Source organism: Protomyctophum parallelum, assembly GCF_964188405.1.
Source record: "Protomyctophum parallelum genome assembly, chromosome: 15".
NCBI classification, from domain to species: Eukaryota; Metazoa; Chordata; class Actinopteri; order Myctophiformes; family Myctophidae; genus Protomyctophum; species Protomyctophum parallelum.
Genome location: NC_139710.1, coordinates 34079371 through 34223549, shown reverse-complemented (window position 1 = coordinate 34223549; position 144179 = coordinate 34079371). Strand labels below are relative to the sequence as shown.

At 43.2% G+C, this 144179-nt stretch overlaps 5 protein-coding genes across 7 annotated transcripts in view; 1 reads left to right on the top strand and 4 right to left on the bottom strand.

The window, feature by feature from the left end:
• Positions 1 to 21035, bottom strand: part of fbxw8 (F-box and WD repeat domain containing 8) — a 44896-nt gene extending 23861 nt beyond the window's left edge. The window contains exons 1-8 of one of the 2 annotated variants that reach the window (XM_083784423.1): positions 20660 to 21035; positions 19833 to 20128; positions 17652 to 17756; positions 16292 to 16456; positions 14470 to 14558; positions 10770 to 10927; positions 10213 to 10409; positions 7588 to 7830 (exon numbers count right to left, since the gene is read on the bottom strand). In XM_083784423.1, coding sequence (XP_083640549.1) covers positions 7588 to 7830; positions 10213 to 10409; positions 10770 to 10927; positions 14470 to 14558; positions 16292 to 16456; positions 17652 to 17756; positions 19833 to 20128; positions 20660 to 20927 — 1521 coding nt within the window. In that variant the 5' untranslated portion in view covers positions 20928 to 21035. Of the gene's footprint in view, positions 1 to 7587; positions 7831 to 10212; positions 10410 to 10769; positions 10928 to 14469; positions 14559 to 16291; positions 16457 to 17651; positions 17757 to 19832; positions 20129 to 20656 lie in introns of both variants that reach the window. The other variant, XM_083784422.1, reaches the window with a different exon arrangement.
• A 5804-nt stretch (positions 21036 to 26839) lies between these two features.
• Positions 26840 to 49773, bottom strand: rnft2 (ring finger protein, transmembrane 2; the record flags this gene model as incomplete). The annotated part of the gene is made up of 9 exons (XM_083784425.1): positions 49694 to 49773; positions 47807 to 48396; positions 44996 to 45072; positions 43343 to 43443; positions 41132 to 41285; positions 33609 to 33758; positions 32331 to 32396; positions 30220 to 30321; positions 26840 to 26974 (listed from the first exon to the last, which is right to left on the bottom strand). The coding sequence occupies exons 1-9, from the start codon at positions 49738 to 49740 to the stop codon at positions 26840 to 26842; spliced, it is 1422 nt and encodes a 473-aa protein (XP_083640551.1). The 5' UTR covers positions 49741 to 49773.
• A 3397-nt stretch (positions 49774 to 53170) lies between these two features.
• On the top strand, positions 53171 to 57345 carry spring1 (SREBF pathway regulator in golgi 1). 2 transcript variants are annotated; one of them, XM_083784081.1, is made up of 7 exons: positions 53171 to 53393; positions 53742 to 53943; positions 54614 to 54770; positions 55560 to 55711; positions 56364 to 56477; positions 56694 to 56823; positions 56903 to 57345. In XM_083784081.1, exons 2-6 carry the CDS (start codon positions 53848 to 53850, stop codon positions 56775 to 56777), a joined length of 603 nt encoding a protein of 200 aa, XP_083640207.1. In that variant the 5' UTR covers positions 53171 to 53393; positions 53742 to 53847; the 3' UTR covers positions 56778 to 56823; positions 56903 to 57345. The 2 variants fall into 2 exon arrangements, with proteins under 2 accessions (XP_083640207.1, XP_083640206.1); XM_083784080.1 differs by having other exon boundaries at positions 53171 to 53943.
• Positions 57346 to 64236: 6891 nt separating this feature from the next.
• castor1 (cytosolic arginine sensor for mTORC1 subunit 1) lies at positions 64237 to 103370 on the bottom strand. Its single transcript, XM_083784428.1, has 9 exons — positions 102993 to 103370; positions 92563 to 92633; positions 89419 to 89612; positions 87280 to 87415; positions 84971 to 85094; positions 84240 to 84356; positions 83449 to 83531; positions 82300 to 82394; positions 64237 to 64449 (listed from the first exon to the last, which is right to left on the bottom strand). The coding sequence occupies exons 1-9, from the start codon at positions 103103 to 103105 to the stop codon at positions 64378 to 64380; spliced, it is 1005 nt and encodes a 334-aa protein (XP_083640554.1). The 5' UTR covers positions 103106 to 103370; the 3' UTR covers positions 64237 to 64377.
• A 19608-nt stretch (positions 103371 to 122978) lies between these two features.
• nipsnap1 (nipsnap homolog 1 (C. elegans)) lies at positions 122979 to 137311 on the bottom strand (the record flags this gene model as incomplete). The annotated part of the gene is made up of 10 exons (XM_083783446.1): positions 122979 to 123043; positions 123610 to 123693; positions 125630 to 125724; positions 127154 to 127185; positions 129579 to 129719; positions 129888 to 129958; positions 130809 to 130903; positions 131502 to 131547; positions 134185 to 134312; positions 137292 to 137311. 10 exons carry the CDS (start codon positions 137309 to 137311, stop codon positions 122979 to 122981), a joined length of 777 nt encoding a protein of 258 aa, XP_083639572.1.
• Positions 137312 to 144179: the final 6868 nt, after the last annotated feature.

The following is a 144179-nucleotide window of genomic DNA, read 5'->3' as shown; positions in this document are numbered from 1 at the left end:
GTTGCATGCTGAAAATAGCCGATCTACAAGCTCGTAGATCTGCTATTTTGTAAAATCTGTCATTACGACGGCATCAAGGCCCGCCAGATCACATTTTAGTAGACAAAATGTAGATTTAGTCGACTAAGATCTTATGATATTTAGTCGACTAAAACCAGACTCTAACACATTCCGGTTTGACTAAAACTAAATGAAAAACTATTCAAGAGACCATGACTAAAACTAAAAAAGAAAGGTGCTGCCAAAACAACAGAGCTCCACATATCAGTGACATACTGACTACATTCATCTTCCTAAGTGCTACGCTCCCCTCCGGCCACTATGTGGCGCTTTAGTGCTGCTGCTATGGCAGTCCACTGCAGGTTAATGCTGTGTGTGTGTGTGAGAGAGAGAGAGAGCCATGCTACGCTAACAAGGGATGATGTCATGTAAGGAGCGCTGCCAAAGACCTGTCCCTCACAGGAGGAACACAGAGAGACCCACAGGGTTCATTTGACTCACAAAAAAACAGGAGCCCAACCCGTTATTTTTTTTAGTTTTAACTCTCCTAACGAGATTTTGCGGTGCAGCAGGGCAGGTCCCGCTTCACGGCCCCCCACTCCTAAACCACATTGGCAATAACTGAGGGAGCCCCCACCCCACCCCCAAAACAAAACAACGAAAAACAAAACAATCTTTTTTGGACGCAAATGAAGGTTCAAGTAGCCATTCGTGACATCGCCTTTCATCACAAAAAGCGCCTCTCTTCGATAAAAGCGTGCGACCTTGATCGGAGGAGCAATCATGACGACGGCATTGAAAATAATGGAATATAGAAGCTCGCCCCCCCCCCCCACCCCACCCGATTCCTGACTGATTGCTTTGTCTTCTGGTATTTGTACTTTCCAGATAAAAGGCACGAGTCCCAGTTTAAGACACACGTGGTCCTTATAGAAACATCGCAACAACAATTATTAGAAGCAAGCAGAAGCCGCTCTGGGAATTCAGATGAAAAGAACACTAAGTGCTGTAGTAAATAGGAGACAGGGCCCAGGAGGACTAGTACTATTTAAGCTACTTCAGCTCCAGACCTGCCGTATCCCCTACAGGTGTCCTATATTTAAGTTCTAGGAGGCTTAAGACAAGAGGAGAGTTACTCCACTGAGAGTTTATACAGTGAAGATAAAACCACATCAACCAGAGTGTGCCGATTCTGGCGAAATAGCCGATCTACAAGTTAAGAGACTTGGTGAAGAGGGGGACAAAAATAGAAGGTATACTATAGAGTATAGACCCTTGGATGAATAAATCTAAACTTGTGATTTTACCGTGTATAAGCATGTCTGATATTAGGGCTGCAACGATCGATTGTTTTTTTTAGCGATTACTCATTACTCAATTACTTGATAGAATAATCGTGGTTAATAAATAGTGGGAGTTTTTTATATACGATGATCTTATTTTTAAGAAATTCTAATTATTCTTCTTTATAATGAATTAAATTGATTAAGCTCCATTTTATATTTTGTACAACAGTGTTAAATAAATAGCAATCTACAAGGGGCACCCGTTTGAAAGACATTAGATATTGCAGCACTATTGTACTTCACAGACTTCTATATTTCTATGTTGTATAATCGATTAACTGTTGCACTGATATTAGTTGATATTATTGCCCCTTTGCCAGCGTTCAATGCTGACTGGCCTATAATAAACTCTACCTTCCAAAATGGTGATATTTGGCTTCCCCGCCATGTCAAGTCCCTGGCAAACCCAAGAGGCCTTGATACGGTTCCATCAATTCCATTAGCACAGATATACAACAACAACAACAACAACGTAGGCTAAATTGTAGTACAACAATTTGGCAAGATAATGCCGGACCCAAATATCTGAATGTTGAGTGCCATAATATTCAAATAATGTTTTCCTATGCAACAAAACCTTTCCATCTGTCCTTTAAGTGTGAAAACCTCTTGGATTGGACCGACATGACGACAAGTATACCCCGAGACAATAATACAGCACCAGTGTTGTTTTCGTCGACTAAAACTAAGACGAAAAATGTTCGTTGACTACCTTTTTTCTCTGACAAAAACGAAATGGAAACTACATGAGAACTAAGCTATGATGACTAATACTAAGACTAAATACACTGACAATTTCATCAACAAATAAAAACTAGACTAAAATGTTAGGAAGGGACTAGTGGACAAGTACAGAGATCCAGTATAAGTCATTTTACACTTGGTTGCATGCTGAAAATAGAAATTTAGGCCCGCCAAAATAAATTTTGTTCGACTAAATCAACTGTAGATTTAGTCGAATAAAGTCTTATGATATTTAGTCCACTAAAAACTAGACTCACACTAACTAAATGAAAACTATTCTATGACTAAAACTGCCAAAAACAACACTGTACTGCACCTCAATTCCATTATGAGACAGGAGAACCGGGGTGCCAGATTTTGCGAGGGAAATAAGCAACCTACAGTATAAGCTATATGAAAACAAGCCCAATGGAAGCAACTATGGGCCAAATGAACACTTTAAACCTAGATGATTTGAAAATAGCCGATCTGGTCCTTTGTGACAGAGACGTGTTTCAGCTCGGTTCGAGGACATTGTGTCCTTCGAGCGGCCGATACTGTTGTACTGTACACCTGAGATATAGTGTAGTGTGTCCCCCGAACCCACTAGTCGACTAGTTGAATAGTCGACTAGTTAAAGGTTTTATGACATTCATTTTCATTTATTTTTCTTTTTCTTTTTTCTTTTAGGTTTTATGACCTCAATTACACCCAAAAAACCTGAACTTTGAACATTCAGTGGATTTTCTGTTTTCTTTGGGGTTTTTTGGGCCTTTTGAGCTACAATGAAAACAGGCAACACAGTGAAACAGTGACATCTGCTGGCAAATCCCATTGACATATATGGGATTTGCAGTAAGTGATGTCACTTACTGCCAGAAAAGCCCAGATCACAGAAAATCTACTGAATGTTAAAAGTTCATGTTTTTTGGGTGCAATTGAGATTAGAAAACCTAAAAAAAACAAGAACAATTCCAAAACCTTTTTTTTATGTCACAATCCCTTTAAGCCCTACCTCCTCCCCGCAAGTTTGTGAAGAAAATCCACCCGGGTGGGCTTTTAAATCTCGGGGTCACTTTTTACACTGGAGTCATAACAACACGTACCTTGCAGTGTTGTTTTCGTCAGGACTGACGATAACGTAAATGACGACGTCAGCGCCCCTTTTTCCAGGACTAAGACGGATATAATTCAACTAAACTGCGGGGAAAACACAGATGTACAAGCCCAAAGCGCTGTGCATTGCGACGGGTAGATAACTTGTAGATCTGCTACTTCCAGCGCAGGAAGGGCGCATGCTTATGACGCACTTTAACAATGCATCATCGACGCTGTGACAGTCACAACGCACGAGCAGACGGAATGCACAGACAGACACATCCGACACAACTTTATTGCACACATCTGTGCTTTCATCCACGCTTCCATAGCCTTTTAAATCTTATTTCCCAGCCACGGGCACAAGCAGTGATATCAGCAGCTTGCCTTCCACCCGATCTGGATGGTGGTGGTGTTGTCTGACGAGGGTAGCTACTAGCTAGCATGGGAGCTAACATTAGTTTAGCTCTGGTCCATATCGTTAGAAGGAGTCCTCCTTAATAACACTATTGTAGCCTACTTTCCATCCGTTCCCCAACTAAACCCCTCGATGCTGCGTTTACACGGGCAGACACAAAGACGAATGGGAATATCATTTGGAGCAGTTACACGTCTTTGCATCAACATGTTGCTGGTTTCCATTATAAATGAATATCATTTGGAGCAGCTACACGTCTTTGCATCAACATGTTGCTGGTTTCCATTATAAATGAATGATAGACTATCCTTGCGTCTGCCCGTGTTTAGTTTAACTGTCCAGTGTCCACAGCAGGCAGACCTGTCTAAACTATGCACTTCTCAGAGACATGCTGAGTTCAAACCCACCTCTAGAATATTACTTTCCCCAGCTATCTTGTCGTATATGGACTCAATAATTTGTATACTATAATCATTCTATAACCAAATGGCACACTGTGCTAAAGTCAATGTGGGAATCTGTAAGTCTAGCTGAGCCATCGTGCATATGAAGTAGCCTGGCTCGGCTAGGTGTGATAGGAATTAGCATTCTATTGTTTCAACCAAGAGGCCAGTTGATTAAGTCTCAGACGTCACTCTTTATGCATTCCCCAACTGTTGGTATGTAAAAGGTTTAAACCCCTCCCTGAAACACCTCTGTTTGATGTAGACTGCATATAATGTCTGTTTTTGCAATGTTAGGGAGGCTTGTGTGGCAGGCTGACCATCGAGGTGGTCAGTAGGCCCTGTGCTCCGCGGCTCAACTCAAGTGCCGCGGGAAGCTCTCTGTCTCGGTTGCTGCAATAAATACAAACTCTACACTTCAGCTCATCTCTCTGCCTGCGTGTTTCTTCATCCGATCGTCTGAGGCTTTGATGCCGACTCTTCGTCCTTATTTGTCTATTGTTGTCTAAGTTGTAGTTAGTGTACTTGAAGAAAGTATACTTCACTTGGAGCCTGAACAAACAGTTATGGGATGGTCATTCCATTCCAGGCAAAACGAACAATGGACCAGTGGACAATTTTGACAAATTGGCGTTGAGTTGTTTTTTTTTCGGCGAACGGCGGAACAAAGGGATTCGGCGACCGGAGGTGGACGGACGGCACGTGGATCGGCGTGGATCGGCGACGAAGCGGAGGGAGCGGCCCTCCAGACACGCCATGCAGCAGCGGGAGGAAGCGACCCTCTACAGCGCATCGGATGGCGACCTGCGGATCTTCACATCTCGGCGGGAAGCGGCGGTGGTCCCATGCGGGGAAAGAGGCTCTACAAGCGGCGATCGGATGCATCTCTTCACGGCAAGCAGCGGCCAGAGGGAGGCGTTCTACAAGGCCTTCACCGAGTGAGTCTTCACCGAGGGGGGTCTCCGACGATGCGGCGACCGAGAGCTTTCATCACGGCGTGCGGCGAGAGGACGGCACGGCGCGATTCATATCATCAGCGGTCGCGGGCAGTGACCACGTTTTTTTTTTTTCTTCATTCTTCAAATAGAGCAGATCTGCAAGCTCACGGTGTTGCGTTTCGATCGGCCTGTAGCTACACAGAGTTCATATTTTTCTTTCCAGTCATTATGTGATATTTCATATTCATAATGTCTGGAAGGGGGGAGTGTGAATATGTGTGTTGGATGGGAAACGGAAGGACAATGGACACACGTGAGTGGCGGTGCGGGGAAAAAAAAAACATTGCAAGTTTTCTTCATGATGCAGTTCTCAGTTTGACCACGAATGCCTTCAGGTACGTCACAAGTTTAGAAGGGAGAATTATTATTTGAGAAAGATTTAAAATACAGTATGGACAGTTCTGTGTCGAATTTGTGGGCTAAAGTAATCGGAGCGAAAATGGTAGTCAGAATAGTTAAGTCTATTAACCTTACTCGGTCATTCTGTAGTATGGGGCTAAAAGTAACTTTGATAAAATAGTAGCATTGATATTAGGTATCACTTCATCTTGGAGCAGCGACTGTTTTTAAGGTAGATTGATTTTTTCTCAAATGAATAATAGATATTAAACGTTGAGAGACAATGGAAGAGGACATTAAAATAGTTCATTTATAACAGATGGGAGAGATTCAACAATCTATCTGTATTCAAAAAACGTTTGTGTAATGTAAATTTATTCAACATATAATATAGGCATGTGTTGATGTATGTTTTGTCGAAGTTTAAATTAGTGAAAAAGTTGATTAAAGAGCCTATAGGGTCTTGGAAATGGTTAAATAATGGTAAAGCTTTACTAAAACAATGTATGTGGCTGTGTCAGGCGAACGAGATCCCGGTGCCCCTCTCATACGCGTCAGTGGTAATTCGTCTTGGTAATTAATAGAGCTAATTATTGTTTTCTCGTATGAAATTTAGTTTGCAAATAATAGTCAACTAAAAAGGCAGTTAGGTGCCGCGACGATGCGAGGTTTTGCTGTTAATATCGAGATAACTTGGACCTTTGGAAGTGAGTGAGTAAACAGTAGTAGCGTAGATGAGTGCATTTATTCCGGCTGCCTAAAACAGTCCGGAATAATGAGATCGCAGCGTGCTGTTATGAATCAAACCTTTGAAGGGAAATAGTTTCAAAATATAAATGGATTATTAAGCGTGTCTGCAAAAACTTGTGTGTTTCAAACTGGAAACACAGGGGAAGACAAAGGTGTGTTGTGTTTAAATGTCAGTTAATTGTGCTAATCATGTTCCATTTTTGCATTGTTTGAAGATTACCTAGTTGTCAGAAAAGTGGTTTAAATTGGAGTAAATAATTAAATAAATTGAGTCATAAGAATAGCGTATTATGAATCAAAGAGGTTTTTCTCAAGACGTGAAGAGAGTATTCGTTATTATGGCTTAGACTCTGGCCTGTTAAGGTAACCAAACTCATGCCTTAGTGGAGCAGAATCTGGATTTAAAGCAATATAAACGTATATGTTATGACGTCCTAAATATCAAGAAAGCGGCAATGTTCAACTATCAGGGCTAAATGAGGCTAAAGAGGAATCATTCATGACAAGCTGTATATCCTAAAATGTAAAGTGCAAATGTCAATTATCGTATATGCATGAATGTGCAGGGAATTATTTTTGGGGACTTTTAAAGTGTCACTTTCTGTTGTTCTTTTCTTATGTTTAGTATGTCATGTGATTGGGTCAAGGGGGGTGTAATAGAATTATTGTTCCATATTTTTATGTGACCATCTGGTGATGGTCAAGGGGGGAATGTCGTATATGGACTCAATAATTTGTATACTATAATCATTCTATAACCAAATGGCACACTGTGCTAAAGTCAATGTGGGAATCTGTAAGTCTAGCTGAGCCATCGTGCATATGAAGTAGCCTGGCTCGGCTAGGTGTGATAGGAATTAGCATTCTATTGTTTCAACCAAGAGGCCAGTTGATTAAGTCTCAGACGTCACTCTTTATGCATTCCCCCACTGTTGGTATGTAAAAGGTTTAAACCCCTCCCTGAAACACCTCTGTTTGATGTAGACTGCATATAATGTCTGTTTTTGCAATGTTAGGGAGGCTTGTGTGGCAGGCTGACCATCGAGGTGGTCAGTAGGCCCTGTGCTCCGCGGCTCAACTCAAGTGCCGTGGGAAGCTCTCTGTCTCGGTCTCGGTTGCTGCAATAAATACAAACTCTACACTTCAGCTCATCTCTCTGCCTGCGTGTTTCTTCATCCGATCGTCTGAGGCTTTGATGCCGACTCTTCGTCCTTATTTGTCTATTGTTGTCTAAGTTGTAGTTAGTGTACTTGAAGAAAGTATACTTCAATCTCATTCCACTTTCATTTATTTTATTCCATAGTTTTTCCCTAATAAAGTTGTTTTTATTTGTTTTCTCATAGAAATGACTAAGACTGACTAATTAAGCATTTTTCCAAATGACTAAGACTGACTAAGACTAATTAAGCATTTTTCCAAAAGACTAAGACTGACTAAATCTAAAAAATGTCTGCCAAAAACAACACTGGTACCTTGTTTCCTCCGTCGTGCATAGCCCAGCCGCCGCTCCTCAAGCCCAGCGCGGCGTGGGAGCCGGACGCGTCCAGACATGTGACCGGGTGGCCGTACACCGAGTGCAGCGTCCGCGGCGGCTCCTCACCGTCGGCATCGTCCCCCGCGGCCGCCGGACGCAGCAGGTAGACGCTGTCCCCGGCGGCCACGACCGCCAGCGGGCTCTGCTGTGGCCTGCCCGGCACCAGGACGCTGCTCTCCACCTGCCACAACGGGGTGCACACACACACATTTCGATTTCTTTATTTGAGTCCACATTTATAAAATACATTATCAAGGGCACAAATATTTTCAGTTGCTTCCGATATACTACGCACTCGAAACATCACGTGTCTCAGTGCTTGAGTCCAAACAAGCCCTAAATGTACAGAATATAGGCAACACATGAACTTATTCACAGCCAACATTGGTCACTTCAGTCTGTCATATTACCAACACCGAAAGTAAATCATGGGTACAAAAAGCACCTTCTCCTCCAAATAGACCGACTGCCTATAATGGAGGAGATTGAACAGTATGTTGCAAGCTGCTTTGCCTTACACTTGGACACACACACACAGTGTTGTTTTCGTGAACTAAAAACTAAGACGAAAAATGTTCGTCGACTACCTTTTTTCACTGACGAAAACTACATAAAAACTAAATAAATATATTGACAATTTTGTCAACAAATAAAAACTAGACTACATTTTAGGAAGGGACTATAGTGGACAGGAGATCCAGTATAAGTCAGTTTACACTTGGTTGCATGCTGGAAATAGCAGATCTACAAGCTCGGCTATTTTCAGCAAGTGTAAAATCAGCCATTACGAGGACTAAAGCAACTGTAGATTTAGTCGCCTAAAATCTTATGATATTTAGTCTACTAAAACTAGACTAACACTAAAACTGTTGGGAAACGGGGACATGGGGAGTAACAAAACAAAACAGACATAAACAAAATACCAGTTGTATTTTGCCCTGACCCTGTTCCTTTTGGGGAAGGGGGGGAAGGAGACAAAGACATAACAAGAAACAAAAACACAGAAAAAGTACAAAAAACCGAACCAATAAAAATTAGAGTTAGTTTGTCTTATTTTTTAACCTATTCTAATCTAAAAGGTCAGTATGGATATAAAAATGTAGGTCATGTTATCAGACAACCATCTTTTTAATGTGCATTTAAAGTTTTCAAAGGAACTGATCAGCTCAAGGCTGGAAGGAAAGTCATTCCACTGAACTGCTGCAGAATAATAGGAAAGATGATTTTCCCATATTGCTGTAAAAATGGCAGGGTTTAAAATCAGTAGGGCTACCTCTGGTGTAGTGCCTGTGGGTATCACTAACCTTTGAAAAGTAGTCACTGAAATACTTTGGTGCAACATTATTCCTAATCCTGTGAACAAGGCACATTTTAGTTATAGGATGCAACTTAAGGAGTCTTGTGTGGTCATGTCCACTTGTGTCTGTTGTTTTTTTTCTGTTTGTCCAGTAGTTTTAGCTTTATTTATGTGCCACATTATGCTGTAGTAACGCTTCAATTACCCCTCGGGGAAGTAGATCTCATCTCATCATACATTTTCTCCCTGCACGGCACAATTAAACACCATCATTAAGCATTAAGAGCAGGGAGATAGATATACAACAAGTAAGACGCGCAAACGTGTGAAGCGAACGCAGCTTGTGTGTGTGTGGGTGTGTGTGCGCGTGTGCGTGTGCGTGTGTGTGTGTGTGTGCTACAGCTGCGCCCTGTGTGTGTGTGTGTGTGCTACAGCTGCGCCCTCTGGTGGCGGGCGGGTGGTGTAACAGTGGGACAGACACACACACAGACACACACACAGACACACACACACACAGACATTCAGCCCTTGCTGTCATAGTAAGTGGCTCACTGCGTTCGCAATAACAACCCCCCATGGGGAACATAAATAACAGAGCCCATCGGTGGGAGCAAACAGTGCACAACACCAGGAACCATAATGCAGAAGGAAGGCAGTAAGAATGCATGCAGTCTAGAGTCAAATTCCAATACCCCCAAATCTGGCCGAATCGTGGCCGAAATGTATAATAGGGCTGAAGTGGTTAATGTATGTTCTGTAATAATAATCAAAGTAACAAGTACCGGTAACTAAAGTTTTCAAATAAATGTAGTGGAGTAAAAGTAGAATATTTGGATCTGAGGTGTAGTGGAAGAGCAGACTGGTGCCGTGCATGGTTTCCTCTGCTGTCTGTGTATGAACGTAATATTCATATTCATATTCATATTCTCCAGTCTGTGTATGCACGTAAATGTGCCCAACGTGTGTCCTTGGGCAAAGACACTGAACCCCAAACTGCTCCCGATGTGCTGGTTGGTGCCTTGCATGGTTTCCGCCGCAATCGGTGTATGAATGTGTGTGTGAATGTAATGCACAATCTATGTAAAGTGCCTTGGATAAAGGTGCTATTATATAAATGCACCATTTACCATAAACGCACATTTAAACGCACCGAATGGCAAATGAACCATGATTTCCACAAGTCTCTTTGAACCTGGCATCAGAGACATACAATGCATATTAGCGACTAGACTGAGTACTGACACTGGAACTACAGGCTCCACTCACAGCCTTGGGTAAACGGGCCTGGCAGAGGGTCCTCCAGTACCCACGGTCGTCAGGGCAGTCCAAGCGAACATCTGGCCCGTGGGCAGAGAGCAGAGAGGGAGCGTCTGGGCTGAGGGCCAGAGCCTGGATCCTTCCCGGGCTCTGGAAGTGGTGGATGGGCTGCCCACCGGTCTCCACGCTCCACAGGTCCACGCAGCCTGCATACAATACAATACAATACACCCACACAGCAACAAGAAATCAGACACGTCTGGTCTGATCTGAGCAGTGCAGAGAGTGAGAATGTGGGGGGTTGTTGTCACTTCACTATGGAGTGGACAGCGGAGATTATTAACACACATTTTAGTAGACTAAATCACCTGTAGATTTAGTCGACTAAAATCTTATGATATTTAGTCAACTAAAACTAGACTAACAACTAAAACGTTCCATCCAGGTGACTAAAATGTGACTTAAAAACTAATTGAAGTTTCATTCCAAAAGACTATGACTAAAACTAAAATAGAAAAGTGCTGCTAAACTAAAACCAACACTGCACCACTCACTCACTGACTCACCGTCTTCATACGCGGCCGCCGCCACGGAGCCGTTGACCTGGACGTGGCTGACGTGAGGCCGCGGCTCGCTGCTCCCAGACAGGCTGTTGGTCTTCAGGTAGGACGCTCCCGAGTCCCAGTGGAGGGTGTCCCACAGCCGCACATCGCCCGAGGTGTATCTGAAACACGTGTAGCGCATTTATTTTATTTCATACAATAATACACTTACACACGCTTCAATGTAGCCGTTATAAGAACCTTAACCCATTCTGACCTGAGATCAGATTCATACGAGGTTTCCACTGGACACACACTGGTCTGATTAACCCATTCTGACCTGAGATCAGATTATAAAAATGTCAGTCGTTCTTCGATTTTTCAAAAATAGCAGACCTACAAGCTCGTTAGATCTGCTATTTTTCAATAGCTAAAGCGTAACATGATGCTAACACCAAAATGGGTTCCCGTTCAGAATGGGCTAATCTGTGAATATACCCCCTGTCGGCAGGCCAGGGAGCACCAAGAGGCAGCGGTGGCCCAACGGTTTGCGGAGCGGTCTTCATATCGGAAAGGTCGCTATGGTTCGTGTCCCCGGAACGGCACGTTAAAATTACCACCGCTGAAGTGCCCTTGGACAAGGCATTGAACCCCTAACATGAAATGTTCTATGAGCAGGGCCTGGCTGTAAACAAGTTCTTGAGCTTAGTCCATTTACCCTGGGTAAACATAGTACCTTTCCTTTCCTCTCTGCCTGTTCTCCCAGACCAGATTCGCCTATAGAAATGGCAAGAAAGTACCAAAATATCATTTGACTATTGTTGCTTCTACAGTAGTTCATTTTCCTATATATTCAGCTATTAGTGTAGATTTTCGTCTTAGACAAACATTAAATTCCCAGTGACAATGAATGGAGAATTTGTCATGTGTCTGAGCAAATCAACATGTTACGTCATGATGACGTACGATGATAAGAGCGCCCCTCACTTCACACGGGTGTGATTTTTCTTTTTATCCAGCTTTTCGTTTAACATTAACCCATTCAGGCCTGACGTCGAAAAAAAAAAAAAAAAAGTTTTCTAAATCATGACAATTTTCTGAAAGATTTGAGGCACATTTTAACGATTTTTCGAAAATAGCAGACCTACAAGTTCATAGCGCGCTCGGTGGCGCGCTATGAGCTTGTAGATCTGCAATTTTTCAATAGCTAAATTATAACATAATGTATGTAACCACCAAAAGGGGTTCCGGCTCAAAATGGGTTTTAAAATAAGCTTGGATGTCGACTCGTACGTGACGAGTCGATGAACACTGTCCTCGACTCTTTCCTCTTGAGAGCTACGCACTCCCCCACTTTCACCAATGCCCTAACGAGGCCCTCACAATGTCAAAAGTGAGTCTGCGCCTTTCCGCGTCCCCCCTTCTCCTTCACCCCCAGCCAAAGTGCTCCCAGTGGGGGACACGAGAGAGACTGTCGCTGCCAGCGTTGACACTTCCACGCATCCGTCTCACAGCATGAGCGTGTGTGTGTGTGTGTGTGTGTGTGTGTGTGTGTGTGTGTCATGTCAAGACGTTAACAATAGGAACAGACATTGTTAATTGGTGTATCGTTGAAAAGGATGCCGACACTGAAGCCAAGACGTCTGCTGTGTGCGACAGATCTCTGATCAGATCAATGAAGTGGAATGCAAGGCGCTGGGGTGGTGCGGTGGTAACAGTGACAGATCTCTGATCAGATCTATGAAGTGGAATGCAAGGCGCTCGTGTGGCGCGGTGGTAACAGTGTCAGCCCACCACCGTTGGAACACTTGGCCCGTGGTCGCGGGCGGGAGGGAAGCCGGGTGGGGATAGCCTGGTTATTAAACCAGACCGAATCAGCCGTTGGCAAAAATAAATTGCCTGCCGGCGGATTACGGTCTGGAGAGGCTCAATTGTACGCCCATTTCCTACACCAGAGAAATGGGGCGGCCAATCGGGACACGGTATGCAATATGGGCGGGCTTTGGTACAGTGACTTTCAATGCTTGAGACCTTTGACTGACAGTAGCTCTGACCAATTGCGTGAAAGTGAAAATGTTTCAACCCGCCCCCCTGAAAATGAAATCCAAGCTGAGCCTCCCCAGACTAATATCCCGCGGTCCGTGCGATATTAGTCTGGTTTATTAACCAGGCTAGGGTGGGGAGGGGTGATACGAGTAAGACGCGCGAACGCGGGAAGCGAACTCAGATTGCAACAACAATTAGAATAATTACGTACTTATTTTATTTTTATTAATTAAAAAAAAAAGAAATTCTTCCTTTTTTTGTCCCTGGAACAACATATTTTCAGATGGGGGTCCGCAGCCAAATACAGATAATTCCGGGGGTCCTTGACATGGAAACCATACTGTCACCTTGGGGACAGTATGGATTTAAGGCTCTGATTCTGTTTCTGTTTGGTTCTGCTTAAAGAATAACGGTGTTCTCTCTCTCTCTCTCTCTCCCCCCCCTCCCCCCCCTCTCTCTCTCTCTCTCTCTCTCCCCCCCCCCCCCCCTCTCTCTCTCCCTCCCATGCAGATCACGTTCTGAGGAGTCTATTGGCTCCCTGCGGGTCTTCACTATCCATCATTGTCTCGTCCTGTTTGCCGCGAGCTTAATTTGTTTTCCGTCCTTCCTCCCGAAACAGCTGTCAATGAGCAGTGCACTAGACGCTAACTGTGTTGTTTACTTATAGACCAATGCCAAGTGTGTTATGTGTGTATAGAATAGAATAGATCGATGCCAGGTTTGATGTTTACTTGTTATCCTAATTATGTTTTCTTAGCACTTGACCGATTAAGCCCTCTATGTACTTCGCCGTAGGCCAAGCAGCTCAGATAGCCGATCTGCTATAACCCACAAGACATCGCTAAGCAACGTGTCGTGAGCTTGGAGATCGACTAAAGAAACACTGGAATGTTGAGCGGATGAGCAAGCTTACTGTATATGTACATGTTTGTACTGTCTATTTGTGTAACTGCACTGTACTTTATGTAATGTTTTCCCTGTGTATGAGACAGGGCTGGACTGGGACAAAACTTCGGCCCGGTCATTTGCGTGTGAATTTGGTCCAGACCGGCCCACCACAACCAGCGCGCAGATAGCAGAAACTCATACCGCCCGCTCCGTCTAGGCAAACGCAAACAAACAAGCCCTAATACCACCACTTTTACAGAACAACATAAATGATTTCCAGGCGAAGGAGCAGCGGTTCTACTCCGAGTCTCTCTCGTGTGACTGAACTTCTCACCCTATCTCTTGTGACTGAACTTCTCAACCTCTCTCTAAGGGAGATGCCAGCCACCCGTCGAAGAAAACTCATTTAGGCTGCTTGTATTCGCGACCTTATTCTTTCGGTCATTACCCACACTTCATTACCATAGGTGAGAGTAGGAACGAAGATTGCTCGGTAGACGGAGAGCTTTGCCTTCTGACTCAACTCTCTTTTCGTCACAACAGTGCGGTACAGTATTCTTTTGGTATTTGTATGGACTACATATCTTGAACAAACTCCCAGAAAACTCTTATTTCTTTTAAAACGCAACTAAAAACCTTTGTTTTAAAACACAACTAAAAACCTTTCTGTTTTAAGCTGCCTAAATGCTTTAAATGTACCGTAATTGTACTTTCCTAATATAATACATCATACTGTATGTCAGTGTACTGTAAATGTCATGCAGCAGGTGTTCGTCCATAAAACACTTACCCGGCCAAGACAAAGTTGCCACGGGAGCTAACATCGCATAGCACCTTTCCCAGCTCAAACTGAAGCTGGCTGATGGCTCCCACGCGATTCTGTGGAGAAAATGATTTAGCCATTATTATTATATTTGATGAATTGAAAACAATGTTTCATTATCAGTAGATTTGCTATACTGAATAAATAATTCACCCTGCAGAAAATGACTTATCTTCCATTAACCCATTTTGGGCGGGAACCCATTTTGGTGTTAGCATCATGTCGTGCTTTAGCTATTGAAAAATAGCAGATCTACAAGCTCATACATTTTTAGAATTTGATCTCAGGTCAGAATGAAAACTGTCAGGATGTAGAAGACATTTTTAGAATCTGATCTCAATTCAGAATGGGTTAATGACACACCCAATGAAGCTGTTATTGTCACATTATCGTTCCTGGGCTCATGGGTCAACTCAACCGAGCAAGACCTGAAAGTGAGGAAGGCACTTGCTTGGAGGGGCCCTGAGTGGCATGACCAGTGTATGGAACTCCAATCTCCTCCCCCGACAAATCAAACTCAGCTTCTTCTACGCAGCGGTGGAGTCTGTTCTCCTATAACGGCAGTGAATGCTGGACCCTGAAGACAACCCTGCAGCAAGTCTATTGACGGGTGCTACACCAGAATGCTGCGTGCAGTACTTAACATCAGCAAGAGTGTACATGTTACTAACAAGACTCTGTATGAGGGATTACCAAGGGGTGAGCCAGAAAATAGCAGCCAGGAGAATTATGAGACTAGCAGAGACACTGCCAAAGACATCAAGAACTGGTAGCCAGCAAACTGGTGCTCTGGGAACCAACACACGGGCATCGATCACGAGGACGCCCCACACTAACATACGTGGATGTAGTCGAGAACGATGCAGGAGAGCAAAGCACCAACAAACTGATGTATGGAGAACCGGCATGACTGGAAGAGACGATGGAGGACTCTGTCTGAGAACGACCTAGAGAGGCAATAATTTGATGACCGGCTGAGTAAAGACTCGACTGAGTGTCATATTGAGTAGGAGACTCAATTGAGTCCACTGACCGATTTATTGGCTCAGGAATGCGATAAAAACATCTCCGTGAATTCAAGGTGTGTAACTAAATATGCCCATTTTTGTTGGGTGAACTTTAACCCATTCAGGACAGGAACCCCTTTTGGTGTTTTAAGCATTATGATAGCTATTGAAAAACAGCAGATCTAGCAGCTTGTAGATCTGCTATTTTTTAATTCTTTGAATATATATTCTTTCAGTGAGAACATTTTTAACTTGAGCCAGTCTTGATTTCGTCGACTAAAACGAAGACGAAATGTTTGTCGACTACCTTTTTCCACTGACGAAAACTAAATGGAAACTAAATGAAAACAACAGCTATGATGACTAAAACTAAGACTAATATACTGACAATTTCGTCAACAAAGAAAAACCAGACTAAAATGTTAGGAAGGGACTAGTGGACAAGAGATCCCAGTATAAGTCATTTTAAAATTAGTTGCATGCTGAAAATAGACGATCTACAAGCTTGTGGGCTTGTAGATCCGCTATTTTCAGCAAGTGAAAAAAAACAGCCATTATGACGGCATCAAGGCCCGCCAAAACATATTTTGTTCACCTAAATCAACTGTACAGTAGATTTAGTCGACTAAAATCTTATGATATTTAGTCGACTAAAACTAGACTAAGACATTCCAGGTGACTAAAATGTGACTGAAACTAAATGAAAACTATTCAAGAGACAATGACTAAAACTAAAATCTGCTGCCAAGTGCCAAAAACAACCCTGGTTTGAGGCAGCTCACCTTCCAGTTATAGCGCACGGTGCTATCGGAGATCCTGCGGTCTCGCAGAGCACTCTTCCAGCAGAGGAAGTCGGACACGCTGGCCTCCCGATGGTAACCTTCCCTCTGGCAAATACGGAACCACAGGACGCCGTCCTCTGCAAGGACTTTCCATGCCTTGCTCACCTGGGACAAAGGATTGGATGTGGATCATGAGGTTACAGTACGTACGTGGAATGTGAGGCGCGAAGCCACCAAGTACATTCACTCATGTACTACTGTACGAAAACGAGACTGCTCGCCCCTTTACCAACTCGCCCCCGCAATTTTTTTAATGTAGTCAACAGTTAATTTTGTATTTCACTCCCTCTCTGAAATCTGAAATTATCTTGTATACAGATTTATTTGATTGCATAGTAGTCGATCTCTATACTCTAGAAAGAACAGGTGACTGCTTAATTAAGTTAATTTAGGACCTTCTAGCAGTTAATTTCGTTTTATTAAATCACATTTCTTCCATGTAGCCCATGTTTTGTAATGGCATCATCATGCTATTATGCCTGTGGATATACAGAGTGAACTTAACAATGATAAATTAATATGATAATACCTTTTAACCCATTCTGAAAGGGAACCCATTTTGGTGTTAGCATCATGTTATGCTTTAGCTATTGAAAAATAGCAGATCTACAAGCTCATAGCGCGCCACCGAGTGGCGCGCTACGAGCTTGTAGGTCAGCTATTTTTGAAAAAAGAACGACTGACATTTTTAGAATCTGATCTCAGGTCAGAATGGGTTAATCAGACCAGTGTGTGTCCAGTGGAAACCTCGTATGAATCTGATCTCAGGTCAGAATGGGTTAAATAATCACAAACATGAATTATGTTTGTTATTTACAGCTAGGTAGAGTAGTGGGGCGAGATGGAAAAGGGGCGAGTGTACCGGTTACCCAACAGTACTTGCGTATAAGTTTGAGGAATTTCTTCTGACTTGGAGTATTTCCAATTCACGGCTGTTTTTTTCTTCTACTCCACTACATCGCAAGAGGCAAAATATTGTACTTTTAACTCCACTGCAAATTATTTGAAAACTTTAGCTAGTTTGTATATTTTGAGTTATTATTACAATACATACACTTCAGCCCTGTATACATTCTTTCTAAATTTATGCATTCTGCATATTGAGTACTTTTTTATTCTGGTACATTTTGATAGCAATACTTTCATACTTTTACTTCAAGTACAGTTTTGAATTCCGGACATTTACTTGTAACCGAGTATTTCTACATTGCAGTATTGATATAAATAATAAAGTTTGAGTACTTCTACCACCACTGAATGTGTCAAAATAGGAGAGGGGGGAAAAAATTGTACAGATTACCTGGGCGCATCGCCCCAATTCAGCACCGCTGAGATGCTGGAATATCTTTGCGGCCAACTCATATGGTAGCTCGATATCAAAGAAGGGAATGTCATTGACCTCATTCTGAAACATTAAGGACATTGAAATGTAATGGGTTAATTAATTAAACTCTGAGGTAATCTTTCAAAGTATGTAAGTCATGTACAAAAACAAATGGAACCATTCAAGGGTCATCAATGTGCACACGGACAAAATGTGTCTGATCCTTGGAAGAAGAAGAAAAAAGTATATTATTTGTTTAGCCACAGACAAGGCCAAGTCTAGCACTTGTTACAACTTACATAGCATTTATTATGTTCTTATTTCAATTAATGAATGACATTCTCCAGGTTTTCCTCATAATATGTATGGCACTGAATGATTTACTATGACAATATGTATGGCACATTAGGAGTCCACAAGGACACTGGGGGCTGTATTTTGCGTGTCTTAAGTACCAGGTCTTATTCCCTAACTTGAGTAAACTAAAGACCTGGAGGCGTGATCAATGCTCTTTGGCCACTCAGAATAGCCAAATGGCATTGATCACACCTCCAGGTCTTTAGTTTACTCAAGTTAGGGAATAAGACCTGGTACTTAAAGGACAACTTTAGTTTTTTTCAACCAAGGTTCATGTTTTAGGATGTTATTAGAGAAACTAAAAGGTGAGTGTTAATTTTCTTTCATTTGCTGCTTTCTTTCGTTTTAGGGATTTTAGCTCTTTTTGACAGGGGGGCGGGGGCATTCGAGCATGGGGCTAAATATGTATTTTTTTACCACATTTTATGGTGATTTATTTTTGTATTATTTACTAGTCCTAATAAACCCCAGGAAATTACATCTGGCCACAGCAGATCACAGGATCTACTGAATGTGAAGGTAGCCTACTGGGGGAAGGCTTATACTGTGTGTATAGGCTCAATATGTCAGTTTGTCACATTCAGTAGATCCTGTGGTATTTTGTGGCCAGATGTAATTTCTTTGGGTTTATTAGGACTATAGTAAATAATAAAATAATAAATCGCCATAATATTTTGTAAAAAAATACATATTTAGCCCCATGCTCGAATGCCCCCGCCCCCCTGTCAGAAACTGCTAAAATCCCTAAAACGAAAGAAAACAGCAAATGAAGGAAAATGAACACTCATCTTTTAGTTTCTCTAATAACAACGTAAAACATGAACCTTGGTTGAAAAAAACTAAAGTTGTCCTTTAAGACACGCAAAATACAGCCCTGGTTCTCTAAGCAAAATACAGCCCTGGTTCTCTAAGCATGTATTGTATGTTCAAGAATCCCCCCCCTAAATCAGAGTTACAGTCAGACCTAGGCCTAGCTCTGATCCATAGCTCTAATGCCAACGGCAGCACAGGGCATTAGCCTATAGGGCTATGGACCAGAGCTAACCTATAGGCCATAGATAGCTCTTTGTGTTTCTACCTGGTAATAATTGTCCAGTCCACGCAAAAATTATATGTCTACCGTACGGCAAAACCATTTTGTATACTGGTATGTCAGAGTTTGATTGATTGATTGAAGTATGTAACAGTATTCAGAAATTATACATTTCACATGAAAGCACAACTCGATACGAAAGGACTGTTACTGTGGACGACAAACTGATAATAAAGCATTACACTTGTTTACAAACAGGGTCCACACCCACAACACCAGAGTGAGTGCAACAAACCATGTACAACCCAGATTCGGCACAAACAAGGGACTAAATTATTTTCGCTCCTATGCCACCAAAATGTGGAACGCCCTACCAACAGTCATTAAGACATGTGAATCCGTTGACTCCTTCAAAACCACTCTCAAAGGGCGCCTACGGACGGCTGTAATTCGAAACTGGCCCCCGCAAAATCTGAATCCCCCCCCCCTTTTCCCCCTCACTGTATATGTTTCTTTTCCCTTTTTGCTTCCTTTATGATGAATTCCTGTTCTGTTCTTTAACTATATAGAAGTGTCTATTTGTACGTCTCCTTAAATGTTTTGATGAATTGAACATTGTGGTCCCTGTTGTAAATAAGTGTAATGCTTAATTGGGTCGTCGTCCATTCACAGTTAACAGTCTTTGTATTGAGTATGTGCTTGAAATGTACTATATTTCAATCAATCAATCAATCCACCTTTTTTTTTCAATTCATCAGAATCATTACCAGGTCCTCAATGAGTTGATCCACCAGCTTCTCGGCTTTAATAACCTTCTTGTTGTGTGGCTGTCTCTGCAGAGACACGACGCTGCTGCAGACATCCGTCTCCTTCTGATACTGCCTCTTCCTCCTGGTCCTCTCCTGCTGGATTCTGTCCAGCAGGGGACTGGTCCTGCCGTCCAGCAGGCTGCTGGCGATGGACACATACAGGGGCTGGTCCTTGGTGTATTCTCCTCCTGCTGTGGCCTGGAGGACTCGATCTCTACCACCACCACCACCACCATCACCACATTCAGAAGGACCTGTGTTGTTTTTGGCAGCAAATTTCTATTTTAGTTTTAGTCATAGTCTCTTGAATAGTTTTCACTTAGTTTTAGTCACATTTTAGTCACCTGGAATGTTCTAGTGTTTAGTCTAGTTTTAGTCGACTAAATGTCATACGATTTTAGTCAACTAAATCTACAGTTGATTTAGTCGACTAAAATGTGTTTTGACAGGCCTTGATGTCGTTGTAATGACATATTTTACACTTTGGTTGCATGCTGAAAATAGCAGATATACAATCTCACAACGCGTCGCAGCACGACGCGTTGTGAGATTGTATATCTGCTATTTTCAGCATGCAACCCAGCATAAAACTGGATCTCTTGTCCACTAGTCCCTTCCTAACATTTTAGTCTAGTTTTTATTTGTTGACGAAATTGTCAGTATATTTAGTCTTAGTCATCATAGATTCGTTTTTATTTAGTTTTAGTCAGTGAAAAAAGGTAGTCGACGAAAAATTTGAGTCTTAGTTTTAGTCAACGAAAACAACACTGAGAAGGAAGGACCACCGTGGGCAGAAGAAGCTTTGCTCTCTGGTTCTGGTTTCGCTGGTTCCGTGCTGCTGGTGGAACAGTAGTCGTGGGAGACGGAGTCTTGAAAATACCGATTCTTCGGGTCTCCTCCTCCTCCCTGTCGGTCCGAACTGTCTCCCACCACCAGCCCTACCACCAGAGAGCCCGGAGGAGAAGGGACAGGCTCGGGTTCACACCACCGTGTCTTATGGCTGGATAACTCCTGCTTCCAATCCTCCCTGAACGTCGCAAGTTCGTCTGCCATCTTCGTCGAGCATATACCTTTCAAATCAAACTAATTACTGCTGCAACTCCATGGTTACTGTAAGAAAATAGTAAAACCATGACGGATAAAATAAGCTAAATCTAGTAGTATGAGTGAGCGGTTGTTTGACATAACGTTAGCCCTCTGGACGTAAACATTCCTTCTCTATAAACAGTCCGAGAAGGAACACATCACCCGTACATAAGTTCCGCACATTTTAATTCCGCAGCGTTCATTATAGGCGCGTTTTTACGCACAGGTTGATTTCTGTCCATACATAGGCCGCTATATATTAATAAATAATGGAGTTATTCAACATTACAAACATAATGCATTCTATGTAGTTTAGATAGCAAATAGTTAAAACTAACCTAAAACATGTTAATTACCGTCTATAAAAAAAGATTTCCCATTTCACCGTACTCTGAACAAAAGGCTGAACAGACAGACGATGTTTCAAGAGTTAACGATTACCTCTCTCTCTCTCTTTTGGGAGCAGATGATGTAATGTAACCCCCCCCCCCCCCCCCCCCCCCCCCCCCCTTCACACACACACACACACACACACACACCCCATGTGACACTTTTCTGAATAATACAGTGGAGAGAGGGAACAGGGAATGAGAGAGACAGTGAGTGTGTGTGTAGTGTGAGTGAGAGAGTGAGCGAAACGCAAACACAGTTAAGATTTGATCAGGAAGGAAGGACAGCAAATTAAGGAACGATCGACATCATTTCAGGAGAACTAAAAAGGGGAGAGAGACGACACAACACAACTGTTGCTTTGTTTGTTTGTTTGTGACCGGACTGAGGGAGCATACAGTACTATAGACAGTAACCATGTGCTGGCTCCCCAACGCGCAGCCTCTGCTCCTTACAGGCGACACGATGTGCGCGCCGCCGCAGCAGCTGGGCCAGCCTGGTGGTGGTGGTGGTGGAGGCGGCGGACCTTCGCCGACCTGCTCAGCCGTCCTGCAGGCTCTCGCCTCCCGTCTGAGGAGGATCGGGGACGAGTTGGACAAGAGCTGGAGTACGCCTCATCATCATCATCATCGTGGTGGTGACAGTGACAGTAGTAGTAGTAGTAGTGACCGCGACAATAATAATAATAATAAGAAGAAGGGCCACTTCAGGAGCCTCCTATGCGCGGCGATACACATCACCAGTACCGTCCTCATACTGCTGGTCAGACGGCGACACCTGTAGGCCGGGCGCCACGACAAAACACCAACCGACCAAGACCAGCAGCAACAGGTGCATTGATTTCACAGGTGTGTCATTGTGTCACTGTGTGTCACTGTGTGTGTGTGTGTGTGTGTGTGTGTGTGTGTGTGTGTGTGTGTGTGTGTGTGTGTGCGTGCGTGCGCGCCATATTCTTTTTTCCTTTTCCCCCCCAAAAATGATGTAAGCCACTTGTAAGACAGTCTTATTATTATCCGTGGACAATTCGTATACATATTCAGTGGCGATTTTACAAAAATGTAGACAATGACAATGTCTTTACTTTCTTTAAATTCACCTTTCGTCAATACACGCGCTGTTATAGCCTTATAAACTAAGCCTATAATACACATTATTGATGATGGTGGTGATAATTCCAGGATAATGGTGCGATAATGATGGGGATAAATATTTCTGATCGTTTATATATGCTATATGTTAATGTAGATGGTGTGCCTTGAAGACATGAGGACAGAAGTTACATGCACTGATGATGGCGTGATGCGAGCGGTCCCCATATGGTCCGAATCGACGCGCTGCATGCGAGGAGCCAAGAACTACATGGCGTGCAATCATGGTTGCATGGTCACTTTTCTTTTGTGGAGAATTTGGGACAAAAATGTGTTTTTCATATAAAATGGAACTTTTGTGCACGACCATTGTTGTGTCACTCATCATGACGACGTCTGTCTGTGTGTGTGTGTGGGGGGGGGGGGGGCTGGGGTACTGGGGGTGCACGTTTTTCATCATAACGCCTTATAATCTGTCTCCTTAAACAATCATTCATGCAGACTCCGGCTGATAAAGCTTTTTTTTTTTACTGTATCGTAAATTTAAAGCTATGACAAAGAAAGGTCTACAAGCTACAGTATAAAACAGTAGATCTGTCCTTTTTGTCAAGCGAAAGCTGCCTGGCTGCGACACCGGTGTACTACGGAGTAATAATGCTGCGGTGAGGTCATCGTCCCAGGAGATTTATGCAAGGAAAACTTTAGCCCATCACCATGCCAGCCAGACACACTAAAATAAAATAAAATAAACTTACATTTCCTAAAATATGCGGACAGTCATAATCGCAAATACAACATTTTGACGTCGAAAACTGTTGGATAAGATAAACAGTTTTTCTTCCTTTGTATACTTGCATTAATGGCAAATACGTTGCACTACTTTTTACACAAGCTTTACTATTAGCAAATCTAGAGCCTGTGAAATCTGTAAATATTCGACCATGTTTTTCTATAATATTTAGATAGTATGAAATGCATCAGTTTGTCCTATATTATTTGGATAATTATTTAATTGGTATTTATTTTGGGGTATCAGTAAAATAATATGCTGTTGTGCTATCCATAAATTCTGAAAATAAGCTGTTTTTTATAAAATTGCGAAATTGTTGTGAGTGCACATGTATACAGTTATTAAAACTGTCTTTTATAATAATGTGCCATTTATAATGCTTAGATATTTCATATATGCATTTTGAGTAAAAGTTATTAAAAAAAACGCTTTTGAAATATGTGTTTGTGCTTGCCATTGCTATTTGATATAAAGACTAAAAATAATAAGCTCCTTGACTTATATATAGGCTGCACTGCAATGGAGGGGAAAAAATACATGGCTGTCACGAAATGAGAAAGTGGAGTGCATGCACTATAAGACTAAACCTATTATTGTAGCCTATATACTCATGTGTTTTCCCAGAATAGATCCAGACTTTTTCCAGACTTTGTTTTCCTTTAAAACAAATACCTTTTGTAATGTTTCAAGTATATTTTATTTTGAGCTCTTGACTTGTGACCTCAGCACTGGCATCAGTTGCTTGCATGTTCTTTTTTGCCCTGCAGGTGGCTGCCTCTCCCATGCGATGTCAGTGTCTTTTGGTGCATATTTTTGAGTGGTGCAACCACTCCCTTACGGAGCTGTGTGTGTGGGTGGGTGGCTGGGTAGCTGGCTGGGTGGGTGGGTATGAGCACGAAAACAGCATGGCTGTTTTTCTCCACCTGTGCGCAACACTAACACACACAAACACACACGCACATATTAACTGTATATATATATATGATGATTTTGGGTGTGCTAGTACAGTACAGTACAGTAGAGGGTACAGTAGAGGGACCCCCACACGGTAACTCTGTCATTTCTCAACCTTTTCATGAAATCAAAGTTTGGAACCAAAGGCCGGTATACGTCTCCTTTCACCTGTACGTATATTTTTGTTTGTGCTTTCCTGCGTGCTTTCCTGCTGGATCCTACTTTTTCATGTTAAACCTGAATTATTTAAGTTAAAGACATCTAAACAATTAGAGAATGTAGTAGAAGAATCCAATGACAACAAAATAAATATTCTTTCGTTTTGGGTCTGAGATCTCGAGGCAAAATGTCATCAAATGGTGGTCCGTCCGTCCCATGCCTCAAATGGTCCGTCCCATGCCTCAAAAGCAGAATAAAGAACCCATTTAGGCCTGACCTCAAAATGTAAAAAAAATAATCTTCTAAATCCTCCAGTTTTCTGTAATAAATGTTTTCACGATTTTTCAAAAATAGCAGACCTACAAGCTCGTAGCTTGTAGATCTGCTATTTTTCAATAGCTAAATGTGTTTAAAACACCAAAAGAGGTTCCCGCCCAGAATGGGTGGGCCTTGATATACTGTTTGAAAAAAGGTTGAAAACCTCTAGTGCCAGAAAACAAACCCGTGTTATTTCTCCGCTCGCTGACTCGACTCAGAGCAATTTAACAGTTGCATAACTTCACTAAAGGCAATAATTATACCATGCAGCAGCCCTTTCCTTGAATTAGAAGTGGGGTTTTTTTGTTTTAGATTGAAAGCTGAGATCCAGGCAGTTGTCACAACAAACACTAGTGTTTTTGTTGCACATCTGTTGATGAACAAGGCACAAGTTTCATTTTTCTTCTCTTTTCAATAACCATTTTGTTTTAATAGAACATTGTCAGGTTTTTTTATGTATGCATAATTACTATAGGCAAAACTTCCAGGCTTTCTCAAGACCTTCACCTAAAATGTCATACAGTACTTTTACAGATCTAGAGAACGGTAATATATAATTCCATACTTTTCCAGATCTGTGCATGCACTGCATCTGAAATGACTAACTAGCATCATCATGATCCATACAAAGTCATTCTATAGAATCAAAAAGCACTGCTTCAGATTTTCAATAACAGAGTTAAACCAAGAAGATCCATTATAATTTCGAGGAAAAAAACCCAAAGTATTTCACTAAATGTCATCATCCAATGTCTGTAAAAGTATTATTTTGTCAGGAAAGGACTTAAGTTACTTTCTTTTAAATGACCATTAATAGTTTAATGGAATAAAATAAAATAAAATAAAATAAATTGTCGAAATGTGAGCACAATATCACCAACAATATGACCAAACTTGCACATTGAGGATGTGCATAGAAAGTTAGGTAATGTCCCTCATGTAATGCTTAAATCCATAACATTTTCTATAGTTATTTTGACCAAACTGTATGATAGAAAATAAGCCATTATATTTTTTTTTGGGGGGGGGGTGAACTACTCCTATGACAAACTATCAAATACACACGCCATGAACTTGGAAACTGTGAGATTTTGTCGCATTCCTAAGCCAATCATTTGATGACGGGACAGAGACTGAGTCTCCGCAGGTCATTAAATTATTGGCTCCATGAGGTGTTTAATTGATAGAAAAGAAGGAATTCTTTGGGTGAACCATAAACAACAGTTTGTAGGTGGTCTCCCTGCTATTCTATTGAGAAACCTAGATCATGTGGTCAGGCCGGAACGCTACAGGTTGACAAGGGGGTACTGCTCGAAGCTCAAAGCATATAATATCTCCTTCTTTGCCCAAACAAGGCTTTTCGTGTCAGCTCAGCAGAAGGAACTTTGGGGCTTGCACGGGAGACCCAGGTTCGAATCCCGAGTAGGATCTTAAATCTTACGGATTGCAGGTTTAATTTATACTCTTGTCACAGGACAGTGTCGTGTCACGTGCCCGAAACAAAGTAGCCAATCTACAAGCTCACGTGTCGCAGCTTGTAGATTTATTTATATTTTTTATCCCACGATTTTGTAACCCATTCTTCACCCCTGTGTCAATTATCTAATGTGATCCTGGGCTCTACACACCCTCCACCAACCTAGTCCCCATATATGGGGGACATGGGGAGAGCAACGGACTTGATATCATGCTTCCTTCATGGCTGAGTGTCCAAGTTGCTCCTTTACACCTGACAGGGGGGAGTTGCCCCGGCTGGCCAGGGGGAGGCAGTTTAGTGACCAGGATTGATCTGCTATTTTTCAATAGCTAAAGCATAACATAATGCTAACACCCCCCCAAAATGGGTTAATTAGAGATGGTGACACGTGTACCAAGGCCTTATAAGGACGGAGGGAGCAGTGAAGCGTGTATCAGGGCCTTATAAGGACGGAGGGAGCAGCAGTATGAAGGTGACGCGTGTACCAGGGCCTTATAAGGACGGAGGGAGCAGTGACACGTGTACCAGGGCCTTATAAGGACGGAGGGAGCAGCAGTATGAAGGTGACACGTGTACTGAAGGTGACACAGGGAGCAGCAGTATGAAGGTGACACGTGTACTGAAGGTGACACAGGGAGCAGCAGTATGAAGGTGACACGTGTACTGAAGGTGACACAGGGAGCAGCAGTATTAGTATAGATCATTAGTAGATCTGGAAGTGTGCAGAGGTGGTTCCGTCCTTCCAGCAACGCAGGGTCTCCACGACCGCCGAGCGGCACAGAGGACAGGTCCTCTCCCGGTCGAACCACAGACACAGACAGTCCTCACAGAATACGTGCTGGGTGGAGGAGGGACAAAGAAACAGCACGCGTGCACACGCACACGCACACGCACACACACACACACACACACACACACACACACAGAGTATAAACGGACTCAAATGCACCCTTACAGGTCAAAACGTTCGCTCTGAAAGAATATATATTCAAAATGTTGTGCCGCATTTTTACAATAAAAAAAATAGCAGACCTACAAGCTGGTGGCGCGCTATGAGCTTGTAGATCTGCTATGCTTGTAGATCTGCTAGAAAATGAGCTTGTAGATCTGCTATTTTTCAATAGCTAAAGTATAATATAATGCTTAGTTAAAACACCAAAAGGGGTTCCCGCCCAGAATGGGTTAACTCAGAAAGTTAAAATTACGTATACCCCAGCTAATTTATTGATGGTTTAGAAAAGAAATAGACCCAAATGGACCAGTAAGGCTTGAAGAGTCCAAATAACACTGATGATTTTACAGTGTAGAATAGATAGGGGACCAACAGACAAAAATGGTGTCTTTGAATTTGAAAGCCGACAGGTCGGGTTGACCAATCAGGGAAGCTGGTCCGTTCCCCGTCCCACACACACACACACACAAACACACAGCGATTTGGTGCGTCTACAGGCCCGCGGACAGACCAAGACATACAGACACTTGTGGCTTTTTGATTGGTTTCGCCAAACTGCAACTCAGAACTTCACACAGATTTTGTGAAGTCATTCGTTTCTCTCTGTTGTTGTAACCAACTGCCACAACCCATTTTGACCTGAGACATGATTCAACAAAAGTCTTCTAAATCCTGACAGTTTTCTTGAAAAACCCTATGTTTCTATGTCAGTCGTTCTCAAACATTTTCATGTCAAGGACCCCCAAAAATATATGAAATTTGGCCGCCGACCCTCATCTGAAAATATGTTGTTCCAGGGACCACCCCAGAAGCAAAGATTTTAGTTGAAAACGTTCGCTCTGAAAGAATATATATTCAAAGATTTGAGCCACATTTTCATGATTTAAAAATATAACATAATGTATAACATGCAATGTATAACTATTAACAATGCTTTAAAACACCAAAAGGGGTTCCCGCCCCAAAATGGGTTAAAATCACTAGCTGTCCAGAGAGCAAAAATGCATTATAAACATTGTATCCTTCTTAGGGCTGAAATTGGTATATTATCTGGGATGGTGAGACAGTCAGATAATATGCTAAGCATAATGCATATACTTTCTAACACGGGGATGAATAAATTAATAATCTATCTATACTGTAACTTGACAATTCATCACATTTTGTCTTCTATTTTTTTGGGGTGAATTCACAGGGGGAATTCAGTTTCACATTTCTCCTGAAATGGGCAGGTACAAAAACAAACCTCTACGCAGATGAACCACATGAATCTTTATGTCAATGTCAATTTGGAGTTTATTACAAACAATGTGTGGTCTCAAGTCTGTCATCATCAGTCATCGAGAGCCTTTCTTACCGGGGTCATCCCCATGTTCCCCAGGTTCTATGTTCCTCAGGTTCTATGTTCCCCAGGTTCTATGTTCCTCAGGTTCTATGTTCCCCACGTTCTATGTTCCCCAGGTTCTATGTTCCCCAGGTTCTATGTTCCCCAGGTTCTATGTTCCCCAGGTTCTGTTCCTCAGGTTCTATGTTCCCCAGGTTCTATGTTCCCCGGGTTCTATGTTCCCCAGGTTCTGTTCCTCAGGTTCTATGTTCCCCAGGTTCTATGTTCCCCAGGTTCTATGTTCCCCAGGTTCTATGTTCCCCAGGTTCTGTTCCTCAGGTTCTATGTTCCCCAGGTTCTATGTTCCCCACGTTCTATGTTCCCCAGGTTCTATGTTCCCCAGGTTCTATGTTCCCCAGGTTCTGTTCCTCAGGTTCTATGTTCCCCACGTTCTATGTTCCTCAGGTTCTATGTTCCCCAGGTTCTATGTTCCCCAGGTTCTATGTTCCCCAGGTTCTATGTTCCCCAGGTTCTGTTCCTCAGGTTCTATGTTCCCCAGGTTCTATGTTCCCCAGGTTCTATGTTCCCCAGGTTCTGTTCCTCAGGTTCTATGTTCCCCAGGTTCTATGTTCCCCAGGTTCTATGTTCCCCAGGTTCTATGTTCCCCAGGTTCTATGTTCCCCAGGTTCTGTTCCTCAGGTTCTATGTTCCCCAGGTTCTATGTTCCCCAGGTTCTATGTTCCCCAGGTTCTGTTCCTCAGGTTCTATGTTCCTCAGGTTCTATGTTCCCCAGGTTCTATGTTCCCCAGGTTCTATGTTCCCCAGGTTCTATGTTCCCCAGGTTCTGTTCCTCAGGTTCTATGTTCCCCAGGTTCTATGTTCCCCAGGTTCTATGTTCCCCAGGTTCTATGTTCCCCAGGTTCTGTTCCTCAGGTTCTATGTTCCCCACGTTCTATGTTCCCCAGGTTCTATGTTCCCCAGGTTCTATGTTCCCCAGGTTCTATGTTCCCCAGGTTCTGTTCCTCAGGTTCTATGTTCCCCAGGTTCTATGTTCCCCAGGTTCTATGTTCCCCAGGTTCTGTTCCTCAGGTTCTATGTTCCCCAGGTTCTATGTTCCCCAGGTTCTATGTTCCCCAGGTTCTATGTTCCCCAGGTTCTGTTCCTCAGGTTCTATGTTCCCCACGTTCTATGTTCCCCAGGTTCTATGTTCCCCAGGTTCTATGTTCCCCAGGTTCTATGTTCCCCAGGTTCTGTTCCTCAGGTTCTATGTTCCCCACGTTCTATGTTCCTCAGGTTCTATGTTCCCCACGTTCTATGTTCCCCAGGTTCTATGTTCCCCAGGTTCTATGTTCCCCAGGTTCTGTTCCTCAGGTTCTATGTTCCCCACGTTCTATGTTCCCCAGGTTCTATGTTCCCCAGGTTCTATGTTCCCCAGGTTCTATGTTCCCCAGGTTCTATGTTCCCCACTCACCCGGCCCCCCAAAAAAGGTTATATGTTCCCCACTCAACCAAAAAGAGGTTCTATGTTCCCCACTCAACCAAAAAGAGGTTCTATGTTCCCCACTCAAAAAAGGTTCTATGTTCCCCACATAACTAAGAAAGGGTTCTATAACAGGTTCTATGTTCCCCACTCAACCGGGCTGTGGACAGTTCAGAAGTTAACATGTTATTATGACAATGATGTATGTCACTGGTAGGCAGGAGCGTTCCCTTAATGATTAGGTAAGCAGAAACGTTGTTTTCCCCCCTGTAAAAGTCTCCTTTTATTGATTTAAGCTGTTACAATTCCAAACATGCAAATTCTTACCTGACAGATGAGGGCTACTGGCTCTCTGAAATCAGACACACAAATAGCACACACGTCTCCCGCCTCGCTGCACTGCTGGCTGCTGGCTCGCACGCCATAACTCTGGAGCAGACAAAGGAGCAGGTTGGTTGGTTTCAACTCACTTCTGCATCGAGCGGGTTGTATGTAATTACAGCTTAATTTTATGTCATTTATTTATAAGAGACCATGTACAGTACACTGACTACAGTGTTAAAAATATATGTACTGTACAAGAGTTTGTTTATACTAAATTATATTCTGCAGTCCCTTTTTGGCTGTTCACAATTTAAACAATACAGCGAGTCGACAATCGACAAGATGCATAATACAAAGTTACACATCACACCCACAATGTCACGTAAAAAGGCCTTGTCAAATTAACCCATTCTGAACGGGAACCCATTTTGGTGTTAGCATTATGTTATGCTTTAGCTATTAAAAAATAGCAGATCTACAAGCTCATAGCGCGCCACCGAGTGGCGCGCTATGAGCTTGTAGGTCTGCTATTCTTGAAAAATCGAAGAACGACTGTGACATTTTTAGAATCTGATCTCAGGTCGGAATGGGTTAATCAGACCAGTGTGTGTCCAGTGGAAACCTCGTATGAATCTGATCTCAGGTCAGAATGGGTTCAAAGTAAAATGATTTGCATACATGAGAGGCCCATAAGATGGCTACAGAGCTGAGTGGCTTTTTGGGGACTATAAATGTGGTTTTAATTAAAAGTACAAATGGAACTACAGCTCTTTAATATAGGCCAGAGTTATGTGGCTTTCAGAGAGAAAGCTGACTGCAGAGTGCCGAATGCAGTGTGGCCAAAGTGGTACAGTAATATTGTAGAATTCACTGAACGAGAATTACACTAAAGTCACATAATGGAGTAGGGGCCAGAGTAACCGTTAAACAGTTTATAAATTAAGAACAATTTTGAAAATAATCTTATTAAGCTTATAAGCTTATTAGCCAAATAGCTCAAAAACATTGGAGATGGCATGCAGCGGCTTGTTACAACTGCTTGAGCCATGTTGTTCCAAAAATATCGTTTTGCAAACTATATTCGATCCGTCTTGATCACAGATATTGTGTACCGATTTGCATGGATAAAATCTGTAGGAGTGATATCATTATCAAAAACTGTATTTTGCAAAGACCAGCCTCCTGGTGGCGCTATAACAGGCCGATCTGAAAACGTTGGGGCAGAGGCTCTGTTCTGGCACCCAGGGGGAGAGAGAGAGTGTGTGTGCGTGCGTGCGTGCGTGCGTGCGTGCGTGCGTGCGTGCGTGCGTGCGTGCGTGCGTGCGTGCGTGCGTGCGTGCATGCGTGCGTGCGTGCACACACAGTTTCGCCTCGGGCCAACAGTGCTGGAGAACAGACAGACAGACAGACACACAGACAGATGGACAGGCACACGGATGGAAAGTACAATATCTGGATCCGACATGTAGTGGAGTAGAAGTAAAAGTTTTGGAGATACAAAAGTAAAGTAGTACTTAAAGGACCTATAACATAAAATTCTACTTTTTCAATTTCTTTTGTGTTTTTGGAGCTCCCATGTGTGTTTTCTATCCCCACAAATAACCAATTTTGAACAATCAGGCCTTCATGTCATATGGGTGTTTTAATGGAAATTGCTCTCAGAAAGACCTCGACTGATTTTGGCCTCATCGTGATGTCATCAATGTCACCCTACTTTGTATAATTCCTCCATTTCTTCAGTCTTCAGTTGCAAATTTGCATTTCCACTTTGTTTACAATGTCCACCATTGTTGATTTTCCAAGCTGGCATGGAATGGAAACAAGCCTGGTTTTATCTAGCATGAGTATTATAATGACTCAAATATTAAATAATCTGCATATCAGCACCCTCTCCACCTCAGGACAGTGTGGTACTGCAGCTAAAACTGCTTTCAAAGTCCAGAAAGAATTGACAAGGCCTGGTTATATCAGAGTGGTGATTGAGGCTCAAACCATTAGAAATAACTTTGAGGGACATAGACAATATGATTATTAAATATTAAAAGCAGTTTTAAAATGCATGTTATTTGCGCTTTAAGTAATTGTACATGTTTACTTTACACCAGTGATTTTACCTGAGAGCTGCAAAGGATGGTGAGGGCTTTCCGTATAGCAGACACACGACCACAGATGTCAAAGGACTGCCAGAAACAAAGAAAAAAGCTTATTAAGAGAAACAAAACTCTCATACCACAAATAATATCTCTTGTTTTTATTTTTTTCAAATTAGCTTTCAACCCAGTATTCTCAGTATCACATAACTTATCACATAATAAGTATCACATAATAGTATCACTAGACTTCCACTAGTCAAGTGAAGAATTACTAAAGGGCAGAAGAAGGGGAGATATTCAGATATTATACAACAGTGATCCCCGAGATGTTTGTGCTTGAAGTGAGAGCGTCATCACAGCACCACCGTTGACGCATTATGAAACACCTTATCAAGCCCACAAACTCACTGACTCCTCAAAGCTCTCTCTTTTATTATCGTTAGCAGTTAAAGTCTTTGCGGATCATGTCCCAGCAACAGTTTGCTGCTTGTACCTGTATGAATGAGTGATACAAATAAAGTATTACATTTGCATTAGTCACACGAATATGCCAATCCCACCCTGATTAACCAAATAACCATGGTGCCCTATATTTTGGGCATGTTTGTCATTATATGTAAAACATGTTAAAACAAATGTCAAAACATTTCACTATTTGCAAAACAATGTAAGCACATTGTCCGATAAGAATGAGGGACTGCCATTGGATTTGTTTTTCATTTTCGTTTCAGGGAATCATAGCTTCAAATTGACAATACTGTATTGGTTGTTCAGTTTGACCCACCAGTTTTGGAGATACTGTATGGCTTATAGAGTAATGTCTTGCAGAGAAACAGCGAGTTGAGAAAACAGGCTTGAAATGTTCACTTCTGTGGTCTCTAACATTACACCTAGCTACATGTTTAAGCATTTATTTCATATTTACATGTCGATTTCAGCTCTGACACTTATTTCAGACATTCTCTAGTATGTGAAGAGTGTGCCTGTGCATCAACTCATTTGTATCCCATTTTGGGACGGGAACACTTTTGGTGTTTTAAATTTTTTTTATAATTTAACTATTGAAAAATAGCAGATCTACAAACTCAAGCTACGAGCTTGTAGGTCTGCTATTTTTTTTAAATCGCGAAAATATTTATTTCAGAAACCTGGAGGATTTAGAAGAAGTTATTAAATGTTGAGGTCAGGGCTAAATGGGTTACGGTAAATAAGTTGAAATGAGTTGAATTTGCGCGATGGCAGCCTCTCAGTCAAATCTGGTCACATAATGATCATGTTATAGCATAAGGTGACTGTTACCTTGCAGAGGCTGTAGATGATGATGAGCAAGGCTCCCAGGAAGTAGCTGGAGGACGGGTCATCTCCCATGATGTACTTGTACCACAGCTGGATGGGAACCAGGGCCCGGAACAGCTGGCTCATTTCTTCAATCAATAGGTAGAATTTACCCTGGGAATTCATTCAATGCACACACCCGCGCACACAGTATGCACGCACGCACACACACACAGTACGCAGGCACGCACGCACGCACGCACAGAGTGTACAGTAAGTTCAGAGTACAGGCACGCACAGGCACGCACGCACGCACAGAGTGTACAGTAAGTTCAGAGTACAGGCACGCACAGGCACGCACGCACGCACAGAGTGTACAGTAAGTTCAGAGTACAGGCACGCACAGGCACGCACGCACGCACAGAGTGTACAGTAAGTTCAGAGTACAGGCAGCCAAGTTCATAGTGCTATGAACTTGTAGGTCTGCTATTTTTGAAAAATCGTGAAAATGTGGCGCAAATTTGGAATATACTGTATATTCTTTCAGAGCGAAGTTTTTAACTCAAATCTTTGCTTCTGGGGAGGTCCCTGGAACAACATATTTTCAGATGGGGGGGGGGGGGGGGGGCGGAGGCATATTACATATAATCTTTGGGGTCCTTGACATGACATATTGAGCACCATTGATTGAGAAACATTTAAAAAAGATTTATTTATTTATTTCGACGTCAGGCCTAAATGGGGTTTAAGCAAGTATCTACGCCGGTTTGCTTTCATACCTTACATACCTTATTGAAATTTACTGCCAAGTATTTCATGAGTGGTGGGCTAAGCATTCCGCACCATCAGTACGGTCCTTAAAAGTTACTAACTGTATCTTCTGTACTGGCAGGGCTTTGGTAAACAACAACAACAAAAGTTGGAGAAATCTCAGCAACTCTCTCAAAGTTCTAAACAACGGAAAACAGCAGCTCTTTTAATACTTAATTAGACCAATATGTATTCAGTCTTTCACCTGACTGACTACCCACAAAGCAGAGAGACCAAAGCAGCCTCCAGCTACTCTTCTATCTAGTCAAGAGTCATGCAGGGGGAAGAGCTTAAAACAGCATGCCTCGAGCCCAAACATGGCCACTGTCCAAGGCTCTGCAGCTTCACAGCAGTCCAGGCAATCTCCCCACACAGTGCAAGGGGAACTGGCAGTGGCTGGTTCCACCTGCTACCCAGTACCCACATCTAGTCTAGCCTACTGGGGGCTGCCTTTTAACCCATTTTGACCCATATTATTATTATTTTTTTTTTAATAATATTTGTTTTATTTGGAAAGAGCAATACATTACAGATAGCATTTTCACATATGACACACGAGCAATTTCCACCCCTCTTCCCTCCCTCATCCCCCCTCCATGTGGCTCCATCTACAATGTCTCTGTATAGTCCTTTTTCTTTTAGAAGAGCTACATATGACAAGTCAAGTCCACACTTAAACAGGGACAAACAGGGCAATATCACTTTGGATTGTACATTTCAGGAGGACAAAAAGAAAAGAGTGGGCAGAAAAGATCGGGATCGGATCGGATTCTACAAATGTCTTCTACATCCTGACAGTTTTCTGAAAAAGCTATGTTTCTATGTCAGTCGTTCTTCGATTTTTCAAAAACAGCAGACCTACAAGTTCATAGCTTGTAGATCTGCTATTTTTCAATAGCTTAAAGCATAGCATAATGCTAACACCAAAAGGGGTTCCCGCCCAAAATGGGTTAAAAAAGGCCGGGCCACCCGTCAACGCAACGAGTCAGAAAACGAACTTCCGAATAAGTCCCTTCCGCCACAAAAAAGTACGTTAAGTGGAACTGGTGGAACGGTTAAAAAAGCAAAGGAGGAGATGTCCAAACCGAAGGCAAAACCCTCCTCATTCCCCGATGGCGCAGCCATGGCACGCCCAGCTTGCATAATGACTTTGTGGATGCCGGCTGACAAGGATTGATGACTTCTGTGTGGGGGTAAACAGCCTGAAGCAGCCAGGTTGGTAGAGCCGAGGCAGACCCTCTGCTAGTGGGCAATTCATCTTCCTTATTGTCCCTCACAAAACCCTGCGTCCCCACTGTGCCTATCACGCCCACGCAAAGGAAAACTGTCAAATCTAAAAGCTTGGACCCGTGCCAGGGAGTTTGTTTGAGTTCACTCAACAGCAGTTTCCACTGCTTTGTGTTCTGTTTCAGCACCGTGTGTCTGATGTCTTGCTCCTCCTGTGAGAACACACAGAAAACACATGTGTGCACACATGTACAGTACAAACGCATGTATATACACATGTACAAACGCATGTACAGTAGGCCTATACAGTCGTGTGCTCCTGTTGAGCTGTACAGTAGCTCGCTCGACTTCAGACACCTGATTAAATCTTAATAAAAAAGGTACATACTAGGCATGTAACGATTCACTCAACTAACGATACGATTCGTATCACGATATGACGTTCACGATACGATTTAAAAATAATTACCGTTTTTTAAATTTTATATAATTTATCTTCCCCACCGAGATTTTTTATTTAACCACATTGCAAAAGAAGTAGCATTACTTTTGACAGTGCAGAAACATAATTGCCTTCCTTGATGAGCATCAACGACCATCATCACCTGAGCACAGTCACAGACACACACAGCTCCCCTCTACAGTCACAGACACACACAGCTCCCCTCTACAGTCACAGACACACACACAGCTCCCCTCTACAGTCACAGACACACACACAGCTCCACTCTACAGTCACAGACACACACAGCTCCCCTCTACAGTCACAGACACACACACAGCTCCCCTCTACAGTCACAGACACACACACACACAGCTCCCCTCTACAGTCACAGACACACACAGCTCCCCTCTACAGTCACAGACACACACAGCTCCCCTCTACAGTCACAGACACACACAGCTCCCCTCTACAGTCACAGACACACACACACAGCTCCCCTCTACAGCCACAGACACACACAGATCCCCTCTACAGTCACAGACACACACAGCTCCCCTCTACAGTCACAGACACACACACAGCTCCCCTCTACAGTCACAGACACACATAGCTCCCCTCTACAGTCAGACACACACAGCTCCCCTCTACAGTCACAGACACACACAGCTCCCCTCTACAGTCACAGACACACACAGCTCCCCTCTACAGTCACAGACACACACAGCTCCCCTCTACAGTCACAGACACACATAGCTCCCCTCTACAGTCACAGACACACACAGCTCCCCTCTACAGTCAGACACACACAGCTCCCCTCTACAGTCACAGACACACACAGCTCCCCTCTACAGTCACAGACACACACAGCTCCCCTCTACAGTCACAGACACACACAGCTCCCCTCTACAGTCACAGACACACACAGCTCCCCTCTACAGTCACAGACACACACAGCTCCCCTCTACAGTCACAGACACACACAGCTCCCCTCTACAGTCACAGACACACACAGCTCCCCTCTACAGTCACAGACACACACACAGCTCCCCTCTACAGTCACAGACACACACAGCTCCCCTCTACAGTCACAGACACACACTAGCCCCCCTAAAAAATATATATATTTCAATGAATCGTCTGGATTAATATTGATATATATCGCTATACGATATATCGTTACATGCCTAGTACATACACAACAAAATGTGAGTGTAAATGTAACTCAAGAGTGTCAAATTTTACACTTCCAGGTAAAAGGTAGGCTATAGGTTAAGATGAACTGTTCATGACACCAACCATACATTTATGTCAGGAGCCCCATCATAGCATTAGTGTGATTAAATAAGACACCACAATGAAAGGATGACGATGATGAGAGAGAGAGATCCAAGCAAGCTCACGCATCTCATCTCTCTCACGCTCTGGTCATGATGTGAGGGGCCTGACGTTGACGTTAGCGTGCTATGATCACTCACGAGACCTTCGCGCTGACGCCAGTGTTTACGCGTGGGAATCATTAGCATGTCCTCGAATGGCTGCGGTAATGAGGCTGTTGGCACGACTTTGTATACTGTAGGTCCTGGCTTAAAGCGAGACGGCGCACACGTTGTCTGGGAAGAGCCAAAGCTGAGCCTGTGCACGTCCAACACTGTGTGAGTGTGTGTGTGTGTGTGTGTGTGTGTGTGTGTGTGTGTGTGTCTCAGAGTGGAGGGTACAGGTAATAGTCCGGCTCAAGGGAGAGGAGGCATGACCTCACCCATGCTAACGCCCCCTGGGGGAAATGAGCTCAGTTGCAGCAGACAGCCGTGGTTCAGATTGGTCTGTTGCTGTTTGTTTATCAGTGGAAAGTTTCAGCTGAATAGTCTGTAGTGCAACCCGTGTCTAATAACACACACACACACACACACACACACACACACACACACACACACACACACACACACACACACACACACACACACACCAGACATTGTTCTAGTGCCATGCGCAGGTGTAACGACAACTTGCACTGTGTGTGTGTGTGTGTGTGTGTGTGTGTGTGTGTGTGTGTGTGTGTGTGTGTGTGTAGTCGTGTACGTACTTGTATTGCTATACTTGTGAGGGCCAAACAACTAAATTGTTTTATGGTTAAAAAAAAAAAAAAAAAAGGGTTAGGCTTAAAGGACAACTTTAGTTTTTTTCAACCAAGGTTCATGTTTTAGGTTGTTATTAGATAAACTAAAAGATGAGTCTTAGTTTTATTTAATTTGCTGCTTTCTTTAGTTTTTGCGATTTTAGCAGTTTTTGACAGGGGGGCGGGGGCATTCGAGCATGGGGCTAAATATGTATTTTTCAACACAATTTTATGGTGATTTATTTTTTTATTGTTTACTATAGTCCTAATAAATGCCAGGAAATTACATCTGGCCACAAAATATCACAGGATCTACTGAATGTGACAAACTGACATATTGAGCCTATACACACAGTATAATCCTTCCCCCAGTAGGCTACCTTCACATTCAGTAGATCCTGTGATCTTCTGTGGCCAGATGTAATTTCCTGACGTTTATTAGGACTATAGTAAACCATAAAAAAAGAAATCACCATAAAATTGTGTTAAAAAATACATATTTAGACCCATGCTCGAATGCCCCCGCCCCCCAGTCAAAAACAGCTAAATTCCCTAAAACGAAAGAAAGCAGCAAATGAAAAAAGATTAACACTCATCTTTTACTTTCTCTAATAACAACCTACAACATGAACCTTGGTTGAAAAAAACTAAAGTTGTCCTTTAAGTTGCAACAGTTAGGAAAAGATTCAGGTTTACGCATTTAGAGGTTATAGGTTTAGCTTTTGGGGATGATGTTAAGTTATGCAGATTCATACTTCGTTGGGTGCGACAAATTGCCCTTTTTGGGGAAAATGTCCTCAAAAGAATAGGAATTAAAACAGCACCAGTGTGTGTGTGTGCGTGCGTGCGTTCGTGTGTGTGCAGGTGTGTGTGTGTGTGTGTGTGTGCGTGCGTGTGCGGGTGTGTGTCCGGCACCCTGCCACATAAACATTCCATTGCCTCGGGTCATGGCGATCACAGCACTGATATCCCATTCTGACCTGAGATCAGATTCATACGAGGTTTCCACTGGACACACACTGGTCTGATTAACCCATTCTGACCTGAGATCAGATTCTAAAAATGTCAGTCGTTCTTCGATTTAAAAAAAAATAGCAGACCTACAAGCTTGTAGCGCGCCACCTTGTAGATCTGCTATTTTTCAATAGCTAAAGCATAACATGATGCTAACACCAAAATGGGTCAGAATGGGATATACACAGTTACACCGTCGCGCGTACACAACATGGTCGGACTCCAAAAAGCCCACCTTGGGCGTACAGTATACACTTCAAACCCTATGAATACAGAACAGGATCACACTGGGACCCTGTGGCAGTTCCATCACCGCGTTCCCAAACTCATACAGAACAGGATCACACTGGGACCCTGTGGCAGTTCCATCACCGCGTTCCCAAACTCATACAGAACAGGATCACACTGGGACCCTGTGGCAGTTCCATCACCGCGTTCCCAAACTCATACAGAACAGGATCACACTGGGACCCTGTGGCAGTTCCATCACCACGTTCCCAAACTCATACAGAACAGGATCACACTGGGACCCTGTGGCAGTTCCATCACCGCGTTCCCAAACTCATACAGAACAGGATCACACTGGGACCCTGTGGCAGTTCCATCACCGCGTTCCCAAACTCATACAGAACAGGATCACACTGGGACCCTGTGGCAGTTCCATCACCACGTTCCCAAACTCATACAGAACAGGGTCACACTGGGACCCTGTGGCAGTTCCATCACCACGTTCCCAAACTCATACAGAACAGGGTCACACTGGGACCCTGTGGCAGTTCCATCACCACGTTCCCAAACTCATACAGAACAGGATCACACTGGGACCCTGTGGCAGTTCCATCACCGCGTTCCCAAACTCATACAGAACAGGGTCACACTGGGACCCTGTGGCAGTTCCATCACCGCGTTCCCAAACTCATACAGAACAGGGTCACACTGGGACCCTGTGGCAGTTCCATCACCGCGTTCCCAAACTCATTTCACCGTTAGATGATTCCTTTCCTCCGGTGTTGTTTTCGCCGACTAATACTATGACGAGAAATGTTCGTCGACTACCTTTTTTCACTGACAAAAACTACATAAACATACATAACTACAAGCTTGTAGATCTGCTATTTTCAGCATGCAACTAATTGTGAAATTACTTATACTGGATCTCTTGTCCACTAACATTCCTAACATTTTACTCTAATTTTTAAGTCATCATGACTTAGTTTTCATTTCGTTTTTATGTAGTTTTTGTCAGTGAAAAAAGGTAGTCGACGAACATTTTTCGTCTTAGTTTTAGTCGACAAAAACAACACTGCATAAGACCCACTTATTGAATGTCAGTCTCCAGCTTTTCTTCAGAATAGGTATGGCAATGATTTAGTATGACACTATGTATGTGGCACATTAGGAGTCCACTAGTACAAGTTCTTCTAAAAAGATTTTTTTGCAAGGGCCCCTTAACTCTGAGAGTGTTCAAATGAACACTCTCAGAGTTACAAGAGCTGTTATTCAGGACTACTATCTACTGTATCTATTTATTTATGTTTCTGGTAATATTATTGTCCGCTCATTTTGGATGTCTTGTACAACAATTTAATAATATTTATGTTGACAAAAACGTCCGTGATGACCCCTGCTCAAGGGCCCCGGCCCACAGGTTGGGAACCGCTGGTCTAGTGAAAGCTGAAAAAAATCACACCCTTGTGAACTGAGTGGTGCAACTCCCCCCCCCCCCCTACCTCTCTCTCTCTCTCATTAGCAGGCAACATTGCAGCACTATCCCTCTCTCCGTTTCTGGCGCCCCCTACTGGTACCCTATAGTCATATACTGGTGCTCATGACCACATGGGTACATAGGTGTACACGGACATTGCTACTCCTTGTAGGAGTGGTTGCACCACTCAAAAACAAAAGACAAAAAAGAGCATGAATGCTGGAATGTCCTACCCTGGATTTGAAGGCCAGCAGCATCTTGGGCACGAAGAGGACGAAGCATTTCAGGCTGATGGTGAAGTACTTGAGGACAAAGTCAGTGATGCCGACCGCCCAGATCAGGTGGAAGAAGTCAAAGCTGTTGATGTTGGGCTTTGCAAATATGAGACTGGAAGAGGGACACAAAATATCAACTTGACTCATTATTGCAACAGCACTGTCGGGTTGGAAGTTGGAACATACATGTCGAATGTCCAAAAAACGTTATAGCCTACTTTTCAGCAAATGTAAAAAGTATTCTCACAAAAAAAAAAAGCAGTAATCCTGGTCTCTAAACTGCCTCCCCCTGGCCAGCCGGGGCGCCTGATGGAGGGGAAAGGAACTGGTTGGAATAACGTGTTCCTTCCACGCACTATGTCCAACCAGGGAAACTCCCCCCTGTCAGGTGTAAAAGGAGCAACTTGTGTCCGTTGCTCTCCCCAGGTTGGCGGAGGGTGTGTAGAGCCCAGGATCACATTAGATAATTGACACAGGGGTGAAAAATGGGTTACAAAATTGTGTGATAAAAAATATATTATAAAAAAAATGTATTGTCACCAGCTCTTCACTTTCACGTTGAATATTTATAACCCACAGACAGACTGAAGGTCAAGCATTATGTTATACTTTATATATACTTATAAATACTTTGAAATAGCCCATTGACAAGCTTAACCGCATTGTAAGCTTGTAGATCGGGAAGTTTTGCTACTTTTATATGTCATATGGCAGTAGGACAATGATTTACAACAAAATAACTAAAAAACGTTGAATCATGAAGATACGAGGACGACAAGCAACACTGGACTCTTCATGGAAGATGGACGAGATGGAAAGTAACAGAAAAGAATGAAACAGAAAACATGGAGCTGTTAATAAAAACTAGTGGATTTAATTTTAATAAAGATAATCGGTTTTGGGGGAATTAGAGGCAATGCGAGCGTGTAGATGTTTCAGTATTTATAATAAAGAATAGTATTTAAAATAAAGATTAAACAAATAAAGAATTATTCCAGGTCGATTCATTGATATATAAAACAAATATAATAACTTATTAAATCCGGGAAAGCATCTATCACTTTAGATTTTAGCTATATAGCAAAATAGTTTATTTCAGAAAACAGTTAGGATTTATGAGGCATTTTTGAGTGGTGCAACCACTCCTATAGACAGCTGTGTGTGTGGCTGGGTCCCTGGGTCTGTCTGTCCCTGTGTCCGAGCACGAAAATAGCATTATAGCGTTTGTTCACCGCCAAGTGTCACTGTTGCACAGCCTAACACACAGACACAGACACACACAGGCCAGGGAGGAGGGCCAGTACAGTACAGTACAGTACATTACAGTACAGTACAGTACAGTACAGTACAGTACAGTACAGTACAGTACAGTACAGTACAGTACAGTACAGTACAGTACAGTACAGTACAGTACAGTACAGTACCACTCACTTCCGACGGGTCTGATTTTTTAAATCAGGCTCAGGTCTAAATGGCATCATCGATTATTCAATTAACCAAAAATTGAATCGTTATAATAATCACTACGGAAATAATCAACAGTTGCAGCCCTAACAGAAAATATGACACAAAAAAATAAAAAATGACCAAATCAATAAAAAAATTACACAAAATACTCACAGGACAAGAATAGACATGAACGGGAACACTTCCTAAAAGAAATGGACATGAAAATCAAAAAGAATGGCAAGAAATTAAGGAGAATATATAGGGGCAGCCAAAAAACTAAAACCAGGAACAAAAACAAATGTAACATTCTGCTTCCATAACAAGTACAGTTACCCAGTGGCGTGCACAGACAGTTAGAGGGGCAGGTGCTCAAGTGAAAAAAGGGCACCTTGTGCAGCACATTTTGGGGCGGGAACCCATTTTGGTGCTTTAGCTATTGAAAAATAGCAGATCGAGTGGCGCGCTATGAGCTTGTAGGTCTGCTATTTTTTTTTTTATCGAAGAACCACTGACATAGAAACATAGCTTTAGATTGTGGGGGCCTAAATAATATAGTAGAAGCGTTTTTTTATCAAGATTTGATCAATGTCACCATGGTCCACACACTACAAATTTAGAAAGAAAATAATATATATATATATATATTTTTTTTTAAGAGCAAAATTGCCAAAAGTGCTCTAGCACCCCCTAGTGTCTATCTGTGCACGCCACTGCTGTTACCTGTTGTAAAGCTCCTCTTGGCTGAAGGCGTAGTAGAGATAAACTATGTTCCCTGCGAGGAAAACCATGATCCACAGGGCAGCGAACACAGAGCGAGCCTCCTGGACAAGGAAGGGGGACAGGGCACAGGTATTACAGGGCTTAACCCATTCTGACCTGAGATCAGATTCTAAAAATGTCTTCTACATCCTGACAGTTTTCCATTCTGACCCGAGATAAGATTAAAAAAATGTCTTCTATGTCAGTCGCTCTTCGATTCTTTTCAAAAATAGCAGACCTACAAGGTCGTAGCGCGCCACTCGGTGGTGCGCTACGAGCTTGTAGATCTGCTATTTTTAAATAGCTAAAGCATAACGTAATGCTAACACCAAAATGGGTTCCCGCCCAGATTGGGTAAAAGCCAAAAAATACTGAAAATTATTTTTTTCGCAAAACCCCACTGATCTCATTAAATGACCCCTATGAAATCCTCAGGACTGAAATCCGTCCCCAGGACTGAGAACTTGTCTTTAAACCCTGGGTACTATAATTTTTTAGGATGACTTGGTGTTCAGTAGGCTTACATTCAGTTAACTTTCTTTGTCCATGTGTCCACCAGCTAATGGATTGCAATATTCACCTGCCACTTACAGGAGTAGTTTACAGGCCAAATTGGAAATTAAAAATGGACCAGTCGATTTTTAATGACGTCTGGTCACCCGCCAAAGTGCCTGGCAGACAGCTGAAGACAAACATAACAGCCCAGTCAAAATCTAGCCGCATCTAGCCGTTGGAAAAGTATTAACGTCCCACAATGTTTCTATTAAATTAATGTACCATACTATTGTCACGCACTGTTGAATGTTATCAGAGGTAGGGCATTAAGCAACTAGTCTACTAGTAAATCCAGTGTGGGGCTCATTCTGTTGTTTAACAACGGTCTGGGGCTCATTCTGTTGTTTATCAACGGTCTGGGGCTCATTCTGTTGTTTATCAACGGTCTGGGGCTCATTCTGTTGTTTATCAACGGTCTGGGGCTCATTCTGTTGTTTATCAGCGGTCTGGGGCTCATTCTGTTGTTTATCAACGGTCTGGGGCTCATTCTGTTGTTTATCAACGGTCTGGGGCTCATTCTGTTGTTTATCAACGGTCTGGGGCTCATTCTGTTGTTTATCAATGGTCTGGGGCTCAATCTGTTGTTTATCAACGGTCGGGGGCTCATTCTGTTGTTTATCAACAACCGTAGATACATATTCTGTGACTGTGACTACATAAAGTAGGCATGTAACGATTCACTCAACTCACGATACGATTCGTATCACGATATGAGGTTCACGATACGATTTGTCACGCACTGTTGAATGTTATCAGAGGTAGGGCATTAAGCAACTAGTCTACTAGTAAATCCACTAGTCGACCTTGTTGGTACTAGTTGACTAGTTGATAAGATTTTGTAGGCCTCAAGATCAGGTAGATTATAGCTATAGTCACCAATGTACACACAGTTTTTAAATGTACAAATATTTATTTCCAAAACATAATAGGTAGCCAGTAGGTTAGTAGGTAGTTGACTAGTCAACTAGTAAACTAGGCAACTAGTCGACTAGTAAAAATGACTAGAAGTGAATGCCCTAATCAGAGGTGCAGAGTAAAGTGCATGTTACTCATCATTACCCGCAAAGAAACCTGGTGCTTAAATGTTGAATTGGCAAAGGCAAACGTGCTGGCCATCCCCACACATACAGCAATACCTGCCAGAGACGGAGAGAAGAAGAGAAATTTATGAAAATCTGGGAACTAAATCGTTACCAAGAAATTTCTTCACCAATGTGTTTCTAAAGGTAGTAAATGTAGTAAAAATTGTGGATATGGCCTAATTTAGCCCAAGGAGTGTTTTTTGTGCAAAACGAATGCTTGGAATGGATTCAGAATCATGAAAACCCCCTAGTTTCATATGTCACCTGCTACTTAAAGAATGAGGACTTTTTTGCCTTATAGGATGTTAATGGTATGGTCACATATTATGCTAATAACTCAGATTTCCCACGTGAGTTGAATTTCAATCTTTTAGTACATGTTATTAGACACGCTGTCACTAACCACACACCCAACACTACCATCTGCACTTGGAAAAACTCAACTCAAAACAGGTTTCAGTCTCGATTGTGGAGAAGGAGAAACTCAGCAATAGAAGAAAAGAGAAACCTCACAAAAGAGGGGGACCCCCATCCAGGTCAGATAGGCATGCAATGAATAATGGTAATATCCAAACAAAAGGTCAAACTGTTAAACATCCGTTATGATATCCGCTGCCATTTCATGGCCTTTTCTTTAAGCCACGTACCATACATTATGACCAGCTGCCATTTTAACATGCACCCCTATATTTGACACTGTTACACTGCTCAATATACTTGACCCGTTTATTATTAAAAATAAAAGAAAAAAATCCTATTTCTCTAATCCTTTCCCTCTTTCTTGAAAATGCAAATGACGGTTATTGAACGACAAATAGTTTCAACCACTCCGTTATGCCTGCGAACCTACTACTGCTACTACTCCTGTAGAGTTGAGTTGAATGCAGTCTGTCTGTACTACTAGTACAAATAAGTACACATATTGGTTTACCTAGCTGAATACACAGTACACATATTGGTTTACCTAGCTTAATACACAGTACACATATTGGTTTAGCTAGCTTAATACACAGTACACATATTGGTTTACCTATAGCTTAATACACAGTACACATATTGGTTTACCTAGCTTAATACACAGTACACATATTGGTTTACCTAGCTTAATACACAGTACACATATTGGTTTAGCTAGCTTAATACACAGTACACATATTGGTTTACCTAGCTTAATACACAGTACACATATTGGTTTACCTATAGCTTAATACACAGTACACATATTGGTTTACCTAGCTTAATACACAGTACACATATTGGTTTACCTAGCTTAATACACAGTACACATATTGGTTTACCTAGCTTAATACACAGTACACATATTGGTTTACCTAGCTGAATACACAGTACACATATTGGTTTACCTAGCTTAATACACAGTACACATATTGGTTTACCTAGCTTAATACACAGTACACATATTGGTTTAGCTAGCTTAATACACAGTACACATATTGGTTTACCTAGCTTAATACACAGTACACATATTGGTTTACCTATAGCTTAATACACAGTACACATATTGGTTTAGCTAGCTTAATACACAGTACACATATTGGTTTACCTAGCTTAATACACAGTACACATATTGGTTTACCTAGCTTAATACACAGTACACATATTGGTTTACCTATAGCTTAATACATAGTACACATATTGGTTTAGCTAGCTTAATACACAGTACACATATTTGTTTACCTATAGCTTAATACATAGTACACATATTGGTTTACCTAGCTTAATACACAGTACACATATTGGTTTACCTAGCTTAATACACAGTACACATATTGGTTTACCTATAGCTTAATACACAGTACACATATTGGTTTACCTATAGCTTAATACACAGTACACATATTGGTTTAGCTAGCTTAATACACAGTACACATATTGGTTTACCTAGCTTAATACACAGTACACATATTGGTTTACCTAGCTGAATACACAGTACACATATTGGTTTACCTAGCTTAATACACAGTACACATATTGGTTTACCTATAGATTAATACACAGTACACATATTGGTTTAGCTAGCTTAATACACAGTACACATATTGGTTTACCTAGCTTAATACACAGTACACATATTGGTTTACCTAGCTTAATACACAGTACACATATTGGTTTACCTATAGCTTAATACACAGTACACATATTGGTTTACCTATAGCTTAATACACAGTACACATATTGGTTTACCTATAGCTTAATACACAGTACACATATTGGTTTACCTAGCTGAATACACAGTACACATATTGGTTTACCTAGCTTAATACACAGTACACATATTGGTTTAGCTAGCTTAATACACAGTACACATATTGGTTTACCTAGCTTAATACACAGTACACATATTGGTTTAGCTAGCTTAATACACAGTACACATATTGGTTTACCTAGCTTAATACACAGTACACATATTGGTTTAGCTAGCTTAATACACAGTACACATATTGGTTTACCTAGCTTAATACACAGTACACATATTGGTTTACCTATAGATTAATACACAGTACACATATTGGTTTACCTATAGCTTAATACACAGTACACATATTGGTTTACCTATAGCTTAATACACAGTACACATATTGGTTTACCTATAGATTAATACACAGTACACATATTGGTTTACCTATAGCTTAATACACAGTACACATATTGGTTTACCTATAGCTTAATACACAGTACACATATTGGTTTACCTATAGCTTAATACACAGTACACATATTGGTTTACCTATAGCTTAATACACAGTACACATATTGGTTTACTTACCTAGCTTATGCTGAAAGCAGACTTTGGCCACGAGGATGAGGATGAACGGGAAGCCCCGCTGAAGCCACGTGACCACCGCCTTCAGCTCGGACAGGGCCGGGGCAGGGGTCGTGGAGGAGGACGGGTCCTCCTGGGCCTCGTCCCCGGGCCCCCGGGGGCCGCCGTGCCTCTCGGCGGCGGTGCCGGCCGACGCCGCGGCGGCCTGCTGCAGCAGGGAGGAGGTCCGGTGCTGGAGGGGCTGCTGGTGGTGGAAGTGGTGGTGGTGGTGGTGGTGGTGCGGCCCCTGTGGGGGCCGCGGGACGAGGAAGGACCCGCCGCCCGCGGTGAGGTGGGAGCCCCCCCCGCCCCCGCCCTCTTCCCCCCTGCAGGTCAAGGCGGTCATCTGGATGAAGACGTCCGGGGGCGAGCCCAGGACCAGGCCCGAGGCCGCCTGGAGGTTTGCAGAGGAGACGGAGCCGGAGGGGACACACACCAGGCCGGAGAAGAGCTGCTGCTGGGGGGAGGTGGACGAGGAGTCGGGCTTCAGGCACAGGTCGAACACGCCTCCCTCATCCAGGCTGCTCTCTGACCCTAGGGTTTGGCTACGACTCCTGCATTGGGGGGGGGGCATTTATACCACCATTAGACAGATTTAGACTAGTCATTGGTTAGACATAAGGGTTGGGAGAGGGTTACGGTTAGGTTTAGGTGTGCTGCCCCATGGGAGGTTAGGGTTAGGGTGAGGGTTTGAGATAGGTTGTAGTTGTGTAACAGTCAGATATCTCTATCACTGCTACTAATTATTTAAATCACGGGTTGTGAATGATCTCCTATAGGATACAACTGATAAAGTGGAATGCAAAGAAAATAGCCTAAATAAGCAAGTAGAACACACAGTCAGAAGCAAAACTCACGTTAACCTTTTATCTAGTAATCATGGAATCAACAGTATTACAGACAGAGTAGAATGAATGAAATGAATGAGTGATCCGAAACGAGTGTGCGTGTCTCACTCACGCACGCCCGTGCTTTATTGTTTTAGTATAGTTCCGTGGTTCCAACCAAAGTCTGTTGCCCCCAGAGTTCCTTCCCGAACGTTAAACTCCCTCCAAAGTAAAGTAATGGTGAAAAAAGAAACTTAATCCGTCCCAGCAGCGAACGTAATCCAATGTATAGGATACTCCAAACGAAGAGGAAGTACGAAACCTCGGATCCTCGCAGGACGTTGAAGTAAATAAATAAAAGACGAACGATCTCACCGGTTGCAGATGTCTCGAGCCTCTTCCAACTGTGAGCGTTATCGTTCGGGTAGCTATAGCTTCCAGTAACGAGGCATTAAAGAACAAACGTATCTACAGGTCCCTCGTAGACTCCCTGTTGTTTGTTTGTCTCTCCCCGTCAGGTCTACCTCAGGCCGGTAACCTCCGCCTACTTTATGGGCGTAAGTCCAACTCAGACCCATGTCACTCAAAATATATCAAATCATAAACACTGTTTAAAACCCCCCAAATAATAACAAAATCACACAATAGACAGCACAGAATTTATAGGACCTTACCCTTGACAGATGGCGTTAATTAGAAATATTAAATAATAGAACATGTACTTTTAAATGTTGATATAAAAATAAATCATCTTTAACTTGTGTGGCAGTTGCTACAGTTGTAGGACTAATGACTGGTCTAACTCTAATCAATGACTAGTCTAAACTAAGTACTGTCTAAACTCTAAACTAAGTACTGCACCCCATTCGGGGGGCATTTATACCACCACCATTAGACAGATTTAGACTAGTCATTGGTTAGACCAGTCAGTCATTAGTCCTACAACCTATCTTAAACCCTCAGGTTTCCCAGGTCAAAATGGATTCATGTTCACTGCCTATTTGTGTGATTTTCCCTTGCCCACCTTTCCGAGGGCATGCCATCCGTGTTGCTGCTGTGTCTCCTCTGCATGGCACACTGCTCATCACCACATGGTCCAGTTCCTGCTCTGTTTGCACGCACACACGCACACGCACACGCACACGCACACGCACACGCACACGCACACGCACACACACACACACACACACACACACACACACACACACACACGATGATCTCAGTGGTTCCCAAAGTGGGCTGCAGGTCTCATTGAGGGAGTTCCAGGGGGTCCCAAGCTAAATGATAGTTTGGAACCAAATGGACCTATGGCTCTATAACGGGTCAATAACGGGTCCATTTGGTTCCATTTGTACACTCTCAGAGTTAATTTGATTTTAGAGACTGAATGAAGGACTTAGTTGCACTGGAAAGTGTATTTGGATGGCTGGTGCAAGGAGAAGTCACCACGCTAAATATCATAACTGAAGTTGTGGACATTGATTGAAGTGACGCACATCAGCATCGGAGAGGAACAGCACTGTCAGATCAGTTACGCAACTTTTGGGAAATCGAATCCCTTGGAATCCACATGAAAGAAATGCATTCTGAGATAACCTCGCATCACCAGGCTTTCCACCGCCTCGGAGGAAAGCCTGGTCTGTTTCAAAAGTCTGTATGATCCGGGCTGGGGCCGGATGATGTGGTTACGTCATGTTGTAGTATTGTTTTGTAGTCGCCAGACAGGATGAACAGGCGGCGGCAACTTCCTTTTCCCTCTCAATAAAAGCTCTCGTAAGCGAGAGCTTTTATTGAGAGGGAAAAGGAAGTTGTCGCGGCCGGGTCTTCCTGTTTGTTGTAGGCAAACCATTGCCTACAACATGACGTAAGCATATCATCCGGCTCCAGCCCGGATCATATACCGAAATGAAATGGTGCCCAGGCTAATTCTGAGAAGGAAGACATGGCAGTGTATTCCAAGCCGTGCATATCCACGGCTTCCCAAGCCGTGCATATCCACAGCTTCCCAAGCCGTGCATATCCATGGATATCCCAAGCCGTGCATATCCACGGCTTCCCAAGCCGTGCATATCCATGGATATCCCAAGCCGTGCATATCCACGCCTTTGAAGTGCCACTTGACAGTTTTCAAATCAGCCTCATGGTGGCGCTACAACAGGCCAAGGTGCGTCTCTCACACACACACACACACACACACACACACACACACCTGGCATATCACTTCAAATGGGGGTCCGCGGGCTAATTAGTGTCAATTTGGGGAATTGGGGGTCCTTGCCATGAAAATGTTTGGAAACACTGATCTTCTAGACTACAGGATGCACAATAGACAAAACATCGACATTGTTGGGAATCAATTCGATGCACACAAAGTCACAAACACAACAACATTACAATGGGGATGTACAATCACAAAAGCTAAATTAGCATCAACGTGACACTATGGATTGGCCGCATAGATGATCTGCTAATACTGGTTCGGTTGCCCCTGTTTTTAATGCATTATTAATACAGCTTGTAACCTATACATATAACAGAAATGTTACCTCAATCAATCACTATAGCCTCCTGCATATGTCATTATATGGTTAGATAGGCGGGTTAGTTGTTCCAGAGAGATTCTGCGGATGGATGGATGCTGGGAAGTGGGAACTGGGGAAAATGATGGGCGAGTCGAGTAGAGATCCCATAGCCCAGGGGGACTGGGCGTTATTGATTGGCTTGTTGGTTGTCAGGGAAACCAATGTTAAATTACAAAATAAAAATAATAAAAAGCCAGGTATACAAGCTCTGTATGGGCTGTAGCTTGTAGAATAGATCATCTATAGCTCTAATGTCATTTAATAGAGCTATGGACCAGAGCTATAGACCTATAGATTTTCTATATTTTGAATTTGATTGATTGATTGAAGTATTTAACATATTGGAGAATTACAGTACATTTAATTATTTCAAGCGCAATTCAATACACTGTTAACTGTGGAGACACCATAAAGCATATATACTCTAAGGGTCCACTATGTTCAATTCATCATAACATACAAATAATTTATACACTTCTAAAAACTAATTATAAAACATTTGTTTTAAAATAGGATTTAAACATGTTACTTTAGAGTTGCTGTACGTGCAATTACATTGAACATTGAATTACGAATGAATATATATATATTTTGTACGGCAAAAACAATATAAATTGAGGTCACATATAGAACCGACTTTTTTTTAGTTACTTGCGACATATGGCGTGTAACATGGACGTTTTTGGCAAGCGTCACTAGAGCGCTTAAATGGCCATCCTCCAAGGTTTGCAAGAACAAGGTTCACAGGACAGTGATTCCGTCAGTGGACAATCATCCAGGACAAAGAGGTACGTCTCATAGTGGTGGACAGTAACTATCCTTTTTTTTAGTACTATTTTGGACATGTTATTTATGACAGGGCTTGTCATCAAGGCTTGTCCATAATGGCAGGGTGGAAACTAGCCACAATTTGCCATTTACGCAATTCATTCTGTACATTGAGAATGTTATTGAATGGATTTTGACTGTCTTTGTTTCTTTGCGCAGTTTGTTTTGATCATAGGCGATTCACACCTGATCAGAGCTTTAGTTGATGGGTTCGTGGACATGCCAGCCGGCCGGCTGGCATGTCCACGAACCCATCAACTAACCCATTCATGACATGTCAACGCCAGGTGGAGACGCGGACCATAATTATAAGAGAAGAGATTTGCGCTTCAGCCCTTCCCTATACTCACCCGATTTAGTCGGTCTTCTTGCACCCAGTAACAATTTAACATCCAGCAGAACGATTGAAGAGGCCGCCAGAGCGTTTCGAAGACTGCTTCGCACAGCTGTCGACAAATGGCCAAAGGTATACAACCAGTGAAATCATGTCACCAAATACATGTATTACTACATAGTACATACTACATGTCTCTTTCCATGCAGACTGTTATATTTCTTTCCTCTTTGTTCTGGATTTTCCCATCCGTCGGGACCGGGTTGATTTCGAGAAGGACATCAGTTTGGACTACCAGCAGCATCTGAAGAATGCGTAGGCCTAGGCTACCACCGAATCTCTGCTCAAATGGGCATTAGATACATGTCTTCAGAAAGGAACTTCCCTCACTCAAAGAGGTACTATATTTTTTCTTTATGAATGTTATCCCACGCATTTGGTAACCCATTGTTTTCACCCAGTGTCAATGATCACTCCCTCAGCCGGCTAATTGATCTTTTATTTTTAATTTTTTGTTATTCATGTCCTCACTGTATTGCATTACTGCTTGTTTTTTAATGTCGTTGCCTTGCTTTTCTTTTATTCTCCATTGTTCTGTAAAGCACTTTGAGCTGCATTTCATGTCATGAAAGGTGCTATACAAATAAAGTTGTATTATTATTATTATTATTAGAGCTCCTTCCTGCTTGACGTCACCATACCAGACCAATCAGCGAGCCTCCTTCCATCACAACACATCCGTGTTTGCAGTCTGTTTTGATGGTGGATGTCAGTCACAACAGCTCCAGCAGCCAGGACTAAATATACGACTATATAAGACTATTATATACGTTATTATTGCACTTAGAGTAGAGTAGAGTCAGAAGAGAGCGTTTGATTAAAAAAAAACAAGTTTCCAATGGACGTCTACCTACCTACATGAGACGACCATCGGTGACAGGCCAGCTAGCTATAGTGGGCTAACAAAGCAGCCTTTTTAGGTTGATAACACCGCATTTAGCTTTGCTTGTATATCAACCCCAGGCCATCATCATCATCCGTGCTGTGTCTGTCTGTCTGTCTGTGCATGTCCATGAAGAGTCATATTGTGATTTCATGTCTGATAGCCACACATCACTGCGTCTCACAGTGACAGGCATGATCTGCTTTAGCCGTAGCTGTTAGTATAAGCGTGCCAAAATGGGTTAGCTGAAGTATAGTTGGACAGAAATGCATTTGCCAGTTGCAGCCACTGCGTCTCAGAGTTTTAATAAAGACAGCTACTATACATACGCCTCTGCTTGCTAGGGCTCGTCCGAGGGGTTGAGACTTAGTTTTTTTTTAATAAGGTGTTGTCAGACTGTATTCCACCACTGCATCCCAGAGCTCAGACCTACAGAGAGGGTTATAGAACTGGGAGCTCACATATCGGCATCTCCCCAAGAAAACCATGCCATGATGGTTCTACGCCGATTGCTGAGAAAGCGCTGGGTCCTAGGTGTAGTCTTTGGACTCTCCCTCATCTACTTCCTCACCAGCACGCTCAAACAGGTATTGAAACTAATAATAATAATGTCGCCCCCGGCTGCTGGGTTGGGATCTGGACTGGAACCGGATCGGAATCGGTTCCGTCTCATTTGGGACTGTTTCCGGATGCTGTCAGAGCTGGTACTGTATGTGGACTTCACGTCTGCTGTACAGTTACAATACCGGTGGTTCTCATTCAAACGCTTTAATTTCAAGGCCCACCGTGACTCTGAGAGTGTAATGCTGGAACCAAATGGACCCGTAAAATATAGGTCCGTTTTGGTTCCGTTGTTACACTCGTAGTTAGAGGTAAGGGTCCATTTGGAACCCCCTATAGGAATCGTTAAAGGGAACCATTCATGAATCGGACTATTATTCAGAGTGAATCGTTAACCCATTTTGGTGGCGGGAACCCCTTTTGGTGTTAGCATTGTGTTATGCTTTAGCTATTGAAAAATAGCAGATCTACAAGCTCAACGACTGACATAGAAACATAGCTTTTCCAGAAAACTGTCAGGATGTAGAAGACATTTTTTTAATCTGATCTCGGGTCAAAATGGGAACCGGAATCGTTTTAAAGTACTAAAGAATCCCAACCCTATAGCCGCGCTGGGGTAAACCTCCCGCCGAGCTGTAAACCAGAGCGATGGCGGATCAAATAACTGGCTGCTGTCGTTGTTACGTGTGGTTGCAGGAGGAGCGAACCATACGGGACCGGAACCTCCTGGAGGTGAGGGATCCGGACCATCGCATCCCGTGGAAGGTGCGCTTCAACCTGGGCAACAGCAGCCGGCAGATCACTCAGTGCAGGAACTCCATCCAGGGCAAGACGCTGCTCACAGATGAACTCGGTGAGCACTGAGAGAGAGGGATGAAGTCCACCTACTACCACCTTGTTTACCTTTTCTCCCTGAATACAAAAAACGTAAGGTAAACAAGGGCCCCGAAAAGGGTTAGGGCTCTACCGGCCCTAACCCTAACCCCGGTCCTACCATACACAGTGGGCTGTATTTTGCGTGTCTTAAGTACCAGGTCTTATTACCTAACTTGAGTAAACTAAATACCTGGAGGCGTGATCAATGCCATTTGGCTATTCTGAGTGGCCAAAGAGCATTGATCACGCCTCCAGGTCTTTAGTTTACTCAAGTTAGGTAATAAGACCTAGTACTTAAGACACGCAAAATACAGCCCATTGTGTCAGTGCTCTACCGGCCCTAGTACCACACAGATATGCGTTAGCCTGGCCATGGCCATCACTGCGTAGATATGACTGCCAAACGAGTCGCCCATTTACCAACTCGCCCCCCCAGGCGTACAACCGGCAGAACCGCTCAGTCTGGTATTCCTTAAAGTAACCTAAGTAAATTATGATTAAACGGTTTAACGTAACCTTATTCCTAACCTCAGTAAAACTATGCCTAACCCTATTCCTAAACTTAACCCCAATAAAACTATGCCTAACCCTAAACTTATTTCTAACCTCAGTAAAACAAAATAAAGAATACAAGAACGGTCGGCGTGAGGTTGGTGGGGAAAAAAAGAGGGCGAGATGGATTATGGGCGACGGTACCTGATAGCGTAGATACCTGTATAAGTCTAAAGGCACTTCTGTAATCTGGGTCATTGTCAACGATTCACAGGTTATGTCTGCGAGAGGAAGGACTTGCTGGTGAACGGCTGCTGTAACGTGAACGCTCCCAGCTCCAGGCAGTACATCTGTAAAAGCTGTCTGGCCAATGGCTGCTGCAACATCTACGAGTACTGTGTGTCTTGCTGCCTCCAACCTGACAAGGTATATGTAGTCTACAAATGCAGCTCCCGTCAACTGCATCTATAAAGTCCTGAGTGTTTGTTTAACTCAAAGAGTGTACAAATGGAACAAAAGTTAACCCTGGGGTCAGTTTGGTTCCATGTGTACACTCTTGGAGTGAAATCAACACTCAAGATTTTAACTGTGGCTCAAGAGGTAGAGCAGGTCGTCCAATGATCCATGGGTCGGCGGTTCGAATCCCGGCTCCTCCTGTCTACATGTCGAAGTGTCCTTGGGCAAGACACTGAACCCCCAATTGCTCCCGATGTGCTGGTTGGTACCTTGCATGGCTTCCGCCGCAATCGGTGTATGAATGGGTGAATGTAATGCACAATCTATGTAAAGCGCCTTGGATAAAGGCGCTATATAAATGCAACATTTACCATTTATTTAACGTGTGCCCAGATGCATATTTGCACAGTTTCTTGAGACATTGCAACTGTGTGTGCTCAAGTTATCTTTTACCATGGAAGATGAGATTTGACTAAAATTCTAATCTTGATGGACAACAACACTTTCACCTAAAAGCATCACACTAGTGGACCTTTTAGCATGTAAGCAGAAACAGTCGAGGTTCTGTGCCTTAGTTTCACTCTTAGAAGCCTCGTTCTTATCGCTGTTCCTCTTCCTGCAGCAACCTCTGCTGGAGCGTTTCCTGAACCGTGCTGCCGAGGGCTTCCAGAACCTCTTCACCGCCGTGGAGGACCACTTTGAACTGTGCCTGGCCAAGTGCAGGACCTCCTCACAGGTAGGTGTTGCTCCAGGTGTCCTCTCTGTGGAGGACCACTTTGAACTGTGCCTGGCCAAGTGCAGGACCTCCTCACAGGTAGGTGTTGCTCCAGGTGTCTGGCAAAATAACTAGAGGGTCAATAGTCAGTTTAATCTAAAATTGTCCGATACCGATGTGTTTGCCGATTTAATCTCCCATCACTAACGTATTCCCGTCCTTTATTTCTCCTCCCAGAGTGTGCAACATGAAAACACCTATCGAAACCCTCAGGCCAAGTACTGCTATGGAGAAAGCCCTCCAGAACTCCTCCCTGTATGAATGTCTGCCATCCTGTCATACTAAGGAATTACAAGAACAACAGTTGGTCCTACAGAGGGACCATGTGGGGACCACTAATGGTCCTACAGAGAGCCCATGTGGGGACCACTAATGGTCCTACAGAGGGACCATGTGGGGACCACTAACGGTGCCTGCGGGGTAAAAAAAAAGCCCTCTCCATCTCTGCCTGAATTGCTATTTTGGACAATCTTGAATTGCAGTGACATCATTTAAGGCTGGATATTAACCATGCCACCAATAATAGCAACCTCAGAATGGACACCACATGCTGTATGTTACTTTGTTATATTACACTTCATAAGTGCATAGAAAGGCTTCATAACTTCATCCGTGATGATCATCAGGTCTACTGTACATTAGCAGGCAGCTCATCCAATGGAATCATCTTCATACCATACTATCATGTATTAAGGCTTCGTTTTAATAACCCCTGACATGAGGCAATAATGTTTTATGTATCATTGGGTAATTTTTAAACTGCAAAAGAATGTATAATAATGTTATGTGTGTAGCGCATGCATATGGAATAGCTATTTAATAAAAAATAACTGTGAAATGAATTGGCTCGTATTTTTATGCTTTTGAAATTGTTTTCAAGACAGTATTGTATCTAATAGAAATGTAAAATAAATCTACAATTTGCTTTAATTAAACTAAATTCCAACAAGATGCAAAGGCCTTTGTTTTGCAAAACTGATTACATTTATTTATGTTATGTACTGCATTACAGTATTACCTAACAATTCGGACAATGTTGAGGAGCAACACAACTTCCCAGTAAATTTAACAGATGTGTTTTTGTTTCATTTGGCCAGTGACCCCGATAAGTGAGGATTTTTACGGCTCCAGCAGTGATTCCGAAACACATTAATTTCAAGGACCCCCAGTTTCACAAGCATTATGCTACGGACCCCCAATTTAATGGCATTTATATCTCTGGTACCCCCAATTTATATCGTAAAACCACTGTTAATTTAACTCAGAGAGTGTACAAATGGAACCAAATGGACCCGTTACTCGATTTATGCATGCGCATATACCCTCTATACCAGGCAGCAGCAGCATCCATGCACTCACCTTCTTAACCAGAGAACGGAGAAAAATCAGATGATGAAATCAGTGGCAGTAGGCCTAATGCTAAAATGAGTCAAAAGACAACATTGCAAATCAAGTCAATGATGTACAAAGCTATTAAACAATAGGGTCACGTTATAGGTTGCGAGTCTGGATTTTTTGTGATTTCTTTATTATCTTCTTAAAGGACCACTTTTCAACCTATCATATAATTTGTCCTCACTAATAATCATGATAAAATAGCAAAAAGAAAAGTTCTACTCAGTCTGTGTCAGCTCTCATCGGAGGGATGTTGGCAGTTCCGAAACCCGTCCACCAGTGACATCATCAATGGGGAATCTAAGCTAAAATAGAAACTGCAGGTTTTCTATTCCTGAAAAGTTGCAATGCAAAAATGGAGAGCCATCATTCTCACGATAATACAAATCTAAATATATTATTAAATCTTCTTTAAAAAAAAGAAATGGTGTTACTCAAACTGCCGACAGCCCTCATATGAGACACAGACGGAGTAGATTCTTTATTTTATCATGAACATTAGTGAGGAGGACCAATTATAATGAAGATAAGTTGGAAGTTAAGTGTTTTTCTATTTTGAGCTGAACATGTTTGGGAACTCCTGATAGGATCATGAAACCTTTTTATCACTGAATATGAAATGAAAACTTAATTTAATGAAGACGGCCCACACACACACACACACACACACACACACACACACACACACACACACACACACACACACACACACACACACACACATCCGTCTTGGTTGCAGGGCAGTTGTTTCCCTTTGCATTGACGTGACAGAGATCGACAGCCTTATCTCGCTTGCGGTGCACCGTCCATCTGTCCGCAAATTGCAATATGGACTATGGTGATTGGAGTCCGAACCGGTTGGCTCCCCGAAGATGATTCTTATCAGCGTTTCACACCTCGGGCAAAGTAATCCAATCACAGGGGAGAGATGGGCCAGAGCAGAACAATTAATCATTCTGAAGGCACAGAAAACAAAACTGTGCGTTTGTAATTAGGAAGTATATTAGAACTCCTCATTTGTTTTTGCCTCTTTGGCAAGTTGATTAATTACGGTCACTGGAGATCGATAGAGCAGCTTGTCACTAAATAAACTATTAAATCAGCAAAGCCATGGTTCATGTCAGTAGGCTACAGCGGTTAACATGGCGAGCAAGAATAAAGCACTGTGTTTAAAGCGCAAACCACATGCATTTTAAAACTGCTTTTAATATTTAATATCATATAGGCTATTGTCTATGTCCCTCAAAGTTATTTCTAATGGTTTGAGCCACTCACCACTCTGATATAACCAGTCCTTGTCATTTCTTTCTGGACTTTGAAAACAAAGTGGAAATGCAAATTTGGAACTGCAGACTGAAGAAGAGGAGGAATTATACAAAGTAGGGTGACATTGATGACATCACGATGAGGACAAAATCAGTTGAGCTGTTCCTGAGAGAAATTTCCATTGATATGATATAGCCTGATTGTTCAAAATTGGTTATTTGTGGGGAGAGAAAACACATAATTATGGGAGCCCCAAAAACACAAAATAAATTGAAAAAGTTGAATTTTACGTTATAGGTCCTTTAAAGCTATATGGATGCATTCCACATTAGGCCAAAACAAAAGTAAAGGCTAGAACATGTTGAATCTCTATTGCATGAAGAATAAGACAAAGAGTATATACAAATACATATCATTTATTTAGAAAATGTATAATGCTTAAAAAAACATTTAAATCCAAAGCAATATCATGATTGATTACAGTGGGAGTTTGTTCCCAGGCAATCACTGACTGGTATACTTACATACTGTACGCTTCTAATGCCTACTTTGGTTCTTCTCTCACTAGCTTGGAAAGCTCCTTAGCTCGGTCCAGACTCCAGAGTACCTTTACAGTCAGGCTGTTTGTTCAGCAGAGACAGGAACACTGGCCTCTAGTGGTCTGACCTCGATGAGCAGGAGAATCAACAGTGGAACGAACAACTGGAGGGAAAAGAGATACAGTAATGTTGGTCACTTTGTTGAAGTGAGATGAATTCAGTGTTGTTTTCGTAGACTAAAACTATGCCATTTTTTTTGTCGACTACCATTTTTCACTGACGAAAACTACATGTAAATTAAATGAAAACTAAGCTACCATGACTAAAATATTATAGTGACATTTTCGTCAACAAATAAAAACTAGATAAAAATGTCAAGAAGGCACTAGTGGACGAGAGATACAGTATAAGTAATTTTACACTTTGTTGCATGCTGAAAATAGCTGATCTACAAGCTTGTGAGCTTGTAGATCGTCTATTTTCAGCAAGTGTAAAATCAGTCATTACGACGGCATCAAGGCCCGCCAAAATACATGTTAGTCGACTAAATGAACTGTAGATTTAGTCGACTAAAACCTTAGGATATTTAGTCGACTAAAACTAGACTAAACACTAAAACATTCCAGGTGACTAAAATGTGACTAAAACTAAATTAAAGCTATTCAAGAGACTATGACTAAAAATCTAAACGTGCCGCCAAAAACACTGAGTGAGATGTGGTTGAGTATCAAAGTCTGTTATGGAAGGCGACTCTTATCACATTACTAGTCTGTACATGAAATATTGCATACTGTAATCAATTCAAACTGCAGTCAGTTTGAATAATCTTATTCGTATATTTAATCTGGTCATATATTAAAAAAAAAAATACATTTACCATTCTGCTTTAGAAATCCTTTGGGTTGACAACTCATGGTGACAATAGAATGTTGCTGTCAAAAGATTGCAAATGATAAATGCAAGGGGAACCAAAATGTAATAATGCACAACGGTCTATATATTTGGAGTGTCCTCCTCACACACACACACACACACACACACACTTTCCTAAAATAAATCCTTGTGACATCATTCTTATTTTATTTATGTGTCAACTTTTGAGTTCAGGCGTGGTTTTGTCATATCAGTGTTTCCTGCACGTTTATTCAACATCAAACCTGACCAGCAGCGTGTATGTATCAGCTGAAGGAAAGACGCTTCGAGATGACCATTCAACATGGATTATGCAACATATACTGTACCGCTATTTTATGATAGCAAGGGTGACCAGATCCATTTGAGGGATAGAAGTCCCTTGCTTGTGTGGGACAAGTGGGATGGGGGGACCCCGTCCCCCCCAATCCCACTTGTCCCACACAAGCAATACTGGAGTACCGGGTAAGCAACTTACTACTTGAGTTGCTATTAAATGCCTTGATGTCATATTCAACCATAAGCCTATTGGCTATCATTTATAAACTCCTCTGGTGTCCCACATTTTAACAGGCTTAAAAACACATCTTGCGGGAAGAGACAATGAGAGAGACAGAAGGCCAACTATTAGGGCATTTGGACTGTCAACAGTCACAATGTGGGACAGGGTCTCAATTTGTGGGACGCCTGAAAAGTCTTGGAAATGAGGGACTGGCCCAGGCAAAGAGGGACATCAGTGATCTCTGTACCTAACCCTAACACACGTTCCAATGTTTTACTACGGGGGTGATGTTTTCAATGAAGCGAAATAATGATGTCAATTCAATACTCTTTATTGAATGAAGGGCACACAATTACAAAGTGTGAGAACAGAACAGAATACTTGTTTTACTTCAAAAATGTACAAAATGTAAGTGTACCTATAAGAAAACACATCTAAATGTTAAACAGCTAAAGTCTTGAGTTTGTTGTGCAAATAACAAATTATAAGACATGAGTGTTCTTGACCTTGGGGAACATTTTTAAAATAAGAAATGTTGACCTTTAGAAATAAGACTAGGCAAGTTCAGCCTGAACCCTGGACCCTTTCCGGCGATGTCCCCTTATTAATGCCATCTAATTTCTGTTCTGGTGGCAGGCCTGGGAAACTGGAAGTCGAGTCATTCTTTTGAAATAAAATATTACTTTTTTTTAAGCGAATGCATTTATCCGGCCAATGCCAACTATGAACTAATGAAGTTATTTCCCGCTTCGAAAACGCAGAGCATGTGTTGAAGATCTAATGTTCGTTAAATCAAAGCAAAATGAGCGCATTCCAAAATCTTGTGTCAGTTTTGTCCATTACAAAAAGCTTTATGTCCAGTGACTTGATGGGCAGTTTGGATTTAAATTAACCCCTTTTGGCATTTACAGCATTATGTTATACTTTAGCTATTGAAAAATAGCAGATCTACAAGCTCATGTGAACTTGTAGGTCTGCTATTTTTTTTTTATTGTGACGTTTCAGTCTTTAACTCAAATCTTTGCTTCTCGTGGGGGGTCCCTGGAACAACATATTTTCAGATGGGGGTCGACGGCCAATTAAATATATTTTTTGGGGTCATTGACACGAAATATTGAGAACCACCACAAAAAGACATGTTTTAAATTTCGACGTCAGGCCTAAATGGGTTAACATCAGATTGCATCGGTCTTGCGTTTCTTTGAATTTGTCGGCAAAACGACGACAGCAGACGAGGGAATAATATGCTTTATACTCTATCGATCGATGGCGTCACATGCTGAGAATAAGCTTTTAGTTTGTATATTGGCTATGTTCGGCATCCATCTATAATATGTATAGTATAACCCATTCTATACGGGAACCTATTTTGGTGTTAGCATCATGATATGCTTTAGCTATTGAAAAATAGCAGATCTACAAGCTCATAGCGCGCCACCGAGTGGTGCGCTACGAGCTTGTAGGTCTGCTATTTTTGAAAAATCAAAGAACGACTGACATTTTTAGAATCTGATCTCAGGTCAGAATGAGTTAATCAGACCCAGTGTGTGTCCAGTGGAAACCTCGTATGAATCTGATTTCAGGTCAGAATGGGATATAGTCACGGCTATTAGTCACACACACGTGTGTTCCAACAATGCGGAGTCAGTCAGTCACCAACACTGACTCGTATAGGCACTCCCCTATAGGGTCTGGCAAAAACTAAAAAATATATATAAACAAGCATCCTTCCACTGTTGAACTGCACCACTGATAACCGCGGAGCTGTTGTGCTTTAATAGTAGTCGGATATGTTTGGGAGGGGTGTCCATGTTGCCCCTCCTCAACGCTATAACGGCCACTCCAGCCCTAATAAATCCCAACCCAAACCTGAGGGTTCTAGTTAGTAGTCTCTTTTCATAACATTACCTGCACATTCAATTCAAATTAAAAAAACTAGGGAGCCTCGTCTTGAAAAAAATAATAATGAAAATCTTCTACTTCTACATGTCTTTGCAATATAAATGAACATGGTACTGCATTAGGTCTATTCGACCTTTGACCTTTGTGCTTCTCACTACTAAACCAAAAACACCTGATGGTCCCAAGTAAGAAATCAACCAATGACGCCATCGTCTCCTTCAGCTGTACGTGGCGACAGAAACGGCGCTGGAAGACTCGACAGAACATTTACAAGTACAACAGAACCTCAGAACCCATCGCTACTCGGGTCTGTGGGTTCTCATGGGAGCGAGTGAATGAGCCCTAATGAAATACTGTATATATATGCAGATTCTGAACATACACATTTTACGCACATATATTTGTAAATATATCTGTGCACTTAATTTAGATCCAATTGTGCGTTCATGTGTGTCTTGTGTTGTGTTTATAAATGAAGGCGAGCCCCAATGTGTCAGTTCCCCCGAATATGGAAAGGCTCATTTAATTAGTCGTGCGGCTGTGTGTCGACCGCAGGAAATGGCCGATCTACAAGCTCACAGCACGTTGGCGACACGTTGTGAGCTGGTATATATATCGGCTATTTCCAGTTGCGCGACACCACCGCGCAAACCAAGTACCTTAACCCATTTTGGGGCGGGAACCCCTTTTGGTGTTAGCATCATGTCATGTTTAGCTATTGAAAAATAGCAGATCTACAAGCTCATAGCGCGCCACCGAGTGGCGCGCTACGAGCTTGTAGGTCTGCTATTTTTGAAAAATCAAAGAACCACTGACATAGAAAACTGTCAGGATGTAGAAGACATTTTTTAGAATCTGATCTCAGGTCAAAATGGGTTTTTTAAGACAAAGAGGTCTTTCTCGGGCACAACGTGCTCTCGCTCGTCGCACAACATTTAGAGAAGTGTGCTCCCGGCAGTCGTCATGGCAACGGGTTCATAGTAGGGTTAATAGCGGCTGGCATCGCAGTGCCAGTCTATAGGCACACAGAGAGGTAAGGCAAATTTATACATCCTCCAAGAACCCTTTCAGCGCGTCGCTCGACGAGCACCAACGTATTTTCAACTTTTTGAACTCTCAGTTGAGAATGCGTCATTTTATGTCGAGCGACACCCGTGTTGAAAAAAGGGTCATTCGACCTAAGAGTGAGAGTAAATTAGCCTCCTCCGCCTCCTCCTCCGGCGTAGCCCTGCCACCCCAAAAAAAAAGCTCCTAGAAAGCGTTGGTCTGTCGGCGGGTGGGTGGGTGGGCGGGGTCGACTCGAACGGAGCGGGAGGCTCTGACATCTGTTGAGTTTCGGGCGAAATCAACTGGCGGCGGGTTCCTTCCTCTGCTTCTGGAGGACGGCCGTCACGCTGACAATGTCCTCCTCTGGGACCTGGAGAGGAGCAGAGAGAGGGGGACAGGATGAGACAATGTCCTCCTCTGGGACCTGGAGAGGAGCAGAGAGAGGGGGACAGGATGAGACAATGTCCTCCTCTGGGACCTGGAGAGGAGCAGAGAGAGGGGACAGGATGAGACAATGTCCTCCTCTGGGACCTGGAGAGGAGCAGAGAGGGGGACAGGATGAGACAATGTCCTCCTCTGGGACCTGGAGAGGAGCAGAGCAGAGGGGACAGGATGAGACAATGTCCTCCTCTGGGACCTGGAGAGGAGCAGAGAGAGGGGACAGGATGAGACAATGTCCTCCTCTGGGACCTGGAGAGGAGCAGAGCAGAGGGGACAGGATGAGACAATGTCCTCCTCTGGGACCTGGAGAGGAGCAGAGGGGACAGGATGAGACAATGTCCTCCTCTGGGACCTGGAGAGGAGCAGAGGGGACAGGATGAGAAGAACAATGACCAGGGGAAAGACACTACTAGTCCCACAGCATAGTGGACACTCAACACAGGCTGCTGCCATCTTAACTACCACTTTCAACCTGGTGAAAGATTTACAATAATTTTCCACAATCTATGAGCACGCACGCACACACACACGCTTACGTGTCGCCACTCGCCATGCAAGACATATGCCCGAGTTATGTGCAGTTTGGGAAATAAATGATTAATTCACAAATACAGTATATTGACACCTTTAGGGGGAGCTTACACCTACCTAATTTAAAGTGTCATACAATGGTGACCACCAGCGCCCATAATAGCAAAGTATGACACAATTTAGCTTTAACTAAACAACTAATTCCATGTGATTACATGATTGCATGTGCATTGTGCAATCACTATTGCCATTTTAAGAACTGATGACAAAACCACAGCAGCTCCCAGGAAACATCTTCTGAAATGGAAATCTCTGTAGACGACAACACAGATCTGAGATCAGTTACTAGAAATGCAGGCCTGTCGGTAGCTTCCTTCCCTATTCACATATTAGTCCTTCTCTTCTCTGGTATCATTTCATGACGGATATTGACCCATTTTGACCTGAGATCAGATTCTAAAAAAATGTCTTCTACATCCTGACAGTTTTCTGAAAAAGCTATGTGGTTCTTCGATTAAAAAAAAATGGCAGACCTACAAGCTCATAGCGCGCCTCTCGGTGGCGCGCTATGAGCTTGTAGATCTGCTATTTTTCAATAGCTAAAGCATAACATAATGCTAACACCAAAAGGGGTTCCCGCCCAAAATGGGTTAACCCATATCATGCATATTATGCAACGTAGAGTGAAAAGTGCTACTGTATATGCATGACATGTCATGACCTTTATTGTGTAACTATTTGTGCATGATTATTGAAAACTTTAATGCATTTTGTATACAAGCGTCACCATTTCACACCTCGGTTATTCCCTCATCGTCAACTGATAACCGTACATATACTACATACATACTGTATAATCTATGGACAAATCAGCAACCACGCAGAAGTGAGTCATTTAAAATGATCCCATCAAGGAAGTCATCTTGACATCACACATGATTGAAGAGATACAGTAACTAATATCTGTGCGAGTATTAGTATAAAGCTCTGGTAGTTCACCTGGTACTAGTAGCGGTACACCTGGTAGCTCACCTGGTAGAGTTAGTCTATGTATGAAAACTAAAGCTGGCCCAAAACGGGGCCCTTGTTGCATGTAATGATTAATTGCATTTTTATAGCGCTTTTCCAAGTGCTCAAAGCGCTTCACAACGGTTCATTCATTCATACATTGGGAGGTGAAGTGGCGAACAGTCGACGCCAGCGTCCTCACTTCCCACATTCACACACCAATGGTGGCAAGCTGAGCTCACACCGACCGACTCATTGAAGGCAATGTAGGGTTCAGTGTCTTTGCCCAATTTGACATGTGGACAGGAGGAGGAGCCGGGATTCGAACCGCCGACCCAGGGATCATTGGACGACCTGCTCTACCTCCTGAGCCACAGCCGCCCACAATGTCACACATGATCTACAAGCTCATAGCGCACCACCGAGTGGTGTGCTACGAGCTTGTAGGTCTGCTATTTTTTTTTAATTGAAGAACCACCGACATAGAAACATAGCTTTTTCAGAAAACTGTCAGGATGTAGAAGACATTTTTAGAATCTGATCTCAGGTCAAAATGGGTTTAAAGCATTCAAACCAATGATTTGTGGTGACAAGATGATAATCAGGAAGTGTAAATAAAACAGCTTTTTGCACTTGCGAAGCCTTTTATTTTTTCAATGTCATTCACAACCGATTCACCGATCAATGTCATTCACAACCGATTCACCGATCAATGTCATTCACAACCGATTCAGCGATCAATGTCATTCACAACCGATTCAGCGATCAATGTCATTCACAACCGATTCACCGATCAATGTCATTCACAACCGATTCACCGATCAATGTCATTCACAACCGATTCACCGATCAATGTCCTTCACAAGTTAGAAGACATTTGAACACAAGCACATGTGAAACTTTTACCACAACATTCCCCTTTATGGTCTGGAATGCTTTATTGATTCAGCGTTGAGCAAGTGATTGACCTTGTAAATCAGGCTTGGTCTTATTGATTGTGCTGTACTATTACTCTGTGTTGTATCTGCCAATATAGGACCTTTGCACATCAGCCATATTGACATCGTTTTGTAAGGTTATTTCCTGTGTTAATTACCAATGATATTCATTAAAGATGCGAGTGCATGCCACGATTTGTTTTCCACCCTAAAACATGATCATCAGGTATTATTATAATATAAGGAGGAAGAACCTTTTTCCAAAAAAGTGTACAGTATTTGTTAAAATCATGCTTTTATGTGGACACGCCCACCAGTTCATTAAGTATGCCTGGTTTGCCTGGTGGGTGGTGATGGGTGGTGATCCACCTGAACTGAAGCTGCACCCACAGCTGTAGTTGTATGATAAAGGGGGAGGGGTTGGAGGAGGGGCTGATAGTGTGATGACACTATATTACTGTTTATTTCATTTGACTGTCGTTTGACTGTCAAGGGTTCAGCCTCCAGGAAGAAACCCTAAATACAAAGTTAATACACCATTGCACATAAAAACGACTCCAGGGTGTCTAATGAAGTTAAAGTTAAGTAGCCTTGCCGAGCCATGAGGCCCATATGGGGCAGGAGCCTATCTCATGTTTCTGTAGCGTGAGGCAGCTTGATGTACAAGTACACCCCCTGGACATGACGCTAGTATGTCGCAGGGACTTACCCCCAAACCAACCCTCGATGCTGAGTGTCAAGCAGGGAGACATTGGGTCCCATGTTTAGAGTCTTTGGTATGACCCGGGCGGGGATCGAACCCCAACCTTCCAGTCTCAGGGCGGACACTCTAACCACAAGGCCACTGAGCTGGTAGGGTGTCTAATGACTACTACTATTACCTCATAGACACATGAAAAACTGAAAAAAATGTGGCACTCCATCTTTAAGGCATGTGTTCCATTCTGATCAGGGTGTTGCGCTCTAGAAAGACAATAAACGGAACAGAGCCTTCATTAAAAGGAAGAAAGATTCACACTAAATGATTTAAGTTCACATCTTAACAACGACGGCACGTCAACCGACTCCCAATGTGGGGTCTGGGGGTCCTTTGAGGATCTTCCATGGGGGGGGGGGGGGGGGGGCGCGGGGTAGTGAATGGCTCTTCTCGACTACATATAGAGGGTAATCATAGCTCCGAATTGAACTCTATCAAGGTTGGTTCGGGGAGGACCTCGAACCAAAAACAAAAATACTTTTTCAAACCGAAGCCAGACCCCCCCCCCCCCCCTCCTCCTCCACGACTCGTGCTGTACAGCCGGTACCAATCTGTGATGGAGGTTTTACCCTTCTGTACAGACGGTACCAATCTGTGATGGAGGTTTTACCCTTCTGTACAGATGGTACCAATCTGTGATGGAGGTTTTACCCTTCTGTACAGCCGGTACCAATCTGTGATGGAGGTTTTGCCCTTCTGTACAGCCGGTACCAATCTGTGATGGAGGTTTTACCCTTCTGTACAGACGGTACCAATCTGTGATGGAGGTTTTACCCTTCTGTACAGACGGTACCAATCTGTGATGGAGGTTTTGCCCTTCTGTACAGCCGGTACCAATCTGTGATGGAGGTTTTGCCCTTCTGTACAGACGGTACCAATCTGTGATGGAGGTTTTACCCTTCTGTACAGACGGTACCAATCTGTGATGGAGGTTTTGCCCTTCTGTACAGCCGGTACCAATCTGTGATGGAGGTTTTGCCCTTCTGTACAGCCGGTACCAATCTGTGATGGAGGTTTTGCCCTTCTGTACAGACGGTACCAATCTGTGATGGAGGTTTTACCCTTCTGTACAGCCGGTACCAATCTGTGATGGAGGTTTTACCCTTCTGTACAGACGGTACCAATCTGTGATGGAGGTTTTACCCTTCTGTACAGACGGTACCAATCTGTGATGGAGGTTTTGCCCTTCCTAGCGATGGGTTGTTTATGAACCCATTTAGACCTGAGGACGATTCTACAAATGCCAAGTTCTAAAGTTTTTTGAAAATCCTGTGTTTCTAATTATGTCCGTCGTTCTCAAACATTTTCATGTTTCAAGGACCCCCAAAAATATATGTAATCGGCCGCCGAGCCCCATCTGAAAATATGTTGTTCCAGAGACTTCCCCAAAAGCAAAGATTTGAGTTACAAACGTTCAAAGATTTGCACCACATTTTTAAAAAAAATCAAAAAATAGCAGACCTACACTCGGTGCCACGCTATATGAGCTTGTAGATCTGCTATTTTTCAACAGCTAAAGCATTTCAACATAATGCTTAAAACACCAAAAGGAGTTCCCGCACCCAGAATGGATTAAACACCACTGTTGTAAGGAGATGTATAGTGGAGCTGAGGGAGTATACACAGCAGCTGCAGGTCTCTCAGTGCAGTGACATTCTGTGAATTCTTTGCCATAATCATATTAAAATATGTATCATTTGAAAATATATGTATCATCTCTCCTATTGGCCTTCATGATGTGTGCCTATGATTACTATACAATATCCATATTGATTTCCATAAAAAATATGATAGCTAAGACAGACTACATCACAAATTATTAAAATAGTCAATCCCTTTAATCACTCACCAGTGGATCTCTCTCTCTCGCTCCCCCCCCCCCCCCCCACCTGAGAAATACATGAGTGCGTGTGAAGAGGGTCAATACGTGTGTCATTGGCAGCTCTGCAATATTGACAACTTCTCCCCTGTGTGTTCCTGTCTCTCCCTTGATTCTGACAGTAAGACTCTTTCTCAACAATGCCACGAAGCCAACTTCTCTATTCTTCTCTCACACGAGGTCATTGACCCTTTCAGTTCAACTAGGCCTTTCTGAAGGGTTCTATCTGGTGCAGAGCTGTGCTTCAGAGGGTCACCACTTGTACAAACTACCCTGACCTTGACCCTGACCCCGACCTTGACCCTGACATCGACCTTGACCCTGACAGCCTACAGTCCAATAAATTGTCTTAGTATAAAAGTGTGAAAAGAGACTCTTCAAAGACTCTTCAGTACAATTAAAACAGCCTTTCTTTCACACCATCAGAATGAAACAATACAAGGAAAGAATCATTTAGGTAATGCTTAAACATTCTGCTGAGAAATAGCCTTCCTGCCCAGGTTCAAATCAATCGGAAACATCAAAGTATGAAATTCAAATGACTGTAGTTGGGACTTCTTTAACTCTATCTATATATACAGACTTGGGGAAAAAAGAGTTAAAGGAGCATTCAGTGATTTGGGTGATTTGGAAAAAAAACCCGGTCCGCCTCTGTAGCAAGATGTGCACATGTACACGCTCTACAGTGGGGGGGGGCAAGAAAGCTTAGAGAAGGAAAAGACACCACAGTCATGGTGTCACGTGACTGGACGCCAGGGCTGCGCCATGACACCCCACCACGCCCCCATGTGCAAGAACTCGCAGCGGAAGTTCGATGAATACATTGGAGTGGATGGGAGCCCGCTGGACATCTTGTAAAGAAACATTATTTATGAACGATAGCGACCTTTGTCATATAATCGGTCCAGGAATATAATAGAAGACATATCACAGATTGTTTTCCGACTGGGTGTTTTTCGACTTGCTAACCGTTTCATTTTATTCAGAAATTTAAAGAGCACAGGGTACGTTTCTGGGCTGCATGGGCTTAGCCTGACTCCGCCAGCTGGTGGCAGTATTGGGTTCACATCACAATCCTGCCTTCAAAAGCCTATATTGTTTTTAATTCATCAACATTACAAACTAAATAACGCTTTAAAAATGTTGAGAATAAAGGATTTTGCAATATTACAAGTCAGTGGTGTTTGATGAAATACTTTTTTTCATATTAACAGTAGCCTTAGGACCAACCCGCCCACCTCCCCCTATTTTCACACCGTGTAAAGTAGGCTACCGTGCCGAATTCAAATAGCCACTACTTTGCATAACAACAGCTTTAACTGTTTATATACCTGAGCTGACTGTGAGCGCACGTAGCCGGTAAGCATGCCATGCACACTTGACTTAAGTTACAGGAGTGTGACTGCTATGGCTCCAGTAGGCTACTGCTGCTGTGTGGTGTTCTCCTCCATCAAATAACAGTTACAGATATATTCGTCCAAAGCAAACCTTTTAGTTTCGCTAGTGTCCACTATATTTTGAGGGACACATGACTCTTAAATCGTTTAATTACCTCTACATTTCACATGCAAATATTATACTTTCACTACAATTATTAGTTATTACTGGACTACTATTAAGTTGTATTGTACTACTTAAAACTACTGTTGTATTATACTAGGTGGGTTGGTCCCAAGGCTACTGTTAATTTGCGTATTTATTCTGAAACTTAACCACTTGTAGAGCATATTACATTGTGATACTGCTAGGCAACTTTTACTTTAGTGAAAAAAAGTATTTCATCAAACACCACTGACTTGTAATATTGCAAAATCCTTTATTCTCAACATTTTTAAAGCGTTATTTAGTTTGTAATGTTGATGAATTAAAAACAATATAGGCTTTTGAAGGCAGGATTGTGATGTGAACCCAATACTGCCACCAGCTGGCGGAGTCAGGCTAAGCCCATGCAGCCCAGAAACGTACCCTGTGCTCTTTAAATTTCTGAATAAAATGAAACAGTTAGCAAGTCTGTGATATGTCTTCTATTATATTCCTGGACCGATTATATGACAAAGGTCGCTATCGTTCATAAATAATGTTTCTTTACAAGATGTCCAGCGGGCTCCCATCCACTCCAATGTATTCATCGAACTTCCGCTGCGAGTTCTTGCACATGGGGGCGTGGTGGGGTGTCATGGCGCAGCCCTGGCGTCCAGTCACGTGACACCATGACGGTGGTGTCTTTTCCTTCTCTAAGCTTTCTTGGGGGGGGGGGGGGGGGGGGAAGTGCGACAGGCCAACAGCACGCACACCAAGGCCAGCCTCTGCTCAATCATTATTGGCGGAAGGCCCCTCTCATCCTGATTGGATGAAGACTTGGCCACCTATAGCCAAAAACGAAACCTACGTTTTTTTTACCCCAGGGGCGCACTTGGGACAGGGAGGAACTCCTTATATGGTCAGCACACTCTAGTAGGGAGGATTATTATTATATATTACAAAAAATAAGTGATATTTGAATTAAGTGAAATCACTGAATATACCTTTAATGTTCGATTCAGTGACTTGAGCTAAATTGTGTAGCACGATTAGCCTTCTCCTGACGTCACTCCTGCATGATACGGGGGCGCGCGCACATGCAGCTTTTTGGCTACTAGCTAGCTCTTAATCGCTCACACCTGCCCAAGTTTGGGTTGGGGTTGTGCATGTCTTTTTAGGGATTTAGGGATTCCGTTATGAACGATTAAAAATCGATTAATATATATATTTTTTTCTGGTTACAGTTAAAGGAGTTTTCACTACATGGTGTCTGTGATATGAAATGTAAGATTACCCTAATCACAGTAAACATCATGTCTTCAGTCATTTTCAAGTTACTGTAGTATTTAGTCACTTCAGTTCAAGACTGGAGTAGATTGTGATGAAATCCTATGTATGGAATCGAGAATCATTTTGAATAGAAAATCGTTTTGAATCTGGAGAAAAAATGCTTTTGAATTAAAAAAAAAAAAGTTTTTGGATTGAGAATCAAATCGAATCGTGGGAGACCCAAAGATTCACAGCCCTAATGTCTTTGTTCTCTTTTTCTATGATGTGTCAATCCACCTTGAAAGGTTACAGTGTGCAGTTTCATAATATGTAAAGAACTGAAAAATGACCATGTCCCCCTTGTATATCAAACCACTGTCCCCGGTCACATATGTGTCAATCCACCGGCATCATTGCTGAGGAAATTCACACCACAGTATAGCTGCTTTCTGATTGGCTGGAAGCAGTGCAATTTGACCACATCGCCGTTCTCTCAAAGAGTCCATCTTCAAACGTCCTCTCTTGTGACTTCTGTCCCATCAAGCTGTACAAGGAGAGCAGTCTGAAAACCCACTACGATATCTGAAGACGTGTCCACCTCAACTGGAGTCAACTCAACTCAGAAACTCAACTCAACTCAACTCAGAAACTCAACTCAACTCAATTCAACTCAGAAACTCAACTCAACTCAATTCAACTCAGAAACTCAACTCAACTCAGAAACTCAACTCAACTCAACCTAAAATGTCTGAAGACAGCATATACACCACACCACAGCCGACCGACGACACTTATGAAACCCTCTGTGTTTCTGCCCCTGAGAACACAGCACAGCATGGAGGTATAGAACTAACCGACTACGAAAACCTCCGAGGTTCTGCCCCTGAGAACACAGCACAGCATGGAGGTAAAAAAAAAAATACTATTACTACTACTAATAATAATACAATGATTTAACCCATTTTGGGGCGGGAACCCCTTTTGGTGTTATGCTTTAGCTATTGAAAAATAGCAGATCTACAAGCTCATAGCGCGACACTGAGTGGCACGCTACGAGCTTGTAGGTCTGCTATTTTTGAAAAATCGTGAAAATGTGCCTCAAATCTTTGAATATATATTATTACAGAGTGAACATTTTAACTCAAATCTTTGCTTCTGGGGAGGTCCCTGGAACAATATATTTTCAGATGGGGGGGCGGAGGCATATTACATATAGTTTTTGGGGTCCTTGGCATGAAATATTGAGCACCACCGATATAGAAACATGAGGTATTTCAGAAAAAAACAAACATTTTAAAAAGACATTTTTAAATGTTCGACGTCAGGCCTAAATGGGTTAAGTATAAACACATATATCGATCTTACGCAATAGCAGTTGTAGTGTCGGTGCAGCCAAATCACAGTGCCACTCTTGTCAATGCTTAACCCATTCTGACCTGAGATCAGATTCATACGAGGTTTCCACTGGACACACACTGGTCTGATGAACCAATTCTGACCTGAGATCAGATACTAAAAATGTCAGTCGTTCTTCGACTTTTCAAAAATAGCAGACCTACAAGCTCGTAGCGCGCCACTCGGTGGCGCGCTATGAGCTTGTAGATCTGCCATTTTTCAATATCTAAAGCATAACATGATGCTAACACCAAAATGGGATCCCGTTCAGAATGGTGTTTAATGGTACATTAACCTTTATTCACATGCAATCATATTACTGTAGCAACACAATGCATGTGCTCTGAATTAATGTATAAAATAATGATAATCTGATGTTTACAACATTCAGGATTTAAGAAGAATTTCTTCAAAGCTGTTGCAGCATGTGTGGGGCTGCTCCTATTGGCTGGCATCATTGTCCTGGTCATACTCAGTGAGTAGCATTTTATAAAACACTACTGTATCTTTATGTCTCATATTTGAGTGAGGAATAGTTTGATTGAATAAAAGAACACATGCAGGAAAGAGTTCAATACAAAGTCTGATATTAGAAGATGTGTGTGTGTGTGTGTGTGTGTGTGTGTGTGTGTGTGTGTGTGTGTGTGTGTGTGTGTGTGTGTGAGGGTGTGTGTGTGTGTGTGTGCGTGCGTGCGTGCGTGCGTGCAATAAGGAGTGAATTGACGCAGAGCATATACAGCCCAAATTATAGACATTTGTCCGACAACACCAAAATAAATGACTGCAGTGTGGACCTTTAAGACCTGGTCCTGTCTGCTAACTGTCTGTCCTTGTGGACACACAGATACTTTACAATGACAAATGCTACATGCAGGCGCGGAGATACTGGGGGGGAAGGGGGGGGGTCTCCCCCCGGCCCGGACATCTTGGGGGCCCGGGCTGTCAGATGATCGATGGATGGGTTTTTTTTACGTCACTCACGACAGATAAAACCAGCGGGCCCCCGCGAATCCCTCTCTCTCTCTCTCTCTCTCTCTCTCTCTGCAGTTGCTGGGATATGTTTTTTTACAGTAAATTGAGAGAGCAACTTATCTGCAGTTAAGCGATGTTACGCGACGTCAAGCGCCACCGCCGATGTATGGCAAATGCAATGAAGTTGGATGTAAAACTAACTAACTAACTAGTTTGTTGATTATCCTTCTAGCAGATTTGGACATGAGAGGCCAGTGGAAGACCAGTTTTGATGAGTTCCAGACCAGACTTAACAACATGACTGAACAGAGAGGCCAGTTAATGACCAGACTTAACAACATGACTGAACAGAGAGGCCAGTTAATGACCAGACTTAACAACATGACTGAACAGAGAGGCCAGTTAATGACCAGACTTAACACCATGACTGACCAGAGAGACCAGTGGAAGACCAGTTATGATGAGTTACTGAGCAGACATGAAGTGAAGAGGATTCTTTGTGGTCAGTGAGACGTCACTGTGTTTATACATTCTTATATCATGTTGTTCATCATTTTGTCATTAATCACATTAAAAACAGTGTCTAACATTATATGTTGTTGTTAGGAACACATGGATTTACATTAGGTGGTGATGGGTGTTACTACATCTCTACTGAGAAGAAGACCTGGGAGGACAGCAGAGCATTCTGTACAGCCAGACAATCTGACCTGGTGACCATAAAGAGCAGAGAGAAGAAGGTGCAGTGTGTGTGTGTGTGTGTGTGTGTGTGTGTGTGTGTGCGCGCGCGTGTGTGTGCGTGTGTGTGTGTGTGCGTTAGGGCTGCACAATATATCGTTATCGTATCGTTATCGAGGTATGAACATGCACAATATCAGTATCGCAAAAAGGCAACGGTATCGCGATATAGATATATCGTCGACATATCGATATATTGTCTATATCGACAATATATCGTCCACTTCTAAAGCCAGCCCTCTATTTTAGCCTGTGCCCCTCGGAAAATAAACCATCACTCGTTTGTCCCTCTGTCCTGTTGTAGCCTGGCTCCAGCCCTGCATCACTAGCCACACCCATTAAGAAAATATGTTCTGGCGATTCAGGTCTGGAGTCTCTCCCGACGACGGTGTCAGCTAGGGCTGCACGATATATCGTCATCGTATCGATATCGAGATATCTGCCATATATATCGTGATATGAATTTTTGTCCATATCGTGCAGCCCTGCGTGCGTGTGCGCATGCTGTAAGTGTAACCTACTCCATCTAGTTGAGACACACATCTAGTATTGTACACATTGTACTTCAGTAACCAGCTGCTTTTCTGTCCAGGACTTTGTTGATGGCAGTCGTGTGTGGATTGGATTGACCGACAGCGAGACAGAAGGAGTGTGGAAGTGGGTGGATGGAACACCACTGACCACACAACCGTAAGACTTTACCTTCATTATTCTACTGAGGCCCATTCTATAAACGCCTTCCAAATACTGACCTATAGGTTTTCTGAAAAACAAATATTTAGATAGCAGCATCACATTTTGTAATACTGTACAGAACCCCAAAAGGGATTCCCGACATTTATTTTCAGCAAACTACATTTCACATTATTTATTTCTAAATGGAATCAAAGGCTATAATACAACAGTTACTCTGTATCCGTTGTCTATTTCAGTGTCCAGTTAATTTGTACGTAAATATATAATCATTATATATATTTGATCTGAATGTTTAGGTTTTTTTTAAACATATATGTATATATATGTATATATTACATTATATTATAATGTAATATAATTTGAAATCATGATAAAAAATAAACATTCAGATAAAATCCTTGTTGTGAAGGTATTGTAATGTATTAATGTGTCTACAGGTACTGGTTTGTTAATGAGCCTAATGGTGGTAAAGGAGAAAACTGTGTTGAGTTGCATGCAGGTGCATGGAACGACCTTGCATGTGGGTACAGACACTATTGGATTTGTGAAATAGTTTTCTAGAGTTATGCATTTACTAGTAATAGTTATGTGTATGTGCAGCACCTGATTAACCCTTTGTGGTGCCTGGAGCTACCACCCGTCAGGGGGGGGGGGGGGCAAATAGACAATGAGCTTGTAGATCTGCTATTTTGGGAAATATTCCCCCCATAATAGTCATGGGGTTCAAGGGGATAATTCATATTTCCATTATTCAGATAAAGGGGAGACTATGTAATGTCACATGTAATCAATGAATAACAGTCATCTGTTTCATTTTAACACCACAGACCGATAGATCAATAAAGTGTTTGTGAGGAAACTGGGTTTGGTCCAAATCAGGTTGTTAAAGGACCACTTCACCACTTTTCATGAACCATGTGGACATCTTGGTCTAGTTTTAGTCGACTAAATATAAGATTTTAGTCGACTAGATCTACAGTTGATTTAGTCGAACAAAATGTATTTCGGCAGGCCTTGATGCCGTCCTAATGACGGCATAACTTGCTGGAAATAGTCGATCTACAAGTCCACAACTTGTGAGCTTGTAGATAGTCTGTTTTCAGCATGCCACTAATTGTAAAATGACTTGTACTGGATCTCTTGTCCACTAGTCCCTTCCTAACATTTTAGTCTAGTTTTTATTTGTTGACGAAATTGTCAGTATATTTAGTCTTAGTTTTAGTCATCATAGCTTAGTTTTTATTTAGTTTCCATTTAGTTTTCGTCAGTGGAAAAAGGTAGTCGACGAACATTTTTCGTCTTCGTTATTTATTTATTTTTACACGGCTATGTTTATTTTTAAATGCCCATGTACAGAGCTTAAAGGACAACTTAACCACTTTTCAACCTATCTTCATATAATCGGTCCTCACTAATGTTCATCTGTAAAGTTGCTTGTAAATATTGGTAATTGTGGTTGCTTTTCTTGTTTCTAAAGTGCTTATTTGGGCTTTTCTCCTAATGTTGTTTAAACCAGTGATCCTCACACAGCGACATTCCCATGTCAAGGACCCCCAGGGCCAGTGACCCCCATGACAGATTTGTGTTTTTAAATGTTTCAATAAAATGCTTCAAAAATATACACTTTTTTCCATGATTTGAATGAAATAAAATACAACAAACGTTATTTTACTGGTGTTTTTCAATAGAAACAAATAAAGAGGGTGTGTGCAACAGTGCATGCATGCATGCGTGCAGCAAAATGTGAGTGTCGGGATGTATAGTGGGTATGGTCTAGAGTTCTCATTTTCTGCCCGGCCCGGACCGGCCCGGACCGACATTTTAGGGCCAGGCCGGGCCCCAAAAATACTGTTATTTGTGTAATGTGTAGGCTATATAGCCTACAAGTATGTATTTATTATGAAGAGGGCTGCGCTATGGCGATTCACTTGTGACAGGAGGAAGACGGAGGAGTGGAGGCGGGGGGCTTGGACTGGATTACTGACTGCACAGGCAGAGAGAAGTGAACGGTGGGGTGGTTGTTTAATGTTTATACCGCTGGCTGGTCTCTGTTTTGCGGCGCACCAAATGAGCTTCTGCTTCAGTTCATAATGCTAAATGTTTTATAAATCAATCGGATTATCACACGATAGACTGCAACATGACAAAAACAGTTGCACTGAGCCATCTCGTTAAACCCAGCTGGCTGCGATGAATAACCTAATCATTAGGCCTAATCAACGTCATATAGTCACCAACCGATCCATATCATTCTGTAGTGTATGATCTGACCACGCAATGTTACAGTCCACTGCAGGCTACAGGCTATTTGATTTACAAAATGATTAGTATTATAACCGCCGTCCCTCAGTGCGGCAGCGGCGCTCCTCGTTATATGTGCCCGATTTAAAATAACAGATCTCTAAGCTGTCGAGACACGCCATGAGCGGGTGCATGGATGGTTTGTAAACTTTGTAGGCTATGTTTGTTCTTTTGGACACGGAACGGGGACGATACTTGGGGTCTTGGACATAGCTTCACTTCAGAGGAAACGGGGAGCTACTCACCACCACTGGAAATGGAATCCATTAGAATGATATGGAAATGGTACATTAACAGTCTAACGTGAGCTACATAAATCCTTTATTTCGGCAATAAGTCCATTGAACTCCGTTCTCACTCTCACACAGAAAGAAAAAAAAGAACGCCACTTTAATGCATGGCCAGCGCAGCAGCACGCGCCGTCAGTGGGTTCACTGACGGCGCATGCTGCTGCGCTGGCCATGCATTAAAGTGGCGTTCATTTTTTTCTTTGTCAGGCTTTATAGGGCTTCGGGCCTAACATTATGGTATTTTTTAGGGCCGGGCTTCGGGCTGACCCAGTTAGGGCCGGGCGGGCCGGGCTTCAAATTTCGGGCCCGATGAGAACTCTAGTATGGTCTCACATAAGAATGTTGAGATTTGAAACGCCCATGATTCGGTGATTTCTCAACCATTTTTTTAAATGTAAAAATTCTCCATAATCCTTGAAAAGTTTGCTTTCATTCGCTTCGTTTGCTTTTCATGCTATTCTCTGTATGATACATTATGCTATTCTCTGTATGATACATTATGCTATATTCTCTGTATGATACATTATGCTATATTCTCTGTATGATACATTATGCTATATTCTCTGTATGATACATTATGCTATATTCTCTGTATGATACATTATGCTATATTCTCTGTATGATACATTATGCTATATTCTCTGTATGATACATTATGCTATTCTCATGGAGTCAAACATAGCAAGCGAAGACCATAACATCGGGGATCCGCTGCAATGTTGTTTTTGGCAGCAAATTTCTATTTTAGTTTAGTTTCTTTGGACTGAAACTTCATTTAGTTTTAGTCACATTTTAGTCACCTGGAATGTCTTAGTGTTAGTCTAGTTTTAGTCGACTAAATGTCGTAAGATTTTAGTCGACTAAATCTACAGTTGATTTAGTCGACTAAAATGTATTTTGGCGGGTCTTGATGCCGTCGTAATGAGTGTTTTTACACTTGCTGAAAATAGCCGATCTACAAGCTCACAGCTTGTAGATCAGCTATTTTCAGCATGCAACCAAGTGTAAAATGAATTATACTGAATCTGTTGTCCACTAGTCCACATTTTTCGTCTTAGTTTTAGTCGACGAAAACAACACTGATCCCCTGATTGTAATGCCATTACGCACTGCAGTGGCTGCAGGTGAAGCTTATTCTTACATGAATCGAATGAAATAAAAAAAATGATTAAAAAAAAAAACTACAGCTGTTTTTCCATAGAAACAAACAAGAGCGTGTGTGCAACACGCATATACATCATGTATGATGAACACGCATATACAGTACATCATGTATGATGAACACGCATATACAGTACATCATGTATGATGAACACGCATATACAGTACATCATGTATGATGAACACGCATATACAGTACATCATGTATGATGCACTGATTTATAATACATATACAGTACATCATGTATGATGCACTGATTTATAATACATATACAGTACATCATGTATGATGCACTGATTTATAATACATATACAGTACATCATGTATGATGCACTGATTTCGGATGTCGGATTGCCGTCTTGTCTTTTAGGATGTCCGTAATTCTCTAATTTCTCTACCGTTTTTTTTTTTAATGTAAAAATCTCCATATTCCCTATAGGAATCTTGCTTTCATTCGCTGTATGGTACATGGTTCTATTACTATCGAATTAAACAATATCAAACAAACTTGTATGTTCAGGGGTTATATTAGACGATTCTGGGAACATTACGCATGGATTGCCAATTTGCCAGCCTATGCTGTGTGTAGGAGCCGTAATGTGTTTGCATTCTAATGTGCTATTATGATTGACGTAAGGTATGTCACTTTAACACCTTAACAACCACGTTTAGTTATAGCTAAAAGCCTGGGAACTGTTGTGACTTACGTGTGGTGACTGAATAAACGGTCAAACTTACAGCTGGAATGGACCTGAATTCATTGCGTTCATACAAGCGTCTCTTTACTCTCATGTTTAGCTCCTCGCGGTGGCCTTTAAACCGCCGCAACACTGCGTATCTACTCGCAGTTCCATTCCGATCTGAAAGGTAGGTATAGGTGCCATTTCAAAGGCTTAGTTATTTATTTATGAATCAAATGAACTAGAATAAAGATTTTTACAGCTGTTTTTCATGCTTAGAACAGAAACAACTGAAGTGATGTGCTGTGGCTGCGCTGCTGTAATGACTTTCCAATTAAAACCCATTCTGACCCGAGATCAGATTCTAAAAATGTCTTCTAAATCCTGACAGTTTTCTGAAAAAGCTGTCAGTCGTTCTTCGATTTAGAAAAAATAGCAGACCTACAAGCTCATAGCGCGCCACCGAGTTGCGCGCTATGAGCTTGTAGATCTGCTATTTTTCAATAGCGAAAGCATAGCGTATAATGCTAACACAAAAAGGGGTTCCCGCCCCAAAATGGGTTAATACATTCTGGGCGGGAACCCAACTCTTGGTGTTTGAGCATTATGTTATGCTTTAGGTACTGAAAAATAGCAGATCTACAAGCTCATGAACTTGTAGTTCTGCTATTTTTGAAACATCGTGAAAATGTGGCGCAAATCTTTGAATATTCTTGCAGAGCGAACGTTTTTAACTCAAAACTTTGCGTCTGGAGTGTCCGTGGAACTACATATTTTCAGATGGGGTTCAGCGGCCAAATACATATAATTCTGGCGGTCTAAAATGATCCCATCAAGGAACTCATCTTGACATCACACGTGATTGAAGAGATACAGTAACTATCTGTGCGAGTATTAGTATAAAGCTGGTAGCTCACCTGGTACTAGTAGTGGTACACCTGGTAGCTCACCTGGTAGAGTTCGTCTATGTATGAAAACTAAAGCTGGCCCGAAACGGGGCCCTTCGCTGCATGTAATAATTTATTGCATTTTTATAGCTGCTTCTCCAAGTGCTCAAAGCGCTTCACAACGGTTCATTCATTCATACATTGGGAGGTGGAGCGGCGAACAGTCAACGCCAGCGTCCTCACTTCCCACATTCACACACCAATGGTGGCGAGCTCACACCGACCGACTCATTGGAGGCAATGTAGGGTTCAGTATCTTGCCAAAAGACACTTCGACATGTGGACAGGAGGAGGAGCCGGGATTCGAACCGCCGACCCAGGGATCATTGGACGACCTGCTCTACCTCCTGAGCCACAGCCACCCACAATGTCACACCCCCTCTCTGTCACTGTCTAATGAAGCAGGAAATGCTGCTTAAAGCATTCAAACCAATGATTTTTGGTGACAAGATGATAATCAGGAAGTGTAAATAAAACGTAAGCTCGTAGCGCGGCACTCGGTGCCGTGCTACGAGCTTGTAGATCTGCTATTTTTCAATAGCTAAAGTATACAACATAATGCTTCAAACACCAAAAGGGGTTCCCGCCCAAAATGGGTTTAATTATGAAGACACCACAAGATTGCTGTGCCAGACCACCCTATATATGCCATCAGTGGTCAACAGCGCCCTCTGTTGGCCAGAAGGGAGACTCACCAGTGCATGGTCGAAGCTGAAGGTGCTTATGTAATAGGCAGAGATGTCGCTCTCGGCGAGAGGCTGAGATATCTGGGCAACGATGCCGCACTCGTCTGGGGAAAGGAAGGGGAAAAGACACAGGAATGCAGTGGAACTATTAAAAAAGTGCATCGTTGACACTTAAATTGAATAGTTTTCATTTAGTTTTTAGTCACATTTTAGTCACCCGGAATGTTTTAGTGTTATTCTAGTTTTAGTCGACTAAATATCATAAGATTTTAGTCGACTAAATGTAGTTGTTTTAGTCGAACAAAATGTATTTTGGCGGGCCTTGATGCCGTCGTAATGACAGTTTTTTTCACTGATCTACAAGCCCACAACGTGTCGACGCGTTGTGATCAGCTATTTTCAGCATGCAACTAATTGTAAAATGACTTATACTGGATCTCTTGTCCACTAGTCCCTTCCTAACATTAAAGTCTAGTTTTTATTCGTTGCCTAGGGCCGGCCCAGTAGGGCCCAGCTAATTTTCAGGCCTGTTGAAAACTCTAATATGGTTACCATTCCTAGCAATATTCAAAGTGATGTTTTAAAGAAATGATATGGTACCTTTTACAGTCTACGTAGATACACATTTGGGCGGGCGCAGTACTTAGTTTAGGCAGTATTTGGTTTAGACTAGTCATTGGTTAGACCAGTCATTAGTTCTACAACTACAACCTCAATCTCAAACCCTCACCCTAAACCTAACCTCCCACGGGGCAGCACACCTAAACCTAACCTTAACCCATGTCTAACCAATGACTAGTCTAAACTAAGTATGCACCCCCATTTGGGCATGTAGATACACAGATAGGGGTGGCGAGTGGCTGGATGGCAACCGCAAGGTTGCCAGTTCGAACCCTGTGGGCTCCCCCTAGAGTTTAATTGCTCCTGATGTGCTGCTTGGTAACTTGCATGGTTTCCGCTGCCATCGGTGTATGAATGTAATGCATTAGATTTGCCTTAGACAAATTTACCATTTACACACATGCACACACGGATGCTGCATTGCACAGTAAATTATTTTTTACTGCGTAGCTTACGGAAGCCTAGCGGCTGACCCCCGATGCCCCCCGATGCTTACCGAAGCCTAGCGGCTGACCCCCGATGACCCACGATGCTTACCGAAGCCTAGCGGCTGACCCCCGATGCGCACCATTCTCCAAAGCTCCCCAGATGAGCTGGTGAACAGAAGGTCAGCAGGAAACCTGGAACAAAAAAACAAAACTCTGATTTCCACGACGGAGGAAGTCACACTGAGTACAGGAGAAACTAGAACTGCACTCTGTCGAGTGCATACTTGCTTGTTGCACACTAAGTAGGCCATAAATGGCCTACTAGTGTTTTCCCTTTGGACAAACTTCATTTAGTTTTAGTCACATTTTAGTCACCTGGAAATGTCTTAGTGTTAGTCTAAAATCTTATGACATTTAGTCGACTTTGGTGGGCCTTGATGCCGTCGTAATGAGTGTTTTTACACTTGCTGAAAATAGCCGATCTACAAGCCCACAACGCGTCGCAACGCAACGTGTTGTGAGCTTGTAGATCAGCTATTTTCAGCATGCAACCAAGAGTAAAATGACTTATACTGGATCTCTTGTCCACTAGTCCCTTCCTAACATTTTTGTCTAGTTTTTATTTGTCGACGAAATTGTCAGTATATTTAGTCTTAGTTTTAGTCATCGTAGCTTAGTTTTCATTTAGTTTCCATTCGTTTTTGTCAGTGGAAAAAGGTAGTCGACGAACATTTTTCGTCTTAGTTTTAGTCGACGAAAACAACACTGATTGAAAGGATGAGCCAGGCCTTGTTAACTGATTGTTTTACACGCTAACAAAGATTACTAGCAAAGATCTGCTCTTTTTCAACAGCTAAAGCACAACATAATGCTTTAAAACACCAGGGTTGAGATCCTTACTGCCTCTGGGCCTCCGTGTCCATCACCAGCGAGATGTAGCCGTCGATAAGAGAGAAGGAGAAGAACTTGACCCGGTCCAGTTCTGGCCCGGGGGCGGACGAGGCTCCTTCCTTGGGACTGGGAGGGCAGAGAGAGAGAAGGCAGAGAGAGAGAGAGAGAGAGAAAGAGAGAGAGAGGAAACAACCGTTCTACATTATTATAGTTCTTACGGTAGAGAAATTATTGAGTTACCATGTGGGGGTCTCCGGGGAGTCCCCGGAACATCCAGACCCCCGATTCCGACGAGCCGCCCCACGTCCGAAACGGTTGAGAAATGACAGAGTTACCGTGTGGGGGTCCCTCTACTGTACCCTCCACTGTACTGTACTGTCAATGTACTGTACTGTACTGGCACACCCGAAATCATATACAGTTAATAATGTGTGTGTGTGTGTGTGTGTGTTTGTGTGTGTGTTTGTGTGTGTGTTAGGGGTTTAGTGAAGGGCTAAGTGCATAAAGATGACAGGTCACTTGCCAAGGGTATTTACTGAATATGCTGCCACCTTGTGGAGAAAGTAAGTACTGCAAAACAACTGCAAAAACATTGACGTAGGAAAACCAGTGGTGGAAAAAGTACTCAATTGTTTCACTTTAAGTAAAAGTACCAATACTGCAATTTAGACCTACTTCGTTATAAGTACAAGTACGGAATTACTTACTTCGTTACTTTCCACCACTGGGGGCAAACTCACCTGTTGGAGTAGAAGAGGACATCGATGAGGGTGGTGGCGATAGCCGGCAGTGTGTCTGGGTCCAAAGACATGACGCAGAACTGGTTCAGTGGTATCAGCACCGGGTGGACCGTAGGCTGGATAGCTATGGTTCAGGTAGAACATTTTAAAAGTGATTTAAGGGTGTAAAAGTATAAATACCGTGATATATACACTGTATGTATTATGTTAACTCATTTAGACCCTGAGACAAGATTCTAACAAAAATGTCTTCTTAAATCATGACAGTTTTCTGAAAAACCTGTTTTCTATATGTCAGTGGTTCTCAAACAAACTATTTCATGTCAAGGACCTCAAAAATGTATTTGGCCGATCCCCCCCCCCCCCTCCCCATCTGAAAATAGATAAGAGTAAAAAATATGAGTTAAAAACGTTAATAAATCTGAAATAATATATATTCAAAGATTTGCGCCACATTTTCAAGATTTTTCATAAATAGCAGACCGACCTACAAGCTCGTAGCGCAGCACTCAGTGCCACGCTATGAGCTTGTAGATCTGCTATTTGTTTCCCAACAGCTGAAGTATAATATAATGCTGAAAACACCAAAAGGGGTTCCTGTCCAGAATGGGTAACTGTAAATGTCCTCTTCTACCCCAGATTTAAACCCAGTTTTCTGGCACTTAAAAAAAAGAATTGCATTTTTAAAGCGCTTTTCCAAGTGCTCAAAGCACTTTACAATGGTTCATTCATTCATTCATACATTGGGAGGTGAAGCGGCGAACAGTCAGGATTTAGAAGGCATTTGTAGAATCGGTCTCGGTCGAAATGGGTTAACATTTTCTCATTGTTTCCACATTGACATTCATGTTGTCAATGCTTTATGAGGATTCCAGGCGAGAAACACAAATGGTTGAATTTACAACAATTAATGGCACATCCAAATAGTCCCAACCATTTAGCATCGCTCTGTGTGCTATACGGCAGGGGTTTTCAACTGATTGTGAATGAGAGACCACCGCCCTGACTTAGAATCAACCTGGGGACCACTATTGGGTTGGGCTATAAGATTAATGCTTTTGTAACACTTGCTATGCATCCCATGTCTATACATTCCACTGTTTCTCAACCAATGGTCCATTGACTACTAATAATATCATAATAATAATGACTCAGCCAGACATTCCGGTGCACTTCCCCCTCTTGAGATTCTTACTCCCCTTTTCTGTTGAATTTCTTGACCTCAAAACTTGTCAGTAAATGACTAATGGACTAATGGTCATCATAGGTCACCGGGTCATTCAGTATTTCAGTTCACTGTTTCTCAACTAGTGGAATGACATTTTTAACAAATCCTACATTACTAAATGCATGGTCAAGGACCACATGCAATACTTCCATGGACCACCAGTGGTCCACGGACCACCTGTTGAAAACCCCTGCTATACGGTACTCATCTTCCCCAATGGCAGTTTGTACCGTGTACCTTCCGACGGCAAAACATTGAAATAAAAATGCAATTTCCGCTGAAAGGCACACTCACTCAAACTCGCAACGTCACCTAGCATTATGACCTACGTAATCTGCCTGCCAACGCACACAGAGATACCCCAGACCATATAAAATGTTTGCTTAAGGCAAAAAAACATCATCTGATCCCTTTTCCTCCAAATGGAACAGGCCAGGTGGTGTTGTTGTGAACGGGTCCTCTTGGTCATAAACAAACAGATCACACCCCCCTCCCCACCAACCCACCCCCACCCAACTTGTGACTCTCCACTATAGAGCGTCGCAGTCCCACCCCCTTTCAGAACGACGAGTGGCCCAGGAAATGAATCCCAATGCATTTTGCCCATAGGCTTTTCTTAAAGTATTTAGTTAAAGATGGTTACGCCGCGGACAAAGCCAACTCGGATCGTGACAAATCATGACAATGAACACAATGTTTTGGTCCGATCAAATAATTTATAAGAAGAAAAACCAAACAAATAGTGTTGTCTCCTGCCTTTATTTTCTTCTTTCTAATGATTTGATCGGCCCAAAATATTGTGTTCATTGTCATGATTTGTCACGATCCGAGTTGGCTTTGTCCGCGGCGTAACCGTCTTTAAATAAATACTTTAAGAAAAGCCTATGGGAAAAATGCAATGGGATTCATTTCCTGGGCCACTCGTCGTTCTGAAAGGGGGTGGGACTGCGACACTCTATACCAGGGGTTAGAGTTCTCATTTTATGCCCGAACCCGACCCGGCCCAGCCCAACATTTAATTTTTTTAACGAATATTATAAATAATTAAAATAACAATTCTGTTTCAGAATCTCATCCCTACCTTCTTTGCCGTTCTTCTGGAGGTCATTGGGTGCGTCCGGACCGTGCACGGGGACAGACTCTCCGCCCACCTCCCTGAAGATGTCGAACTCCTCCTCCAGGGTGGAGATGACTACAGACAGGTCCTTCTCCTTCACCTAGACATACAACCACAACTAGAAGAGTTACTCCTCCTCCAGGGTGGAGATGACTACAGACAGGTCCTTCTCCTTCACCTAGACATACAACCACAACTAGAAGAGTTACTCCTCCTCCAGGGTGGAGATGACTACAGACAGGTCCTTCTCCTTCACCTAGACATACAACCACAACTAGAAAAGTTACTCCTCCTCCAGGGTGGAGATGACTACAGACAGGTCCTTCTCCTTCACCTAGACATACAACCACAACTAGAAAAGTTACTCCTCCTCCGGGGTGGAGATGACTACAGACAGGTCCTTCTCCTTCACCTAGACATACAACCACAACTAGAAGAGTTACTCCTCCTCCAGGGTGGAGATGACTACAGACAGGTCCTTCTCCTTCACCTAGACATACAACCACAACTAGAAGAGTTACTGCTCCTCCAGGGTGGAGATGACTACAGACAGGTCCTTCTCCTTCACCTAGACATACAACCACAACTAGAAGAGTTACTGCTCCTCCAGGGTGGAGATGACTACAGACAGGTCCTTCTCCTTCACCTAGACATACGGGGAGATTCGGCACAAACAAGGGACTAGATTATTTTCGCTCCTATGCCACCAAAATGTGGAATGCCCTACCAACAGTCATTAAGACATGTGAATACCTTGACTCCTTCAAAACCGCTCTCAATGGGCACCCACGGACGGCTGCAATTCTATACTGGCCCCCGTAAAATCTGAATCCCCCCCCCAGCCCCCCCCCCTCCCCCCCCTCACTGTATATGTTTCTTTTCCCTTTTTACCTCCTTTATAATGAATTCCTGTTCTGTTCTTTGACTATATAGAAGTGTCTATTTGTACGTCTCTAAATGTTTTGATGAATTGAACAAGGTGGACCCTCTTGTAAACAAGTGTAATGCTTAATTGGGTCGTCCACTCACAGTTAACAGTCTTTGTATTGAGTTTGTGCTTGAAATGTACTGTAATTCTGCAAACTGAAAAAGGAGGAGTCTCCTGCATTTAAGCATTGGCTAAATGAAATGACTAGTACACTTCATCTTGAGAGAATAAGGTATTTCCTGAGGAACAGGGAGAGACAGTTTGATAAGGTTTGGTTGCCCCCAATGTCTTGAGTAGAAATTAATAGACAGGATACCACTGATATGGTTGACTAGACTACGCCATTTTCTTTTCAGATGTTTTCCATGAGCATTTCATCATCTTACTATTTTATTTTATAGTATACTATGGGGTATACTATGGGGTTTATAATCTGTTTGACAAAAAAGAAAAAGCCAACAAAAATATCAAAAATATCAGTAATAGCCAGGTGGTTTATGTCAGACTCTCCAAAAATCGGGATATGCAATTATGCATGATTGATTGGACCCATAAATATGACAGGACGATTAGGACATGCTCTAACTTTCTATCGTTTATGTCCTTCAATCTTCAATTCAATTCACAATTTTACCTTCAATGGTCAAATACTGACAGGATTATTAATATTGACTCTAGATTACTGGTACTGTATTTTTGTGTTAACTAACGTGTCGCCACCTGCCAGATTGCTGTCCACTAAGCCCCCCTCTCACCCCCACCATCTCTTCTCCATTTAATACTTCACTACCGTCAATAAAAATGTCAGTGAACACTGAACCGCTAAATCTCTTCAACAGCAAATCGCAAACCAAGTTCAGTCCAAAGATTGAGAAGAAGATTGTGATGAGACAAACGCATACTGTGTAGAAAGCCTGATTTATGCATGATATATACATTGATATATATATACTGTACATTGTCGTACGACAGTCTTGAGTGTTCAATACTATAAAGCTACAGTACAATACAAGCTCACAATGTTTCCGCATTATGCAAGGCGTTGGCAGGCCAGGGCAGATATTCTATTTCCGGAGCACGGCACTGATGTACGTCGGGAGCATGAAGTAGTAAGCGTTGGAATGTTTTACCAAAGAAACGACCAAAACAAATCAAAAAGGTCGGCGGGGCCTTACCAGGATAAAGTCCGTCTGATAGGTGGAGAGCATGAAGACTGACACGTGCTGCTGGGCCAATGGGGCGATCACCGACCGGGCGATCTTGGTCACGCCCACGGCCTGCGAGCTGCTGGACGCGCTGCCGTTGGAGACCACGTTGAGGGGCAGCCAGACGGACCCTTCCACCTGGAGGTGGTCCGAGGCCTGGAGCTCTGAGGACAACACAATGAGACCACGTTGAGGGGCAGCCACACGGACCCCTCCACCTGGAGGTGGTCCGAGGCCTGGAGCTCTACGGGGGGGACACGTTAACACAATGAACAGTCAAATAATATTCTTTTTGTTTTTATCCCATTTTGACCTAGGGAACGATTCTACAAATGCCTTCCAAAACGGTTTTCAGAAAAACCCTATGTTTCTATGTCAGTCGTTCTCAAACATTTTAACTTCAAGGACCCCCAGAAATTATATGTAATTGGCCTTAGCTTGTAGATCTGCTATTTTTGGCATTAGCCCTCTCCTCTCTCTGCAACCTGGAGAGGCACAACATGACCCTGCTATTTATACCACTACTGTTTACAGACGTTACAGACTAGGGCTACTTTATGGGGTAAACTGATACACATGTGTGCACACATGGCTATGCGCACGCTGGAACGCACACAAATACATTACCAATTTTCCGTACACACTATGCGATGAGGGCTGGGTGCGTGTGTGTGTGTGTGTACAGTACGTGTGCATGTGTGTGTCACGGTTCAACTGGGGTCATCTTCATCGTGTCTTCTTCATCGTGTGGCCCACCAGGAGGATCAGTGAAAGAGTTCTCTGAGGTTGCATCATGTTGTCGCCGTCAAAGCAGAAAGCTCCTATCTTCATATTTCATTTTCATTAATTATAACAATGCTCTATTTTGTCACGTGTCTCTCAAAAGTAAGAAGTTCCTGTCTCGTCTGCCAGTGACGATACGTTGAGTCGAAATAGACACGACACACCCCAGACTACTGGCCTGCAAGGCCTGGGGAACGGAGGGGTAGCTAGTAGCTACCAGGGATTTTAATAGGAAACCGAATAGGGAGAAGTAACCTTTTCTCCGCCTGGTGCTGCTATCCTGCTGAACTTCTGAAAGCCCATCTCAGACTAAAATCACTAAGAGTTACCTTCATAGTTCAGACATTACAAAACATATTTTATAAAACGGTTAGTCTTTAAATACTTGATTCCGATTGGCTGGTTGCCATGGTAAATCTCACGACAATCCACACCTTCGATCACTTCATGTTATTCCCAGCTGCATCACATTGTTCCCGCAGCTCTGTAGCTGAACTGGGGAAGGGGAGCACTTGATTGCCTTACAAACACTGGCCGTGCGGGCGTCTAAATGCACCGCCCACGCTCATTATGACTGTGAATGTGTGGCTCCGGGCGGCCTGGTAAAAACATCAATCGCCTCCTATTCCCCCATCCCAGTAAAAACCAAGGACTGTCTAAAGAAGACGAGACGCGAAGAGCGTACGGGCGACGCCATGGTGCTCCATGGAAGGAAATAAACATGCGCAGTTGAGACCAGGAAGTTGTACATGCACAAATTTGTACAACTTCCATATCTCACATGGTGTTTGTGATATGAAATGTAAGCTAACCCTAATCACAGTATGATTCGAGAATCATTTTGCATAGAGAATAATTTTGAATCTGATTTTTTTTTTATTATAAAAGAATCGAATCGTGACCCCAAGAATCGAATCGAATCGTGGGACACACAAAGATTCACAGCCCTATCGGAGACCTTCCGCTGCACATCGTGTCTCACTCCGCCTCTCAGCCTTTATAAAATACCCGCTAAACTGAGACCTCTTGTGGCTTATATTGCTTTAGTTTACACGCCCCTTCATTTTTTTTCTTCCACTCTGTACATAGTTTTATATTTTGTCGTGATAATATTGAATTTTGTTACTATTTTTCCATGTCATCATGATCATGAATACATAGATAGGACTCTGTTGCCGTTTGCATTTGTGTCTAATAAAGTATGATTAATAAATCAATCAATTGATGAAAAGAAAAAAGAGAGAAAAGGAGAGCTGCTCTACTACACTGTTCTGGTTGACATTGTTTGTCAGAGACAACTCCTTTGTGGCTTTCCAGCATCAGCTCTCCCCTCTTAATCCATTCTGAACGGGAACCCCTTTTGGTGTTCTGAACGGGAACCCCTTTTGGTGTTCTAAGTATTATGTTATGCTTTAGCCGTTGAAAAATAGCAGATCTATCTGCTAATCTTTTTTAATCGTGAAAATGTGGTGCAAATCTTTGAATATATTCTTTCAGAGCGAACGTTTTTAACTCAAATCTTTGCTTCTGGGAGGTCCCTGGAACAACATATTTTCAGATGGGGGTCGGTGGCCAATTACATATATTTTTGAAGGGTACATGACATGAAAATGCTTGAGCACCACTGATATAGAAACATAGGTATTTCAGAAAATTGTCATGATTTAGAAGACTTTTTGTATTAATTTCGACGTCAGATCGAAATGGGTTAAAATAGACAGAGAGACACAGAGAGAGAATAGACTCAGTAAGCCCTGGGGCCGTGTATGTCTTTGACACACCTGTGAAATAAGCCAATGGTTGAATGATAAATACTGTAGAGTGGTTTTGGGGTGGGTGCAATACAAATATTAATAATTAGTATACCGGCTCGAAGGACCAGACCAGCTCAGTGGCCTTGTGGTTAGAGTGTCCGCCCTGAGACTGGGAGGTTGGGGTTCAATCCCCGGCCGGGGCATACCAAAGACTGTAAAAATGGGACCCAGTGACTCCCTGCTTGACACTCAGCATCAAGGGTTGGATTGGGGGGCAAGTCCCTGTGACATACTAGCGTCATGTCCAGGGGGTGTACTTGTACATCAAGCTGCCTCACGCTACAGAAACAGGAGATAGGCTCCTGCCCCTATGGGACTCACGGCTCGGCAAAGCTACTTACTTACTTATACCGGTGTTGGGGTGGGTGCAATAAAAATAATAATAATTAGTATACCACGAGTACGACTCGTAGTCAATGGGCTCAACATGCCTTTTTTAACCCCCATCGTGTAAAAAATGGAACTGACTTTAGGAGTTAAATTACCAGTCCGGATTTTACAGTGTGGGTGTTTTTACCTTTGAATCCCTCTTCATCAAGGACAACGGTGTAGTTCTCTGGCGTCTCCGTCAGACTGAAGAATTTGCACCTGAGACAGAGAGAGACAGAGAGAGACAGAGAGAGACAGAGAGAGAGAGAGAGAGAGAACACCGTTATTCTTTAAGCAGAACCAAACAGAAACAGAATCAGAGCCTTAAATCCAGCAGTTTTTAGGACCGTCAAGATGTTCTTGATAGCGAGCCAAGCCCAGCTCTATGGCAACCCCCCCCCCCCACCCCCCCCCAAAAAAAAAAAAAGCTACGTCACAGAGGTAGGGGAGAACCAATGAGAGCGGAGCACTGATTCAGCCAGCACACCTACAACTTTAGCTGTGTGTGTGTGCTGTTATGTATGTGCATGTGAAGACCCATTTAGGGCCGTCACGATTACACATTTAAAAAGGACTACTTTAGTTTTTTTAAACCACGGTTCATGTTTCAGGTTGTCATTGGAGAAAGTAAAGTGTTATTTTATTTTTTCATTTACTGCTTTCTTTCGTTTCAGGGATTTTAGCTGGGAGGCAGTGGCTCAGGTATAGAGTGGCTGGATGGCAACCGCAAGGTCGCCAGTTCGAACCCGGGCTCCCCCAGAGTTAGTGTCGAAGTGTCCTTGAGCAACACACTGAACCCCAAATTGCTCCTGATGTGCTGGCTAGCATGGGGCTAAATAAATATGTTTTTTGTTTTTTTATAAAATCTTATAGCTATTTATTTTTTTATCATTTACTATAGTCCTACTAGACCCCAAGCAATTACATCTGACCACAAAAGATCACAGGATCTACTGAATATGAAGGTAGCCTACTGGGGGGAAGCCACAGTGTGTGTCATAGGCTCAAAATGTCAGTTTGACACATTCAGTAGATCCCGTGATATTTTGTGGCCAGATGTAATTTCTTGGCGTCTAGTAGGACTATAGTAAATAATAAAAAAACAAAATCGCTATAACATTTTGTAAAGAAATACTTATTTAGCCCCATGCTCGAATGCCCCGCAACCCTGTCAAAAGCAGCTAAAATCCCTAAAACGAACTAAAGCAGCAAATGAAAACAAAATGACACTCACCTTTTACTTTCTCTAATAACAACCTAAAACATGAACCTTGGTTGAATAAAACTAAAGTTGACGAGTAACACAAATCACACAAATAATTGCCATTAACGATTTGTTTGTGGCATTGAACATTGGAACATAATTATGAATAAAGAATACATTTCGGCAGATTTGTGCCACATTGTAAGCCATTTCAGCTCTTTTAATGTACAGTATGAAAGATGTTCAACCTGGAAACGATTATGACAAAAATAATTGCGATCATCTCAAAAGATTGTGAGTAGACACTTATGTTAATAATTGTGAGTGACAGGCCTAACCACTGCTTCAGCCACCCACAACTTTAGTTGTGTGTGTGTGTGTGTGTGTGTGTGTGTGTGTGTGTGTGTGGTGTGTGGGGTGTGTGTGTGTGTGTGTGTGTGTGCCTTTGTGTCAGGATCAGGATGCATCGCCCGTGAAATTATCATGACTAAAAGCCGCACGACAATAAAGAGATCTGCAAAATCACAATGCGATGTATGTGATGTGAACTTGTAGATTGGTTATTTCTTGCATGAGTTGATTCCATGTTGATTGCGTTCGTTTAACCCATTCTGACCTGAGATCAGATTCATACGAGGTTTCCGCCGGACACACACTGGTCTGATTAACCCATTCTGACCTGAGATCGGTTTCTAAAAATGTCAGTCGCTCTTAGATTTTTCAAAAATAGCAGACCTACAAGCTCGTATCGCGCCACTCGGTGGCGCGATATGAGCTTGTAGATCTGCTATTTTTAAATAGCTAAAGCATAACATGATGCTAACACCAAAATGGGTGCCCGTTCAGAATGGGTTAAATTTGAAACGATGATCTTCTCTTCGGGGCTGAAACTTTTAAACTTGAAAAGTTCCAGCCCCGAAGAGAAAGTAATTTGCTTTCAAACACTGTTGCTGGGTCTGGACAATGTTCAATATTTTTTTTTGGGGGGGGGGGGGGCTCATGTGTTCATATGTTTCTATATCAGTGGTCCTCAATATTTCATGTCAAGGACCCCAAAGATTATATGTAATATGCCGCCGACCCCCCCCCCCCCCCCCCCGATCTGAAAATATGTTGTTCCAGGGAAAATTTGAGTTAAAAAACTGAAACTGAAACAATAAAAAAAGAATAGCAGACCTATAAGCTCGTAGCACGGCAGTCAGTGCCGCACTATGAGCTTGTAGATCTGCTATTTTTCAGTTTAACATAATGCTTAAAACACCAACAGGGGTTCCCGTCCAAAATGGATTAAGGCTGAAATGCTTCAGTTTTCATTGTCAAAGACTCTGTAGTACCATCTATCGTTCACATCTGCATCGTGTGGCTCAGGCTTACGGACTGGTCAATCCATTGATAAATTACCATACAACTCTCTGTGTTAATCTGTCCAGTACTCCAGTCACACTCAGTATGAAAACCAAATGACCACAGAGGATTTTACCGTGTGGCATCATGCGGGTGTTCATGCTCGCGGCAGCTGTAGCGGGATTAGGCGTGCCCGATAAAATTAATGTCAAATCTAAACACTGAATCTAACATGACCGGCGCCAAACATGTCTGAAAGTGAAATAGCCCTAATCCCTTTAGCAGAAAGTAGCAGATCTACGGATATGCCATTTTCCCAGAAATGCTCACCACATTATTAATATAGGGATGCTAGATTTCAAATGGTTTAAAGAGGATAAACTCTTCATGCTGTATGCGCTCCCTGGCCTTTAGACACAACTAAACTCTCAAGATCCTTGGCACTAGTGGCAGTGTAGTGTTTTACGTTTTTTTCCTTTTGGTTCCCCTGAAACCTCAACAAGATGGCACTATACTCCACTGCCCATGCCCCCTTCTTGCCCTACAACGCCTGGCAGTGAGTGGGCACTGACTGGCCATACATCCTACTGTACTTTATCAGTCAGCTGAAGCTATTGCAGCAGAATCCTGTCGGGTGGGGTGATAATAACGCCCCCGCAACGGCTGACTCAGCAGAAACTAACTAATCCCTGCCATGAGAGAGTTGGGACAATCAATCCAAAACAGACAGAGAGACTGTGCAGAGAGGCAGAGAGAGAGAGAGAGAGAGAGAGAAAATACAATGAATAACCCCACCAATCAACCCTTGTGTCCCGATAGCCTCCCTCCTCTTCCTGTTGACCCTTGACCTTCCCCCTGCTTGCTGTACTTCCTGAGGGTAGCTCGTGCCAAGTGTCTGCCTTGCCAATGACAACGATCAGGTGAAGGTCTGCGTCCGATAGCATGACTCGGCATTGTCCTCAACTTAAGCAAACTAAAGGTTCATTCTGAGAAATGAGGCCAAACATGGAAGTACACACAGCTATTGCAAAGTCAAACACTAGACTATACAAGACTTCATACTTCGGTCTGCATGATCTTAACCCATTTAGGCCTGACGTCGAAATATTTGACAATACTGACATTTCGCTCTGAAAGAATATATATTCAAAGATTTGTGCCGCATTTTTATGATTTTTCAAAATAGCAGATCTACAAGCTCATAGCGCGCCACCGAGTGGCACACTACGAGCTTGTAGGTCTGCTATTTTTCAATAGCTAAAGTATAACATAATGCTTAGTTAAAACACCAAAAGGGGTTCCCGTCCAGAATGAGGGCAACAGACTTCTGTTTTTTTCTGTTGTGGTTTCCTGTTTTGTGCATTTATTTATTTATTGCACAGACACCAACTGATCGTTACGTGATGTTCAGTTTGTCACAAGCATTTCCGTCTGAAAACGGGTAATAATTCAATTGTCATGAATACAAAACATGAGCATCGCCTCTCACATCATTGTGGCACGAATATGCCAATACAATAACTATAGTAAATACAGTTTGTGTAATATGGCGTGATCACTTACGTATAGTTGTAGCATGTATGCCACAGTTCAAGAACTTTGAGTAGCACACACACAAAACTTATATTTTCCTCTAGGGTAATTATTTCTCCAAGGATGAGTAATACCTATGGCTCTATAGCCTTATTTGTGGATTTGTTTGTGATTTTGGCCCCATTCTGGTAGCCATATTTGCCTTTCTGCTAGGGGTGTGAAAATTACTTTGAATTGCGATTCCCGTTATGAACGATTATTCTTTTGTTGCTTACAGTTACAGTTTTCACTACAGTTTGTGATATGAAATGTAAGCCTACCCTAATCACAGTAAACATCATGTCTTCAGTCATTATTTCGAGTTACTGTAGTCAGTGCTAGTCACTTCAGATCAACACAGCTGTATTGCATTGTAGTATTGAATCGAGAATCATTTTTGAATAGACAATCGGTTTTTTTAATCGTTTTTGGATTGAGAATCGTGACCCCAAGAATCGGAATGGAATGGAGGTAGCCTGGTTAATAAACCAGACCGAATCAGCCGTTGGCAAAAACAATTGCCTACCGGCGGATTTCGGTCTGGCGAGGCTCAATTGTACGCCCATTTTCTACACACGAGAACGTGTGCGCCCAATAGGGACACGGTATGCAATATGGGCGGGCTTTGGTACAGTGACGTTCAATGCTTGAGACCTTTGACTGACAGTAGCTCTGACCAATTGCATCAAAGAGAAAATGTTTCCCTGGAAATGAAATCCAAGCTGAGCCTCCCCAGACTAATATCCCGCGGATCCGTGCGATATTAGTCTGGTTTATTAACCAGGCTAGAATGGAGGGACAACCAAAGATTCACAGCCCTACTTTCTGCCTCATATTATCATCATAGACATAGAAAGTTAGACGGCTAGATGCCACATTCGCCGCTGCAGTTCATTGGAGTGACATGTATCTTATGGAGGTCGCCACTTTTCCAAGGAGAGTTAGAAGAGTCTTGTTCGCCTCAACAAGCATCCCCCCCCCATGCATTTCCTTCACTGACACTGTATCGAAAATATCCATCATTTTCATTATTATTGTTAGGTCTCGCGCATTTTCCTTTTTTATTAGTCTATTTTTTTGTGAGTTTGACTCACTCTATGCCGTTATTCTGACCTGAGATCAGATTCTAAAAATGTCTTCTAAATCCTGACAGTTTTCTGAAAAAGCTATGTTTCTATGTCAGTTGTTCTTCGATTTTTCAAAAATAGCTAAAGCATAACGTAATGCTAACACCAAAAGGGGTTCCCGCCTAAAATGGGTTAATGTTGCTTACCTAGTTTTAGTTTTACCTCTTTGTAAGAGCTATCTCTCCACCCTGCCTGCTTAGCTCCCACTTCGTGGCATACTCATTTCTGTGTATTTACAATACACAACGATTAGGAAACAGTGTGGAGATTGTTGAAAACCAAGCTGACAAAGTAAGTAAGAAGTAAGAGAGGGTGGTTCCATTCTCTTTTTTTTTTTTAACTGCTGCAGCTGAGGAAATGTGATAAGCCGAGTGCAAAGTGATGTTGTTACACGTGCACGCACGACACCATGGGCTATCATCATAGCACCGTCTTCAGCCCAGGGACACCATGGGCTATCATCATAGCACCGTCTTCAGCCCAGGGACACCATGGGCTATCATCATAGCACCGTCTTCAGCCCAGGGACACCATGGGCTATCATCATAGCACCGTCTTCAACCAGGGACACCATGGGCTATCATCATAGCACCGTCTTCAGCCCAGGGACACCATGGGCTATCATCATAGCACCGTCTTCAGCCCAGGGACACCATGGGCTATCATCACAGCACCGTCTTCAACCCAGGGACACCATGGGCTATAATCATAGCACCGTCTTCAACCAGGGACACCATGGGCTATCATCATAGCACCGTCTTCAACCAGGGACACCATGGGCTATCATAATAGCACCGTCTTCAACCAGGGACACCATGGGCTATCATCATAGCACCGTCTTCAACCAGGGACACCATGGGCTATCATCATAGCACCGTCTTCAGCCCAGGGACACCATGGGCTATCATCATAGCTCCGTCTTCAACCAGGGACACCATGGGCTATCATCATAGCTCCGTCTTCAACCAGGGACACCATGGGCTATCATCATAGCACCGTCTTCAACCAGGGACACCATGGGCTATCATCATAGCACCGTCTTCAGCCCAGGGACACCATGGGCTATCATCATAGCACCGTCTTCAACCAGGGACACCATGGGCTATCATCACAGCACCGTCTTCAACCAGGGACACCATGGGCTATCATCATAGCACCGTCTTCAACCCAGGGACACCATGGGCTATCATCATAGCACCGTCTTCAGCCCAGGGACACCATGGGCTATCATCACAGCACCGTCTTCAACCCAGGGACGTCACCAAAGGAGTCCTTACTGCCTTCACAGCTTACAACAGCCCAGCCTTTGAGGTGATCTCCGTTCTGCCCAATCTCTCACAGGCTTCTTTCTCTCTCTCTTTGGAACAATGGAAGGTTTTACTGTCCAACTCCCTGCAAGGGGCCGGCATTGTGTAAACAGCGGGAGTGAGCTGAGTGCCCCAACCTTTTTGTTGTTCCTCCTAAATTTAGTGTAGCCAATTATTTTTAACCCATTTTTTCCTCCCAATTTTAGCCATCGTGCCAAATTACCCTCCCCACAGAACACTGCTGTTGTACCCTACAAGCTCACCTGCCAGTTAGGAGCCTCTCTGAATGATCTGCTACAGGGAGGGTGTTAATGCTTCAGGGTTTTAAAATAAAATAAATGTATTCTGAAAGAATATATATTCAAAGATTTCCACAAAAGCATTTTCACGATTTTTCTAAAATAGCAGACCTACAAGCTCGTAGCGCGCCACTCGGTAGCGCGCTATGAGCTTGTAGATACTTTTTGGCCAAAAGGGGATTTTGTTTCCACCGGGAAAAAAATACTTTTAGTTACTCCAATGCGCCATCTACTGATATTGCCCAGAGAACTGCCTCATAGAGAATATTTTTCCTCAGTAGAAAATAAATCCCTTTCTGGTCAAAAAGTACCGTTTATACATGTGGTGGGGGGCTCAGAGTGCTTCCACTAAGGAAAGTAGGCTTTCTAATGACACAACCCGCCTTTGTTTTGGTGAGTAGCAAAAATGTTCTTTTTATTTACGCTAAAGAGGAGAGGCTGGTCTGATTTTGATTTGAGATTTAAAAAAAAAAACGAAAGTCCCATAGCCTTATACTGAAGCAGCAGAAGGCTATGGACCAGAGCAGTAAGACAGCTCTGCTTCACTCTCGTGTCTCAACTATACTGTGATGGACTCAACTCAAGTCTCTGGGACAGAAATACCCGGAGGAGACAGAGGCTGAATGCTGCTGCAGTCTCTGGGACAGATACCCAGAGGAGACAGAGGCTGAATGCTGCTGCAGTCTCTGGGACAGATACCCAGAGGAGACAGAGGCTGAATGCTGCTGCAGTCTCTGGGACAGATACCCAGAGGAGACAGAGGCTGAATGCTGCTGAAGTCTCTGGGACAGATACCCAGAGGAGACAGAGGCTGAATGCTGCTGCAGTCTCTGGGACAGATACCCAGAGGAGACAGAGGCTGAATGCTGCTGCAGTCTCTGGGACAGATACCCAGAGGAGACAGAGGCTGAATGCTGCTGAAGTCTCTGGGACAGATACCCGGAGAGGAGACAGAGGCTGAATGCTGCTGCAGTCTCTGGGACAGATACCCAGAGGAGACAGAGGCTGAATGCTGCTGAAGTCTCTGGGACAGATACCCGGAGAGGAGACAGAGGCTGAATGCTGCTGCAAGAAATGCTGTCAAAGATGCAGCCCCCAGGAATAGTTAATTGACCGATTAATTATGTGTCCCACTGATTATCGGCTGCAATATTCAGATTTATACTATAATCGCATTGGCGTTACATTAACCCATGTTGGGGCGGGAACCCCTTTTGGTGATAGCATTATGTTATGCTTTAGCTATTGAAAAATAGCAGATCTACAAGCTCATAGCGCGCCACCGAGTGGCGCGCTATGAGCTTGTAGGTCTGCTATTTTAGAAAAATCGACTGATGACTGTAGAAGACATTTTTAGAATCTGATCTCAGGTCAAAATGGGTTAAGCTGAGTTCACCTATTTATCATATTATGTGCATGAATGTGCATCTCAGGAGAAGCAACAACAAGTCTCTGAAAGCTATAAGATGTAGACACACACACACACACACACACACACACACAGTCCCACACTTGGGTTAAGCTTACTTCTTTAGTACCACACACACTCGCTGTCATCTCCTTATAATTCCAGTCAGCCACATTTTGCTGTGGAACCACTCGGGTGCCGATTCTCAGCGAGTTGCACGCTAATGAATAGCATGGGGCCTGGCAGAGGGAAATGGCTCAAATCAAACAAGGCTATTAGAGTTGTTGTGCTCTGCTGTTTTCTCAAACCAGCATGCCATGAATGCAACTTGCCCCACCCGCACCCGCACCCCACCCGCCCGGCCCTCACCATCTCACACGCTCTGATGCACCACTAATGGAAGGAAGGGAGGAAGGACAGAAGGAAGGAAGAAAGAATGGAAGAAAGAAAGAAAGAAAGAAAGAAAGAAAGAAAGAAAGAAAGAAAGAACCGTAGCACTTGCCCTAGCCTAGCCCCTAAGATAGCATTTTATGTCGACTTGGATAGTATTTTAGACAGACTTATAGCTCGTTACGTAGACAGCACTAGAATTGCATTTTATGTAGTCATAGCACTTTATAGTACACATGTATAACATATAATATAGTATGTATAGTTGACAGATACTCCACTGTTACGTTCTTAGCTTATACACGATTCATGATAACTACTTAGTTTTTATATATGTGATGTATGCCATGCTTTTGTTTAAATGTAAGTCGCTCTGGATCAAGAGAGTCTGCTAAATGCCTAAATTGTAAAGAAAGAAAGAAAGAAAGCAAGAAAGAAAGGCGATTCAAGAGTTTGACAAGACTACAAGGTTTGAATGAAAATGTCACAGTGCACAAACAAAGCACAACAACACACAGTGTTGCAATTCCAAAGGCCTGGTCGCTGTGTGGTTCACGTGGGTTCTGCTGGTGCATTCTGGACTATAGGCCGGTTCCTTTTGTTTTTTTAAAAACTGTATAAAGGGCCTATAGCTACTAGGGGTCACACCAAATGTCAAATGTTGTTGAGACAACTGCTCTCACTTGAAGTCACCGTTTCAGGTTGACTCATCATTTTATAAGGTAACACAAGTCAATCATTGTGACTGGCACGGACATGTTGAAACATATTGCCCAACGCAGGGTGACAGGAATGCAGGCAGATTGCTTGTTATGGCCCAACTATAATTTATAGCTTGTTGTGTGAAACGCACAACTCTTACTTGTTGACGCAATGAATGTATGGGATGATAACAAGGCCGTTTAGATTTAGAATTCTAATCAACTGTGGCATAAGGGCAGTAAGCATATGATGCATTAATTGGTGCCATAATGTTTCTCATAGTTGCACAAGGCTCTTGAGAACAGCATGACACTCTTGCCAACATGTCACAGTGTTCGTAATGTGCCAGATAAAGTGTGCTTCAACTTGGTTTAGGCGTTTAATGGAATTCTTCATCTGCTCAAACTGTGCACAACAAGTAACACAACCACCATGACATGAATGCCATCACATGGTGGGAGAGCAGCCTGAAGCCAGATGTTGGGCATTTTTCTCCCAGTCGTCCACATTATGTAAGTCACCCAATAGGGTAATAATAAACAATTGCATAACAATGGGAGGATATCCAGGGATTAACTAAAAAATTGCTACCACTGACTCTGCCAGCATCAGTTCCACTTCCAGGGGGACAACTGCAACCTGCATGGCTGTGCTTTGCTATGATCTATAGATTCTAGGAGAGCAAAGGGGATTCATTCAAAGTTAAAACATGTGTGGGCTCACCAAAAAAATGCATCACAATATTTGTCCATTTAAGTTGGTCATATATACTGTATGGATTCAGTTTGGATATTGATCTTGAATAATAATTACCCTGCAAGGGTTCTAAATGAATGAAAAACGTCCATTTCAACAACACAGCCAGCCATGCAGTGACAACATAATGGGGTCTGACTCTGGATATGATGCCCCCTTTTCTGTCTGTTCTCTTCTTGTGCAGCCTGTCCGTCCTGCACTTTATTTCCACAAGTTGTGTTGTTGTCACTTGCCCATAACGAAGACTGAAGATAAGGTTAAATGCACGTGCTATTCAGCTACTACTAATATAACTTTTACAAGATAAAATCATTAAAATGTCATTCAGAAAGGAATTTACACACTAGAACAAACAATGGCTTGAATGAATTGAATATCCCCCCGTGCAGGCAGGCAGGCGCAGCATTATATAGCAGGCATCGCCCTTGTTTTTTTACGTCCAAATATACATTAATTCATCTTTACTTACCGCGTTCTGTTTCGGAGGAATATCAGTTTTATCAGCGGGTGTGTGTAATTCACCAGACCGCTCTTGGATATGCTGGTGACCCGCAGCCTGTGGTCCAGAATGTGCAGGTCCATGGTGGTGGTGGTGGTGGCTGGTGGTGGTCTGGTCTCTCTCTCTCTCCGGTTCTTTTCTGTCTTTCTTCCAGTGCAAACCAAACCCTCCAGTCCCTGCCGTGCATACACCGCCCCGGGGTGTAGGGAACAGGAACAGGGAGCTGCTTGTAGCCCTTCTCTAAAATATTAGCCTATCGGTTGTATTCGTGCATTAATAACGATGACAACAAGCGAGCAGCACCATTTGAATCACCTAATGCTATGCGCGTCTTGCATCAGTTCAGTAGTGTCGCTGCACGGACGGACGGCCGGCCGGGTCGGGGGAGAAAAACATCCGACGTAATCCGACTCCAGCTCCACTCAACTACTGTATATTCAAATTAAAGACAGCCTCAGATGGGACTACAGCACACCCCCTTTTCTTAAAGCTACAGGTTACCAGATGACTGAGTGTCTGTAGAGTAGACTGTAGACAGCATGTTTGTAGCTAGCTCTGGTCCATAGCTCTATGCGTGGAACACACTCACACAACCTGAATAGAACAATATTGTACACGCACATTTTCCATACTCACCTTGAACCCGACAAAGGACTTGAACAAAAAGAGACATTATTGCACTATTGGGAAATGTTTGATTGATTGTATTGTTGTGAATTATATTTGATTCATTGTATAGTGAATAAATGGAGAGGAAAATTAGGACGAAAAGAGAACAGTTCTGTGTCTTCATTTCTGTGACCATCCATTCTGTTTTTCAGAGACCACCAATCTTCCACTCAACCAATATTGTAGAATGTGGTACCCACACAGCTTGGGACGTTACACCAGCATATCCACACTGGAGAAAAAACGTTCAGTTGTAAAGAGTGTGACACGAGTTTTAGTGAGATAGGTGACCTCAAGACACACCAACGTATCCACACAGGAGAGAGGCCTTTCGTCTGTAAACACTGTGACAAGATGCTTCCATCAGTTAGTCAATCTCAAGAGCCACCAGCGTATCCACACTGGGGAAAGACCCTTCTGTTGTTAACAGTGTGACAAGAGTTTTACTGTGTTAAGCAATCTCAAGAGCCACCAGCGTATCGACACATAAGAGAGGCCTTTCATCTGTAAACAGTGTGACAAGATGCTTCCATCAGTTAGTCAATCTCCTTTCCGCCTCTCCCCAGCTGATTCCGTCTCTTCAGCTCCGCCTTAGTGTCCCGCCTCCAGGTGTTCTTAGGCCGTCCTCTCTGGATGTGTAACAGGTTTTTGGGAGAGTTGTTACTACTCTAAAGTTCGGACTCCAGTTCACACCAGTACGGAGCAAATGACACGACACAATAGGATAAGGTATAAAAGTACAAAAGCCTTTTTATTATAATCTAAGCATATGAATTCATTCAACAATACACATACTATAATGCAAGGGTACCCTCTTTTAAAAACAAAACAATAAATCAACTCAACACATTAATCAATTCATCACATTTAAAATAGCAAGCAGCAATGGTTAAAACTAGAGGGGAGAGAGTCAGTGAGTCAGGGGTTAGAAATACCACAGTCCAGTCCAGTAGTGGATGCGATCCGGGTTTTGCGCCTCGCCACAGCCGTGACGAGACAGCTAATTTAGTTTAGTCCGATCCACACTGTACAGTCCGGGACTTCCGTGTCGCCGCTATCCGGGCGTCCTGACGCTCCGCTGTTAGGCAAAGAGAATGGTGCAATAAGTGACAGCCCTCTCACAACCGGCACTTTCAACTGTGATACAACACGCACGCTGGCATTATTACTTTCCTTTCAAAAGGAGTAGGACGAGCATATCAATAATCAATCTCGGACTGCTGCTCCACCGCCGTCACCACATCCGGCTGGCTCCAGCACCTCAACACAGAAACGGGAACTCGAATCAACTTTACTGTCACACTAGTAAAGAGCCACGCACTCAATAGAACGGAGGCATATAGTTACTTTCCTTAATTCAGATGATAGAGAGCGTTGACATTGCAGAATGATCAATCTCAGCGACGTGGAGGAGGCGATGAGGACATCGGACCCACGGTGTAGTATAGGAGGAGGAGAGAAGTCCGGTCCGCGAGCACAGCGTGGAGAGACGAGGAGATAACTATCTGGCCTACAACATGTAGGGAGAAGAGGACATGAGAGAGAGGTCTGGCGTGATCCGACAACGGCGGCAGCAGGCACCGTCTGAGCAGAGAGAGCCCTGAGGTGGGATCTAGGTGGACCTTTTATTTGGGCGTGGAGTTTTCACTGGCGAATGAATGTCTTGACTCAGTCTGTGTCTGATAGGCTGCACAGTGTGCACACGCCTTGGTTAGAGCACCTGACAGGTAAACAATACTGTGGCATAATGTTCATTGTCCATCGCTATCATAGCGCACGGCACTCATCAAATAACACAAATGAAACACAGCATGCATAATCAAAATGAAACACAAAATATAAATAAAGCAATAAAACACAATATAAAGTTAACCATTTATCATGCTGCTCTACGTGGCACTGTGCATTCTGTGACATTAAACCAAATGACATTTTCCACTCTATGACACACCTCCCCCCTTTGTCCGTTGTCGTCCCGACAACGTCTAGTCACCGTACCTGTTTGGAGGCCTACCCCTATTGGGTCGCTGTGACCGTCGCAAAGGTACTTCGTGTTCCTGCTCTTGTCCATCATCTTGAGCTATAGCCGGGGTTGCTGGGTCACCTTCTCTTGGGCCTGTAGATGCTGTGGGCACAAAGGTCAGAGGTAACAATATTGGCCTAAAGTGTTCGTTTGGGTAAGAGGGCATTGTTTCAGTCTCTGGGGCTTGTTGTACCACTTCAGGGGGGTTGAAAGGGCATGGTCGAAGGTGATTCCGGTGGATTGTCCTAACGGGTCCTTCCTTCCCTTCTGGCCTGATCTGGAAGACTGGCACGCCGGGGCGTGATTGGTCGAGAACAACATAGGGTTGAGGCTGCCAGTGGGGTGCCAGCTTGCCTTGCTCTCTGCGGCGGAAGTTGCGTAAGAGCACTCTTTCTCCAGGCAACAAGGGTAGGTGTTTTGCTCTCTCATCATACCTATCCTTGTCCCTCATTCTGTTTTCTCTGGTCTTAACTGCAACCTGTTTGTAGACTCTCTGCAGCGTTTGGTTGTGTTGATGAACCCAGCCTTCTAGGTCATGTCTTTGGGTCAGCGCCGGCGCTCCTACGACCGTTTCCACAGGCAGGCGGGCATGTCGACCAAACATGACATAGTGCGGGGTCAGTCCGGTGGTCTCGTGGGTGGTGTTGTTGTACATCTGGAGCAGAGTCGGCAAGTGATCTGGCCAGTGTGCTTGGTCAACCTGACTCAGCGTTCCTAGGAGAGACAGAATAGTCTTGTTAAACCTTTCACAAGCCCCGTTCCCCTGAGGCCTGTAAGGTGTAGTTCGGATCTTGGAGCATCCGTAGAGGCTGCACAGCTGTGCTACCAGGTTTGACTCGAACGCTGCCCCCTGATCAGACAGGATCCGTTCCGGGCACCCCCACGCCTGGATGAGGTGGCGCCAGAGAACCCGGGTAGTAGTGGCTGCTGTCTGGTCTTTCGTGGGGATGGCCCACCCATACTTGGAGAATAAGTCAGTCATAACCAACAGGTAAGGGTAGGTGTCGCCATGCCGGCCAAGAGATAAGTAATCAATTGAGACAGTTTCCATGGGGTAAGATGTGAGAATTGGCACCAAAGGCGCCCTTACCTCTGGGCCACGTTTCTGTTGGACGCAACTTGCGCACTGGGACCCCCATTCCTGCAGGTCAGTAATCATCCCTGGCCAGTAGAAGGTCTTCCTCAGTAGGGCTTCAATTTTGGCCACTCCCATGTGGCCAGAGGAGTTGTGGTACTTCTCCCACAGCTCCTTGGTCTTACTTGAGGGTACCACAATTTGAGCCAAGTTCAAACCGGTGTTGCGCTCCTGCGCTCTCCTCTTCAACACACCTTCCTGGATGTGTAGGCGGCTCCATTCTCGCAAGAGGCGTCTTACCACAGGCAGGCTGTCCTTCCTTTCCTCCGCTCCTGGGAGGTGTTCTCCTGCAACCCACTCCTTCACTTGGGCCAGGGTTTGGTCTCCATCCTGCCAGTTCTTCCACTGGTCTTCCATTTCCGGGGCTTCCTCCAATTCCACTGCAGCCGCTGCGGCTTGGACGAATCCAGTCTCCTGCGGTAACCTGGACAAGATATCAGCGTTACGGTTGGCAGTACCTGGGCGGTATTTCAGTTCAAAGTCGAAATTTGCCAGCTGGGCTGCCCAGCGCTGTTCAACAGCCCCTAAGCGTGCTGTGTCCAAATGGACAAGGGGGTTGTTGTCAGTAAAGGCCAGGAACTTATTGCCCCATAAGTAGTCCTTAAACTTTTCTGTAACAGCCCACTTGAGGGCCAAAAACTCTAGTTTGAAGGAACTGTAGTTTTGGTCGTTTCTTTCTGTTGGGATCAGACTTCTGCTGGCGTAGGCAACTACCCTCTCTTTGCCATCCTGTACCTGTGATAGTACGGCCCCCAAACCCCCTAGGCTAGCATCAGTATAAAGGGTAAAGGGCTTTGAGAAGTCGGCATAGGCCAAAATTGGAGCACTCACCAGAGCAGTCTTAAGGGCATCGAACGCCGTCTGGCAGTCCGGAGTCCAGTCGATGCTTCTCCCCTTCTGCAAACTGGCTGTGCCTACTAGGAGGGCGTTAAGGGGTGCAGCTACTTTGGAGAAGCCCTTAATGTACCTCCTGTAGTACCCCACGAACCCCAGGAATGAGCGTACCTGGCTGACAGTTGAAGGGACGGCCCAGTCCTTTACGACAGCGGTCTTTCCAGGGTCAGTGGAGATCCCCTCACTGGAGATGACATGGCCAAGGTAGGTTACCTTCCTCTGGAACAGGTGGCATTTCTTGGGTTGCAGCTTCAGGCCATGGGCTACCAGCTTTTCGAAGACCTGCTCCAGGTGTTCAATGTGGGTATCGAAATCCGGAGAATAGACTATCACGTCATCCAAGTAGATTAGGAGAGACTCATTGACGTGCCCCCCCAGGCACCGCTGCATCAGACGTTGGAACGTCGCTGGGGCGTTGCATAGGCCGAAAGGCATCCTCTGGAACTCGTAGAGGCCCATGGGGGTGGTGAATGCAGTCTTCTCTCTGTCCTTCGGGTCCACGTCCACCTGCCAGAACCCACTGGCGAGGTCGAGAGTGGAGTACCAGGCCGCTTGTTTTAGACAGGTGAGGGATTCTTCTATCCTTGGTAGAGGGTAGGCGTCTTTGTGTGTGAGGGCGTTGAGCTTCCTGTAGTCCACGCAAAAGCGCCATGACCCATCCTTCTTCTTCACAAGGACAATCGGTGCCGCCCAAGGGCTGGAGCTTTCCTTGATGACCTCTGTGTCCAACATGTTTTGGAGGAGCCCTCTCAGCTCTGGGTAGAGGCTTGGTGGGATCGGCCTGTAGCGCTCCCTGCTAGGTGGTGCTGAGCCTGTGGGGATTGAATGGAGGACTGCATCAGTCTGTCCGAAGTCCTCGTCTCCTGCTGCAAAGGCAGCCTTCCATCGCTGCAGCAGGGAATCCATCGTCTGTTGCTGCTCTGCGGACAGCCCATCGCCTTTCAGTAGGTGGACTGGGTGCTGGTCTTCTGTGGTGACCTGGTTCACCTGGACATCAACTTCAACTACCCCTGGGTCTGAAGCCTTCAACACCAGGTCCTTCTCACCCCGCACCTGGCTTGCATCGACCTGGAAGATGTTAGCAAGGGGGCGTCGTTGAGGTATTAAAATGGGGTATGGGTTCACGTTGCGTATCCTTATGGGGAGGCGCCCTTTCACCACCCAAGCAACGGACCGGGCCACCTGCCATTCATCATCTCTCTCTGGGCCCTCCACAAGAGCGCAGAAGTCAGACCTGGACCTTGTCCCGTACAGGTGTGTCCATAACACCATCTCGCTGTTGGGAGGGACGTAGACTGGATCTTGGCGGGTCAACCGGGCCACTCCAACCTGTCCATCTGATGGTTCAGCCTGCGACACCCTCTGGCAGACGGCGAAGGCCCGTTCCCACTCACCTTTGGCCTGCCGGGACATGGTAGCACCAAATGCCGTCAGCCCTGGGTGGACTCCCTGGAACAGTTCTTTCCAGAAGTGTGAGATCACATTCATTCCCAGAATGCCCTTCTCAGCATTCAGGCACTCGTCTTTGACAATGATGACCCCCTTACCGGACACAGTGACCCCTCCCACTGTGAAATCCAAGAGGGCGTACCCGGTATAGGGGATCCGTAGGCCATTGGCAGCTTTTAGGGTCAGCCAGTACAGATCCTGTGGGTCCCGTGTCTGTTCCCCACCGAGCCATTTTTTAAAGAAGGATTCACTGAACAATGTTACTTGTGAACCTGTATCGAGCAAGCAGGGTAATTTAACCCCTGCAACGGCTATTTCCACCCCTGGACACGTACCAATAATAGCGTTCTCCTCTGCTCGGTTCCCCTGGTTCCCCTCCCCAACCACTTGACTCCCAGTGGCTGGGGCTATTAGTTTAAATGCCTCCTCTCCTGTGGGCAGCGCCTCTGGATGTGGCCTGCCTGTCCACAGCCTCTACAAATGGGCTGGCCCTGTTGGTCCCATTCGAATGCCTGGTGTCGTCCGGGAGAGGGTGTATAACGACCCTCCTGAACTCTCCCTCGTGTAGTAGAGCGTCTGTACTCTTCCGGGGCATTCTGTGGGGAAAGTTGACGTTTAATTTCATCTTTCAGAGTTTCAGTTAGAACAGATATTTGGTCTTTCATTTCTTTCCTAAGTTCAGCTCTTACAGTCTCTCTCCACTCGTTTAAACTAGGAGCTGCTGGGGTCTGTTGTGGTGGAGGCACTGAGACACGCGCTGCGCATGCAGACTCCATCCTCTGTTCGGCTTCCAATGCTCGAGCTTCACTACACACTTCACTGAAGGATAATGTAGGGTTTCTACGAACCTGGCGTTGGAGTTCTTGTTGTACTGTGCTAGGTCTCAAACCCAGGACAAGCTGGTCTCGGATGGTCATCTCATCTTGAGCCGAGCCATTTGGTTCATGCTCTCGCCATATGGAGAATAGCTCCCGGAGCCGGAGAATGTAGGCGGCAGCAGTGTCTCCTTCCTGTTGGTGACATTTAAAGAATTGCGCACGGAGCTGGGCTACTGGAGTTACCTGTCCATACAGCTTCTGTACCTCCTGTAGGATGGCTGCGCTAGTTGCACGCCTAGCTGGGTCTAATAGACGTATCTCTCGCTTTGCGTCGCCTTCAAGTGCTCCAAAAATAAAGTCTATTTTCTGTTCTTCATTCAACCCTTGTGCCCGCAGCATAGCCCGAACCTGCCCATTCCATTCTGAAAACCTCATTTTACTTGAATCACCATTAAATTTTGGGATCCATGGGACCCCCATAAACCATGGCATCATCATTGCATTTATCAATGGTTGGCTTGCATTAACATTTTCTGACCTGGCCCCATCTTCTCGTGGTACACTAGGGCCTGCCCTTTCAGGTTGCAATTCATTTTCGTCGGCCATTTTGCTCTGTACGGTGTGAATAAGGAGTCCTGCCGACTACGCCACTTATGTAACAGGTTTTTGGGAGAGTTGTTACTACTCTAAAGTTCGGACTCCAGTTCACACCAGTACGGAGCAAATGACACGACACAATAGGATAAGGTATAAAAGTACAAAAGCCTTTTTATTATAATCTAAGCATATGAATTCATTCAACAATACACATACTATAATGCAAGGGTACCCTCTTTTAAAAACAAAACAATAAATCAACTCAACACATTAATCAATTCATCACATTTAAAATAGCAAGCAGCAATGGTTAAAACTAGAGGGGAGAGAGTCAGTGAGTCAGGGGTTAGAAATACCACAGTCCAGTCCAGTAGTGGATGCGATCCGGGTTTTGCGCCTCGCCACAGCCGTGACGAGACAGCTAATTTAGTTTAGTCCGATCCACACTGTACAGTCCGGGACTTCCGTGTCGCCGCTATCCGGGCGTCCTGACGCTCCGCTGTTAGGCAAAGAGAATGGTGCAATAAGTGACAGCCCTCTCACAACCGGCACTTTCAACTGTGATACAACACGCACGCTGGCATTATTACTTTCCTTTCAAAAGGAGTAGGACGAGCATATCAATAATCAATCTCGGACTGCTGCTCCACCGCCGTCACCACATCCGGCTGGCTCCAGCACCTCAACACAGAAACGGGAACTCGAATCAACTTTACTGTCACACTAGTAAAGAGCCACGCACTCAATAGAACGGAGGCATATAGTTACTTTCCTTAATTCAGATGATAGAGAGCGTTGACATTGCAGAATGATCAATCTCAGCGACGTGGAGGAGGCGATGAGGACATCGGACCCACGGTGTAGTATAGGAGGAGGAGAGAAGTCCGGTCCGCGAGCACAGCGTGGAGAGACGAGGAGATAACTATCTGGCCTACAACATGTAGGGAGAAGAGGACATGAGAGAGAGGTCTGGCGTGATCCGACAACGGCGGCAGCAGGCACCGTCTGAGCAGAGAGAGCCCTGAGGTGGGATCTAGGTGGACCTTTTATTTGGGCGTGGAGTTTTCACTGGCGAATGAATGTCTTGACTCAGTCTGTGTCTGATAGGCTGCACAGTGTGCACACGCCTTGGTTAGAGCACCTGACAGGTAAACAATACTGTGGCATAATGTTCATTGTCCATCGCTATCATAGCGCACGGCACTCATCAAATAACACAAATGAAACACAGCATGCATAATCAAAATGAAACACAAAATATAAATAAAGCAATAAAACACAATATAAAGTTAACCATTTATCATGCTGCTCTACGTGGCACTGTGCATTCTGTGACATTAAACCAAATGACATTTTCCACTCTATGACACACTTATGTAACAGGTTTTTGGGAGAGTTGTTACTACTCTAAAGTTCGGACTCCAGTTCACACCAGTACGGAGCAAATGACACGACACAATAGGATAAGGTATAAAAGTACAAAAGCCTTTTTATTATAATCTAAGCATATGAATTCATTCAACAATACAAATACTATAATGCAAGGGTACCCTCTTTTAAAAACAAAACAATAAATCAACTCAACACATTAATCAATTCATCACATTTAAAATAACAAGCAGCAATGGTTAAAACTAGAGGAGAGAGAGTCAGTGAGTCAGGGGTTAGAAATACCACAGTCCAGTCCAGTAGTGGATGCGATCCGGGTTTTGCGCCTCGCCACAGCCGTGACGAGACAGCTAATTTAGTTTAGTCCGATCCACACTGTACAGTCCGGGACTTCCGCGTCGCCGCTATCCGGGCGTCCTGACGCTCCGCTGTTAGGCAAAGAGAATGGTGCAATAAGTGACAGCCCTCTCACAACCGGCACTTTCAACTGTGATACAACACGCACGCTGGCATTATTACTTTCCTTTCAAAAGGAGTAGGACGAGCATATCAATAATCAATCTCGGACTGCTGCTCCACCGCCGTCACCACATCCGGCTGGCTCCAGCACCTCAACACAGAAACGGGAACTCGAATCAACTTTACTGTAACACTAGTAAAGAGCCACGCACTCAATAGAACGGAGGCATATAGTTACTTTCCTTAATTCAGATGATAGAGAGCGTTGACATTGCAGAATGATCAATCTCAGCGACGTGGAGGAGGCGATGAGGACATCGGACCCACGGTGTAGTATAGGAGGAGGAGAGAAGTCCGGTCCGCGAGCACAGCGTGGAGAGACGAGGAGATAACTATCTGGCCTACAACATGTAGGGAGAAGAGGACATGAGAGAGAGGTCTGGCGTGATCCGACAACGGCGGCAGCAGGCACCGTCTGAGCAGAGAGAGCCCTGAGGTGGGATCTAGGTGGACCTTTTATTTGGGCGTGGAGTTTTCACTGGCGAATGAATGTCTTGACTCAGTCTGTGTCTGATAGGCTGCACAGTGTGCACACGCCTTGGTTAGAGCACCTGACAGGTAAACAATACTGTGGCATAATGTTCATTGTCCATCGCTATCATAGCGCACGGCACTCATCAAATAACACAAATGAAACACAGCATGCATAATCAAAATGAAACACAAAATATAAATAAAGCAATAAAACACAATATAAAGTTAACCATTTATCATGCTGCTCTACGTGGCACTGTGCATTCTGTGACATTAAACCAAATGACATTTTCCACTCTATGACACACCTCCCCCCTTTGTCCGTTGTCGTCCCGACAACGTCTAGTCACCATACCTGTTTGGAGGCCTACCCCTATTGGGTCGCTGTGACCGTCGCAAAGGTACTTCGTGTTCCTGCTCTTGTCCATCATCTTGAGCTATAGCCGGGGTTGCTGGGTCACCTTCTCTTGGGCCTGTAGATGCTGTGGGCACAAAGGTCAGAGGTAACAATATTGGCCTAAAGTGTTCGTTTGGGTAAGAGGGCATTGTTTCAGTCTCTGGGGCTTGTTGTACCACTTCAGGGGGGTTGAAAGGGCATGGTCGAAGGTGATTCCGGTGGATTGTCCTAACGGGTCCTTCCTTCCCTTCTGGCCTGATCTGGAAGACTGGCACGCCGGGGCGTGATTGGTCGAGAACAACATAGGGTTGAGGCTGCCAGTGGGGTGCCAGCTTGCCTTGCTCTCTACGGCGGAAGTTGCGTAAGAGCACTCTTTCTCCAGGCAACAAGGGTAGGTGTTTTGCTCTCTCATCATACCTATCCTTGTCCCTCATTCTGTTTTCTCTGGTCTTAACTGCAACCTGTTTGTAGACTCTCTGCAGCGTTTGGTTGTGTTGATGAACCCAGCCTTCTAGGTCATGTCTTTGGGTCAGCGCCGGCGCTCCTACGACCGTTTCCACAGGCAGGCGGGCATGTCGACCAAACATGACATAGTGCGGGGTCAGTCCGGTGGTCTCGTGGGTGGTGTTGTTGTACATCTGGAGCAGAGTCGGCAAGTGATCTGGCCAGTGTGCTTGGTCAACCTGACTCAGCGTTCCTAGGAGAGACAGAATAGTCTTGTCAAACCTTTCACAAGCCCCGTTCCCCTGAGGCCTGTAAGGTGTAGTTCGGATCTTGGAGCATCCGTAGAGGCTGCACAGCTGTGCTACCAGGTTTGACTCGAACGCTGCCCCCTGATCAGACAGGATCCGTTCCGGGCACCCCCACGCCTGGATGAGGTGGCGCCAGAGAACCCGGGTAGTAGTGGCTGCTGTCTGGTCTTTCGTGGGGATGGCCCACCCATACTTGGAGAATAAGTCAGTCATAACCAACAGGTAAGGGTAGGTGTCGCCATGCCGGCCAAGAGATAAGTAATCAATTGAGACAGTTTCCATGGGGTAAGATGTGAGAATTGGCACCAAAGGCGCCCTTACCTCTGGGCCACGTTTCTGTTGGACGCAACTTGTGCACTGGGACCCCCATTCCTGCAGGTCAGTAATCATCCCTGGCCAGTAGAAGGTCTTCCTCAGTAGGGCTTCAATTTTGGCCACTCCCATGTGGCCAGAAGAGTTGTGGTACTTCTCCCACAGCTCCTTGGTCTTACTTGAGGGTACCACAATTTGAGCCAAGTTCAAACCGGTGTTGCGCTCCTGCGCTCTCCTCTTCAACACACCTTCCTGGATGTGTAGGCGGCTCCATTCTCGCAAGAGGCGTCTTACCACAGGCAGGCTGTCCTTCCTTTCCTCCGCTCCTGGGAGGTGTTCTCCTGCAACCCACTCCTTCACTTGGGCCAGGGTTTGGTCTCCATCCTGCCAGTTCTTCCACTGGTCCTCCATTTCCGGGGCTTCCTCCAATTCCACTGCAGCCGCTGCGGCTTGGACGAATCCAGTCTCCTGCGGTAACCTGGACAGGATATCAGCGTTACGGTTGGCAGTACCTGGGCGGTATTTCAGTTCAAAGTCGAAATTTGCCAGCTGGGCTGCCCAGCGCTGTTCAACAGCCCCTAAGCGTGCTGTGTCCAAATGGACAAGGGGGTTGTTGTCAGTAAAGGCCAGGAACTTATTGCCCCATAAGTAGTCCTTAAACTTTTCTGTAACAGCCCACTTGAGGGCCAAAAACTCTAGTTTGAAGGAACTGTAGTTTTGGTCATTTCTTTCTGTTGGGATCAGACTTCTGCTGGCGTAGGCAACTACCCTCTCTTTGCCATCCTGTACCTGTGATAGTACGGCCCCCAAACCCCCTAGGCTAGCATCAGTATAAAGGGTAAAGGGCTTTGAGAAGTCGGCATAGGCCAAAATTGGAGCACTCACCAGAGCAGTCTTAAGGGCATCGAACGCCGTCTGGCAGTCCGGAGTCCAGTCGATGCTTCTCCCCTTCTGCAAACTGGCTGTGCCTACTAGGAGGGCGTTAAGGGGTGCAGCTACTTTGGAGAAGCCCTTAATGTACCTCCTGTAGTACCCCACGAACCCCAGGAATGAGCGTACCTGGCTGACAGTTGAAGGGACGGCCCAGTCCTTTACGACAGCGGTCTTTCCAGGGTCAGTGGAGATCCCCTCACTGGAGATGACATGGCCAAGGTAGGTTACCTTCCTCTGGAACAGGTGGCATTTCTTGGGTTGCAGCTTCAGGCCATGGGCTACCAGCTTTTCGAAGACCTGCTCCAGGTGTTCAATGTGGGTATCGAAATCCGGAGAATAGACTATCACGTCATCCAAGTAGATTAGGAGAGACTCATTGACGTGCCCCCCCAGGCACCGCTGCATCAGACGTTGGAACGTCGCTGGGGCGTTGCATAGGCCGAAAGGCATCCTCTGGAACTCGTAGAGGCCCATGGGGGTGGTGAATGCAGTCTTCTCTCTGTCCTTCGGGTCCACGTCCACCTGCCAGAACCCACTGGCGAGGTCGAGAGTGGAGTACCAGGCCGCTTGTTTTAGACAGGTGAGGGATTCTTCTATCCTTGGTAGAGGGTAGGCGTCTTTGTGTGTGAGGGCGTTGAGCTTCCTGTAGTCCACGCAAAAGCGCCATGACCCATCCTTCTTCTTCACAAGGACAATCGGTGCCGCCCAAGGGCTGGAGCTTTCCTTGATGACCTCTGTGTCCAACATGTTTTGGAGGAGCCCTCTCAGCTCTGGGTAGAGGCTTGGTGGGATCGGCCTGTAGCGCTCCCTGCTAGGTGGTGCTGAGCCTGTGGGGATTGAATGGAGGACTGCATCAGTCTGTCCGAAGTCCTCGTCTCCTGCTGCAAAGGCAGCCTTCCATCGCTGCAGCAGGGAATCCATCGTCTGTTGCTGCTCTGCGGACAGCCCATCGCCTTTCAGTAGGTGGACTGGGTGCTGGTCTTCTGTGGTGACCTGGTTCACCTGGACATCAACTTCAACTACCCCTGGGTCTGAAGCCTTCAACACCAGGTCCTTCTCACCCCGCACCTGGCTTGCATCGACCTGGAAGATGTTAGCAAGGGGGCGTCGTTGAGGTATTAAGATGGGGTATGGGTTCACGTTGCGTATCCTTATGGGGAGGCGCCCTTTCACCACCCAAGCAACGGACCGGGCCACCTGCCATTCATCATCTCTCTCTGGGCCCTCCACAAGAGCGCAGAAGTCAGACCTGGACCTTGTCCCGTACAGGTGTGTCCATAACACCATCTCGCTGTTGGGAGGGACGTAGACTGGATCTTGGCGGGTCAACCGGGCCACTCCAACCTGTCCATCTGATGGTTCAGCCTGCGACACCCTCTGGCAGACGGCGAAGGCCCGTTCCCACTCACCTTTGGCCTGCCGGGACATGGTAGCACCAAATGCCGTCAGCCCTGGGTGGACTCCCTGGAACAGTTCTTTCCAGAAGTGTGAGATCACATTCATTCCCAGAATGCCCTTCTCAGCATTCAGGCACTCGTCTTTGACAATGATGACCCCCTTACCGGACACAGTGACCCCTCCCACTGTGAAATCCAAGAGGGCGTACCCGGTATAGGGGATCCGTAGGCCATTGGCAGCTTTTAGGGTCAGCCAGTACAGATCCTGTGGGTCCCGTGTCTGTTCCCCACCGAGCCATTTTTTAAAGAAGGATTCACTGAACAATGTTACTTGTGAACCTGTATCGAGCAGGATGTACACAAGTAGGCCATAAATGGCCTACTAGTGTGCAAGCAGAGCGCGCAAGTACTGTCGACCGCTACAAACTGTCAGCTTCTCTGCTGAGATTTGACAGAGCGCGCGCTCTGCTTGCGCACTAATAGTCCATTTATGGACTACTAGTGTGCAACAAGCAACATACGCAATAAGGCTCTGTATGGTCTTCTAGCGTTAACGGTTAAAATGAACACTGATATGCAGTTACATTTATTTAGGTGACAACTAAAGTGTTAGTTAAACGTTGATAATTTAAAGGACCACTTCACCACTTTTCAACCTATCTTCATATAATTGATCCTCACTAATGATCATGATAAAATGGCACAATTTATTCATTCATTCATTCAAGTTTTATTTATTCTCGAAATTACAGTAATCAAACTCATTTCCAGTGTCATCGAGTAACACAATCACATAGAAAAACATCACAATACATCAGAATCAGGAAAACAAAAACAAAAAGGTATACATGTGAATTACATTGGTTTACAAATAAAAAGCTAAGACAAATTTCAAAAAACAGTTTACATATTGTGGGGGTCTGTATGCTCACCAATTGGTTTTAAAACGACTCAAGGGTACCAATGTGGTCAATTTTAATGTTGTTTGCAGGTCATTCCATGTATTAGGGCCACAGAAGCTAAAGGCAGTCTACCAAAGTTCAGAGTTAAAGGAGAATTCCATACTAAAAGGCTTTCTTACCTTTCTTTGTAGTTGTTACGTCCCCACCAAAGAGGTCCAGGTGTTATTTTGTGCAAAAGCTCATTATTGGCTATTTCCCCTACCATGAGCTCTACATGAATTGCATTGAATGGGAATTCAATGGGGCTATGTGGTGTTGTGCTAATTCGCTTATTTCCATCGCTCAAAATTATAATTTCTTTGTATATATCCTCTCTTCATAATGTAAATAATATCCCAAGCGGCACACTTTACTACTTCTTTCGATGGAAATAAGCGAATTTAAGTCTCTCATCAATCCAATAGCTACCAAGATATTTAGCTGTGACTCTTTCGATATCAGCTCCATTCATAAATATGCGAATGTCATTATAGGAGCATTATAAGGGTCCATTTGGTTCCAAACTATCATTTAGCTGGGGACTCCCTGAAACTCCCTCAAGGACCCCTGGGGGTCCCCGGACCCCACTTTGGGAACCCCTGATGTAGGCTATGTTGTGTGCATCATGGATAATATCAATATGTTCACCACTGGGTCAAGCAGATAAGGTCGTATTTCATGACATCGAGATTATTCATAAAAAATATATAGGGTTTTCTGGACTATTACAGATTGTTGTCCTAATGTACTGTAGGCCTACTGCGTCCGTATGTGGTTCAGTCTTTCTTGGATTACATTTATTTACCACTAGAGAGCGCTACAAACCTTTTCCCCCCCATATCTGCATGGTTGACTTTAGTTTACAGTTTGCAAAGACAAGCACAGCAAAGTACCATTCAGAACATGGAATAAACCTCCAAGAAATCTGTTTCAATTGGGGTCCTTTGTGCTCAATTAATGGGTACATAAAACGGGTTGCTGATACAAATCAAGAAAAGAAAGAAAGTAGGCCTATTCTTGCGGCAGCAAGACAGTATATAGGGGGGGGGAACAACACATTAACACAAAAGAAAACAGCTCAATGAACAGAAAACAGAAATGGCTCAAAATAAACAACAAACAAAAAACAGCAGTGGCGATTACTAGGGAAATGGAGACAGACAACCATTTAGTAGTAATATAACAAAACAGCATCCAGTCAGAACACCAAATTGTTTACATTATGTACCTTCAAGTGTCTACACGACATTTCTTTGATGACCCTGCAGACGCCACAACGTTCGCACGGGACCTGGAGATGTCAACCGGACCACCACCACAGATTGAGCCTCCGGGATCAAGAAGCCTTCGAGCCAGCCACTCGCTGTCGCTGGTTGCTGAGGGTCCAGCGCCACTGGGTGGAAGTGTACCGGTCTACCGGACATGTACAGGATGATTCTTCTCTTCTTTGACTTTTTTTTTGTGTTTGGCCACGGCAGCTTCTGTTGATCTGGACTGAAATACACAGCCCTTTCTTTCTTTTCTTTTGTTTTTGCTTTTGCTTCACTCGGCGACCACTTGGACAACTCTGGTAGGCTCTACGGGCTACAGGTTACCCGTTACCAGATGGATCACTGTCTGTAGACAGCATGTTTGTAGGAATACCGGAAGACTCGACCCGGGGCGATTTCTCTCTTTTCTTTTCTCCGGAAAGTGAAGGAGACTCGCCAAAAGGGGAAGGAATCTCGCCCCGAAAGTGAAGACGACTCGATTCCGAGCGATTCGATGCCGATGGAGAAATCCCACATAGTTAAATTACCTCATAGTCATGCTGCATGCACTGTTGGTCGATGAAGGATTATAATCCAAGGTTTGTCAATCATATTATGGTTTATGGTTGAAAGTAAACCATAATAAGTAAACTTTAAGAAGAGATCTGCAGTCATTGTGCTGCAGACAGTGCAGAGTGCATGAGAGCAGCTCTGCTTGCTAATTGAGTTGACATTTGCGCAACTTCACTGCATGGCATTACAGTAATTAGTTATTTGCCGGCACCTGCTCCAATATAGGCCTAAATCAAACTTTATTTATATAGCACATTTAAAACAATAGAAGCTGACCAAAGTTCAGGCTCCACAAGGTTCTCAGCGCAATGGCGCATCGATAAAAGTTGGGATTTCACTAGTGGCATTATTCAGGCAATACTCAACAGATTGTTATAATTCCATGTGATCTATAATCTGTGAAGTTTATATTTTCATTTGGGTCTAAGTAATGTTTTTATATGACTTATCAAACATGGTAGCCTATATTTAATGTCCACTGAGCTGTGGTGCGCTTGCCTACACTCTCTCAATGAAGTGAAGAAAACTCGCCAGAATGTGAAGAAGAGTCGCCCCGGGTAAAAGTGGCGAGTGTTCTTGTTACCGTTTGTAGCGTAGATCCGTTAAAGGGCCACTTCACCCCTTTTGCAACCAGATAAATAGGCTCATTGGGCTCCATGATGTCATGGTTGGACATTACACACTGGGCTCACTTACTTCCTGCCTGGACTCAAGGAAGCTCTTAGAAGGAAGTGAAGTGGTCACGTGACTGGGCTGCGCCATGACACTTTCATGGACACTTTCATGGGAGCCAAATAAACTCACACAGGAAGTGCAATGAATACATGGCAGTGAATGGAGCCGGCTGGACCAGCTCATAACAAACATTATTCATGAACAATTGAGACCTTTTGTAAAGTAATCACTTCTGGAAAATAACAGAAGACATATCACAGGTTGTTTTCTAATCACTTACTTTTCGATGTGCACAGAGTGCACAGTATATAATTTTATCTGAGGATCTAAACAGCAGCAGGTATCGTTTCTGGCTCCGAAGTATCGCAATATTTGGCTGCCAGACAGGAAACGGTGGGAAGTCTCGCGATACTTGGTGCGTTCAGAAATGTACTTTGTACTTTATGGTATCTCTATTTTTATAGAGATACCATACCTCTATAAAAAATTACACATTGTACACATCGAATAACAATCGAATAACACAGCAGACAATAATGTGTTACATGTCTTCTGTTATTTTCCAGAAGTGATTACTTTACAAAAGGTCTCAATTGTTCATAAATAATGTTTGTTCATGAGCTGGTCACTGAGCTCTCATTGACTCCAATGCATTCTGCCAAACTTCCGGGTAGTTTGGCTCCCATGAAAGTGTCCATGAAAGTGTCATGGCGCAGCCCAGTCACGTGACCACTTCACTTCCTTCTAAGAGCTTCCTTGCCTGGACTACATGTTGTCTCAGTAAGACAGCCCTCTCCCTATCCACAAGGAGGAGCAGTGGAGTGGACCAAAGCATTATGGGAATTGTAGTCCAGGAAGGAAGTGAGCCCAGTGTCCATGACATCATGGAGCCCATGGACACCTTGAAATACTGAAATATCTAAAAACTCCATATTACTCCATATGCAAAAACCTCCAGGAAAGTGTATCTTGTCTCCCAAACATCATTAAAATAATATCTCGTTGCAAAAGGGGTGAAGTGGCCCTTTAAGTGGTTCCCAAACTTTTTCATGTCAAGGACGAGCCATTTTTAAACTAATTTAACCCGCGGACCCCCATTTGAAAGGTTATGCCATGTTTGTGCCCCTTTTATGCCCATATATGGTAGGCATGCCCAAATATGGAGTGTATGCAGAGTTCTTTGTCAGGCATGCCCAAATATGTCCAAATGCAGATGTCAGAACAGGCCAGCTCCATATATGGCATGGTATATACATGGTGCATTTATAGAAAAGATATTGTAGGTTGTTATTAGAGAAAGTAAAAGGTGAGTGTATACATTTTTTGCTGCTTCTGCTTTCTTTCGTTTTAGGGATTTTAGCTGTTTTTATAGGGGGGGGGGGGGGGGGGGCATTCGAGCATGGGGCTAAATATGTATTTCTTTACACATTTTTATAGCGATTTTTTTCTTTCTTTACTATAGTAAAGAAATTACATCTGGCCACAAAAGATCATGGGATCTACTGAATGTGTCAAACTGACATAATTGAGCCTATATGACACACAGTGTGGCTTCCCCCCAGTAGGCTACCTTCACATTCAGTAGATCCTGTGATCTGTTGTGGCCAGATGTAATTTCTTGGGGTCTTGTAGGACTAATATTAAATCGCTATAATTTGTTTTTTTAAATACATATTTAGCCCCATGCTCGAATGCCCCCGCCCCCCTGTCAAAAACAACTAAAATCCCTAAAACGAAAGAAAGCAGCAAATGAAAAGAAATGAACACTCATCTTTTACGTTCTCTAATAACCTAAAACATGAACCTTCGTTGAAAAAAACTAAAGTTGTCCTTTAACTACATTAAAACATTTCGCGGGGGTGCTGAAATGTTGACAAGATGCTGAAACAAGTCATGAGTGAATCATTTGTTATTTTGTTTGTTGTGAACTGAAATCGTACCACTGTGTTTATTAGCAAACTGTAAATAAAGTACCCAACGAAAACAAAAACAACATATTTTTTCTCGCGTCGTCAAGGGTGCCTACAGGCCCGGAAGAGAATAACGATCTCCATTCATTTTTCCCATAGACGTTTCAAAAAGTATTTATTTCAAGACCTTTTAAGCCTCGGACAAAGCCTACTCTTGTTGTGACAAATCATGACAATAAACACATCGTTTTGGGCCGATCAAATAATTAGAAAAATAATTAAGCTGAACGGAAAGAGATTTGATTGATGGAATTCCAACCAACCATGTGTGACATCACAGTTTAGATGTGTTACAGTTGAAGACAGACAGTGGCAGGAACATCGCATAAATACATTATAATTTGAGGGAGATTACTTAAAAATAGGTAAATAACCACATAATGATACATTATAAATGATAAATGATTACTGTATATGTCTCAGAACTGTTTTGATCAGCCAGTGTAGCCTATATCACATTATCACAGTTTTAAATGTTAGGTCAGGGTCAGGCTGGGGTTCAACTATCAGCAACAAACATAAATGCTTCGATCCTTAACCACTGCAGTGTCCCTTATTCTCAAGTGAACATGTGAAAATACCGTAGCTGATTTTACAAGGTCACGTTGTGATCATCTATTTTCAGTGAAGATGTTTGGTGGAGAGGGAAAAGGGAGCGGACCAGGTAGCCCACAACAGTATAGGCCCATAACAGTATAGCGTAAATGGTAAATGGTAAATGGTGCATTTATATAGCGCCTTTATCCAAAGCGCTTTACATAGCGTATTAGCGCTGGACTCCATATCTCTTCAATGCAACGGTGAGCTCTTGGTGGGTATCATTATCCTGGACTCCATGCTTGTAATCAAAGGCACTGAGGAGAGAGACAGTTAGAAACATGCTGTGTTTAGCATTCAGAATCAACACAGGCATTATAGAATTTCTTTGGGAGCATTTTGACATATTACTTTTAGTTACAATCACCATGCAGAGCCATCTAATAGAAGAGTTACCATATAATATTGAGGGAGCTTAAGCTTAAAGGGCCCCGGCCCGGATTGCAAAAGCCGGAGGGCCTTGTCTTGAGGATCTAGTTTATTGTACATCAAAATAGAAGATCTACAACATCACAACGCGGCACAATGTTTTGACTGAATCTTTGCGTATTTTCACCATATTGGCAATTATGACATGCCCAGAGGATTTGAAACTGTCCAAACCTGACAGTGGTGCGTACTGGATGATAAAGGTTGCAATGAAACCAATTCAATTGAGTGTATCCAAGGTTTATGTACAGTACTAGAAGCTCGATCGTGCACCTGTGGCGTGTTCACGTCGAACGCCACACATCTATAGGCTGAGGGCTGACTCACTTTATAACTTAACTTCCACTTGGGAGGCTCTGTGGTGTGGTTCCCGTGGTGGTTAGAATAACAGTACCTGTATTATACACGTTGGAAGCCCATCCTTCCTTTAGCCACGCCAACTTCCTGGTGTCCTCTCTGGACTGGAGGCTTTCGTAAGCTTTATAGAAAAACAACACAAATTTTATGCAAAACCTCTCTGTGTTTCTCTCTCTCTCTCTTTCTCTCTCACACACACACACACACACACACACACACACCCACCCACCCACACACCCACGCACGCACGCACACACACACACGCACGCACGCACGCACGCACACACACACACGGGTCAGTGACGTGACACCCCAAAAAAGTGTTTTTTTAAAACCTTTAAATAACAGGAATAAAAATGATTTACTTTTGTTCTACTCACTCTCATCTTTATGGAAACATATTTTGTTTTTAGATATTTTATTGGAATCAGAATTTATTCAGCATTTTGTTGTACTTTTGCCTAAAATCGTCATATGGTGTGACATGACAATAATTGTTTATAAAATGAAAATGGAGTACAACTTTCTTAAGTTGCTCACTTTATCAAAGTCCTTTATCATAACTAACCTGTGATCCACTATAGTTTTGTGAAAATGTATTAAATCTGTATATTATTTTCGTAATCAACACTCAATGTGAGGCCCATGTTATCGGTCTTTCAATATATTTTGCATTTATTGTGACAAAACTTTCTCTAAAATTACACAAATATCTGTGACTCTTCCTTAGACTATTTGCTATGTAATCCATAAACATTAATGGTTTCATCATTAATAAAGGTATGATTTTTTCACTATTTGGAACGTCACACCAAATTATTTAGTGTCACACCGTATGATCATATCTTCATTTTTCAAAGCAAACTGTGTTTTAACCTACTTATTAGTGAGTACTGAACTTTACAGATTGATTAAACAATTACTCAGGAAAAACAGCAACAGGAAAATTGCTTTAACATTGAATAACATGGCAATGACTGAATAAAACGAAATTAAACACAATTTATTGTGGATAGTTGCAGATTTTAGGTGAAAATGTTTAAAACAAATGTTTAAATGGACAAAAGAAACATGGGACTTTGTTATTTATTGCTATATCTGTAGGAAATTACAGTTTGTATCGGTGTGACAAAAAAGTCATATGGCGTGACAGGAAAACAGCCACACCATTATGATAAAGTGTCACACCATATTATGTTTTCTGCACTTAACATAACCTTGAGGCTACTAGCTACACATTAGCATGCTAACAACATGCTAGCTATAACAAAGCAACATAGATTTACATGTAATTATGACCAAAAAATCTAATACCTTAAGCTTTTTTAATGAAACACCCACAGACACTTGGAAGAGTCGCATTTGTCAGCGTTCCAACAAGATCGTATTTTATGAAAATGTTAAAATGATAATTCACCACAGACACCTGTCATGCTATTGTAATGCAAGTGCTGAACAGCCTTACTGAGGAAGTACCTCTCTATCCCAATGGGTGTGTAAACAATTGCCTGTTGAAATTTCCCAAAATGGTGTCACACAATATGATTTTGGTTTGGGGGACAAAATATTTTTGATCAGAAATTACTGAAAACATTATGCTTGGATTTTGAAAAGATTAGGCTCACAAATAGACATCTATATTATATTTATGGATTTTTTAAAAGAATTTTAGCATTTTTTTCCTTAGTTTTATTTAAGTTCCTACTTTGAGAAACAAGGCCAGGACAGTCGCACCATATGAGTTTTGCTGTGTTTGGTTGACAATTCTGAAGAAATGAGGAATGAAATGTTTTAATCTTGAGTATGTTCACATGGACCATAATGTCCTGCACAATATTCAGAAGGTTTTTGACAAATATATTTCTTATTTATACATGAGTGACACTAAGGACAGCCAGGGACACCATGTCACGTCACCCACGTACACACACACACACACACACACACACACACACACACACACACACACACACACACACACACACACACACACACACACACACACACACACACACACACACACACACACACACACACACACACACACACACACTCACCCCACAGGTGATGCACAACATACAGGTCACCTATCTGAGAAAAGAACCCGCCCACTGCTTCGTGATTCTCTTGTCTGTGTTTGATGGCTCTCGCCCTGTTATTAGAAAAAACAACAACAAAAGGTGATTTTTAGGCATTATATTATGAACATTATTGCTATTAGTGGCATATACTGTAGGTACATTTGCACTAATGTACCTACATTATATGCCACCTTAACCACATTCAAAATGTTATACCTATTATAAGCAAAACATAGATTGGTTGTGTTGAAGCCTGAAGGTATGATGAAGTAAGGTGGACGTTTGCATATAAATGGAGCTTTAAAAGAATAAAATATGCCAGCAGCTCCCCCTGCTGGCTATTGAACACCTTGCATGTAGCAATGTGAGTTATGTTGGTCTCAACCATAGGGTCTCAACTGTATAGTGTTATGTAACTTATATGTGTTTAATATAAAGGGCTTTGAAAAACTATGATTTTGAGTTTGTTTTACCGTACAGGTAAAAAAAACTGTAGAATGGTAAAACAGGCTAGTAAGTAATGCAGCTGCAGCGATTAAATAAAGTGAAAAATAGTATTTTGGCGGGCCTTGATGCCATCGTAATGGCTCATTTTACACTTGCTGAAAATAGCCGATCTACAAGCTCACAATGTGTTGCAGCTTTTACAAGTGTAAAATTACTTGTACTGGATCTGTTGTCCACTAGTCCCTTTATAACTTTTTAGTCTAGTTTTTATTTGTTGACAAAATCGACAAATCTATATTTAGTCATATTTAGTCATATTTAATTTAGTTTCCATTTAGTTTTCAGTGAAAAAAGGTAGTCGACACTGCCACACACTATCATTATGACAGGCTTTTTGGTTCATAACAACACGTTACATGTATGTGGAAGCATGTTCCCTAGTGTAGTCCAACAACACGTTACATGTATGTGGAAGCATGTTCCCTAGTGTAGTCCAACAACACGTTACATGTATGTGGAAGCATGTTCCCTAGTGTAGTCCAACAACACGTTACATGTATGTTGAAGCATGTTCCCTAGTGTAGTCCAACAACACGTTATATGTATGTGGAAGCATGTTCCCTAGTGTAGTCCAACAACACATTACATGTATGTCGAAGCATGTTCCTTAGTGTAGTCCAACAACACGTTAAGTGTATGTGGAAGCATGTTCCCTAGTGTAGTCCAACAACACGTTACATGTATGTCGAAGCATGTTCCTTAGTGTAGTCCAACAACACGTTACATGTATGTGGAAGCATGTTCCCTAGTGCAGTCCAACAACACGTTACATTGATTTGATTTGATGAATTGAACAATGTGGACCCTGTTGTAAACAAGTGTAATGCTTAATTGGGTCGTCCACTCACAGTTGACAGTCTTTGTATTGAGTTTGTGCTTAAAATGTACTGTAAATTCTACAAACTGTTAATAAATATTTCAATCAATCAATCAATACATGTATGTGGAAGCATGTTCCCTAGTGCAGTCCAACAAAGTGTCTCTGATGCATACCAGTGATTGCCCCATTCAATCATGGTTCCTGGCTGCAACAGAGAAAAGGGGAAGGTTGAAAAAACATTGAACACAAAATAATGTGAATTGCATCACTTCAGGTATAAGCAGACACAGGTTTGGATGGCATGGATGAATCTGCAAAGCACGGAGTGTGTACTGTAGGCTATACCACACAGCACACATACAATAGAGCCACTATGATTTGAACCGTGGCAGTAAAACCAGTTTAGGAGTACTAAATATACATTCCATGTTTACCATACAAGAAAACTGGAAACACGGTAAAGGGGACACAACTATGTTATGGGAAACATCATCAGACAGTGGATTTTACCATAGTAAACCAACCGTGAAACAATTAGGTTTAGGTTCATTTATTTAGCATGTAGTACAAAAAATAGACAATAACATATCAAAGAACAAAAATACAATGCAAGGAAGGGAAGAAGCCAGCTGGCTTATTTGGAATCCTTTCCTGTAGGAAGAGGTCATTGGTTTAAAAGATTAAAAGTTCATAAAGAACAGTACATAAGTCTACAAGTTGGCAAAGGGGGGCCAATTAAAGCTGTGCAATCCAAAAACAAATTGGTCGGGATTCACGATTAATCGGTAGCATAATCGGCCATAAAAATGCCATATCGGTATCGGAATGGTCTCAAAATATTAATATAATATATAATATAATTTTCAACAGCAAAAAATAAATACAATTTAAAAATAAATCTACATTTAATTTGTGTACTCATTCCATTCATTAGTCATTCAGTTGTGAAAACAGACACTTGGAAAAGTATTATGGTATGTATTGATTGATTGAATACTATACTATAAATGGCTTTGGGCCAATAAGCCCCTATAGGCTTGTTTCCATTGTGGTCCTCTGTATAATATCGTAATCGGTCAGAATCGATATCGGCAGATAATATGACCCTGCAAATAATCGGAGATCGGATATCGGTCATAATTTCATAATCGTGCATCCCTAATTTTTGGTGTTTTTTTTTCTTTCTAAAATTCTTAATAAAACTTGCACATCTGCAGTTGTTTCTCCCTGTTCTTCCATTGAGAAATATAGATCCTGTGGTCGGGTAGTAGGCTATAGGACACCATGCAGGTTGACAAGTGGTATGCGGAGGCATTTATAAGCTCAATGCAGACGACCTTTCAGTATTACAGTAGCTCTAGATATTTCTGCTCTCTTGTGGGAGACGGGGTACGACATACATATTGTACTTGTTTTCCCCTCGTTTGGCCAAAACACATTTATATTTATTTAAAGAGGAGAGTTAAAGATAAGTAGCCTTGCCTACATTTGGAGTCATATACGTCATTAGGTCATAGATACGGAGATGACTTGTGAAATCATAGTTGTCGCAAGTAGACCACATGTAGTCGGAGATCCACACAAGGCTACACTGTTCCCATTCAATTTCTTTATAATGTTGGGACTATAACTGAAAGTGTGGACTCTAGCACATACAGTACAGTAGGCCTACACAGTAAAATCCCCAGTGTTAATTTGACTCTAAGAAAGGCTCCATACTTAGTTCCATTTGTATACTCTCCAAGTACAGTATGCTAGCTCTCACAATGTACACCCCATATGCCTATTGTCTAGTCTCCAAACAGTGCGATTATGTTTACACTCCCCGAACAAACATCACCCCTGCCCATTTTGACAGGCAGGAATGGCTTAGAGTTGACGACAGAGTACAGCATCTTGCAATGGGTCTGGTCCACAAGATTCACTACACCACCACCAGGATACCCATAATGTACCTGTCTAAATACTTCCTTAATGTCAACAAAGTCCACACCCGCAACACCAGAGGGAGTTCAAACAAACCATGTGCAACCCAGATTCAGCACAAACAAGGGACTCAATTAATTTCGCTCCTATATGCCACCAAAATGTGGAATGCCCTAACAACAGCCATTAAGACATGTGAATCCCTTGACTCCTTCAAATGACTCTATTCGAAACTGGCCCAGTGGCCACGTAAAGTCTGAACACCCCCCCCCCACCCTCTTTTTCCCTTTTTACTTCCTTTATATAGGATGTTTCTTTTTACATCTAAATGTTCTAATGAATTGAAAATGGTGGTGATAAAGTGTAATGCTTTATCATGGTGTCATCCACAACAGTTTTATATTGAGTTGTGCTTTTGTTTGAAATGTTGGGAGCAAATAACTGGATGTGCGCCAGCCACCTGCTTTTTAAACTTTGTTTGAAATGTATCCATGTTCTGCATATACTGTGGAATAAAATTGTCAATCAACCAATCAATCAATCAATCAATCAATCAATCAATCAATCAATCAATCAATCAATCAATCAATCAATCAATCAATCAATCAATCAATCAATCAACCAACCACGTTAAGGTATAGTGCATGTCTTTTGTCCAGAGGTTATAAATACCTTGAGTTTGTATGAGCGCATCTCATAGATGTTGGGCCCCGGTCTGGGCAGGGGTTCATTCCAGAAGCTGAACTCTAGAAGCAGCTGGTTCTGTCTGGAAATCAACATCTTAGCCCTCTCTTTACGGAACTCCAAATACTCCTTCAGGGAGGAATAGAGAAATGTTTTAGAGCAAAAAATAGTCCATAATTCAGTATAAAAACAATACATAATGACCCCTAAAGATGGCCATTATAGTTTATTGTTTATATTGCATATATGCTTTTAATTTGTGTTGATTTTGGAATAGACACACTTTATAGTTTATACCTTGTTATTGTTCAGTTTGTTCAGGCACTCAGTCAAGGCTGGGTAGCCTCCTCTGTAGCGCCAAAGGTGCACTTGCAAAAAGCAAACAGCAGATGTCACTGATGCACTTTGTAATGAAATGATAGCCACCCACACACAGCCAAAAACAATGACCAGTGTTGCTCTTGGGAGTTATTTTTAAAGGTCACTTTGTACACTGGAGGAAATCCATGGAAATCGAGGAGGTTTAGGAGGTTTGATCAAGGTTCAGGTTAGTTTTCAGATTACCACAAAGCATGCAGTAATAATGTGGGTCAACAAAGCGTGTGTGTGCGTGTGTGTGTGTGTGTGTGTGTGTGTGTGTGTGTGTGTGTGTGTGTGTGTGTGTGTGTGTGTGTGTGTGTGTGTGTGTGTGTGTGTGTGTGTGTGTGTGTGTGTGTGTGTGTGTGTGTGTGTGACTGTGTGTGTGTGTGAGGCTGTGTGTGTGTGTGTGTGTGTCTCTTACAATGTAAACGTTTGATTGATTGATTGATTGATTGAAATGCAGTTTGCAGAATTACAGTAGCCTACATTTCAAGCACAAACTCAATACAAAGACTGTTAACTGTAAGTGGACGACCCAATTAAGCATTACACTTGTTTACAAGAGGGTCCACCATGTTCAATTCATCAAAACGTATGTTTTCTCATGCCAATAAAGCTCATTTGAATTGAAATTGAATTGATATACAAAATGTAATGATGTGTTTAGGGTTTGAAAGGTATATACAAGAACATTTGCTATTTAGGATTCAGTCCAACATTTGGTCCACATCTAGAAATGTTGATTCAGGCAACACATTTGGGGTCCTGTTTCAATGTTTTTGACCACTTGCAGAAACATATGTTTTATATGGCAGGTTGTGGTAACCAGGCTGCCTTGCAAAAGTTGCATGTCCTTACCAGCTTGGTCTTGCTCTCCATACCAGGTATTCCAGCTTCCTACGACCTCACACGGGTAGTCCTGGTCAATATGAAGCTTGTTTTGCACCTCTGCCCTGAGTTAACAGAAGAGTGGGTGAAAAGAAAACAACAGCGGAGCTACACTGTAGAAAGCGTACTTCATACAGTAGGCCTACCTTCATATCATATGATGGTTTCACGTAGAAAATACATCTACGAGGTGCTATTTCATCATCTAAAATGACATTCCCAAAAGGGACGCATTGACAGCTATATAGGCCAAAGGACAGATTTGCAGGCTTGAAAACCATGTATTTTTAGGCAAACAATGCTGTCATATACTATGGGTGGCTTTATATTGTGTGTTAATTTAATAATTAACCCTAAGGATTTAGCATGAAGCTCTGCTGTATGCAGACTTCTTTAAACTGTATTGTATACGTGTCTCTAAATTGTTATGATGAATTGAAAATGGTGGACCCTCTTGTAAACAAGTGTATAATGCTTTATGTTATGGTGTCGTCCACTCACTGACTATAGTTAACAGTAATAATTGAGTTGCATTGTGCTTGAAATGTACTGTAATTCTGCACAATGTAACTGTTAGTAAATACTTAAATCAATCGATATCCACTTTGGCTGAAAGCTACAGCAAAGGATGGAGAAGGACAAGTCTCTAGAAAGTATACTTACTCTAGACTGTTATATGCTTCCAAACACTCTGGTTTGACATTGTGAACTGCAAGACAATGAGGAAAAAATACAAAAAGAAATATATATAAATCCACAATTCTCCAAAGCAATTTCACGCAGGTATACTTTTTGCCTCTATATGCAAAAACAATATATATATATATACTGTATTTTCAATATGCCACTGTGTGTGCCCCATATGACGTTATGTGTATTCTGTAAACCAATGGTTCCCAAACGTCGTCATGTCAAGGACCCTCAAATTGACACTAGTTAGCCCGCGGACCCCCATTTGAAGAGATAATACAATTAATGAATTAATTGATCAAATTAATTAATTAACCACATTTTTCAACGCGCTCATGGGACCGGACCTTAGTCTTTTTCAAAATTCACACCCGTGTGAACTGAGTGGTGCAACTCCCCTCTCTCCCCCCCCCCCCCCCCCCCCTCTCTCTCTCTCTCATTAGCAGGCAACAGTGCAGCACTGTCTCTCTCTGTTTCTGGCACGACTACTGGTACTCATAGTCATACTGGTGCTCATTAACGTCACATAGGTGGTGAACCAACACATATAGTGAACACGGACATTGCTGTTCCTTGGAGTGGTTGCACCGTTGCACCCAAGGGGCCAGTGAGGCGCTACAACGTTGAAGCACGGGGCCCCAGTGGTAAGAGGAAGGACTGCAGGCGGACCCGTGGATTAATGACGAGGAAACCCTGTGCCGCAGCTGGGCTTTAACATTGAGCGCTCGGTTGCACTTCTTTGGGCGGAAGTAGACGGTCCTTCCAGGTGCTTCAAAACGCCACTGAGCAACTTCCACTGACTTGAATAGCGGGGGGGGGGGGGGGGGGGGGGGGGGGGGGAGCTTCGTGCCAGATCAGTCTCTGTCCTTTTAATACTCTATGGTTGCACCACTCAAAAATATTAGTGGACCTTCAGCATTTCTAGTTGAGGACCGCTGTATCCCAGGGCTGAGCTCTTGTGCTACATTTAGTTTTCTCCGATGTCCCTGCGGGCTTTATATTATGTTATCATAATAGCACATTGCATTATGATAATAACACATTTCATTATGATAAGAATACAATACATTATGATTAATGACTTCACTGTTTACAGTGAATGTCACACAGTTAGGCTGGGATAAAGCTTTTCAGTTGAATCCTCTGTCGAACATATACAGTAAAATCCTGTCAATTTAACCATACCATTCTTACGGGTCCATTTGGTTACATTCAAAGTTCATTATTCTCACAGTTACAAATTGATATATTTATACAGGATTTTACTGTGTATCGCAAAACAAGAAAGGCAAATTGCTCTGTTCAAGGCTGTCCCCTCATAGTCCAATAATTAATCAGTCCAAAACCTATATAGTGATGTTTTTGCCATATTCTTCATGCTGAATACATTATTTGTAAACTATATAACACTTTCATTTTACCAGTGTATTAGGACAACCAGAATTAGAATGCCTGCTTAGTTCTCAACTTTACCAATCTGAAAAGACTGGTCTCTGCAAACAATATTCTATAGATCCATCCATCCATCCATCTTTAACCGCTTATCCGTAGTCGGGTCGAGGCGTCCCGAGGCGTTCTAAGGCCAGTGTGGAGATGTAATCTCTCCATCTGGTCCTTGGTCTGACCCGGGGTCTCCTCCCAGTGGGACGTGATCCTTGGTCTGCCCCTGGGGGTCTCCTCCCAGTGGGACGTGATCCTTGGTCTGCCCCGGGGGTCTCCTCCCAGTGGGACGTGATCCTTGGTCTGCCCCGGGGGTCTCCTCCCAGTGGGACGTGATCCTTGGGTCTGCCCCGGGGTCTCCTCCCAGTGGGACGTGATCCTTGGTCTGCCCCGGGGTCTCCTCCCAGTGGGACGTGATCGTTGGTCTGCCCCGGGGGTCTCCTCCCATGCAGTGGGACGTGATCCTTGGTCTGCCCCAGGGGTCTCCTCCCAGTGGGACGTGATCCTTGGTCTGCCCCGGGGGTCTCCTCCCATGCAGTGGGACGTGATCCTTGGTCTGCCCCGGGGGTCTCCTCCCATAGCGTGCATCGAGGACCTCCCTAGGGAGACTGATGTGAGTTCTAAATAATCCACTACAGGAGACACCCGAGAGGCATCCTAACCAGATGCCCGAACCACCTAAGCTGGCTCGATCCTTTCCAAGCGAAGAAGCAGCGACTCTTCTACTCCACAGTCTCTCTCGCGTGACTGAACCTTTCATCTTAAATAATCAAATCAATTCGTTAAATAGAGTTAAATAAACACTGAGGATATTTCAGTGTAATGTACGGGTCCCAGAGATTAAATTAAAAAGAAAAACAAATGGGGGTCAGTGGCCTAATATAATGCAAATCAAATTGCGGGTCCTTGAAGTGAAAAGGGCTGAGAATCAGTGCTATGGAACACTTCCAAACTCACCTCAAAACCCACCTGTTTAGGCCGGCATATGGCTGACCTCTGTGTCTTCTGCTGCAAGCTGTGCCCTGGTTTTGTTTTGCTTTTAACTGTGTTTTTTGTATCAACTGTTTTTAACCTGTATGGCGACCTTGAGTGCCCTGAAAGGCGCCTTATAAATAAAATGTATTATTATTATTATTACTTGCTGTGCGTGCGTACGTGTGTGCGTGTGTGCGTGCGTGTGTGCGTGTGTGTGTGTGTAGTGTGTGTGCGTGCCTACATTGTATTTTGTACAGGTTGCTGGTCTCCCTCTTGGACAGCAGGTTGGAGTGGGCATCTGTCCTGGCATCCACTTTGTGAACAAACAGCGAGCGGAACCAGCCCCTGTCACTGCCCTCTGAAAGCCTCCTACAGTCACAAACATGACACAAACAAGTCGCACTCCAGCAGGCTTAAGGCAACCATGCATAGACAATTCATGGGTTGCAACCTGGCGTGCCTGCCCTATTTGGGGAATATTTAAAATAGAAAAAGTTCATAAAATAGCGAACAGAGCCCATAGATCGTAAATTTTCACTGAATGTATACGCTCCAAAATAATTGGTTCATGTGGTTAAACGTTGCTGTAAACCAGGGGTTCTCAACCCGTGGGTCGTTTTTCTTTTTTTTGCAACTGAATGGCTGGGAAATGGAAATGAACCCATTCTGACCTGAGATCAGATTCATACGAGGTTTCCACTGGACACACACTGGTCTGATTAACCCATTCTTTTTTTTTTTTTAAGATATTTTTTTGCGGCTTACGCCTTTTATTGATTTTTGAAGGGACAGACAGTAGGCTGACAGGAAACGGGAGAGAGATGGGGGGATGACATGCAGTAAAGGCCGTGTCGGGTCCGGGAGTCGAACCCGCGGCACACTGCGACTGGATCACCAGTCCGGTGCCCAGACAGTTACGCTACGGCCTGGGCCTGATTAACCCATTCTGACCTGAGATCAGATTCTAAAAATGTCAGTCGTTCTTCGATTTTTCAAAAACAGCAGACCTACAAGCTCGGTGGCGCGCTATGAGCTTGTAGATCTGCTATTTTTCAATAGCTAAAGCATAACATGATGCTAACACCAAAATGGGTTCCCGTTCAGAATGGGTTAAGAGTCTTACATAGTACATAAACTTTCCTTAATGATTAGATCTGGTTTCAGATATTATTTTATGATATATCTTCTCTATTATTAAGGTTATTTTTGCAGTCAGTTTGGGGTCCCCCAGCCAATAACGTTGAAAACCCCTGTTGTAAACTAAAAGTATGTATGAATAAGGTGCAAATTACACTGCTCCATCTATTCATGTTTTATCAATGGATGCCTCCTGCTGGCTTCCAAAACATGAGTCAGTCTCCTCCCGAAATGCAGCACTGTTGTATTACGGTCTACAGAGTATTATTCTTAACTGATCGTCTGCAAAGATATGTGGAATGATAAGCAGAGATATTTCTCAGCATCTTTCTCACAACCAAGATTACTGTGCCATGATATGGAGTATACGTGTGATCAATTGATTATTTTATCATCTTGTTATTGATCACACAGATTTACGTTGGAAATAAACGTCCTGTGGCAAAATTACATTAGTGTAATCAAGATGTGCACATAATAACAATGATTACATTTACCCTTTTGTTCTCACTCCTTTGGGGCATTTTTGTCACTGCACATTTTTCCACACAGACTAATATTGTTGGTGTCAGGCAGAAACCTTGTGTCTCCTTTACTTTTTGTCTCCACCAGCCGAAGGCATGGGGGAGAGTATGTTTTGCACTCCGTCCGTCCGTGTGTCCGTCCGTCCGTGTGTCCGTGTGTCCGTCCGTCCGTCTGTGAGCAGCTAATCTCGGCCACCGTTAACCCGGTCGATGCCACATTTTGCACACACACTCCCTGGATGCCAACCATGAACCTCTGCCCCAAACTTTCCAGAACGGCCTGTTATAGCGCCACCAGGAGGCCGCTTTGTGCAAAACAACTTTTTGCACAGTACACCTACAGATTGTGTCCAAACATCACGCAAATTGGTACACAGTCTCTCTAGAGCCATTCAACCAAACCGGTCTTTCAGATTTCTCAGACTCCATCCTGATTGGTTAAGACTGGCTTCCAAAATTCACAGGAGTGCTCAGTTTCAAACAAAATGCTGCAAATCATGAACACATCGCGTGATTTCCGTGAAATTGTGCACCCACATTCCCACTAGGCCGAGGACGAAATGCCACATGAACAATTTCAACTCAGCCTCAAGGTGGCGCTATAACTGGCCCAAAAGTGTTTTTACCTCTAACTGCACGGATCTGTGGATAACTTTGTATGCCAACTCCCTAGAGGCCAAGGAAAAACCTTTGCCTGGAATTTTTCACATCTGCTCTTTATAGCGCCACCAGGAGGCCGACATATGTAAAACACATTTTCTATTATTACTCCTTCACATTTTATCCAAATTTCACGCAAATCGGTACACATGATCTCCATAGTCATGTGATCAAGACAGGTTTGTTTGATTTCTCATATTCCATCCTGATTGGCCACGATTGCCTCCTACAGTTTTCAGGAGTAGCCCGCTTTGTACAAATCGCCACAACTCCTCAACGCAGCGTCCGATTGTGATGAAACTGTGCATGCATATTCCCACTAGGCTGAGGAAGAATCCTGGTGGAGACCTGTGCCGATTGGCACTTTATCTAGTTTTTTATATTAACGTTAAATTATCATTAAAATCTTTGTGTTTTGCCCAATCCGACTACTACGACCTCAGATCTGATGAGAGGACCCACCGAATTTAAGCATAATTTGCGGAGGAAAGGAAACTTAACACGTTTTGGCCCACTTGCAATAACCTCACAGGCCAGGACGGTTGGGAATAGGACTATAGGAGCAGTCATTGCAGCTTTAGGACAAAGTTCAGCTGTCCGGCAAATGATTATAGTGTAGCCTATACGACACTACACAATAATTACAAAAAACTCAGTATAGGCCTACTATTAACTCCTCTGAGTGTGTACAAATATAACCAAAGAGTTAAATCAGCACTCAAGGTTTTGGAGCTGGCCAACCTATTTGTAGGTTATTACAGTAGGCCTACTGCTTGTTAAGATATTAGTCACACTGTCAGTTCTACGGTATAGGCCTGGTTCAACAGCTGTTGAAAACACGCACGTGTGTTGTGCACTATATAGTGTGCATTGTGTGGGCACTAGTGACTGAGCACTAGTGTGTGCATGCACTATAGAACTCAGTCGGCCAGCTGTAAATGACATGCATAGGAATGTTATATTTCCCCCAGCTGTGTATGGCGAATATAAGTTGCACGCATGAATGACGGTTGGTGTAGAACCTTACCTTGTTGTTGTGGCCTTCATCAGATCCAGGGAACCTCTTATAACCCCAGTGTTTTTTACCCACGCACAACTCGCTGCCATCGTTCTCCTGTACAGTATATTTATGATGCAGGAAAACTGACTCTGACTGCTGAGTCGAGGTGAGCCCAGGGTTAATGTTTAACCCTAACCAACCCCCACAGATCTCTAGAACACGTGGGAATAGGTAAATACATAAAAGCTGATTAGCAGCAGGGACCATATGCAGGTGATCGATTAGACTCGATACATTGATCAATATAGCCCTATCTAGGCTATAGGGTATAGGGTATTATTGCGAGGCAGTGGTTCTCATAGGGGGGGGGGGGGGGGGGGGGGGTTCCGGGGACCCCCAGGGGTCCTTGAGCTGGGATTCCAGGGGGTCCCCAGCTAAATTAGTTAACCCATCAAAAAAATAGCTGATCTGCAAGTTCACACTGATGGTCTATTGTACAGTAGTTGATCTGCAATTTAAAAAATAAAATAAAATAAATAGTAATAATAATAACCAGTAAGACGCCTGACAGTGCGTTTTGATGAATAATGTTTATCTTTTCGGGCAATGTTCCGCCCACTTTTCGACTATCGGCCGTTCACCTGCTATCGGCGGTAGTCGCCGGGTCCCATAGACAAATAATGCACTTCCGGAAAAAATGTTTTCGCCGGCTGCCGGGCGCAGCTGCACTAATATAACTTTGGGCCAGGCCCGTTTAGAGTTTAAAATAAATGGACAGGTATCAGCCAAAAGGGAGACATTGAAGAGGAAGGATAGATGGGGAAGGATCAACATATGGAATGTCAGAATTATAACTAGAACTGCAGTTACTGCACTCTGTCGAGGTGCCAACTTGCACCATGCACACAAGTAGGCCTACTTTTTTATTCTTTATTTACCCAGGGATGTTTTCAGCAACACCCTGCACATAGAAACACACAGACAGACACACATTAAAACCTGGGTGCTGACCAGTACAACCTCAGTCTTATACTGTTGGCCACTAAGCAGCTCCAGGGGGAGCAGTTGGGGGTTCAGTGCCTTGCTCAAGGGCACTTCAGTGGTGTTGGGTGAGTGATGACAATCACTTCCCCACACCCAGATTTTTCCAGCCCGTCCGGGGAATCGAACCGGCAACCTTTCGACAACAAGGGCGCTCGATCCTCTAACCCTTAGGCCACCGCTGCCCCCAAGCAGATAGCAATACTTGTGCAATCCGCGTGCGCAAGTATTGCTACTCACTAATGTCTATTACTGCCGTTCTAAATACTTTAGACCCGTTATTGACCTTATACAGTACCAAGAGATCTTCTCTCACGGACCTGGTACAAAATATTTTCAGATGCATTTTTATTTTGTAATTTTGGATCAGGGACCACTTGAAAAAGTGTTTGTTTGAAAGCCAGGCTTTCAGAACATATATATTATTTAATGATCAATCAATCAATTGTGTATAGGGTGTACTGTACTGGCTTGGATCAAATACATTCTTTGAGGTTTTAAGGGGAAAAAAATACATCCTATTTTAATAAAGATTATCATTAAAATATCACCTACAATATCATCACGGCCCACATATTACATATTAATCCGAGGGTCCCCGACATGAAAATGATTGATGGCATAAGACTTTTAGTCAACTCTATAGGCTACTGTTGGAGAAGTTGGTAGAAACAAAGTTTGTGAAGGCTCATAGACATTAGACACTGTGTCACCAGCGTTCACCCAGTGACTGAAGGCTCATAGACACTGTGTCACCAGCATTCACCCAGTGACTAATGTACAGTAATTAGTGTCTAACAGCCAATTAGTCTGGTGGATCCAAGGAGCACAAGCTCTGCTTTGATAGTGTTAACCCATTTAGACCTGATTCTACAAATGTCTTCTAAATCCTGACAGTTCTCTGAAAAACCTCATGTTTCTATGTCAGTCGTTCTCAAACATTTTCATGTCAAGGACCCAAAAATATGGGGCACGGTGGCACAGTTGGTAGTGCTGTCGCCTCACAGCTAGGAGGTCCTGGGTTCGATTCCCGCTCGGGGTGCTGTGGGTGCTGGCGGCGTGTTTCCTCCTCCGCGTCATCAGTGCCCATACCCGAAGGCGGGGTTGGCGAAAGGGCCTTTCTGTGTGGAGTTTGCATGTTCTCCCCGTGTCCCCTAGGGTAGATACCCTCACAAAAACATGCAGTAATCCTGGTCTCTAAACTGCCTCCCCCTGGCCAGCCGGGGCGCCTGATGGAGGGGAAAGGAACTGGTTGGAATAACGTGTTCCTTCCACGCGCTACGTCCAACCAGGGAAACTCCCCCCTGTCAGGTGTAAAGGAGCAACTTGGACACTCAAGCATGAAGGAAGCATGAGTTAAGTCCGTTGCTCTCCCCAGGTTGGTGGAGGGTGTGTAGAGCCCAGGATCACATTAGATGATTGACACAGGGGTGAAAAATGGGTTACAAAATCGTGGGATAAAAAAAAAAAAAAAAAAAAAAAGGACCCAAAAATATATGTATTTGGCTTTTGACTCAAAGATTTCGCTCTGAAAGAATATATATATACACAAAGATTTTCACGATTGTTTTCAAAAATAGCAGATCTACAAGGTCATAGCGCTATGAGCTACGGCCAAATACAGATAATTCTGGGGCTCCTACACATGAACAAGTTTGAGACATAAAAACAAGGGGTTTTCAGAAAACTGTCAGGATTTAGAAGGCATTTGTAGAATCGTCCTCAGGTCTAAATGTTATAATTAGCTGGGTATATGCATACACTTCATTCTGACTACACTACACTTCAACGTTCCACCGTGCTCTTGAGCTGGAAAATTGTGTTCAATCTTTAAGATGTTCACATCATAATTTATGGTGTCATATCATGTGGTCGTTTTTTTTACATTTTTATATTTATTTTAATATGTTATTTATTACAACTTCTGGAAAAGTTTTATACTGCAATATTGGGAGTTGGGAATATAGTTTTTAATATTTACAATTTACAATTTAGGCATTTAGCAGACACTCTTAATCCAGAGCGACTTACATTAAGCAAGAACAAAAAGCATGGGAATACATCACAAAAAAGCATTTATCATGAAACATGCGTAAGCTAAGAAAGTAACAGTGGAATATCTATATTATGAGACTATACATATAAACTATATATATATATATATATATATATATATGACACCATAAATTATGATGTGAACATCTTAAAGATTTAACACAATTTTCCAGCTACTATGCTATACATATGTACTATGGCGTGCTATGACTATATACAATGCAATTATAGTGCTGTCTACATAACATGCTATAAGTCTGTATCGAATGCTATCTAAGTCTACAGAAATGCTATCTAAGGGGGTAGGGTAAGTGCTATGGGCCATGATGGAGTCTGAAAAGATGGGTTTTCAGACTATGGTGGAAGATTGGGAGTGATGCTGCAGTTCTGACTGCAATGGGAAGTGCATTCCACAGTTTTGGAGCCAGAAGGGAGAAGAGTTTGGGACGTGTGGAGCGTTGTTCCGGCGTTTTTAGTGAGGTTACTTCCAGCTTCCCTGCATTGGCTGATCTGAGTGCGCGGGAGGGTTTGTAGGGTTCAATCATACTTGCAAGATATGGGGGAGCCATACGCCATACCTTTGGTTGCTTTGAATGCCAGCATCAGAGTTTTGTATTCTGTGCGGGCAGCGACCGGGAGCCAGTGGAGGGAGCGGAGCAGGGGGGAGACATGTGAGAATTTTGGCTGGTTGAAGACCAAGCGAGCCTCGGCATTTTGGATCAGCTGGAGAGGCTTAAGTGCACATGCTGGTAGGCCAGTAAGGAGGGAGTTACAATAGTTGAGTTTTGACAAGACTGTTGTCTGGATTAGGAGCTGGGCTGATTCCTGGGTGAGGAACGGTCTAATTCGCCGTATGTTATAGAGTGTGAACCTACAGGATCGAGTGACAGCTGTGATGTGAGCTTTGAACGAGAGCTGACTGTCCAGGACAACACCGAGATTCCTCGGAATATTGTCGCACCTATTTTGCACTCTTGCTGTTCTTTCGTACTTTTCACCTAGACGCTACATTTTCAACTCTTACCTTTGGATTTTGATTGAATGTATTAATATTTTTATTTATTTCTTCATACTTTTTGAAATGTTTAACCAATTTATTATTTTAAAGTAGAAGTCTATGAAAAGTTGAGAATTCCACCCTTTTCACCTTTTGTTTGCAGTCCTACATACATACTTCAACGTATCAGTGTTGTTTTTGGCAGCAAATTTAGATTTTAGTTTTAGTCATAGTCTTTTGAAAAGTTTTCATTTAGATTTAGTCACATTTTAGTCACCTGGAACGTGTTAGTGTTAGTCTAGTTTTAATCGACAGAATGTCATGAGATTTTAGTCGACTAAATCTACAGGTGATTTGGTCGACTACAATGTGTTGTGGTGGGCCGTGATGCCGTCGTAAAGATTTACAATTGTTGAAAATAGCCGATCTGCGTTGTGAGCTTGTAGATCTGCTATTTTCAGCATGCAACAAAATAAATAAATAAATAAATCATAGCTTAGTTTTCATGTAGTTTCCGTTTAGTAAAAAGGTAGTCGACGGACATTTTCGTCTTAGTTTTAGTGGACGAAAACAACACTGCAACGTACAGTATATACAGTACAGTCGCTGTCCCTCACTGATGTTGCCCCCGCAACCACATACTACTGCCTAGCAACTACCTGTTTGCCCTATCAACGGTCAACGTCCTAGCAACCACCTGATAACAACTGCCCAATCTGGGAACCCATTCGGTAAAAGAAATAGACAGTTGAATTAATTTAAAAAGCTTTATCTCTTCAATGTATTAATGTATAGGCTAATGAAGTGATTCCATTCAAACTTTCATTTTATATTTTGAAAGTTACAATTGAAATGCTGTTTATTTAAAGGTTTTATGACATTCATTTTCATTTCTTTTTCTTTTTTCTTTTAGGTTTTATGACCTCAATTACACCCAAAAAACCTGAACTTTGAACATTCAGTGGATTTTCTGTGGTCTGAAGTTTTCTTTGGGGTTTTTTGGGCCTTTTGAGCTACAATGAAAACAGGCAACACAGTGAAACAGTGACATGTGCTGGCAAATCCCATTGACATATATGGGATTTGCAGTAAGTGATGTCACTTACTGCCGGCAAATCAGAGCACCTGTTTGAGCCAGAAAACCCCAGATCACAGAAAATCTACTGAATGTTAAATGTTCATGTTTTTTGGGTGCAATTGAGATTAGAAAACCTAAAAAAAAAACAAGAACAATTCCAAAACCTTTTTTTTAATGTCACAATCCCTTTAAAGTATATTTTGCTTTCAAATTAAAGTTTTATACAAATTGCTGAGACTATATCGACCGGTGACCGTACTCTTTGGATATTTGTATTTCTTTCAGCGAACCCACACAGTTTCCCAAGCAACTGCTTTTCTCTAGTCAGTCTACAAATGAAACCACATTGACCCGAAGCCCCTTCGTGTCAATTTGGTTCAATTCCACTCTCACAAATTGACACAGAGGAGGAGTATTCTGTGCAGACATCTGCGGTTGTTGTTGTTGTTGTTAAAATGTAGATCACAACATACAACAAGTAAAATACAGTAGGATGATGAAGCAGTACAAAATTAGAGTAAATGCTGATCACCTGAAGTCAAACAAGTCCGTGATTAAAATGTTCTAAAGCCTTAAAGTGAATGACTTCAAACTGTCTATATAGTGTGTGTGTGTGTGTGTGTGTGTGACTGTGTGTGTGTGTGTGTGTGTGTGTGTGTGTGTGTGTGTGTGTGTGTGTGTGTGTGTGTGTGTGTGTGTGTGTGTGTGTGTGTGTGTGTGTGCGTGCGTGCGTGCGCGCATACTTTTTAAGTTTTACCGTAATTTTCAATTTAATTTCACATAAATATGAATGGTGGAATGTTCCGAGCTCCATATAAGCTGATAAGCAGCAGGATGCTGTTGTGCTGCCGATAACATCATAACAGCAGCTTCCTGCTGCAGTCTAACTGTCAAGTCTAATATTCTTATTCAGGACACATGCAAGCATGCACACGGATACAGTAAGCATGCACACAGATACAGTCACGCAGAGAAGCACGCGTCCACACAGGCGGCCTATGTTGCAAACAACGTGCCACATACAGTACAGCCTTCCAGTTCATTTATGTGTGGATTACATTAGTCCATTAGTCCTGTAGTAATGATACTTTAATGCAATACAAGAATATGTGAGCCAGTGCTTTCAATGGTTATAGTTTGAGCACACTGGCGCTACTATAGATTTAGCCTTTTTGTTGTTTTTGAGGGGCCCTCCTATATACAGCTTATGTGTCCCCTCACGTCTCATATTTTGCCATTGACAATGAAAGGGAAACTTCACGTCATATGTAGACGTCTATTTATGATGGTGTATAATGATAAGAGCGCCCTAGATTCATAGCATGTTTCGTAGTCAGCACTAGAATTGCTTTTTATGTAGTCATAGCACTTTATAGTATATATGTAATAATAAAAAATGTTAATATATATTATCTGGCCCAGGCCGTAGCGTAACGGTCTGGGCACCGGACTGGTAATCCAGTCGCAGTGTGCCGCGGGTTCGACTCCCGGACCCGACACGGCCTTTACTGCATGTCATCCCCCCATCTCTCTCCTGTTTCCTGTCAGCCTACTGTCTGTCCCTTCAAAAATCAATAAAAGGCGTAAGCCGCAAAAAAATATCTTAAAAAAAATAAATATATATATTATCTACTGTTTCACTGAAGGGCGGCCTGTTTGCAAACGCCACTGTGACTGTACTGAACCCAGACATGTGGTCAGCTATACAGTCTGTACTGAACCCAGACATGTGATCATCTATATA

Bases quoted from the DNA above. Each gene is read 5' to 3' on its own strand.
- spring1 (XM_083784081.1), top strand. From the start codon at position 53,848: ATGATGGTTCTACGCCGATTGCTGAGAAAGCGCTGGGTCCTAGGTGTA. The intron at 53,944-54,613 runs GTATTGAAACTA...GTGTGGTTGCAG, and splicing joins TCACCAGCACGCTCAAACAG to GAGGAGCGAACCATACGGGA. The intron at 56,478-56,693 runs GTAGGTGTTGCT...TTCTCCTCCCAG, and splicing joins AGTGCAGGACCTCCTCACAG to AGTGTGCAACATGAAAACAC.
- castor1 (XM_083784428.1), bottom strand. From the start codon at position 103,105: ATGGACCTGCACATTCTGGACCACAGGCTGCGGGTCACCAGCATATCC. The intron at 83,532-84,239 runs GTAAGGATCTCA...TTTTTGTTCCAG, and splicing joins GACACGGAGGCCCAGAGGCA to GTTTCCTGCTGACCTTCTGT. The intron at 64,450-82,299 runs GTGAGTCTCCCT...GCTCCTCTCCAG, and splicing joins TCAGCTTCGACCATGCACTG to GTCCCAGAGGAGGACATTGT.